Here is a 144,179-nt window from a genome sequence, read left to right on the forward strand (position 1 = left end):
GTCTGACCTCTTTAGAGAGACCACTGCTTCCACCCATAGAGTCAGGTCCTTCTCTGCAGGTTGGTGGCAGAGGAAAGACTGTTCTGCTTGGGCTGTGGTTGCTTTCCAAAGAGAGTGAGCTGTAAGACTTTACACTCCTTTTGTTTTAATGCACCTGGAATACATGTTGCCAATTTCAACTGAAAGCTTAGTTGGACTTTAAAGTGACTTTGCAATAACATTAACATGTTGAGGCTAATAGGATTTTGGTGATTGGGTTTACGTTCACTCTCTCCGTAGTGTAACTTTGTTATGATGAAAACATTTTACACAACTCTTTTGCCAATGTACATAATAGTCCCGCCCAGTTGATGTTCAGTTATGCCTGTATAAAAAGGATCTGCAGTGCTTCTAGGCTGCCATTCTGGACTAATCTCAGAACTGACACTCACCACCATGTATTTCTCGGAGGGTATCACTCTTTTGCTTGTACTAATAGTCTCCGGGCTTCTCTTTTTCATGAGCCTAAGTCTGCTTTGGAGAAGAGGAAAACTTCCACCAGGTCCGACCCCCTTGCCTATACTAGGGAATATTCTTCAGCTAGGTGGAGGTGACATTGTGGCTCATCTGGCAAAAGTAAGTAAACATTTTGCTCTTAGATGGGTAGATCTCTTAGGTGGTCAGCTGACCCAGAAACTAACAAAACAAATAGAATTTTCTATAGAAACATTCAAGATAAGAATTTACAATAACACCATACGTGGGCTGTCATGTTTACTATGTACAAATGCAATCAATTAATCACTAGAAGAACAGTTGTAAATGTAATTAGTAAATAATAGACTTTACCCATCATAAAAGGCTCAAAAAACATAAAGAGATATGCCACCGGCCAAGGGAATAATTTCAGTATTCTAACCTGGTCTGCTAGGGTGAGCTGAAACAACGTACCCACCTAGCAAATCCAGCATTGTCAAACTGTCATATGGGAAAAGCAGCTGCACTGCCTTGTCCTGCACTGCCATCTTCTTTGTGGCCTCATCGGGAGGTTGGCTGTCTCTTCCTACCAACCAGCCTCCCAATGAAACTGCACTGTGCATGTGCAGTGGTTATAGTCATCAATCCTCCTAGGATCTGTTACAAGGGCATCCCAGGAGGCTTTGGGTGGATGAAGGGTGTCAGTCTGGCTTAGGTCTTAAGGTGGATGTGCATTCTGCGCTCCACTGAAAAAGGATCCCCTTCCCTGAATTTAATTTTTTTTAAAGGGAGAGGAGCCTGATGATCAAAAGTGAGTAAAGTTCCACTTTAAAGACCACCTCTGGGGATAGAGTATCAACCCAATGCCCCCCCCCCCCCACTCAACTACACAACTCATTTTTTATTCTTTACTCTTTTCTACTATCAGGAAGGGCTTGAAGCACCTCTCAAAGCTAAAGGCTTGAGGATCTCCCTGGTGATACTCCGAATATGGGAGCACTGATCCAGAAGTGTGATCACGGTGTATGGCCTCAGCCAGTGCTGCTTCAACCACGCCCCCTTATGCATTTCACCCCACCCACCGGGGCCTGGTCACCTCTGTGACCAGGCCACAGTGGGTGGGGTGAAACATGTCATATGGTGTGGCCAGAGGCCATACACCATGATAACACCAGGTTGTTTAGAGCCGCATCTGATCCTCAGCATACTCTTTTCTGCTGATACATTTTTTTCAAGGTCCTGATGGTAATTAGGATTACATCACATAAACACTCACCATAGAACTAATAGAGAAGAGAGGTTGAGGAGATGGGTCACCCAACACACAGCTAGCTAGGGATAGCAGGCAGCATTTCCAGATTAATTTATTTCTTTTTTTCCTACCTGGATAATAAATATAAATTAAACCTGTTTAAACTGAGTATATGACAAAATAATGAATGTATAGGCAGAGGATGCCATCAGCGAAAAATTTATGTAAAAATGATCATTAGAATCAGAAGCAAGCCTTGACTTGTCCGGTAATAATTAACCCTCAAATTACCCTTCCCTCCCTCTGAGCCTCCCTATTGATTTTGAAATATATTGGGTGGTTATACTGACCAACGAGAAGGATTAGGAGCAGGTCATGCTTGACTTTTACAGTAAAAGTCAAGAATTGCAAATAAAGCTGCCTCTACCTCTGGATTTACTAGCCAATTTACGTATGGTTTTCACAAAAAGTTACTACTGCTCATGTATTTTCTTTTCATTGTACAGTATGCTCAGTTTGAAATTCCCAGGCTCTCAACTAGTTTAGTTTGAAGACCACTTTGCAGTGATTTGCTGGCATTTTCAAAAATGTGTTCCCCCAGTTAAAAGTGCCATCTTCTTACTCACATTCTCCTGGCCTGAATCCAATCTTTATGAGTAAAGAAATGTTTACACGAGCAGCCTTTTAATTATTTTACTGTGAGACAACATGCCAACATCTCTATACAACAAATTCTTCACCTCCATGTTCCAAATTATCAGTACAGCTCTTAATAGTGTAAGAAACCTGAATTCCGAAAGTCCAGTTATCTCTCCTTCCACTGTGAGTCCCCTAGCACTGGATCCTCTTCTAGAGTCTCTCTGCGGCCTGGCATCAAAAAAGCAATCTCCTGTCAAGGCTACTGACTTGCAATGGGGTTGATTTACTAAAGGTAAATAGGCTTTGCACTGAAATTGCAGTTGCTCTAGATCTCAGGGGAACGTACAAGGAAAATAAAAAAATAAAAAACAACATTTTTGCATGCACATGATTGGATGAAAGAAATCAGCAGGGCTTCACCTCATTTCAGAGCATCCCCTCATATATAAAGCAACTACACTTGAAGTGCACAGTATATTTACCTTTAGTAAATCAACCCCATTGTGTAGATCGTGGATTTTCTGTACTCATCCTCCTTCTGCCCAGGACTCCACTCACACCAGCTTATAAAAGGGTTCATACTTCACCCACAACCACACCCAGGAGTAGGCCTTCGGTAAAAAGGGTACTAACCCCTGCTTACATGTTCGTATTTCTAAGCTACTCTAGAAATCTGGTAGAATGTGGCTGCCAAAGACATAACAATTGTTTCATAACTCAGCTGTTTTTAATCTAAAATTGAGACAGTTCTAAAAAACACAATTGAATGCAGCTCTGTACTCATGGTTACATTATTAAATTTATTTTGTAAAGGCAAACAGTGTAAGTACCTGAATTCGACCTAGTATCATCCTCTTGCTGTCCTGGCAATGCAGAGCTCAGACTAGGAGAGAAGCAGCGCAAAGAGCCAGTCAGTTGTGATGCAGTGCTCATGTGCTAAGGATCATGTTGATAGAAGTGAGAGCAAAGTGATGGAGAAGGGAGCTCAACAGTTTTCTGTTTCCCCTTTTACAGTACACTCTCATGCTTAGGGTGGAATGAGACCTGTGAATGTTACTTAAAGCGGAGTTCAAGCTGAGAAAAAAAAATAATAGTCAGCAGCAACAAAAACTGTATCTGCTGACTTTTAAAATACAGTCACATACCTGTCCCTCAGTCCAGCGGTGTCCTCACCACCACTGATTTCACCAGCCGCCTTCTCTCCCTGGTGCCGGTATCTTCAGTGTGGGCACGGCTGTGACCGCTTGTGGCTTCATAGCCGGGTTCCCACCGCGCATGCACGAGAAGCGTTGCACTTTGTGAATGGCCCCGTAGTCTTCTGGGACTTGTCACGTGTCCCAGAAGACTACGGGGAGGGAGGAGGGGAGGATAACTTCCGCTTCCGATCGCCTTAGGCAATTGCAGTGGAAGTGGGAGCAAGTACCTGTCAAATCCATGTACCCAAAGGTGCTGAATGGGGAGAGGGGGAAAAAGACTTAAAGCGGAACTTCCCCTTTTGGGTGGAGCTCCGCTTTAACTGCAGTAGAAAAAAATCAGGTCTTCTGCCCTGCCAGGCTGTGAATAAAATGTCCTGGAGGATTATTTTGGAAAGATGTCATCTTCTACTGAGAAATGAAGGTGAAGCCATTGCCATGGAGGGTACTGTGATCTTTATTAGAGTCAATGAATACCTGCTAAACGTTTAGAGATACAGATTGTTTAGCATGCATGCAGGTAAAATATGCATATTTGAAGCTAAGCACACTTTAAAATAATAAAACATCTAGGTATATAGTCAGATACAAATGATGTGTTAATGGAAACTAACCTTAGAAAACAGTTGACTGGGTTTGAAATTTTGGGCCAAATTTTCATTGCCCTTAATCGGTGACCGGACAAGGGGTGGGCGGCTGCCCTGGGCTCAATGGTTTACTGTAAGTATAGGGGGCACCTTCCTTCTGCTACAAGGCTGACAGGAGGAGTAGTGACAGCTGCATCACTACTCCTGTCAGCCCAGCACTGGGAGTGGTGAAGAGAGAGCTGGGGAGGACAGTGTTCTCTCTCCCCTTCCTTTCTGCCTCTTGTGGGGGGGACTCCATTGTAAAAATTGCACTCTTTCAGGTCAATGTAAAACCTGACTGACTGATCAGGAGATGCAAGTGATTTTGACAAGTGACTGCTAAGCGCCGGATCCCCCTCATGGACTAAGGGGGGGGGGGATTTCGGCATCCTTGCCCTGGGTGCTGGATGACCATATTCCAGAACTGCCCTTTATTGTGGGCAGCATAATCATACATTTAAAAGTATGGGGTCATTTGGACCTAATCCATCAATCTATAGATGCTAGGTTGTTGTTGTAATCAGTGGAGCATTGTTGATTTGTTATTGATAGGTTGTTGATTGCCATTGTCTGTTCTGGTTTTCACAGGCTGCAAGTTTGATTGCTCTTCCCTGCTGTTTAGAAAATTGTGGGTTTTTCTGGAACATTGGTGTGGAGGAAGGCAAATGGGCAGCATGAATATTTATATTGTTTCAGCCAATCCTTGGGAGAGATGGCCCAGATAGTGTCTGGGAAGGTGTCTAAATAGTCTGATTTTCAGGACAGCATTGTCTTCCTGCCAAGGAATTCCACCTGTTTAGGTGAAGGGTGGCTACTTCTCACCCCAAGCAACTGTTCATCGAGGTCCCAGCTAGGACTAGTTGGGGGAGCTATACTCAAGTCCTTTGGAGTTACCTTGATCTCTGTTCAAGAATCCTGTCAGAGGAGTTGCTGGAGAGAGTTAAGGGGATTGTTAAGCTCTCCCTCTGCTGTTGTAGGAAGGAGGCATCCAGTTTTTCAAAGGACATTGTGAGTACTGATCTGACCTGGGATTTTCTCTTTTGTGACTGTGCATTATTTGGTTTGCTGGGTATCATAGTTCCTCTCCTGAGAGGTACATACTGACTAGTCCTCTCTAGTTTGTGAAAGACTGTTTGGTAAGCCTGAGATAAGTAATTTCTCTCCTGAGAGATTCATACTCTCAGCCTATTTAGTGTTATTGTGGGAGAACTGTTTTGTAACCTGGAAGTCAAGTAGTTCCTCTCCTGAGGTTTACACACCTTTGGTCTCTACTAATCTCTCACAAGAGAATTTTGTTCTGAATTTGGCAGAAGATATTTGTTCCTGAAGTACAGAAACAGTAAAGATTGTCCTCCTATTTGTACATAGTTCTGACAAATCCCATACAATTCCCAATCCCTGTCTGAGTTAAAAAAAAAAACAAGAAAAGATACCAGTAGACTGTTCATTGAACCAGACGGAGTAAGTGTTGCTGTGTGCCTGACTGCCTGTCCACTAATCTGAAAAGAACCTTGGGACCAAAACAGTAGGCCCTCTCAGGGGCGAGCACTACATAACAATAATATATTCTATTTCCACATAGATGAGGGAGAAATATGGGGACATGTTTACCATTTATCTGGGGTCTCGTCCAGTCGTGGTGGTTAATGGATACAACGCGGTCAAAGAAGTCTATGTGGATAGAGCTGATGATTTCATAGCCAGAGGAGATATAGCCACATTTGACACTTCATACCATAACTACGGTGAGTAATCTGTACATAAATAGAAAAAAAAAAAAAATATATATATATATATATATATATATATATAGTTTCTCTTGCTTTTTGCATCCCTTCTGGGGAGAGTCACCCTCAATATTTGTCCTGGGGACCACTATCAATGTCAAAAAAAAAAACTCCCAATGAGAAAGTTGTTTGGTGGCAGCTGTCTGAAAGGGGATTCCAACTTAGTTTATATAGCAATGACTCCTAAGTGAGCTGCTGGAATTAAAGAATAAGTTAATAAGTTCACTTTTTGTAACATGTTAAATGTTACCCCCATATTTAGGGCGTAGGGGTGTGCTTCCTTGACATGGGGTCAATGAGTTAATTATGGTTGACTTGGGTTAACAAGGGGTTAAAAGAGGTTATATAGGAATACTTTTGGTAATTTTTTCCACTTGACCTGTGCAGATCAAAAGTCACTCTTTTGATCTCCACACAAAAGGACTAGTATAAATATTTTGTAACGAAGACAGTTTCCTGAGAGAGGCCTTTAACAGCAACCTTGCAGTAACACTTTCAATTAGCAATGGCTCCAAATTCTGTCATTCTGTAAGAGCAATCATAATCTAGATATAGCACCACAAAGCATATGTCCCTTTATCAAGAAAATTTCCACAGTACATGGAGCTGTAGGCATTGGGTTCTTCTCAAAGTAAGCTTCCTCCTCGTTCTTCTACCACCAGACAAGGTCCTCACCCTAGTTCCTAAGTTGCAAGGGGTGTGCATCCTTGACATGGGGTCAATGAGTTAATTATGGTTGACTTGGGTTAACAAGGGGTTAAAAGAGGTTATTTAGGAATACTTTTGGTAATTTTTTCCACTTGACCTGTGCAGATCAAAAGTCACTCTTTTGATCTCCACACAAAAGGACTAGTATAAATATTTTATAACAATGATACCATCACAAGGTGTTTATCATGAAGCTAGCAAACTCTGCTGATGTAGAGGCTCCTGGGACACAGGGCAGGACCTGGTTGTCATAATGATGACCAGGGGATATAAGATACCTTCAAGATACCAAGATGAAGTTATCCTTGCTTAGCTCATAACCAAAAACAACAATATGTAAGCATAAAATTAAATATCTAAAAATGTCATATAAAAAAATAAAAACATTTAAAATGTATTTCTATTTTTGCAGTCAAATTTAAGAAAACCCTTTTATATGTTTTTGTGTTCCCATTCCCATTTAAATATTTCTTAGCTTGGTGTTTCTCAGGAGAATGTGTAATGGCTGAATGAAAGATTTTTTGAACAATATCAGAGTGAGTCTGAAGTCTGTCCCAAGTCTCTCCTCATTAACATACAGTGAGGAACAGAAGTATTTTAACACCCTGCGATTTTGCAAGTTCTCCCACTTAGAAATCATGGAGGGGTCTGAAATACACATTTTAGGTGTATTCCCACTCTGAGAGACAGAATGTTAAAAAAAAAATTCAGGAAATCACATTGTATGATTTTTAAAGAATGTATTTGTCTTGCACTGCTGAACATAAGTATTTGAACACCTAAGAAACAGTAAGAATTCTGGCTCTCAAAGACCTGTTACTGTGCCTTTTAAAAAGTCCACCTCTACTCCACTCATTAATCTAACTTAGTAGCACCTGTCTGAGCTCTTTAAAGACACCTGTCCACCCCACAGTCAGTCAGATGCCAACTACTACCATGGGCAAGACCAAAGAGCTGTCAAAAGACACCAGAGACAAAATTGTGGACCTCCACAAGGCTGGAAAGGCTACGGGGCAATTGCCAAGCAGTTTGGTAAAAATAGATCAACTGTTGGAGCAATTGTTAGAAAATGGAAGAGGCTAAAGGCGACTGTCAGTCTCCATGCAAGATGGGGCTCCATGCAAGATCTCACCTCGTGGGGTATCATTGATGATAAGAAAGGTGAGGAATCAGCCCAGAACTACAAGGGAGGAGCTGGTTAATGACATGAAGAGAGCTGGGACCACAGTTTCAAAGGTCACTGTCGGTAGAACAATACGCCATCATGGTTTCAAATCATGCATTGCACGGAAGGTTCCCCTGCTCAAGTTATCACATGTCCAGGCCCGTCTGAAGTTTGCCAATGACCATCTGGATGATCCAGAGGAGGCATGGGAGAAAGTCATGTGGTCAGATGAGACCAAAGTAGAACTTTATGGTCTAAACTTCACTCGTCGTGTTTGGAGGAAAAAGGATGAGTTGCATCCCAAGAACACACCCCTACTGTGAAGCATGGGGGTGGTAACATCATGCTTTGAGGGTGCTTTTCTGCGAAGGGGACAGGACGACTGCACTGTATTAAGGAGAGGATGAATGGGGCCATTTATTGTGAGATTTTGAGCAACAACCTCCTTCCCTCAGTCAGAGCACTGAAGATGGGTCATGGTGGGGTCTTCCAACATGACAACGACCCGAAGCACACAGCCAGGATAACCAAGGAGTGGCTCCGTAAGAAGCATATCAAGGTTCTGGAGTGGCCTAGCCAGTCTCCAGACCTAAATCCAATAGAACATCTTTGGAGGGAGCTGAAACTCTGTATTGCTCAGCGACAGCCCCAAAACCTGACAGATCTAGAGGAGATCTGTGTGGAGGAGTGGGCCAAAATCCCAGTTGCAGTGTGTGCAAACCTGGTCAAGAAGTACAGGAAACGTTTGACCTCTGTAATTGCAAGCAAAGGCTTCTGTACCAAATATTAACACTGATTTTCTCAGGTGTTCAAATACTTATGTTCAGCAGTGCAAGACAAATAAATTCTTTAAAAATCATACAATGTGATTTCCTGAATTGTTTTTTAAATTCTGTCTCTCAGAGTGGGAATGCACCTACAATGTGAATTTCAGACCCCTCCATGATTTCTAAGTGGGAGAACTTGCAAAATCGCAGGGTGTTCAAATACTTCTGTTCCTCACTGTACAATGCAAGAAGCTGAACCCATAAACCATTAACCCTTTGTTAGGACAGACAGTGTTCAAATCTAGTTACAATTGACAATGAAGATCTGCCTACACAGTACAGACAGGGTTTTTTTTATGACAAACACAGATACCCAGTTGGCAATGAAAACTATGTGGAATTTTCCCTGCTGGAGGGTCCAGAATGCAGCATTTAAAAAGGTAAAGGTGTGATTTGTTGTATGTTTATTTATTTACTATTATGGTGTGGTAATGGGAACATGTAACAAGTAAATATTTTACCAAGTTGGCTGCAAAATTTAAAATACATTTTAAGAAAAACGCATTAATAACTCCGATTCTGTACTCAAATTGTTCTATAATGCCCCTTGGAGGCATTATAGAGCATTTTAAGTGAGTACAGAATCTGAATCTGGCAGAGACATTCACGCCAGTGGAATATTGGAGGTCATTTTGTAGGGCTCTGGCAGTGCTCAACCTGTTCTTCCTTGCACAAAGGAGCAGATACCGGTCCTGTTGATGGGTTAAGGACCTATCTATGGCCCTGTCCAGCTCTCCTAGAGTAACTGCCTGTCTCCTGGAATCTCCTCCATGCTCTTGAGACTGTGCTGGGAGACACAGCAAACCAACTGGAAATGGCACGTACTGATGTGCCATCCTGGAGGAGTTGGACTGCCTGTCCAACCTCTGTAGGGTCCAGGTGTCGCCTCATGCTACCAGTAGTGGCACTGACCTTAGCCAAATGCAAAACTAATAAAAAACAATCATAAAAGATGAGTAGGAAAAAAAAATGTCAGTGGCCTCCACCTGTAAAACCATTCCTATTTTGTGGGTCTTCTCATTGTTTTACCATCTAGTGCACCTGTTGTTAATTTTGTTAACCTGTTTAACTCCAGAGCAGCTGAAACTAATTAACAACCCCCTCTGCTACTTACCTGACCAGATCAATATCACAGGAGTTTAATTGACTTGATGCTGTAATCTGATTAAAAAATGTCCTTTCATTTTTTTGAGCAGTATATATATATATTATGCAAATTTTTGAGGACAACTGTAAGTGAAAGTCAGTTTTATCCTCCAGGAAACGTTCCTCCATTAAAAACAGAACTTGCACTTGGCTTCAGTGAGTGACTTTTAAAGGCTAAAAGCACTTTAACCAACCTCACTACTATCATGTTTCTTTCTAAAACATTGAGGAAAAAAATAAGATCACCTTGGACCATTTTTCAGTAAGCTGGTAAGCAGCTGATTTTTAAAAGTGAGCAGCTACAGTATTTGTAGCTGCACCTGTTGACTTTTATGTATCTAAAAAATTGGTGAAGTTCCCCTTTAATCCCATTTATATTATTTTATCATTATAATCAATTTAATTCAGAAAATTACTGATAATTAAATATTTTTAAATATGTTATGTGACTTTAAAGAGTAATAATACAATTCCGCAAGGTTCTACACTAGAGATTTATCTTTTTTATCAATTTCATGATTATTTTATAAAGGGTGCATAAGTGAAGCCCTCATTCAATCCATTAGGTATTTTGGAATTTTATCTAAATATCCATTTAGCTTCTATATGTAATATGATTTTATTTAGATCTCATTTGGATGGCCTAATTTATTATCTTGAAGTATCCAAAATTTAGGACAATCAGGCTGCATTCACGTGATTTTGAAGCTATAAAATGCTCAAAATTAAAAAAATCACTTGTTATCTATGGTGCCTGTTTGCACTTGAGCACGCAAACAGTGTGAACAGACACCATAAAGAACAAATAATTTTTTGTAAACTTGAGCATTTTGTAGCTTCAAACTACAAAACACTCAGGTGTGAATTCAGTTTAGGGATTTCATACATGTCCTGTTAATGTTTTCCCTTCTTTTAAGTAGAATATCATTGACATGCTCCAAAATCCGTCACTGTCTTATTGTTTCCTCTATGTATAATTTCAGACATGGGCATTCAGCTGCATTTATAAAACCTATGGATCTACAAAACTCCAGTATAGACCTGTCATTCTATTTTACTTATACATGACTTGTTGTGCTCATTTTATTGATCAGGACTGGCCTTTACTAGTGACATTGACAGGTGGAGAGAGCTTCGCCGATTTTCTTTGGCAGCACTGCGAACGTTTGGCATGGGAAAGAGTATAGAAGGCTGTATTATAGAGGAGTCTCAGTGTCTGGTGACTGAATTAAAAAAGTCCAAAGGTAAGGAAGATAAAGCTATTAAAAACATATCTAAAGCCAAAGTTTCAATGGGTCAATGCTACCATAAACCTGTGCTGCCCGCTTGTGTGGCCCCAGAGGAGGTAGATGCTGTGGCACTTTTTATCCCGTGTGGCAATTTTTATCTCCTTCTCCCTCCCTCTCTCGCTCCCCCCCCCCCCTCCCCACACTCTTTCTCCTTCTTCATCCCCCTTTCTTCCCCCCACCATTCTCTTTTCTTTTCTCCCCTCTTTTTCTCCACCCCCTCTCTCTCCCCCTCCTCCCCATTCCATCCCTCACTCTCTTACCTCATTTCCCTCCCTGTCTCCCCCCATTCTATCCCCTCTCACTTCCCCCTCTCTTTCTCCCCTCCCTCTTTCCATTTTTCCCCCTTTATCCCTCCTCATTTCCCCCTCTCCCCCTCTCTTTCTCCCCTCACACTCCCCCTCCTCCTCCTGTCTCATCTCTTTAGCTCCCCCCCCCCTCTTTTTCTGCCCCCTCGTTTTTTTTTCTCCCCCTCGATCTTTCTCAGATCTCTTTCTCTTATTCTCCTTTCTCTCTACCCCCCCCCCCCCCACAGGGTCTCCCCTTTTCCTCAGTCCCTTTTTCTTTCTTCCTCCCTCTCACCCTCCTCGCTCCCCTCCTTTTTTTCTCCCTTTCTCTCCCTCCTCTCTATCTTTCTTCTCCCTCCGCTCTCTCTCCTCCCAATTGGCTTCCTCTCCCCCCCCCCATATATTTTCTCTCCCTTTCTCTCTCCCCCCCCCTCTCTCTTTTCTTTCTTTCTCCCCTCTCCTCCCCTCTCTATTTTCTCCCCTCCTCTCACTCTTTCTCCTTTCTCTCTCACCTCATTTCCTCTATCTTTGCCTCCCTCTCCCTTCACCAACTCTTTTTTTTTCAATTTCTCTGTCCCATATCTCTCTTCTCATTTTATATAATGTCATCAGGGTATAGATTGGTCTGTATATAATGTATAGTATGGTGTACATGTATAGTTTGTACCCTGATACCATACTGTGTATTATATACAGACCAGTCTGTACCCTGACACTGTACTGTGCATTATATACAGGTAGTGTATATAACATACAGTATGTTGTCAAGGGGGGGTGTGAAACCATGCTTTACAGCACCAGGTGACAGCAACCCTAGTGACGCCACTGGACTGTTAAAGGCTTGGTCAGATTTTTATAGCTGTACCGTTGGATAAAAAAAGCTTTAGAACAAGCTCTGTACAAAATAATATAAAAAATAAACATAGACATACTGGGGTTGATTTACTAAAGGTAAATACTGTTGCAATTTGCAAGGGGATTTTCTCCAAAGCTTAGTAAATAATGAGATTATTCAGAATTCACTGACAGGTGCATTCAGCCTGCAGTTGACTTCTTTCCAATCTGCATTTGACCAGCTTAAAATGGGTTTTACATTCTCATAGACCTGTATGTGAATGCAAAACCTGCTTGAAAATAAAAGCCCATGGACACAGACCCTTAAAGGGACCATTGGTTTATTATAAGTTCTACATTTTCTCGATGTAGCACTCTCTCCGAAAGGTTATTAAGCTAGTTAGGTAATTTAGTTTTTGGCTCCTCTGTAATCAGTGGAGCAGCTTGTGATTGCTATGGAATTTTTGAGGCTTTATTGGTTGTAGGTTTGAGGTTTCCTCCTGCCTTTTAGAGCAGGGGTCCCAGAACTATGGCCCTCCAGCTGTTGAAGTACTACAAGTCCCATCATTCCTCTGCCTCTGGGAGTCTTGCCTGTGGCTGTCAGAATCTTGCAAGGCCTCATGGGACTTGCAGTTCCTCAACACCTGGAGGGCCATAGTTTGGAGACCCCTGTTATAGGGGATTCTAAAATGTAGTAGGCTGGAAAAGCAACTCAGCAACAAAGATATTTATTTTGTCTCAGACAATCCATGGGGAAGGGTGCCCAGAAGGTGGCTGGGGAAGTGCATAAATAATCTGGGGTCTGGAGCTGCCCTGTTCTTGTCCAGGAAGAGACGTTCCTAGCCTAAAGAGCTGCTGCTCCTCTGGACAGTGCAGCTGAAGTTCTTACAGGAGATCACTGAGGTCCCAGCTATGCTAAGAACTGGGTGGCCTGTTCTGTTAAAATGTGCTGGAACTGGTTGCATTGAAGATCTTGTCTGAAGAGTTCACAGAAGAAATAATGTACAATACTACCAGTGTCTATAAATAAATAACAAAGACTTCTTGTGTGCAGCTGCCACCTCTTATCTCAAAGGATGTGAATAAATATATGCTACCGATGGTGCTTGCTTCCTACCATCAATAATATATAAACAAACTTTATACCCAAATATTGCTCATACAAACATTGCAACTTAAATAAATATATATGTGCAAATAATTGTAATGCAAGTCTACGGCATATATATAAGTGCAATGCCCCATATGTTCCATAGACTCCAACTCAATTAAAATGATCAGAAAGTCCATATAAAGTAAAGAAAGTGCTAATTATCCACCGTTCCCACTACCGAGTGATCCACCACCAATGATCAGAAACACTCCTCACTCACCGATATGCCACTGACCTCCTAGTTATACAGCAAGAAAAATCATATAGCGCTTTTTGGTCACCCCAGAACCTCCTTAATTGACACCTCTCTGTGCGTTCCTCACCAGATGGTCAGACAGTATTCCAATGGCATTTAAATTGCATGTGGTCCAAAAAAGAGAAGAGATCTTGTAATAGTGTGAAACCATATAATTAAATAATGTAAAATAGTTTACAAAAAAAATACATGCCCATAGTTAAAAATTATTGCAGCAATCCTATAAGCAATCACTGTTCTGATCGCATGAGAAATCACAAACTGCTCACTGTGCATTCCACACTAAACCAGAAGTTACGCACCAGAAGTTCTGCTTGGTCAAGCAGAATTTCTGGTGTGTCACTTCTGGTTTAGTGTGGAACGCACTCTGAAAGGTCCGCTGTTTCTCATGCGATTGGAACAGTGGTTGCTTATAAGATTGCTGAAATAATTTGATCTATGGGCATATATTTTTTATGTAAATTAATTTACATCATTAAATTATACAGTTTCACACTATGAGGGTAAAACAGTGGGCTCTTTTTATAGGTGAGCACGACACCTTTAAATCCATTTCACCATAACAGAATGTATATGGAGCCATGTTGTATTTTTTTTGTCTGCTTTTACTTCTTTATCTCCCATATTCTAGGATCATTTCTTGATCCTCGACATTTCTTCGGCAAAGTTTCTGGCAATATAATCTTTTCCATCCTGTTTGGGCATCGCCATGATTATGATGATACTGAGCTTCTTGATGTCATAAGCACCATGTATGACACTTTCTACATCATCAGTTCACGCTGGGGGCAGGTAAGAGCCAATGACAAGCATACTGAGATACTTATAACCAGTAATAATTAGTAATAATTTGTCTGAGATGCAGTATTCATTATTAGATATTACAATGGCATCTGTAAGTCAGTGAAATATATTTGGCAGCAAGTAAACATGTTGTCCATGAAGTTGATGTGTTGAAAGCATTAAAAATGGGCATCACCATTTGTTGTGTATGGGGCTGTTTGATGGTTGTGTGCATTAGGCACATGACAGCTGTAGGCGATATTCATCTTGTTCAGGTCACAAGTCTGCCGTGCCATTTTGTCAGAGGAGAAAAATGGTCACAGTGATCTTTTCCTCTCCCCCTCCCACCTCCTTTTAGCTCATACAATTCACAAAATCATAGTTGCTGGCAGACACCCCTTATCAGCCTGGTAATAGGACTAGCAGAATCTAACCCCCCAATATACATTGCAGAGCCCATAAAAGTGTGAAGACTCTAAAATTTCAGCATATTCCATAATTCATTAAATAATGACAGCACAGCCAGAATATAGACATGTTTACCTCCCTCAGTTATTGGGTAGCATTTTGAACCCAAACACCCATATGCTAGGAGGCACCAGAGTGGATTAGGCCTCCACACCCCTCCTATGAGAAATATATATCCAAGACCTGTCATATCTATATCCATTTTGAAGCTAATTTCATGCTGGACAATAATGTGCATGGTAACAGACTGTAAACGACAAGTACTCAGAAATGTATATACTTGTAAGAAACTGTATTTGGGACTTGGTCATGAACGTGGTGACCTCCCAGCTCCCACCCCTTAAACCGGATGATTGGTCAGAGGGTCTTTGTCAGCACCCCTTTGATATCACAGAAAAAAGGAATGACAGGACGTGTGAAGAAGCTCTTGTTTTACCATCAACGAAAGAACACCTGTAAAGTTATGAAAGCCGATAAAACCTTCTTTATTGACTGAACTTTATTTCTTTGTAGCACCCTTTTTCTGTAAATATTTTATTTGCACCATTTTGACCTTTTCATTATTAAATTTATTTTGAAAAGTGTTAAAACTGTCCCTAAGGCTTTTAATGCAAACTAAAAGAATCCCTGTCTTTTGAATAGTGCTACTGTATGACATTTCTCTGAACATACCTGTCTGTGGTGACAGTGTGTGTTGCAGTGTTTATTCTAAAATCATAGTTGTTATTGTTAAGATTTTGAATTTCCTCCTTCTCAGTAAAAAGGCAATGGTAGCGTTTAAAAGGTTAATTGCTTAATTAACTTAACTCAGCGACAATCACTCTTAGGCCCCTGGCACCTAGATCATGGTTCTGCAAGCCAGAAGATCTTTCTGCAGGGTACAGCTGAGAGTGGCATGGTTACATATGTGACAGCGTAGTGTGAAATTGGCCAGTCATTTGTCACGAATTGGTGAGAAAGGCATGGGTCGGACACCGCATTCATCACAGGATGCATAGTTGTAGACCAGTCAGGGTTCCCATGCTGACCTGTATCCACAGACAAAAGCACCTGCAGTAGGTACGTGAGCCTCAGAACTGGACCACAGAGCAGTGGAAGAAGGTGGACTGGTCTGATGTATCATGTTTTCTTTCACGTCATGTGGATGGCTTGATGTGTATTTGTTGTTTCTCTGGGAAAAAGATGGCACCAGGATACGGTATAGGAAGAAGGCCTGCTAGCAGAGGCAGTGTGATGCTTTGGGCAAAGTTCTGCTGGGAAAACTTTGGTTTTGCTATTCTTGTGCATGTTACTTCACACGTACTACCTACCTAAACATTGCTACTGACCAAGTACACCCCTTTAGTATAGTATTCCCTGATGGCAGTGGTCTCTTTCAACACGATAATGCGCCATGCCACACTGCAAAAATGCTTCAAGGAGGCTTGAGGAACAAAACAACAAGTTTAAAGGGTTAACTTGGCCTCCAAATTATCCAGATTTCAATCTAATCAAGCATTGTGGGATGTGCTGGAAGAACAGGTCCAATCCATGGAGGCCCACAGCCTACCTTCATAGATCTACTGACATCCATGCCTCGGCGGGTCAGGGCTCTTTTGGTCTCAAAAAGGTGACCTACTCGATATTAGGTGGCTGGTCGTAAAGTTATGGCTGATCGGGGTATATATACTATATATTTTGGTTATGGCACATGCAGGGCTGGTGCTTCCACTAGGCAAACTAGGCAGCCGCTTGGGGCGCACTACCACCTAGGGATGCCTGGGTGCAGCTCAGGTTGGCACTCTCTCTGTTCAGGATGCTGCCACGTCATGAATGATCCTCCAGCTAAAGGGAGGGATGGCAGAGGGCAGGAAGAAAGGACAGAGGAATATGTCAGGTGTGTGGGGCCAGTGTAGCAGCTGAGCTGCTGCTCCTTCCAGTGTTTCTCTCAGACTCAGCCCTTACTGCAAGCTGCCTGGTGGCTGCTGATCACTGTCGAGTTCCAGCCCTTCTCTTCCCATTTATCAGTGGAGGCGGAGTTGCACCTGCGGAGAAAGGTAATGTCTGACTCTGATATCTCGTGTCAGTGTGAGTGTGACCCGGCTGGCCATCCATCACATGTGTAATGTGTCAGCGAGTGATGACATCATCATGATCCCACAGCCTGCTCTTCTAGTGCTAGCTGGGCCTGCTGATCTGCATGTCTGTGGGCTGGGCTGCCTGCTGTCACATCGTTTTATCTCCCCCCATTTCCTGGAGAATTCCAGCTTCGGATTTGTCAGAGTGTGGATCCAATATCCTCCACTTACTGCAACTGTCACCCTGCCTCTGCCAGCCACAGATAGTCCATCCGCGGCACTGATTTTGACTTTAGTATTGGTGCTGGTGTCATCTTATGAAACTTATTTTTGCAAATTAAAAGAAATTTAGCAGTTTCATGTTTTATTGATTTAATATTTTCTACTGTTTTTAAACATTTTTTGGTGGGGGGTGGGGGGATTGGCAAAGTAATTGGTCTTGCCTAGGGCACAAAATAGTCTAGCACCAACCCTTGGCACATGACACACAGAAAGGAATACCAGATTTTTTACTCCTGCCACAGAAAATCTTATTTGGAGCTTTATCAGAATATCAGAGCTTCACCAGAATCAGGAAAAAAGTTATATAGAAAGTCTTAATTTTATTACTTTGTTATTGATTCCACATTTGTAGCATATGTTTAACTGTTGGGGATTTACATAAAAATTTTGGGACTCTCAGGGAGCTCTCTCTTTAAATAGAGCTCAAAGTGCATTCCAAATCCTATTCTAGGGAAGAGAATAGAACTCCCAACAGCTTTTTATTGCTATCTGTGCACCTGTTGGGAAGATTCATCCTCTTTATTAGTGATGGGCCGAACACCCCCCTTTTCGGTTCGCGGTCAAACATTCGAACCTAACGAAAGTAAAAAGAATTGCTGGCAATTAAAAATTTAGCAAACAAATGGTGTGGGGTTCCTCCCCTCCCATCCATACCAAGCCCTCCAGGTCTGGTATGGATTTTGAGGGGAACCCGCACACCAAAATGTATTTTTAAATATGGTGCGGGTTCCCCCGAAAATCAATACCAGATCCTTATCTGAGCATGCAGCCCGGCAGATCAGGAAAGGGGGGGAGCAAGATCCCCCCTCCTGAACCATACTAGGTTACAGGCCCTCAACATGGGGGGTGCTTTGGGACAGGGGAGCCCCCCTCCCGCATCAAAGCACCTTGTCCCCATATTGATGGGGTACATAGTACCACTACTCATTCACATAAAAAAAAAGTGTAGTGTAATAAATATCAGTAGTCTTTTGTAAGTCCTTTAATAAAACAACAAAAAACAAAAACAAAAAAAAAATGTCCCTTGAAGTAGATCCAATGTCAACCACGATGCCCACCTCCATCGCCAACTCAAAAAAGGCTCTGCTCTTGACGCTGGCTCCCACTATCTGACAGCTCCACCCACCTGACATTTCTTAAATATCTATGGCACAGGGCCACCCAGTGACTTCTGGGTCGATGATGTAAAAACGGGATGGGGTCACCCGGGGCCACCTTTGACAAGTTCTTAATAAAAAGACAAAAAAATGGTTCCATCAATATAATCAATCGTCAGTCATGGCGTCCAGCATTGTCACAACAACGTGCTGAAATTAAAAAAAAAACCCACAGCAGCAGACCCATCCACACTCACACTCGCCGCATCTAACATTTGCCAGTCAGATGTCAACAACTGGGTGGAGCTAGTGGTGACATCACTGCTAGCTCCGTCAAATTGTGCTGTGATTGGCCAAAGTGTTGCAGCTAACCTGTGGTCAGGTGCATTGCTTTGGCCAATCACAATGCACTGGTAACAACCAGTGTATTACGGGGAGCAGCGGCCGAACAGCACACATGAACACCCGATGTTTGAGTAGAACTTATGTTCAACTCGAACATCAAGGACATCCCTACTAGTGACCACTGTCAGCATATCAAAAAGCAAATCAAAAAATATGAGTTATCACTAGGGCAGGCATAATGGGGAATTCTTCCATGGAGGGCATTTGTTCCAATGGCAACTATCTAAAAGATAATTTTCTATACTCTCTATGCTCTCTCTTTCAGCTTTGTCTCTGATACATAAAGAGAAGGCTCACCTCTGCAACAAATGCAGACAGCAAATGCAAACTTGACAAGGGTTTCACCAATCCCTACTCTCTACAAAATTAAAAAATGAAAATTTAGGCTTTAAAAATAATTTGACAGAGGATTAAATTACTCTTATTACAGAATAAAAGAACTTCAGAAAACAGAAAATTATGGAGATTGCCTATTGGGTAAACAGGGTAAATTTCAAATGTTCATATTAAATATTTTCAATGTAGCAACCTCCTAGATAGCTAGGGGGAGCTAGAGTTCAATTTGTAGTAATGAGGGCTGAGTAGCAGCCCGAGTGTAATAGTTAGCTGGGTTGAATTGAGGTCAGGGCTGAGAGACTCTGCAGCACAGTTCCCTGACACCCTCCCCTTATTTAGAGACTTAGAGGAGTCTAGAACTCAGTGAGGGGTTGGTGAGGGGGAGCTGGTCTGCACTCTTGAGGGATCCAGACCAATCCCCAACAGGAGGCTTGGCATGGGGTCAGGACAGCCCTTAAGAGTGACCGAGCCTGCTCAGTAGCAGGAAAGTTCGGGTGGAAGATGAGTAAGAGGCTGAAGAGCAGGAGCCTAGGGGGAGGCCCGGTTGGGAAGGGGCCCATCTACACTCAAGAGTTCTGGAAAGGAGGAAAGCTCAGGACCTCACTGGTCCCCAGGGCAATGACCTCCTCTGCAGCAGGCAAGGAGAGGCCCAGCAGAAGGTCTGAGAGCAGTCACCAACCCATTGGCTCATAGGCAGAGGACTGAGTGAGAAGACCTGCACCCCCTGCACCCGAGGCACTCTAGTGGGATTAGCTTTATATCCGTGACTGTTTCACATTGAGGTGACACTGGATCCCCTGCCTAGGGATTCCTTCAGTCAGCTGTATTGAAGAGGATTATCCAGTGTCTGGGGTAGTACACCTGGAGAGGCTGGCTAGCTCTCCATGAAGAGGATTTTTGTCTGAAAGGACTTGTACATAGCTGCGGGAATTTATCCAAAGTTGATGTTCCCTTGGACATCCCATACACCCCTTACCACACCCAAGTTTAAATCCTCTAATAAAAAATGCGTGTTGCCTGGCTGTGCAGGACTATAGGGGAACCCAATCTTCAGCAACTCCGAAGGGGGTAGTGCTACATTTACATAGCTAAATGTAAAAAAAATATCTCCAGCCATGAACATAATAAGGAAAATGTACAAAAACACTGTGTATACATATTAATCATGCAATCTACTCATCATATGTAATTTACCATGTGATATTCAATTTACTTCCTTTAGATGTTTGAAATGTTCCCCAGAATCATGATGTTAATCCCAGGAAAACACCAAACCATGTTATCCAATATGCAGAAGCTCTTGCATTATGTAAGGAAAAGAGTGGAGAAGAACAAGGAGACTCTGGATCTGAATAACCCCAGAGATTATGTGGATGCTTTTCTAATCAAAATGGAAAAGGTGAATAAGGGGTACTGAAGTTAGTATAAAATTAAGGTGCTATTAAAGCTAAAAAAAGTCATAGTTATCTCATCTGTGCAATGGTTTTGCACAGAGCAGCCCTAATCCTCTTCTTCTCAGTTCCCCCTCCGGTGGTCCTTGTTCCAACCCCTTCTCCAATGCCCCCAATAGCAAGCCGTATGCTGGTGAATGCTTGCTCCTGAGCCCCGCTCTATGCGTCCATAAGACACAAAAAGGCCATGATTCGGCCCCCGTCCCCCACTCTCTCTTCATTGGCTCACTGGCTTAGATTGACAGAGAGAGACCCAGAATAACTGGGGCTCCTGTGCACATTGCTGGATTAAGAAGGGGCTCAGGTGAGTATTAGGGCTTGCGATGGGGGGAGAAGCACACAGAAGGTTTTCTAACTTCATGCAAAGAATACATGAAAGTAAAAAACCTTCACCCTTTACAACCACTTTAACAGTATAATTATGATATTCATAAAACAGCCCAGCCATGCAGATTGCAATAGTTATTACTCACTGCCTTTGCAACCCTTGCAGCGTAAGGCTAAGTTCACACTAGCTTTGTAAGCAGGCGTTTGAGGAGCGTTTTTAACACTCCTCAAACGCCTATGAAAATTATACACATGGTAGCACACAGTGCTGTTCACACTGAAGTATTAGCATCGCAGAAAAATTGATGCCTTATGTCGAGTCAGGGGGAGTTGAAGCCTTTCAATGCCTCCCATTCAAGTCTATGGTGACGCTCCTCAAACTCCTGGCAGGTGTTTCTGGGGCATTTGCGAGGCGTTATTACCATTAACTTCATTATATTTGTTTGTTGTGCGGTTTTAACGCTTGGAAAATGCCTATGAAACACCTCAAAAACGCGCATAGGGCATTTGGGGTACGTTTGGGGGAGCGTTAACGCATTTGGGAAGAAGTCAAGTGTGAACAAACCCTTAAACTGTATACAATAGACCTGTGGTATACAAAAAAATTCCATTGGATTGAGAGGGTCTCAAACAAAATATTTTTTTCTCATAGCTAGAGGTAACTTTTTACTGATCAGACATTGCATTGATTATACTAGCTAACTGGGTTCTGGGATTTACTGCCATGGGGACAAGGTTTCACTGGATAGGCAGTGAGAGAAATCTGCAACAGGGATACAGAAATTAAAAGCTAACAGTGGTTCTATCATTCCAGTACTCTACTAAAAAACAGAGCAAAATAGAGTGTTCTCAATATCGGCCTAAAGCTATACATGGCAGGGAAGAGGTCCTGAAACATGATGTCCAGGCAAAAAAACAATACCCAGTCCATAAAGTGTACCTGTAGACTTTTAAGTTTTCAGTATTGTAAGGCATGGTTAGAAACCTCCCAAAAAGTTTTTGGTGCGGTCTGTGGCCTATTGGAGATAATTCCCTTCACTTCCTGTGCCAGAGACACTGCAAAAAGTGGGGATATATATCCAAAGTGAAAGGAAATTCTGACTTAGACAGTTGTCACCTATGTGGGTGTCCTGACTGAAATAATTTTCCTCATTTCCTGTCCTTTGAAATTTGACATGTACTATTCTCCTTCCAAAGATGCAAGGGGGCACTAGAATGGTCAGTATAAGGGGGTCAGCGGATGACCTTTGTAGAAACCATATCACTTTGCCCTACATGAGTGTCTCTTTAAGTTCATTTTACACACCTGATATTTTAGCTTGTAGTGGGTGCTACTGAGGTTATTAGATGTAATCAAATAGGTCTCTAAAGTTATTAATACAAAATATAAATTCATATATTTCCTTGAATTTTCTCTAGGAGAAGAATAACCCCAGCACTGAATATAACATCAAAAACCTGGTGAACAGCACTCTGCAGATCTTCTATGCTGGCATGGAGACTACAGCCTCAACACTGACCTACATTCTTCTTATTTTTATAAAAAACCCTGATGTACTTGGTGTGTATGACATTCTAGCATTGCCCTTTGGTATCATACTTTGGTAATGATGGGTTGTGTAATGCATAAGGTTAAACTTTTCAGAAGTATGTGAAAAGAGGAGCAGTCGGGCACAAAGAAAAAGAGATATACAGTTTTTAAAAAGTTATATATGATAAGAAAAATATTATGTGAATAGATTTTTCACCTTTTCACCACTTTCACTAAACATTCTCTAGTGGTGAATCTATCACTGTTATGAAAACACATTCACCAGGAAGATTCACCTTCAGTGAATGTTTGGTGACTGTCAGGGACACCGTTTTGAAAATATGTCTCTTAAAGTGTATCTAAATCCCAAAGCAAAAAGTTTAATTTATTGTAGCTTGTCAGTCCTTACATGAAGTGGATTTTTTTTCTAGCTGTTTTGTCCAAGGCTATGACTTGAGATCCAGGATCTATACTGATGAATCCTTCTACCCTCCAACAATTGTTGCTCCTGACCTGGCCCTTCACTATTGTGTAGGCTAGTGGATATGATTCTCCAATTATCCAGAATGGGCCTCCTTTCGGTGCATACATAGAGGACCCTTTGGCTCAAATGTTGGTCTGTGATGCTTTAGTGCAAGAACCACTTTTTGCAGTTGCCTTTTGTAGGAGAACACCTTTTTTTGACAAATACTTGGACGTCATTATTAAAGTTGTGATGGAGTATAGAGTACTTTTTCCCCAGAAAAAGATAGCAAAACTCAAGTAAACCTTCTGCTTGAAATAATTTCCTTTCTTTCAGGCCTACAGGTCCACTGAACTTAATTTTGCCATAAAACCTAGACTCTCAATCAGAGGATGCCTCCATTTGCCAAAGTCAGTGGATATTTGTGGACCTTCATGGCCATATGGCCTAGGAAACATTTCAGATGCTTAAGTCCAGAATGTTTTATCTCGCTAGAATTTCAGTCTCTGCCTCAACCCCACTTTATGTTCTCAAACTTGTGAACATCTAAACCAAGGCTGGGGGACCTACACACTACTCTAGAGCAGCTCCTCTCCCAAGGGATTATAATCGTTCCAGAGAAGAGGTTACAGGGTTTCTCTTCAAACCTGTTCACCATGCATAAGGCAAAAGGGAGCTTCTGCCCCATACTGGATCTAAAGATTTCCGGATACAAAAGTTCTGAATAGAATCCTTCAGATCAGACATTTATTTCCTCCATCCAAGTAACATGTTGACCTTTTGAACAATAAGGATGCCTAATGCATGTCCCCATCTTCCTTGCATATCACGTTACCTGTGTTTTGCTGTGGTTATGCAATATTACCATATACTATACCTTAAGTCTTTTTCACTCCCAGGGCAGCACTATAATGGGATATATGGACAACTTTCTTTTGAGGGAACAGCTGTCTCTGACAGCCAATGTTCAGTGGACCATGCAGACTCTACAGGGATTTAGGGGGATCCTAAATGTCCAGAAGTTAGCGCTGGACCTGTTTCTTCACTTGGAGTATCTGGGCTGATCCTGTCCAAGATTTTTCTTCCTCAAGACAAACTCCAAGCTCTTTGCTCCCAGGTTCAGACTCCACAGTCCTGGAGCCAACTGACCCTCTGATTTTCATGATTTTTCTTGGGGCTAATGGTTTGCTATTTCAGTGAAGTTCCCTATGTTTAATCCAAATTCAGACCATTGCATTTCAACATTACGGTATGGGCAAGAGGCCGCAGTCTCTAGATTGTCCCATACGCCTGACCAGCAGGACCTAGCTTGCCCTAGCATGGTGCTGGAATCAGGAAAGTCCTTCCTCCCAGAGGTTTGAAACATTCTCATGATGGATATCAGTCTATTGGACTGGGGAGAAATCCTGGATACCCTTTTGGTACAAGGTACGTGGTAATTGAAGGAAGGTTATCCCCCCATCAAAGTCTTGCAGCTCAAAGAGATGACTCTGGTTTGAGAGGAAATTAACATCCAGCTCTAACCATAATGCATGTCCCTAGTGTGGAAAATTGGCAGGCAGACTTTGTTAGTCCTAAACATCTTCACTCTGATGAAAGAGCTGTTCACCCCGAGGTGTTACAAAATCTCTCTTACTGGTGGGGGGCACTGGACATGGACTTTCAGGCTTCCAGGCTCAGAAGGATTATCTCCAGATCCAGCAATCCTCTAGCATTTACATTGGATGCTCTGGTGGCTCAGTTCAACTTGGTCTACACCTTTTCCCCTCTAAGAGGAATGAGATGCTCCACAGGAAGGAGATTGAGGACATCTCTGCAATTCTCATTGCAACAAACTGGGCCTTTTTGTGCTCCTGGTAGACCCTCCTTGAGTCCTTCTAGATTATCTGGATCATCTGTCTAAAGTGCTGGTTTACCTCCCTGCTTCTTGGTCACAGAGACCAGAGTTATTCTGTGGTATCTCAACTTGGTTCTGTCAGTTCTTTAGAAACAGCACTTTGAACCCATTAGGGATATTCCTCTGTCTATCCCTAAACCTGGTACACTGAGATCAAAATTCAACAAGAACTGGTCACATTTCGATCTCTGTGTGGTCCTTCCTGTTTGACAGAAGCCAATCATTAGGTCAGCTCCAGTCAAATCACCCAGCTTGAAAACAATTTATTGATCAGCAGCGGCAGCCAATGGCTGCTGCCGCTGATCAGTGTGTTTTGATAGCAGAGGCGTCTCCATTGTCACAATGTAATAGCAGAGCAGGGGGATTAGAGCATCCACCTCCCTTGTGTGGGTGTAAGAAACTTGTTGGAAAAAAAACTATGTGAGGTTTCTTTTCTTCTTCTGCATCACTTCTGTGAGGGAAGTTTCTGAGTTGGTCACCTTAAACTATAAGAGACTTTGTCTTGTGCTGCTCAAAGACAAGGTTGTTTTGCCATCAGGGGCCTCTTTCTTCCCAAGGTGGTTTCTTCCCTTCTCCTTAAACATGACATTGTTATACCATCTTTCTGTATTTCTCCAAAACATGCTAAACAGATTACTGTACATTCTCTAGATGTGGTGTATACTGTTTGAGTTTATCTCTCAGCTAGAGTTACCTTTCGACAGTCAGACTCTCTGATTGTAGTTTTCAAAGTTCCCTATAGGAGGCAGCCTGCTTCACATTACACTAGCACTAAGTGGATTCGCCAGCTCGTAATTCAAGTTTAAGACCTCAGGAATAAGGTTCCCACTTTCCCCTGTCGAAACGCACTCCCCTAGATCAGTAAGTGCTTCTTGGGCCTTTCAGCATCTGGTATCTGTTTCTCCTGTTTTTAAGGCTGAACCTTAAGGTCTTCTGTATACTAGTTCATTACATTTTAGCAGGTGAAGGTGCAGGCCTCAGCTGATGTCTTCTTTGGTTGTAAGATTCTTCAGGTGGCTTTTTAGGCTTTTTTGAGCCACCTCTCTTAACCTGTTGGTTTTGTGGGCCTGTTAGCCTTTCATTTGCTCAGCTGCTAACCCCTAGGTTGGACTGTTTTTGGGCATCCCAATATTCTGGATCTCTTCTCTTGTGTCCCATAATGTACGATTAAACTGTTTCTATGGTCCCCAAATTTTACTTTCATTGTTTTCATTTTCACATATTGACTGTTTATAGTCTACTCCTATTAATCTGAATGATCTTGATGTTTGTAAAAGTATTTACACTGCCATATGCGTAGACACAGCTGTGTCACAAGATTCACAGAACCTGCATTCTGAACTACAGAGGTGATAATAGGGGGACAATTTTTTCTGATGTCCATAAAGGCTCACTAGTGAAAGGAAGCAAAGAGCACACCTTGTAGTGTTCATGCAGTATACATAATATAACCAGGAATGTTTGCAATCAAAGTGTATGTAAACCTTTTCCCTTACTTGCTTGGTTTCAGTATATTAAACATACCACTAAATGTTTTTTTTTTTGCTAGATTTGTATAAGTGCAAAAAATACCCCTTGATCCAGCTACTAAACTTGCAAGCTGATAACTTCCTGTGCTTTACTCTAAATAGCTACCATTGTTTCCAACAATCTTTTTTTGTAGACTAAAGCTAGCCATAATAGTGAAAAAAGCCCCTGCGCTTAGATGGCCCTAACAAATACAAAGCTGCTAGCACCTACTGTGTACCAATAAATACCTTAATCCAAAATTAAATATAAATGGTGCAGCGCTACTAATATATACAGCCAGCACTAAAAGCATTCAGAAAATACATGCAAATAAATAAGTCAAAACTGTATGGGTGAATGAACCCCCTAAGTAGATATATATAACATAGAATAACATATATCAATCACTGATGTCAAGGTGCCAAAGTGCCACGCACTTAATAGGTGACTAAAGGGTTATGAATCAGTCCACTTTAAGCACACAGGTGAGAAAACTCTTCATACACGTGGATGTGTCATACGTGCCAAACAAATCCCAAAATGGTCTGAGTGCCCCCTCACCTCCTTGCAATGACCTCAAGGGCCAACCAGCATTTTCTCCTAGTATTCAGACAATCTCATGCATATCCCCTCAATATGACTGGAATGACAATAGCTTTATCCAGACCTCTTCCTGCACTCCACCGCTCTGGCAACACCTCTAGGGTCCACTCAGAGACACAAAGGAAACAGGCTCCATAGTACAATGTTGTCAATTTTATTTAAATAAAAATTAAAATACCCACTCACATGTTAGCAGGTAACGGCAAACATCCTCAGTTGTCCTCATGACATGTGGCTTCATGGAGTCCCAATATGGCGCGGGTGCCGGAAATGACGTCACCGCGTTCCGGAAATGACGATGGACGTACCAACACGTTACATCACGAATATCACGTGACTTCATCAGGGTAACCGCCCATACTCACACATCCCATTTATATTGGCTGCTTGGGTGTCAATCAACTTAAAGGACAACCCTCAGCGGCCATATTATTGAAGTCCCGACTAGTGCAGACAATACTACTCAGTCTCAATAGGACTGAATATAACTCCAAATAACCTTGACAAAAGACTTAATGGTAATTTCATTTTATAATTAAAACACCAGTCATCCCCAAACCATTAAATTAAATCAAATGATGGGGTATAGAAGAACCAGTAATAACCAAAAATATACACATATATATACAAAAAATGGATATATGATATGTATAAAATATATGTATAAACCCTATATCCCGACTCCATGTAGACACTCCATGTTATAAGTTTACAATCATGAATAGATAAACACAGCAGAAAATCACACTCTGATAAAAGTATATATAATATAGCCAGATAGATCCATAGAATTCAAAAAATAATAATAAAATATATAAAAAATATAAAAATTTAAAAAATTCTTAAAAATCACTTATAAAACAATTCAGGTCGAATTCAATATTCAAACCTTTGGGTACTTGCGTTTGCATTGTGTATATCCACCGTGACTCTGCCTTACTAAGAGACCGCACTTTGTGACTCCCCCTCCAATGGCTCTTGTATTTTTCGATGCCCAAAATATTAATGTCGAGGGGTCTTTATTATGACACATGGAAAAATGTTTTGAAACACTGTGTTTTGGATAACCCTTTTTTATATTCCGAATATGTTCTCCAATTCTTTTCCACATGGGTCTTTTAGTTCTGCCTATGTATTGCAACCCACATTGGCATTGCAACCCATAGACCACCCCCTCTGTCTTGCATGAGATAAAATCACGGATCTCATATCTTGTTCCATCAACCTTGGACTCAAAAAATTTTCTTTTTTTATTATGCCCTTTAGTTTCCTTACATGCACAACATGATCTACAGGGAAAGAACCCTTTTTGGTCCAGAAAGGTGACCCGTTTATTTTTTGTTGGGGGATCTACAACATTTTTTACCAATCTTGTTCTTAAAGTAGGTGCCTTTCTATAAATAAAACGCGGTTTCTCTGAAATTATGTTACTGAGGCAAGGGTCCACTTTTAGAATAGGCCAATGCTTTCTAAAAAAATTTTCAATCATTTTATAGTGTATATTAAAATCCATAATAATTGGGACTTGATCTACACCATCCCCCCTATTAACCACTTCCATTTTCTTCTCTTTATCTTTTAATAATATTTCTCTTTCCATATTTCCAACTACATTCATTTTATTAACAATATGTTCTCTTGTGTAACCTTTCGAGATAAATCTTTCCCCTATCATCCCTACTTGCTCATTGTAATCCTCTATTTTAGTACAATTTCTCCTGAGTCGTATAAACTGACCCTTCGGGATATTAAATAGCCAGGAAGGGTAATGACAACTGTCACTCGGAATGTATCCATTCCTATCTACATTTTTAAAGAAAGTTTTAGTAACTAAAGTACCTTGTTGTATACCTATATTCAGGTCCAAAAAATTGATATGGGAATTACTATACTCCCATGTCAACTTGATGTTTTTATCATTACTATTAAGTTTATTACAAAAAGTCAATAAGGAGTTGGCATCCCCCTTCCATATTATGAACACGTCATCAATATAGCGTTTAAATACCAGGAGCTCTTTGGGGGGTTGTTGGTAAATGACCTCTTCCTCCCAGCGGGCCATAAACAAATTGGCCACACTGGGGGCAAACCTCGCCCCCATAGCAACCCCTTTCGTTTGTTTGTAAAACTTATGTTCATACCAAAAATAATTGTGCGATAAGCAAAATTCTAAACATTCTACTAAATACTTTCTTTGCTTCCACTTGATGTCACTAAATTCTCGTAATCCCCATTCTACTGACTTGATAGCTTCTTCATGTCCAATAATCGTATACAGGGATGCGACATCCGCACTAGCAAGATATATATCACCATGTTCCTTATCTTTGATCTCATGCAGGACCTGAATAAGGTGCTTTGTATCTCGTAAATACGATTTTGATTTTTTTACAAGAGGTTGGAGAAAGATATCGATATATTGGCCAAGTCTGGCCAGAATTGATTGAATCCCATTCACGATTGGTCTGCCCGGCGGACAGACTGGATCCTTATGTAGTTTTGGAATGGTATAAATAACCGGAATCCTACATGATTCAGGGATCAAGAACTTAGACTCCTTTTTATCAAGTATTTTCTTATCTGTACCTTTCTTAATTAGTTTTCCCAGCTCTTTCTTATATATAAAGGTAGGGTCTTTAGAAAGCACTTGGTACGTGGTGGAATCTTTAAGTTGCCCTTCTAACTCTGTACTATAATACTCCTTAGTCATCACCACGATACCCCCCCCCTTATCCGCCGGTCTAATTGCTAAATTATCCCTTTTAGAGAGACTTTTGATTCCTATATTCATACTTATATTATAACCAGCTTTAGGGATAGTTAATTTTTCTAGATCTAAAGTAACCAATTTTTTAAAAGTATCTATCTGGCTATTGTTGGACACTTGTGGATTAAACAACGATTTATTTCTAAGATTAGAATGTACAAACTCATCATTAGGCTTCTCAGCACATTGTTGGGTTTTGGGTAAACGCAAAAAATACTTTTTGATGTTCAATCTCCTAATGAATTTCTGGATGTCTACATACACGTCGAATTTTGATGCCGGTTTGGGAGGGGCATATTTAAGACCTTTGTCTAAAACCAGCAATTCCTCTCTAGTAAGAAATACCCCACTCAAATTGAAAACCCCCTCTCCTAATTTTCTCTTTTCCTTTTGCTTCCTCCTCCCGCCTCTGCAGCCTCTCCTCTTGGGGGGCTTCTTCTCCTCTCCATTTCTAAACTCCTCTCCCTCCACCTTCTCTCTAAAAAATCCTGCTCGGAATACTCATAGTTTAATGGTTCATATTTATTATATACGGGCAGGGGACTCCTTCTTCTATTCGGCGGGTAAGGGTTCCCTCTTTCTTGATAATAATCCCTAGGTGTTCTATTGCCTTGTGTCCTATAGTCATCTCTAGAGATGAGCGAATTATTCAAAAATTGGATTCGGCTGATTCGCCGAATTCGCGGAATAAATTCGATTCGAGGCGAATATATTCGCTGCGAATTTAACTTATAAAAAGGGTGTTTCTAGGCTTCAGAGAGCCTTTATATTAGTGCAGAACACTGTACCTTTAATTTAAATGCCCTTGGAGTCTGCTGGAGAAGAGAAATAATACTGTCAGTCAGTATGACATGCAGATGAGTGCCGTCGATCTTAGAATCACCGCACACTTCACTCATTTGGGCAGTCACGGGGCCAAAACCAGAGTGTGGAGCCACAGTGTGGCGGTGGAGGCAGCAGCAATGGGAGGCCATACAGCACCCTATGACAAAATGGAACCCACCAGCAGTGTGAGGAGACCTGAAAGTGGCACATGGCAGAGTGTGGCGATGGAGACAGCAGCAATGGGAGGCCGTACAGGGACCCATGACACACTCTGGACCTGGCAGCAGCATGAGGAGGCGGTACAGGGGCCCATGACAGATTACGGGCCTGGCAGCAGCATGAGGAGTCGGTACGGGGGCCCATGGCAGATTACGGGCCTGGCAGCAGCATGAGGAGGCGGTACAGGGGCCCATGGCAGAGTGGCGGAGCGTAAGCAGCTTCAATTGAAGGCCATACAGAGGCCTATGTTAAAAAGCGGAAGCCGTCAGCAGCGTGAGCAGACGACAGAGACACATGGCGCAGGGTGGCGGTGGATGCAGCAGTATTCGGAAGCCAAACACAGGCCTCGGTTAAAAAGCGGAAGCCGTCAGCAGCGTGAGCAGACGACAGAGGCACATGGCGCAGGGTGGCGGTGGAGGCAGCAGCAATGGAAGGCCATACAGCACCCTATCACAAAATGGAACCCACCAACAGTGTAAGGAGACCTGAAAGTGGCACATGGCGCAGGGTGGCAGTGGAGGCAGCAGTATTCGGAAGACATACACAGGACTAGTTTAAAAAGCGGAAGCCGTCAGCAGCGTGAGCAGACGACAGAGGCACATGGCGCAGGGTGGCGGTGGAGGCAGCAGTATTCGGAAGCCATACACAGGCCTCGGTTAAAAAGCGGAAGCCGTCAGCAGCGTGAGCAGACGACAGAGACACATGGCGCAGGGTGGCGGTGGGTGCAGCAGTATTCGGAAGCCAAACACAGGCCTCGGTTAAAAAGCGGAAGCCGTCAGCAGCGTGAGCAGACGACAGAGACACATGGCGCAGGGTGGCGGTGGATGCAGCAGTATTCGGAAGCCAAACACAGGCCTCGGTTAAAAAGCGGAAGCCATCAGCAGCGTGAGCAGACGACAGAGACACATGGCGCAGGGTGGCGGTGGATGCAGCAGTATTCGGAAGCCAAACACAGGCCTCGGTTAAAAAGCGGAAGCCGTCAGCAGCGTGAGCAGACGACAGAGGCACATGGCGCAGGCTGGCGGTGGAGGCAGCAGTATTCGGAAGCCATACACAGGCCTAGGTTAAAAAGCGGAAGCCATCAGCAGCGTGAGCAGACGACAGAGACACATGGCGCAGGGTGGCGGTGGATGCAGCAGTATTCGGAAGCCAAACACAGGCCTCGGTTAAAAAGCGGAAGCCGTCAGCAGCGTGAGCAGACGACAGAGGCACATGGCGCAGAGTGGCGGAGCGTAAGCAGCTTCAATTGAAGGCCATACAGAGGCCTATGTTAAAAAGCGGAAGCCGTCAGCAGCGTGAGCAGACGACAGAGACACATGGCGCAGGGTGGCGGTGGATGCAGCAGTATTCGGAAGCCAAACACAGGCCTCGGTTAAAAAGCGGAAGCCGTCAGCAGCGTGAGCAGACGACAGAGGCACATGGCGCAGGGTGGCGGTGGAGGCAGCAGCAATGGAAGGCCATACAGCACCCTATCACAAAATGGAACCCACCAAAAGTGTAAGGAGACCTGAAAGTGGCACATGGCGCAGGGTGGCGGTGGAGGCAGCAGTATTCGGAAGCCATACACAGGCCTAGGTTAAAAAGCGGAAGCCATCAGCAGCGTGAGCAGACGACAGAGACACATGGCGCAGGGTGGCGGTGGATGCAGCAGTATTCGGAAGCCAAACACAGGCCTCGGTTAAAAAGCGGAAGCCATCAGCAGCGTGAGCAGATGACAGAGGCACATGGCGCAGGGTGGCGGTGGAGGCAGCAGCGATGGAAGGCCATACAGCACCCTATCACAAAATGGAACCCACCAACAGTGTAAGGAGACCTGAAAGTGGCACATGGCGCAGGGTGGCGGTGGAGGCAGCAGTATTCGGAAGACATACACAGGACTAGTTTAAAAAGCGGAAGCCGTCAGCAGCGTGAGCAGACGACAGAGGCACATGGCGCAGGGTGGCGGTGGAGGCAGCAGTATTCGGAAGCCATACACAGGCCTCGGTAAAAAGCGGAAGCCGTCAGCAGCGTGAGCAGACGACAGAGGCACATGGCGCAGGGTGGCGGTGGAGGCAGCAGCAATGGAAGGCCATACAGCACCCTATCACAAAATGGAACCCACCAACAGTGTAAGGAGACCTGAAAGTGGCACATGGCGCAGGGTGGCGGTGGAGGCAGCAGTATTCGGAAGCCAAACACAGGCCTCGGTTAAAAAGCGGAAGCCGTCAGCAGCGTGAGCAGACGACAGAGACACATGGCGCAGGGTGGCGGTGGAGGCAGCAGTATTCGGAAGCCAAACACAGGCCTCGGTTAAAAAGCGGAAGCCGTCAGCAGCGTGAGCAGACGACAGAGGCACATGGCGCAGGGTGGCGGTGGAGGCAGCAGCAATGGAAGGCCATACAGCACCCTATCACAAAATGGAACCCACCAACAGTGTAAGGAGACCTGAAAGTGGCACATGGCGCAGGGTGGCGGTGGAGGCAGCAGTATTCGGAAGCCAAACACAGGCCTCGGTTAAAAAGCAGAAGCCGTCAGCAGCGTCAGCAGACGACAGAGGCACATGGCGCAGGGTGGCGGTGGAGGCAGCAGCAATGGAAGGCCATACAGCACCCTATCACAAAATGGAACCCACCAACAGTGTAAGGAGACCTGAAAGTGGCACATGGCGCAGGGTGGCAGTGGAGGCAGCAGTATTCGGAAGCCATACACAGGCCTCGGTTAAAAAGCGGAAGCCGTCAGCAGCGTGAGCAGACGACAGAGACACATGGCGCAGGGTGGCGGTGGATGCAGCAGTATTCGGAAGCCAAACACAGGCCTCGGTTAAAAAGCGGAAGCCGTCAGCAGCGTGAGCAGACGACAGAGGCACATGGTGCAGGGTGGCGGTGGAGGCAGCAGCAATGGAAGGCCATACAGCACCCTATCACAAAATGGAACCCACCAACAGTGTAAGGAGACCTGAAAGTGGCACATGGCGCAGGGTGGCGGTGGAGGCAGCAGTATTCGGAAGCCAAACACAGGCCTCGGTTAAAAAGCAGAAGCCATCAGCAGCGTGAGCAGACGACAGAGGCACATGGCGCAGGGTGGCGGTGGAGGCAGCAGTATTCGGAAGCCATACACAGGTCTAGGTTTAAAACTGGAACCCAGCAGCGTGAGCAGACGACAAAGACGCACATGGCAGAGGATGGATCTGGCAGCAGTATGAGAAGGCGGTACAGGGGCCCGTGGCACAGTGTGGTGATGGGGGCTACAGCAACTGGATGCCAGAAAGTGGCCGATAGGGCTATATACTGCATGGAATTATAAAGTTGTAAAGACAGCGGCCTATTTGTCCCTAATAACATGTTTGGGGCATGATTCATGGCGGATTTAATCAGTTGTGTCAGGAACTGGTGGTTTGAAATCCAGACTAATCCACGCCTGATTCATTTTCACAAACGTGAGTCTCTCCACACTTTGGGTGGACAGTCGTGTCCTCCGCGGAGTTACAGTACCTCCTGCCGCACTAAACACGCGCTCCGATGCCACGCTACTGGCTGGGCATGACAGCCTTTCAAGGGCAAATTCAGCTAGTTGGGGCCAAAGGTCAAGTTTCGTTGCCCAGTAGTCAAGGGGATTGTCTACCTCGGTTGGCAGGGTGCTGTCCAAGTAGGCCCAAGCCTGTTGTTTGAGGTCCTGCTCCAGGTCCACCTGATGCTGCTGCTGCTGCAGCTGGTTAGTAGTTTCCTCACTGCGCTGGTGAAGAAAGCTACTCATCATCGACTGCAGACTGAGGCAGCCGCTGCTGGTGGAGCTGCCACTGCTCCTACCACCCCACCCCTCCCCTGCTGCCATGGCAGCGGAACGCGAGCGCACAGGGCCCACAGTGTCTGAGGATGGACGTTGGCGCAGAAAGGCAGAGACCAGCTGACTACATAGGTGGTTTTTATAGTACTTTATTTTGGCCTCCCTCTCAGCAGGTGTGAAAAAGGCCACCATTTTTGAACGGTAGCGAGGGTCCAACAAGGTGGACAGCCAAAAGTCATCCCTCTGTCTGATGGTTATTATTCGGCTGTCGCTACGCAAGCAACCGAGCATGCTATGGGCCATTTGTGCCAAGGAATGCGAGGGACTCCCTGCCTCCATCTCCACAGCATACTGCCACGGTGCGTCTGGGTCCTCTGTCTCCTCCTCCTCCTCTACCAGATGCTCCTGCTCCTCCACTCCTGTCCGCTGAGTGGAAAAACCACCCATTTCACTCAATAATTCCTGAGCACCAATGTCCTCCTCTACCTCCTCCTCTTCCTCCTGTCCTGCCCCCACAGGGGTCATGTGGCGTTGAGATCTGTGCGCCACGTCTACCGCACCCTGACCAGCCATTGTTAACAGCATTTGTTCCAGGACGTGCAACAGAGGAATGACGTCGTTCATCCCATAGTCCTGCCGACTCACGAATAGCGTGGCCTCCTCAAAGGGCCTGAGCAAGCGTCAGGTGTCACGCATGAGCTGCCAATGGCTGACATCGAAGTTACACAGGGGAGTACCTTTATCCGCTTGTAACATCAGGAAATCGGTGATGGCCTTTCGCTGTTCGTAAAGGCGGCCTAACATATGTAGGGTTGAATTCCACCTTGTTGCAACGTCGCAGATCAGGCGATGCTGTGGAATTCCGTTCTGCCACTGCAGCTCAAGGAGGGTGTGCTTTGCGGTGTAGGAATGGCTGAAATACATGCAAAGTTTACGTGACATTTTAAGGATGTCTTGCAGTGGGATGGTGGATTTTAGGAACCGCTTGACAACCAGATTGAACACGTGAGCCATGCATGGCGCATGGCACAACCTTCCTTGACGCAGAGCAGACACCATGTTCTTTCCGTTGTCGGTCAACATGGTTCCGATTTTCAGTTTGCGCGGAGACAGCCATCTGTCGATTTCTCTGTTCATTACACTCAGAAGTTCCTCCCCTGTGTGACTACGTTCGCCAAGGCATACCAGGTGCAGCACAGCGTGACACCGTTGCGCCCTGCACATGTGATATGCCGGTCGGGTAATGGGACTTGGCACGGGGGTGGCGGCTGAGGACACGGCGGAAGAAGAGGTGGTAGAGGCGGACATCTTTGCTGGACCAAGGACGTGCAAACGTGGAGGCAAAAGCGGCGTGACCTGTCCAAGTTGCTGGTGCGGCTGTGCCGGCACCACGTTCACCCAGTGGGCCGTAAATGACATGTACTGTCCCTGACCGTAGTTACAGCTCCACACATCGGCGCTGCCGTGCACTTTGGCAGAGACCGACATGCTCAAAGACTGGCCCACCATCTCTTCTACATGTGAATGCAGGGCTGGCACTGCCTTTTTGGCGAAGAAATGCCGGCTTGGCACTCTCCACCGCGGCGCGGCACAAGCCATCATTTCTCGGAAAGGTGCTGAGTCCACCACTTGGAAAGGGAGGGACTGCAGCACCAGCAACTTGGACAGGAGGACGTTCAGCTTCTGCACCGTCGGGTGCGTGCTCGCAAACTGTTGTCTCTTGGAAACGGATTCCAAGAAAGACTGCTGACGGAATCCGTGAAGAGGAGTAGCAGGAGAAGGAGCATCTGAACAAGCGGAAGATGCCAACGAGCGACAACTCCCCTCAGCAGAGGTGTTGGAGCCTTGACTGGCTGATAGAGGGCGATTGACGTCGGGTGACGGAGCAAGTAACGGAGCGGGTGATGGAGCGGGGGCTGGGGCAGGCAGAACCGCCGTATCTTTATCACGGTTTTCCCAGGCCACCGAATGGCGACGCTGCATATGCTGACGCAACGCTGTAGTCCCAACATTGGCCCCCTGGCCACGCTTGACTTTCTGGCCACATAGTCGACATACGGCTATGTTTACTTCCTTGGGCGGCTTGACGAAAAATTGCCACACCGCCGAGTAGGAAACTTTGCCCCCGCTACTCCTCACTGGCTGACTGCTACTTCCTCCGTGCACACCGGCACCACTACTGGCCGTGGTGGTAGGCTGCAGTGGAACTGGTGCTCTACTCCTTGGCCGTTTGCCTCCACTGACACTACTGCGACCCTGCTGCCTCCTGGGCAACCCACCGACTGTTTTGCTCGCTGGCAAGCTGGCACCCTCTTCTCCTGATGATGCGGAAGCAATAGCCTGATGACGACGAGGCTGCCAAGTGCGATCAGCCTCATCATCATCAATTAGGGTCTCCGCGTCACTACTAGCCCCCTCGGCTGCGTGTGGGTCAGGAGACAGACCTGTCTCTAGACCGGCTACCGAGCCACTCTCCTCGCCAGTACTTCTTCGCCTGGCTGCTGAAGAGGCGGATGTCTCCCCCCGTACCTGACCGCCCTCTGTTAGCTCTTCCTCACTGTACAGTGGGGCTGAGCCCACAGCATGCGATACTTCGCTTGGTGAGGGAACACCAAAGGACAGGGGCAGGTAGAGGACACGTGATTTCAGTGGGCTTGCTCCCGGGCCATGCCAACTAACGGTTGTGTTGGCCGTTGGCTGTAGGTGTCAGAGGTGACCTGGGAAGAGGAAGACGACCGAGTCAACCAATCGATGACGGCAGGGTTGTCGGTGGAGACACGACCGCTGGATGACACCGGGAGCACTGGCCTCTGGCTGCGACTAGTGCTGCCTCGACCCCTTCCTCTGCTGCCACGTCTGCTCGCTCCTGAAACATTGCCTCCTCTGCCACTCCTCTGCGTGTTGTCTGACATACTCTTTAATTCAATAAGCACCCCAAAAATAAAACCGGATTTAACTCTTTGAACGTACAATAGTGGTTGTGAAGCAGAAAGTCAGTTTATTTAGCACAATCGGTCAATTGCAGCTTGCCGTTGGCTGGAAACTGTACGTTTATGTCACTGGAATGCACTAATCACCCAAAAAATATTACCGCCACCCGGCGTGTATATGGATTTAACTCTTTGAACGTACAATAGTGGTTGTGAAGCAGAAAGTCAGTTTATTTAGCACAATCGGGCAATTGCAGCTTGCCGTTGGCTGGAAACTGTACGTTTATGTCACTGGAATGCACTAATCACCCAAAAAATATTACCGCCACCCGGCGTGTAAATGGATCTAACTCTTTGAACGTACAATAGTGGTTGTGAAGCAGAAAGTCAGTTTATTGTACACAATCGGTCAATTGCAGCTTGCCGTTGGCTGGAAACTGTACGTTTGTGTCACTGGAATGCACTAATCACCCAAAAAATATTACCGCCAGCCGGCGTGTAAATGGATTTAACTCTTTGAACGTACAATAGTGGTTGTGAAGCAGAAAGTCAGTTTATTTAGCACAATCGGTCAATTGCAGCTTGCCGTTGGCTGGAAACTGTACGTTTATGTCACTGGAATGCACTAATCACCCAAAAAATATTACCGCCACCCGGCGTGTAAATGGATCTAACTCTTTGAACGTACAATAGTGGTTGTGAAGCAGAAAGTCAGTTTATTGTACACAATCGGTCAATTGCAGCTTGCCGTTGGCAGGAAACTGTACGTTTGTGTCACTGGAATGCACTAATCCCCCAAAAAATATTACCGCCAGCCGGCGTGTAAATGGATTTAACTCTTTGAACGTACAATAGTGGTTGTGAAGCAGAAAGTAACGATTCTGTGTCCCTGAGTAACGATTCTGTGTCCCTGAGTAACAATTCTGTGTCCCTGAGTAACGATTCTGTGTCCCTGAGTAACGATTCTGTGTCCCTGAGTAACGATTCTGTGTCCCTGAGTAACAATTCTGTGTCTGTCCCTGAGTAACGATTCTGTGTCCCTGAGTAACGATTCCGTGTCCCTGAGTAACAATTCTGTGTCCCTGAGTAACAATTCTGTGTCCCTGAGTAACGATTCTGTGTCCCTGAGTAACAATTCTGTGTCCCTGAGTAACAATTCTGTGTCTGTCCCTGAGTAACGATTCTGTGTCCCTGAGTAACGATTCTGTGTCCCTGAGTAACAATTCTGTGTCCCTGAGTAACAATTCTGTGTCCCTGAGTAACAATTCTGTGTCTGTCCCTGAGTAATCATTCTGTGTCCCTGAGTAACAATTCGGTGTCCCTAAGTAACAATTCTGTGTCCCTGAGTAGCGATTCTGTGTCCCTGAGTAACGATTCTGTGTCCCTGAGTAACGATTCTGTGTCCCTGAGTAACAATTCTGTGTCTGTCCCTGAGTAACGATTCTGTGTCCCTGAGTAACAATTCGGTGTCCCTGAGTAACAATTCTGTGTCCCTGAGTAACGATTCTGTGTCCCTGAGTAACGATTCGGTGTCCCTGAGTAACGATTCTGTGTCCCTGAGTAACAATTCTGTGTCTGTCCCTGAGTAACGATTCTGTGTCCCTGAGTAACAATTCTGTGTCCCTGAGTAACAATTCTGTGTCCCTGAGTAACGATTCTGTGTCCCTGAGTAACGATTCTGTGGCCCTAAAGTCTCTGTGGCCCTAACTCTGTCCCTAATACACACAGGTCTGTCTCTCTTGAATGACCGGAGGCTAATGGAGAATTCTAAGATGGCCGCGATTTATAGCTCCACCATTACACAGTGCTGGCTGGCTGGCTGCTGATTGGCTAATGCGATCACATGTCATGAATGAATGCATTATGGGTCAGCGCGCCTTGTCTGCGCGCCTTCCCAGAGATCCCCGCTCCGTCGCCACACATGTCGCCGCCATTTTTGGGAAAATTCGATTCGTGCATCCGAAGTTTGCTAATTTTCGGATTCGTCGCGAATCGAATTTTTCCTAATCTTCGAAACGAATTCCACTTCGTCATGTTCGATTCGCTCATCTCTAGTCATCTCTATAGGCATAATCTGGTCTATTGTAATAATCTTCCCTAGGATAATAATTGGGTCCATTCCTTTGATGTTGATTGGGCCTATATGGGTAGGGTTTCCATCCCTTCCCTTTACCACCCCCCTTTGTTTTCTTATAAGGTGGTCCTCTATTTGGTGGTCTCCAACCATTTTTGGGTGTGGGGTGCCTAGGTGTATAATTATTATAATTCCTATTCATACCCTCATAATTTGTCGTGGACTTTTTTGGTGTCTCCATTTTCACTTTAACAGGGGTAGTGTTAACCGATACGTTCTCAATATCATTAACCGAAGATTGCCATTTGAACACTTGATCTTTTTTAAAATCATGATAATCTCGCTGATATTTTTTCCCTTTTCTGTATTTTATTTCTTGATCCAATTTCTCCAGATCTTTATTTAATCTTTTTGTAAGTTCTGCCATTTCTGACGAATCTTTAAATGGCTCAATGGTATCTCTTATTTCTTTAATTTGTGATTCTAGATTCCTCATTTTCTTTTGTTTCCTTTTTATTAGGAATTGCCATTTAAAGATTCGTCAGAAATGGCAGAACTTACAAAAAGATTAAATAAAGATCTGGAGAAATTGGATCAAGAAATAAAATACAGAAAAGGGAAAAAATATCAGCGGGATTATCATGATTTTAAAAAAGATCAAGTGTTCAAATGGCAATCTTCGGTTAATGATATTGAGAACGTATCGGTTAACACTACCCCTGTTAAAGTGAAAATGGAGACACCAAAAAAGTCCACGACAAATTATGAGGGTATGAATAGGAATTATAATAATTATACACCTAGGCATCCCACACCCAAAAATGGTTGGAGACCACCAAATAGAGGACCACCTTATAAGAAAACAAAGGGGGGTGGTAAAGGGAAGGGATGGAAACCCTACCCATATAGGCCCAATCAACATCAAAGGAATGGACCCAATTATTATCCTAGGGAAGATTATTACAATAGACCAGATTATGCCTATAGAGATGACTATAGGACACAAGGCAATAGAACACCTAGGGATTATTATCAAGAAAGAGGGAACCCTTACCCGCCGAATAGAGGAAGGAGTCCCCTGCCCGTATATAATAAATATGAACCATTAAACTATGAGTATTCCGAGCAGGATTTTTTAGAGAGAAGGTGGAGGGAGAGGAGTTTAGAAATGGAGAGGAGAAGAAGCCCCCCAAGAGGAGAGGCTGCAGAGCTGGGAGGAAGAAGCAAAAGGAAAAGAGAAAATTAGGAGAGGGGGTTTTCAATTTGAGTGGGGTATCTCTTACTAGAGAGGAATTGCTGGTTTTAGACAAAGGTCTTAAATATGCCCCTCCCAAACCGGCATCAAAATTTGACGTGTATGTAGACATCCAGAAATTCATTAGGAGATTGAACATCAAAAAGTATTTTTTGGGTTTACCCAAAACCCAACAATGTGCTGAGAAGCCTAATGATGAGTTTGTACATTCTAATCTTAGAAATAAATCGTTGTTTAATCCACAAGTGTCCAACAATAGCCAGATAGATACTTTTAAAAAATTGGTTACTTTAGATCTAGAAAAATTAACTATCCCTAAAGCTGGTTATAATATAAGTATGAATATAGGAATCAAAAGTCTCTCTAAAAGGGATAATTTAGTAATTAGACCGGCGGATAAGGGGGGGGGTATCGTGGTGATGACTAAGGAGTATTATCGTACAGAGTTAGAAGGGCAACTTAAAGATTCCACCACGTACCAAGTGCTTTCTAAAGACCCTACCTTTATATATAAGAAAGAGCTGGGAAAACTAATTAAGAAAGGTACAGATAAGAAAATACTTGATAAAAAGGAGTCTAAGTTCCTGATCCCTGAATCATGTAGGATTCCGGTTATTTATACCATTCCAAAACTACATAAGGATCCAGTCTGTCCGCCGGGCAGACCAATCGTGAATGGGATTCAATCAATTCTGGCCAGACTTGGCCAATATATCGATATCTTTTTCCAACCTCTTGTAAAAAAATCAAAGTCGTATTTACGAGATACAAAGCACCTTATTCAGGTCCTGCATGAGATCAAAGATAAGGAACATGGTGATATATATCTTGCTAGTGTGGATGTCGCATCCCTGTATACGATTATTGGACATGAAGAAGCTATCAAGTCAGTAGAATGGGGATTACGAGAATTTAGTGACATCAAGTGGAAGCAAAGAAAGTATTTAGTAGAATGTTTAGAATTTTGCTTATCGCACAATTATTTTTGGTATGAACATAAGTTTTACAAACAAACGAAAGGGGTTGCTATGGGGGCGAGGTTTGCCCCCAGTGTGGCCAATTTGTTTATGGCCCGCTGGGAGGAAGAGGTCATTTACCAACAACCCCCCAAAGAGCTCCTGGTATTTAAACGCTATATTGATGACGTGTTCATAATATGGAAGGGGGATGCCAACTCCTTATTGACTTTTTGTAATAAACTTAATAGTAATGATAAAAACATCAAGTTGACATGGGAGTATAGTAATTCCCATATCAATTTTTTGGACCTGAATATAGGTATACAACAAGGTACTTTAGTTACTAAAACTTTCTTTAAAAATGTAGATAGGAATGGATACATTCCGAGTGACAGTTGTCATTACCCTTCCTGGCTATTTAATATCCCGAAGGGTCAGTTTATACGACTCAGGAGAAATTGTACTAAAATAGAGGATTACAATGAGCAAGTAGGGATGATAGGGGAAAGATTTATCTCGAAAGGTTACACAAGAGAACATATTGTTAATAAAATGAATGTAGTTGGAAATATGGAAAGAGAAATATTATTAAAAGATAAAGAGAAGAAAATGGAAGTGGTTAATAGGGGGGATGGTGTAGATCAAGTCCCAATTATTATGGATTTTAATATACACTATAAAATGATTGAAAATTTTTTTAGAAAGCATTGGCCTATTCTAAAAGTGGACCCTTGCCTCAGTAACATAATTTCAGAGAAACCGCGTTTTATTTATAGAAAGGCACCTACTTTAAGAACAAGATTGGTAAAAAATGTTGTAGATCCCCAACAAAAAATAAACGGGTCACCTTTCTGGACCAAAAAGGGTTCTTTCCCTGTAGATCATGTTGTGCATGTAAGGAAACTAAAGGGCATAATAAAAAAAGAAAATTTTTTGAGTCCAAGGTTGATGGAACAAGATATGAGATCCGTGATTTTATCTCATGCAAGACAGAGGGGGTGGTCTATGGGTTGCAATGCCAATGTGGGTTGCAATACATAGGCAGAACTAAAAGACCCATGTGGAAAAGAATTGGAGAACATATTCGGAATATAAAAAAGGGTTATCCAAAACACAGTGTTTCAAAACATTTTTCCATGTGTCATAATAAAGACCCCTCGACATTAATATTTTGGGCATCGAAAAATACAAGAGCCATTGGAGGGGGAGTCACAAAGTGCGGTCTCTTAGTAAGGCAGAGTCACGGTGGATATACACAATGCAAACGCAAGTACCCAAAGGTTTGAATATTGAATTCGACCTGAATTGTTTTATAAGTGATTTTTAAGAATTTTTTAAATTTTTATATTTTTTATATATTTTATTATTATTTTTTGAATTCTATGGATCTATCTGGCTATATTATATATACTTTTATCAGAGTGTGATTTTCTGCTGTGTTTATCTATTCATGATTGTAAACTTATAACATGGAGTGTCTACATGGAGTCGGGATATAGGGTTTATACATATATTTTATACATATCATATATCCATTTTTTATATATATATGTGTATATTTTTGGTTATTATTGGTTCTTCTATACCCCATCATTTGATTTAATTTAATGGTTTGGGGATGACTGGTGTTTTAATTATAAAATGAAATTACCATTAAGTCTTTTGTCAAGGTTATTTGGAGTTATATTCAGTCCTATTGAGACTGAGTAGTATTGTCTGCACTAGTCGGGACTTCAATAATATGGCCGCTGAGGGTTGTCCTTTAAGTTGATTGACACCCAAGCAGCCAATATAAATGGGATGTGTGAGTATGGGCGGTTACCCTGATGAAGTCACGTGATATTCGTGACGTAACGTGTTGGTACGTCCATCGTCATTTCCGGAACGCGGTGACGTCATTTCCGGCACCCGCGCCATATTGGGACTCCATGAAGCCACATGTCATGAGGACAACTGAGGATGTTTGCCGTTACCTGCTAACATGTGAGTGGGTATTTTAATTTTTATTTAAATAAAATTGACAACATTGTACTATGGAGCCTGTTTCCTTTGTGTCTCTGAGTGGACCCTAGAGGTGTTGCCAGAGCGGTGGAGTGCAGGAAGAGGTCTGGATAAAGCTACTGTCATTCCGGTCATATTGAGGGGATCTGCAGGAGATTGTCTGAATACTAGTAGAAAACGCTGGTTGGCCCTTGAGGTCATTGCAAGGAGGTGAGGGGGCACTCAGACCATTTTGGGATTTGTTTGGCACGTATGACACATCCACGTGTATGAAGAGTTTTCTCACCTGTGTGCTTAAAGTGGACTGATTCATCACCCTTTAGTCACCTATTAAGTGCGTGGCACTTTGGCACCTTGACATCAGTGATTGATATATGTTATTCTATGTTATATATATCTACTTAGGGGGTTCATTCACCCATACAGTTTTGACTTATTTATTTGCATGTATTTTCTGAATGCTTTTAGTGCTGGCTGTATATATTAGTAGCGCTGCACCATTTATATTTAATTTTGGATAAAGCTAGCCATAAATGATTTGAAATTTGGCCTGTTCAGCAGGGATCAGCAGAATTTCTTTCCATCTATTGCCGTCCTTTTCGAGAGAAACCTATCCAAGGATTGACTTCTTTTGAATGTAACTGTTGGAAAATTTTAGTTTGGTCAGTGCCTGCAGCCAAACAACGGCAGGGATGATTAGTGTAGTCTGCCAGCAGAGGAGTCCCTGCTGTCAGAATACAATAGCACAGTGAGGAGAATTCCTGTATCCACCTCAATTTTGTGGATGAGGGAATCCTTTCATTTTTTTTTTCTTGTGATCATCCCCCTGACTGAAAAAAAACAATCCATGTATGGCCAGCTTTATGAAGATGTAGGTGAAATTGCAAAAACTGTCTACACAATTATACAGGTGATGGTGTGTATCTGTTTCTGAAAATGTTCCATTATCAATTATCTTAATTAGGCAAAGTCTGCAAAGAGATTGAGCGCATCATTGGTCGAGAGCGAAACCCCAAAATGCAAGACAGAAATCAGATGCCATTTACAGATGCTGTGATCCATGAAATGCAGCGATTCATTGATCTACTTCCATTGGGTGTGGCTCGGAAAACTACAAGGGATATTGAGTTTAGAGGGTACAATTTACCCAAGGTAAATGCTCTTTACTTTTGCACATTTACTTTATCACTCAACTATTTTACATTTAAGCAGCTATAGACCATACTGCTTTATGGTTGTGATTTGTTTATTTTTCTCTGGATATTATCTGATCATGTTTTACAGGCTACAACAAGAGCAATAAAAATACGTTATCATTGCAGGACCATCCTTTGGTCACCTGTCATTCATTCAAACTTCATTTCACTTTATTTGCCATAGTCCTAATACAGATGTTGAGAGCCTTCAGGGAGTTGTAGGCTGGAAGCAGAACTTTCCTTCAGTAAAGCTGAAGTCAAACTACAGAGCCCATAAGCAATCACCAAGGGGAGGATATAAAAGAAAAAGTCTGGGAGGACGCAGGGGGAGTTGGAGAGAGACGTTGCAGCCATAAGGAGTGTGTGTAAAATATGTGTGAGCCCCGCCATTCCGGACCTGATTGGGTCGAGCTGATGTGTACACTACAGCTGAGGAATCTGAGAAGAAGCTGAATGCTGAGTGTTGAGGACTGCTCTTGGGAGACCATTCCACTGCAGGAATGCACGAATCGCTACCGCCACAGCTACATCTTCAGTTGAAGGGGCCCCCCACTGCATGATCACTGATGCTACTCTTGATTGCCACAGAGGGATAATGAGTAAGAGGGTCGCTGGCCCATGCTTCACTGCTACAAGTTTGGTTTAGCTCTTGCCCATTTAGGCCTGTCTAGGGTATGAAGATTCCTTTGCATTGACCCTTATCAGAGTTAAAGCAGAATTCCACCCAAAAGTGGAAGCTCTGCTTGTCTGCCTCCTCCCCACCTCCACTGCCACATTTGGCACTTTGTGGGGGGAGCGGATAGCTGGTTTTGACTGGTACCGCTCTTTGCCATGGTGATCTGAGCTGGAAGTTTGGCCCTCCTCCTGCCCCCTGTAGTCTTCTGGGACACTTCACACCAATCAGGATGTGCAGCACGACTTGCGCATGTGCAGTGGGCACCCGGTTATGAAGCTGCAAGCTGTCACAGCCGGCTGCTCACAGTTGAGATGCCGGCGCCAGGGAGAGAAGAGGGAAAGAAGGAACGACGCAGGTGAGCACATCACTGGACCCTGGGACAGGTGAGTGTGTGTTTATTAAAAGTCAGCAGCTACAGTTTTTGTAGCTGCTGACGTTTAATAAACACAAAAATGACTGGATCTCCACCTTAAGCATTTAATTGCCTTTTATTGCTGCAAGCTGCCCTTTTTTATTTGCCATTGTGGCCATTGCCTGCAGGTTTCCAAACTGAGCCAAAACGTTGCTCTCTGCTTGGCAGATCTTTTTCTTTAGCTGCATCTATTTTAGCCACTGAAAGAGGGTATTTCTGGTGCCTAAAAACAACTTAATCTCTTAAAGTGAACCATGCTAACATTTTCATCTCTTAAAGTGACCTGTGCCAAAAGCTTTGTCTCTTAAAGGAAACCATCCCATTCGTTATACATCTTAAAAGGGACAGTACTTTGTATTGCGTGCCAACATAAGGGCCCCAACTAAGCCAGTAGAGGCCTTAATTTTCAGACTGTTTTCTCACCTAGGGTCTATTTTTGTAGCAGTACTGGTGTGCAGGTCTAACAGATTTTCCAGCTTAAACCTAGATTCTGCTGACTGAAGGCCTACAAGTGAGCTAGCCAGTTGCTTTCCTTGTTTTTTATATACGTCCCACTTTGGGAGTTATCTATTGTTTTATGCTCTTGGTCCTGCAGGATATAGGTGGTCACGCTTTAAAGGGTACTTGACTGTACTGTATTATTATTGTGTTGACTCACTGGGGTTTATTTACTAAAGCTGGAGAGTCCAAAATCAGACTCCCTTCTGCATAGAAACCAATCAGCTTCCAGGTTTCATTGCCAAAGCTTCATTGAACAAGCTGAGGTTAGAAGCTGATTGGTTTCCATGTAGAAGGGAGTCTGATTTTGGACTCTCCAGCTTTAGTAAATAAACCCCACTGTGTTTAACGACTAACATTTAAACAGTTGCATTATGGTACCATCAGAATTCTACCAGAACAACCTGTTTATTTTTTTACAGCTGATGTGTATCCTTCTTGTGATACACATCAGCTGGGAGAACCCCACAGCCAAGGTATACTGTGATGTCAGCAGGGGTGGGGCTTAACATAGGGCCAGGGAAGAGCAGAGGACCCAAATCTATTAGTGGTTCTTTCAGGGGTAGCAGTACACATCCACTAGTTATCAGTATTCAGGGGACAGATCTGACATGAGCAAGCAAAGCTATCAAGAAGGCCAACCCCATACAGAGACACAGATCAGCTGCAGGAAGACATAGGGAATATAGGGAATACAGTTGACTAGTCCCATTGCTCTTCACAGTACAGGTTCTTTTAATGAAAGAGTGACCAGGTGACATGGGAGCACAGTCGGCACTGGAGCATCTCTTCAAGAGTGGAAGCAGACTCTAGTAACAGTAAATAGTAAGGAAGGCCTCTCTAAGTGCAGTATGCAGCAGTTTATTGAATTTTAAAAGGTTAAAAGCACTTACAAGATAGCATTCAGATAAAAGCTCATCAGGTATAATACCAGGGAGACACACTGAGCCGACCAGCGGTAGTGAGTGTGGTGGAATGCATGGACAAGATGGCCACCATACTTCCAGGAGAGGTGTAGAATGCACACGCCGGACATGACGTCAAGGAGGCGGTAATGCATTTCGGAGCATGTGTAGACACTCCTTCCTCAGTCCGTAAACCCCCATGATAGGAGCCACTACTCATAGTAAGTAACGGGCATCCACTTACTATTGTTGTATATATAATTCAGTACTTGTCAATAATTATGGAAATAATGGTAAAAAGAACTGTTGAAAATTGAAATCTGATATTAATGGAATGTAATAAAGGATAATAACGCTATCGGACACAAGATTATAATATTGAATTAATCTCTAGTACCTTGTTTAGACCTCCTGGGGCCACTACATCCAGGGCATATATCCAAAATGTCTCTCTCTTACATAGCCGCTGGAATCGCTCACCAATGGGGAGATCTCTGGGCATAGTTTCAATAATCCATAATAATCCATACTCTAAGCCCCACTGTGGCCTTATTATGCCATTCAAGAAAATGTCTAGAGACACTATGTACATCTTTACCGTCCTCTATGAGACGTAGATGTTGTCCAAAGTACATGCAGAGGGTACATGTGGTCCTGCCAACTTAGTGGAAGCCCCATGGTGTCTTTTATATTACAATTGTGTGACCCTATTGCACTATGAGCTTCTTTCCACCATGGTCTATTTATGATGTTTTGAGGAGTTGTGATGCCTGCCTAAGGGGTTCATCAGATAGTTACCCTGGATAGTCCGCATGCATTTATGAACATTATGGTAGAGGTCTGATATCTCTGGTAAGAGGCTGTGTTTGGTGTTGGAGCATAGGAGTGGTCACGTACGATTTCTAATCAACACTCCTTCACCTGTGGATGGACTTTGTATTGTGAAGTTTTTAAATTTCTAATACTATATTTGTTTGTTATTGCGGGTCATTATTTTATATGAATGCATTTTTATTCACTGATCACCAGTATATATTTACTGAGACATTATATATTGAGTTATGGTATACAGTATATTCGTAGCTTATTGCACTTTTGCTGGTTAATAGTGCAAATTATTGTGCAAACATTTTAAGCAGTGTGAAGAAATGCTGTAAAGTAACAATGTTTTCAAAAATATGTATTTTAATTGTTTATTTTTAATAATTTACAAAATACAAAGTGAGCAAATAGAAGTAAAATCTAAATCAAGTCAATATTTGGTGTGACTACCCTTTGGCTTCAAACCAGCATCAATTCTTCCACTTGTACACGTTGTACACTTGCGCATTGCACAAAGTCAGAGATTTTATAGGGTTAGAGTCCAGGTATATGACCTACTAAGGTGGGGTTATGGAAGACAGTCTCATGTCACAGGTCAAACACCCTGGCAAGACTGAACACAGCAACAAGACATACTGCATCTGCAAGGTCTATCTGAGAGAAAGATTACAAAGCAGAATGCTGGTGTGCTGTTCAAGCTCCTTTGAAAAAGCACAAAGAAATGGGCCATTGAGGACTGTAGACGCAGTAGTCAGCCAAAGAAACTTATGCAACAGATGAAAGACACATCATGCATACTTTCCTTCAACATGGGAAGATGTCCAGCAGTGCCATCAGCACAGAATTGGCAGAAACCATTGGGACCCAGATACACTTATCTACTGTTCAGAGACGTCTGGTCAGAAGTGATTTTCATTGAAGAATTACAGCCAAAAAGCCATACCTCCAACGTGGCAACAAGGCTAAGTGACTCAACTATACATGAAAACATAGGAACTTGGGTGCAGAAAAATTGCAGCAGGTGCTCTGGACTGACAAGTAAAAATGTAAAATAGTTGGCTGTAGTAGGAGGCAGTTTGTTTGCTGGTGAGCGGTACAATAATGAGTGTCTGCAGGGAAGAGTGAAGCATGGTAGAGGTTCTTTTCAAGTTTGTGCAAATGGAGTTGGGGATTTTGTCAGGATCAGTGGTGTCCTCAATGCTGAGAAATACAGGCAGATACTTATCCATCATGCCATACCATCAGGGAAACATGTGACTGGCCCCAAATTTATTCTGCAGAAAGACAACAACCCAAACATACAGCCAATGTCAATAAGAACTATCTTCAGTGTAAAGAAGATAGTTCTTATTGACACAGATGATCACATGACAAGGTAAAAGGCCAATCACAGTGGCCTTTTACCACGTGATTAGCTGCATCCAATGACACAGGGCCTGTTATGGTTGGGGAAGGGGGCACATTGTTTTTTTCATCATTGTTTTTTTTACATTCAGCTGTTAGTGGGACACCCGCTGACAGCTGATGAGTTGTTTGGGACCAGGTACCATGCGTTAAATTACTGCATGAAAATATGCGGTAATTACTGCAATACAGATATTTTACCGCAAGAGTTATTTACCGCAAAATTCTTAGGGAATCGCGCATTTGCCAAAAATTTCTCATATGCATTATTTTACTGCATTTTTTCAGTCGTTATTTAACTGTTAGTGAATTGGACCCAATAACTTTAATATAAGCAAGTTAAAACTTGTAATCTGTTATACAGTAGCTCAGCTTCTGTATTTGCATTTACAGGGCACTAACATTTATCCGATGATTGGCACGGTGTTGAAAGACCCCGCCTGTTTTCCGTACCCTAATGAATTCAACCCCAAGAATTTTCTTGATGAAAATGGGGAATTTAGAAAGAATGATGGCTTCATGCCTCTTGCAGCAGGTAAGCTAATATATATGATTTTTCTACTTCCGTTCCATCCAACAATTTGGACAATATTGGATTTGGAAAATATTGGTGAAAATTATGTCTGCTGCTGATCTAATGCTGGACATATACACTAAACATTTCTTAATAGATTTATTTCAAATGTATCAGAAGATATTCTGTATGAAAACAGACAAATGTACATTTTCACACTTGAATGGGGTATCAACTGTCTTTACTCTGTCACAGGAAAGAGGAACTGTATGGGAGAAGCTTTGGCTCGAATGGAGATTTTCCTTCTAATAGTTACAATTCTGCAGAACTTTGTCTTAAAGCCTGAACTTCCCATGGAGGATCTGGATCTCAGGCCAGATGTATCTGGATTTGGTAATCTTCCAAAGCCGTACAAGATGGCCTTCATACCTCGCTAGTGATTAACTTTCTCTACCGTGTTCTGAAGAAGTCCATCCATCTGATGCAAAAAACATCTAAAGCAGATGAAATGAAAGAAATTTACTTTATCCTCAGTACTCATACGGTGCTTCTAAAAATGAGCAGGTTTTATTTCTTTTGTACATGTAATGGTGGTGTTGTGTATTTGGAGGCAAATGGTGAGGGGGTACGTGCATTCTTTAACCCACTCAGGCCCAGACACAGGATGGTCACCTAGACCAGTGTTTCTCAACCTTTTTCCAGTTGGGGCGCCCTTGAAAAGTATTTTTAGTCATGAGGCACCCCTGTTCAAGGCTTGGTTCACATGAAATGCATGTGAAATCGCATTCATTCCTGACACACAGACAAATGCTCTGCTCTTTAGGAGTACCCCCATACATTGGCAAACTGGGGGGTGTTTTTGGTGTGGTACCATTTGAAAAAAAAGGGTCAGGGACAGCTTTCCCTGCATCTCTGCTGGTAAGGCAACCCAGTGAAATGAATGGGATGCCGTACACACAGCCATACAGATGTGAACCAAGGGCTTGTTCACCTGTGAGGTTGGAGAGTGGTAAAACCACACAATTGAGCTGCTTTTACCACCCCAACTGCTCTCCCTTTAGCTGCAGAAGCAGCAGCTGTGGGTATACACATGTTGTGGCCACAGCTGGAAGTATACCACCAGTTGAATGGGGTTGAACTACAACTGTGTGCGCATTGCTCGATGCTTCTGCTCCTACCTGGCACTGTCAGTATTGCTGGCATGTTGATGCATTTCCCTGTACAGAGAAGCAACGGGTGTTAGCACGCAGGTGTCACTGGAGATGATTTGTTTTAGTTCTCTAATATTTCCCAGTGCATTCTGGAATACGGGAACCTCCACTGCCTCTTTCCCAACACCCAGCTAACACTTTGTAAATGCTTCGCTAACATGCCATAAATGCTTTAGTGATTAAGGAACAGCTATGGTGTATTACCATTGAAATGAATGGAGGTTGCTGACAAGGGTTGATGCCTATTGAAAGCAGCATGCTGCTTATTTTTTAACACAATACAACGCTCCTGCACCTGTGTGTACTGCACTTTGTGGTGCCTATTGTAACATGAATCAATTAAAGTTTTTTTCAAAAAGTACTTTTTTTAAAACGGAAGTCATTTTTCATTGCTTAAAAAAATATGAAAAAATCCTTTATATATCATGCCTGGGGGTTCCCCTTAAACTACCTGCAAAGTTGCACATCTGTACAATGTATAGAACCTGCTGCAGCAGGACTGACATTTTTTTTTTTAAATTACATTTTTATTTGAAAAAAAAAAGTGTGGGATCCCCCTCCCCCTCTAATCCATACCAGACCTTTTAGATCTGGTAGGAAGGTTAGGAGGCACCCCACAGTAAAATGAAAAAAAAAAGTGTGTGGGGTTTCCCTAAAAGCCATATCAGCCCCTTTGGGCCTGGTAGAACTTTTAAGGGGAACCCCATGCCCCAAAAATGGAGGGGGGAAAGCATGGGGTCCCCTCTTAATTTCTATCAGACCCTTGATCAGAGTACAAGCTTGGCAGGCCAGGAAAAGGGACAAGGGCTGTGGTTGTGGGGGTCTGTGGGAGGTGACTTATCAGAATCTGGAAGCCCCCTTTACAAAGTATATCTTCTATAGGGCGGCGGGGAAGCGGTTAAGGAAAGTAAGTACAACTGAACTTGCAAAATGCACAGTCTATTTCCCTTTAGTAAATCCACCCCACTGACACTAAGGGCTCATTCTGAGGTGCTGCAGCCCTTACCATCCCTCTAAAAAGTCATCAGCAGTGGATCGCTTTTAAGAGGGTATTTGACAGGAGGTAGGGAGGTGAGGAGGAGATAAGGGTGGATAAACCTAAATGAAAGAGCGATCAAGTTCAAGACCATTTACAGCCATAAGAAAGTGTTCCTAATGTGGATTTTTATGATCTAGAGCCTTGAGGTCTCTAATTTTTTGCAAAATATAGATGTATTAAGTATATAGAAAACACTGTGTAAAAATCTGTTACTTAAATTGCAGTGATAAGCCAAATGTACTTGTGTTTGGTTTGGGAAGAAGTGGCCAAACATTACTGAAGTTTGGGTGCAAATCCAAATTTCAATGAAGTCAATGGGAGACAAATGTTAAAAAGCACTAATGGCCATTTTTTAGGCTAATGCTCAAAGGATGTTCAAACAAATGTCATGGAAAGTGGGGCACTGCACTGGGAAACATGTACCAAAGCAAAAAAAATGTTTTTTAATTTCCATTTTGGTGGGGAGCAGCAGAGGCGTCACTAGGGTTGGTGTCACCCTGTGCGGTAACATGTGGTGTCACCCCGGTCTCGGGCTCTGTGTTGGGAGACGGAAGGATGTCCTGTGCAGGGACCAGCCAGTGAAGTGTGATGCAGAGGGGCGGGCTCTGGGCGGGGTCATTACCATTCATGGACTGACATGAGTAGGAGCCATCCAATCAGAGGGGGGGGGCAGGCTCCGCTCTGGTGTACGGGGGGCAGGCTGAGTGTGAATTGGCCTACAGCAGCTGTTGTGATCCCGGGGATTGGACACCCCCCCACTGGGACTGACATCTCACCCCCGCATGGCACAACTGTTCCTGGGGCTGCAGGAGGGATGAGGAGCCCCGATACCTGGGGAAAGGACGAGGGACACTCCGCTCAGATGGATGACAGCCACTGACACCTCTTCTTTTCATTTTAGTATCACCCCATGATGGTGTCACCCGATGCAGCTCGCACCCCCGTAGTGATGCCACTGGGGAGCAGTGATTTTAACAATGCCTAATAAGCAACATTAAAGATGAAAAATTTCTTTAAATATCATGCTTGGGGATGCCCTGAACCTACCTGTGAAATAATTTATTTGTACAACCTACCAAAGAAAAACTGATATTTTCAAAGAAAAAAAAAGTGCTATTTAAATTGGCAGTAAATGATAGCTTTGGCCACTTACTTCCAATTGTAAATAAAGCATCTAGGGATTCCCTTCATCAATACCAGACTCTTATTCTAGATGTCTTTTGTAGATGCTAATGGGCCAACCCTCACTATAAAAAACTGAGTATGGTTCCCCCTAGAAATACATATCAGACTCTTATCCTTGATAAGGGTCTGGTAAAGATGTAAAAAAAAAACGGCATGGGGCTACCCCCAATATTCATGATAGACCCTTCAGGTTTTTTATGGATTTTAAGGGGGAACTCAAAAATATAAAGAAGAAAACAATATGATTCAGACCTAGATCCAAGCATGCAGAATGGCTGGTTCAGAAATGGAGGAACAACGGTGGAATCCTCTTCCTCTGTAACCATACCAGGCCACATGACTTCAACATGGAGAAGGCGCCTTGCCAAGAAGAACACCCCCATCCCCCCGGCAAAGAATTTTGTCTCTATGTTGTTGAGGACAACCAAAACCCTGGCCCAGTGGTTGTACTGTAGAAAAAAAATCAGGAGCCCCCAGGTATCACCCCTCATGTGAATGAATAAGGGGTACCCCTATTTATTCACAAAAAAAATGTTAGTAGTAAATAAACACACACTTTAAAAAAAAAAAGTCCTCTTTTAAAAAAGAAAAAAAAGAAAAACTTCCCACAATGTAAATACATCGTCAAGCGGTACAGATCCTCATCATTTCTAATAAACAACACCTGCCAACTTGGTGAAACAAACCACCAACACATCTGATCTTATTGGTAGCTCACTATGAACGACAGCTCCTGGTCCCCGCTGCTGAAGGTAAACAAAGGGCTGTGATCTCCTGGGTGTCATCATTGACAAAACATGATTGGTCAATGGTCAGGAGTGAGCAACTGGAGATCAGCACCAGCACATTCAGCCTGGCCAAACACCAATTAAGGTGTCCGTTCATGAACCAGCGGTAATAGATCGCTGCTCAGTTCTCCGGCATTCTCGGAGAACACAGTTCTCCTGTGAATGCAGTTTATGAAGCAGTTCTCCGAACGAAGGGAGAACGGTCTCCAAACGCTGGAGAACGGTCTACAAACTCTGGAAAAGGCTCATTTTACTATAATCTCGCGAGATTACAGTAAAAGATCAGTTTACTAAACAGAGGTAAATTATCTCTGCTTAGTTTTCGGTCCCTCCGATTCTCCAGCTCTGGGCTGGAGAATCTGGAGGGAGAACACAGATCTCCAGAGAAGGGCTGACATCTCCTGAGTGTCATAAACTGTGAATGACCAGAGAATAGCTGAGATCTGTTGAATCGCAGCTATTCTCTGTGTCATAAACGGACACCTTAGTTCATCCATTTGCCAAACCTCCAAACAAGGAAAATTCAGTACAATAGCTACCTGCTTCCCATTCAGATCTGCATCTGTAGCATCCAAAGAAAGTCTTTCAGCACCAACTTTCTTTGAGGCTCTGAGATGTCATGTGACCATGACAGGTTTGGATGGGCTGAATGTACCTACAGTAGGTTCGATCATAGGACATTCAAAGAACATATCACAAGTTTGGATGCCAAATCCAAACCCTATTGACGTCAGTGAGAGACAAATCTGTAAAACAGACATGAAAATAGCAAAAAAGTCACTGGGGGCTGTATTGGGGGACATGTACCATTGCAAAAATGCTTTTCAATAAATACAGGTTTGAAGACAAGCAGTGATTTTAATAATCGCTTAAAGTGAAACACCATTCCTTTAAAAAACCTGCTTGAGGGATTCTCAAGCACACAAAACAGAGCACCAATGATCAAAGTCTATTATTCTTTATTATTGGTGACAACAGAAAGAACAGAGGTATCAAAATGTAAATACATTGTCAATCAGGTGGTCCAGCGATTTTTTTGAGGGGCAAGTAATTCCCATGTTAGGCTACTTTAACACTGACGCATATGCACTTTTGCTGCGTATTTACCTTGCTTGAGGTGCATTTTTTAGAGGACATGTAACTCAAAGACTGCTCGAAAAACGCAACACGGGTGTGTTTATGATGCATTCTCTATGTGTTTTTGCAGCGTTTTCAATTGATTTCAATGGGGAGCTGCATTTTTGGTGCACCAAACCTGCACCAAAAATGCAGAAAACGGGATTTTAAAAAACGCACCGGAACCGCAATGGATCAGTGTGAAAAGTTCAATAAAACAGTTCCTTTTTGCGTTGCAAAGAGCGGAAGAAAAACCGATCAGTGTGAAAGTCTCATTTTAAAAAAAAATTATATATAAAAAAATAAAATACATAGAAATTTAATTAATAACAAATGATAATAAGAAATACAATTAGAAAATGTATAAAAAAATGTATATGTGAAGTCAAATAGAAATTTAAATCGAAAACATAAATAGGATAAAAAAAAGTCTATATCAGCCTTTTTCAACCAAGATGCCTTCAGGCTTCTTCAGGGGTGCATTGTCCACATGCCTACAAATTGCCCAAAACTTGTATACTAGCTGGTGGGTGGATGAAGTCTGCCTTTTAGTTACAGAGAGCCACAGGTTTTTCATTGCGCACCATTACAACCTTCCAGCCACTAGCATCCTAAAAAAAAATGAATGCTCATATTTTGCAGGTAAAAAAAATGTTAATTTACTTTTTTTGGAGCCTGTAAAGCATTGTACCATTGCTGGTGCCATTCAGGTCTCCTGCAGACTGTCATTGTAATCTGTGTGCATATTGTACGGGCAGACAGTTTTACACTGACAGGAAGACTCAATTAACTACTACGGTGCTCAACTGATAGTTCATTGAGAACTACAAGCCATTATCCGCAAAGGATGTTGAGGATTGTAGTTCATCCATTCACAGAACTCTGTGGCTAAATGACATGGTTGTGTGGGCGGAGCACTGCATGGCCATGCTGTTTTCAAAAAGTGACAGCTAGTACAGGGAACTTCTCCCTGTACTGCCGTCACAGGGAGAGATGACAGTGGACAGCGGCTGCAGCACGGGTGGAACATGTAACATGTTCCCAAAGGTGAACTTAAAATAATCGTGTATTTTTTAATGTTGCTATTTAAGCCTGCTCCTCCCTGATTTTTTTCCTTTTTGGGGGAGAATTGTACATGGCCAAGCCAAGCTATAAAACATAACAAATGTAAGCACCCATAGACTTTAGTAGGAGTTGGGTGCTATGATTGGGGTCTTCAGATATCAGGCTGGGTTTGGTGAATCAAACCCAGGCCAATTCACTAGTCACAAATCCTCAGTCTCCATAATTGAATAATTGAAATAAAATGATTGAAAGGAGGGGGCCATGGACCGTAGGGCTGGGGAGACAAGAGCTAGATGATGCTGGATATCCTCCAGCCAGGAAATTAGGTGGGCATTATCTGACTTACTACATCTAATGCACTAGGTTTTACTGTTTTATGCTATATTCGAAAACCAAATAAACATCTGCAAGGGTACTTTTTTCAGCAGTGGAGATTGGGCTTTACCTAGAAAGGTATTTCAAACATTAAGAACAAAGGTAAGTCTTTGGGATAATATGAATTTTTTTTTATGAATAAAATGATTATCTCTCAGGTGCAGAATTTCTGTAAAAAATTTAGTGGTTGGGGTTCTCTTGATCATTTGGTGGAATAGTAGATTTTCTGCTAAAATGTGCATTGTGTTGACTGTTTGCAGGTCTCTTGTTCAGTTCAGTGATGGGGCCATCTTGCTTGCGCTTTATATATGACTTCACAACGCACATCACTATGACCACACAGACAATGAACACAACAGCAATAGCGACAAGCAGCCCATTTGGTGTGTGAGGTTTCTTATCTGTAGAGATAATGAAATATGGTCAGGGTTAAAAAAAATGTAGGCAAAAATAAGAACAATCCTAAATGTTTCTGTAAAGTCAAACCATAGAAAATACATTATTGCAAAGCATATGCATTCTAGTGCCATCTAGATGAACAATATGAAACAGCAGTGTAAACACCTTATTCTAGGTAGTATAAAGAGCTGGGGGTGAAGTCTCAGAACAACTTAGGCCAATGTCACAGCAAGTATTGGCAGTGATATTCCATACAGAAGCCACTGGCAATTTGTACCAAAGAACAGAGTGATGAATGAATTGGACTTGAAACATGCCTATGCTTTAAGATGCAACAGGTGAATTGGTCATGTGTCCTCAATGATATATGTATCCAATTTATATCGTATTTTATCATTATCAAATTGTAATTTCATTCTGTCAAATGATATATTGGTTGTTGGAGTGTAAAACCATGTCACCTGCAAATATGAAAATCATTTGAATAATTTGCATTAAGAATGTCTGCTTTAACACCAGCAATTTAACATCACATCCTCAGTTCTTTTCATTGGGTGGTGGTTGGCTCAGTGACATCTAGTTTTCAACCAAAAATATTTAAAGAGATCAATAAGGATTTTTGTTCTGACTAGCTATTTTGCTCATTGTCTTTCCCCATCTATGTATACCTATCCTCTTGCTAGGTAGACATGTGGTTTGTTTCATTCCGAATCAAAATTCAGACAAAATTTCCATTATTCGGAGGTTTGAATGTGTCCGAATTACAATAGTAACTAATTTAAATGAATCCAAAATAATGAAATTAAATCCATCCGAAATTCAAATCGATTTAAATTAAATAAATTTGAAAACAAATTCGAATTTGAAAACAAGAATAGAATAAAGTAGAATAGAAAATAAAGGAAAATAATAGAATAGAAAAGAATAGAGTAAAACAAAACAAAATAGTATAGAAAATAAAGGAATAGCATAGAAAAGAATCGAATCAATTAGAATATAAAAGATTAGAATACAATAGAAATTCAAAGAAAAGAATAGAATAGAATAGAAAAGAAAGGAATAGAATAAAAAAATAGAATCAAATAAAATAAAATAGAATAAAAAAGAATAGAATCAATTGGAATATAATAGAAAATATTAGAATATAATGGAAAATCAAAGAAAAAAATGGAAAAGATTAGAATATAATAGAAAATATTAGAATAGAATAGAAAATCAAATAATAGAATATAAAAGATTAGAATAGAATAGAAAATCAAAGAATACAATAGAAAATAATAGAATAGAATAACAATAGAATAGAATGAAATAGAAAGAATACTGTATGACTGTCTTCCAAAATTTGATTAGAATGAATTTCAATAAAATACATTTGAATAGAATATAAAATAATCGAATAGAATAGAAAAGAATAGAGGGGGAAAAAGAACAGAATAGAAAATAAAAGAATATAACAGAATACAAAAGAAAAGAATAGAACAGAAAATAATAGAGAAACACAGAACAAGAACAGAAAATAATAGAGAAACACAGAACAAAATAGAATAGAAAATAAAGGAATATAATAGAAAGGAATAAGAATCAATTAGAATAGAATTGAAAAGAATAGAACAGAAATTCAATGAATAGAATAGAAGAGAATAGAAAATATTAGACTAGAAAATCAAAGAATAGAATAGAAAAGAATACTTTACAAAGCAATAAAAATTGTGAGCTGTGCTATGGTGACGTGAGTAGTGATCAACAAATGCACTGTGAAAAATTTGGTGAAAAAATAGAAACTTCCAATATGGTCATGCAACTCTTCATAAAGCCCATATACCATCAAAAACACTTATGGATTGTGGATTATGAATTGTAACAGCAGAATTATTATCAAAGCCATTAGAATTATTTTTAAATCTTTAGGAATTATTTTTGAATCTGTTCGAAATTTCTAATTCGGTTGAATTCAATAAACTAAATGAATTCCGAGAACAAATTCAACAAATTTACAGAATCGAACAAAACGAAATTAATCAAATAATGAATCAAAATGAAACCCATTTTTGTTCGTTTTGCACATGTCTATTGCTAGGTAGAATTTGATCCGAGGAGCTGCCATTTTTGCTTTGTCCTGTTTATTTGTCTAGGAGGTTTACGTACCTGAAAGGGAAGAGGTTTAATCTGCTTGTTTGGAAAGAATTCTTTACAACAAGAGCTGTGAAAATGTGGAAGAGATTTTAGTAGTTTGTGAATTACTGACCTAAGTGTACTATAAGCGTCTCCTTTAAACTGCTGTGCTCCACCCGGCAGTGAACACTTTGCTGTTCTGTCACATTTACTTTGGTCAGCACTGTTATCTGGTACGTCCCGTCTCCATTGGGTAGAGTCACAGTTGACATCACATCCTCCATTTTATTCTCCTTCCACAAGCTCACATTGATTGACTTTGGATAGAAGCCCGTCACCATACAGATAACCTCTGTACCAGATTTCGAAGACTGACTGGTAATGTAGACCTGTGGCTGGACTGAGATATATGGGAAGGAGATAAATAGAATGAAGAACGGTACAAGCACATATGCAAAGGTCAAATGAAAAGTGAAGCCTCTATGTCTATTAATCATGACTGAATGGGAATTAATATGTACAGAAATATTTCTTAGGCTATGAATACTTTTGTACCAACACTTTTCCTAACACTTCCCAAAAAACCATCACAAATTTAGAACTATTCACACTGAGGACATCTAGCTGATCTAGCTGAGCACTTTTGAACTCCTGGCTGAAAGCAGATAGCAGACTTCTCTTTAACCACTTGCCCTCCAGAGGATTTACCCCCCTTCTTGACCAGGCTATTTTTTTGCGATACGGCACTGCGTTACTTTAAATGACAATTGCGCGGTCATGCAGTGCTGCACACGGATGAAATTTATGTCCTTTTTTCTCACAAATAGAGCTTTATTTCAGTGGTATTTGATTGTCTGTGCATTTATTTTTTGCGCTATAAACAAAAAAAGATCAACAATTTTGAAAAAACAAACAAACAATATTTTGGACATTTGCTATAAAACATATCCAATAAAAACATTTTAAAAATCAAATTTCGTCATAAATTTACACCAAAATGTATTCTGCTACATGTCTTTGCTAAAAAAAAATCCCAATACATGTAAATTAATTGGTTTACATGACAGTTATAGCATCTACAAATGGCGGTATATAGACTAGAATTTTGTTTTTTTTAATCTAGTAATAGCGGTGATCAGCGATTTATAGTTGGACTACGGCGGCATTCCATTCTGACACTGGGGGGGAACTGACTTGGTGGTCATTGACATCCCCAGTGATACCAATACAGTGATCAGTGCTAATAAAAAGCACTGACACTGTACTAATGGCACTGGGCAGCAAGGGGTTACCATCTTGGGCGATCAAAGGGTTAACTGTGTGCTGTGTCTGTTTTACAGTGTGCTGTGTGTTGTGCTTTACTGTGTAAGCACGCTGCTTTGTATTGCTCTGCAGAGCAATACAAAGCAGCATGCTGGAGCTGACAGGGGAGAGATCTGTATTGTTTACATACAGACCTCTCCCCTGTCAGTGATACTCAGCGATTGCCGGGTGCCGGTGGGAAATCACAGGCTGGGACACGGTGATGAGCAGCCGAAGCCGCCAATGGTGATGCAGGTAGGGTGTGCACATGCCTCCTACCCGGAAATACAAAATCACATATATTTACGTGATTTTGCACAGCCCTGCAGTAGTAGTTCTGCTAGAGGGCAGATGGAAAGCAGTTACTTTGTAGCAACAAGTAGTTTAGGTACAGGCCTGTTACAGCAGACTGTGGTAGTCCAGAAGTAATAGAACTGCACAAAGTCCTTTGCAGGAGCAACAGTTGGCCAAGCTCTTCAGAATACTAGTCCAGTGTTCCCTTTCTGAGACCCACACTGACTATTAAGCACCAGAGGGTACACAGAGTCCTCAAGATCTCTCAGTGTCTGTACTCACAAGCCCAAGGATGGAATGGCAACCTCCTTCCAATCTTCCACTCTCTCTCCAGTGATACCAGACAGTTCTTTGGCAGACAGCTCCGCTCAGTCAGCTTACTGTAGAACCAGGGTCACTCTTCCTAACTTCAGGCCCTCAGGTCACCCACCTGAGGCCTCCATGGCAGGAAGTGCCAGACAAGGCAAAACTGTCTCCAGCCTGGCTTACTGCAATCCTCTCTGGGAAAAGACGCTGAACCCATGTGCTCACAGAACATATCCACAAAGAGGAGAAACCAAGTCAAGAAGATGGCAGACCTCTCTGTCGCACTAGTCTGGTGTCTTTAGAACTCACAACTCGCACTTTTTTCTAGGACTACCAACCACTGGCCATGGGGAGAGCATTCTTGAGGGGTATATATTGGCTTATAACTCATTTGGACGTTTCCTCTTTCTTTGCAGAGCAATACTTTAATTTACTAAATAGAATTGAAATACTATTGCTATTAAAAAACAAAAGATTTCAGTGTAGCTTTTAACTGTCATGGGTCTGCCACCCGTATCCCCCACCATGCCTCTTCTAGGTTTGGAGACCAATGATCAAGCATCATATGATACCCTTGTCATGAAGCCATCATTCTACTGAATTTTTGGGGGGATTTTGGCCAATATAGGTGTCTACACCACCTGGGTATGAAATGATGAACCTTCCCACTCTGCAATAAGTAAGTGAGAAGACTTGGAATCAAGTAGATCACATGAACATGGATATAGGAAAGCATTTTGTTCTTTTAGGTAAGGTTTTTGTAGCGGCAGTGATTAGTTAGATATGGGTGACTCTGTGTGGGGGGCAGGAGATTTGGCTGGAGCAGTGCTTTAATGTGAATCTCATCAGATGCAGTCACAGGTCGCCCACACCTTTATTTGTCATAGGGTTCAGATATTCCCTCCTTGCTATTGCTGCACTTTTTGGTCCAGTGATATCCAGTGCTCACATCAACACAGCTTTTGCAATAAACATCTTCAAATTCTTAGCGTTTGAATTTGACTAGGGCAAGACTTTCTTCCCACAGGAACTCAATAACAGAGTTAGAATAGGGTTGTATTTCACAGAGATAGTAGCAAAGCAACTATTCACTGTAATGACCTGATAGCAACTGAGGTGATAGAAGAGAACCTACAGAAAAAGTGTCAGTACAGTGCTGCCATCTGTTTATGAGATGTGAAAGTGGCGATATTACTTCTCATTTAAGCCAGCACAGGTTGGCACCCTCTCTGTATGGGATACCGCCATGTCATGAATGATCCTTCAGCTGAGGGGAGGGGTGGCAGAGGGGAGGAAAAAAGGACAGAGGAAGATGCTGGGTGTCTGGGGTCAGTGTAGCAGCTGAGCTTCCTCTCCTTTCAGTGTTCCTCTCAGACTCAGTCCTTTATTGCAAGTAAGCTGGTAGCTGCTGATCAGTGTGAGTTCCAGCCCTTCTCTTCCCATTCATCAGCGGAAGTGGAGCTTCACCTGCAGAGGAAGGTAATGTCTGACTCTGATATCTCGTGTCTGTGTGAGTGTGACCCGGCCAGCCATCTATCACATGTGCAATGTGTCAGTGAATGATGACATCATCTCAATCCCACAGCCTGCTCTTCTAGTGCCTGCGGATCTGTGTCAGTGTTGTTGGCGGCGTGTTGTGTCAGACCTGCGACTGTGTGGGATCGTTCAGTTCAAGTGTTGTGTGTGTGTGTATGTGTGAGCTGGGTTGTCTGCTGTCACAGCGTTTTATCTCCCCTCATTCCTGGGGAATTCCAGCCTGGGATCTGTCAGATTGTGGATCCATCATCCTCCACTCATTGCCACTATCAGCCTGCCACTGCCGGTCACAGGTACAGGCCGTCTGTGACACTAATTTTCACTTTACTATTGTTGGTGGCATCTTATGGCACTTATTTTTTGCAAATGAAAAGGAATTTAGCAGTTTCATGTTTGTTGATTTACTATTTTCTACAGTTTTTTTTTAAAAAAATGTTTTTTTTTGGGGGGGGGGGTGCAAGTAGCTGGTCTTGCCTAGGGTGCAAAATAGTATAGCACCGGCCCTGAAAATAGTCCATGTGAAATGAAATAATAGAATTCTGCGCTGCTATAAATCTAATCTAATTTAGATTACATTCAGTGTGGTGTTTGAATCAGCTAATCAGATATGCACATCATATCAAACTAGTGAATAATAACAAAAGAAATAAAAAAATAAGTGTTTGAGTGACATAAAGAAAAGGTAATACCCTCCTGCACGTAAATGGGGACAATAAAATAAAAGCAAACAAATAGCTGCTATCACCTAACCTGATTCCAATAGGTGCAATTTGAATGCATACACCAATAAATAATTACTGTGAAAACATAAATACAGTGCTCCTTAATAGTGCAATCACTATCCAACCACTGCTTACAATGTCCAGTTACTCATAATGTCCATAATTAAATGTGCAGAACACTAAACCGATTGTAGTCGATACAGAAACTCTTGTGCCAAAATATTCCTTATACAGTCAGGTCCAAAAATATTGGGACATCAACACAATTCTAACATTTTTAGCTCTATACACCACCACAATGGATTTGAAATGAAACGAACAAGATGTGCTTTAACTGCAGACTGTCAGCTTTAATTTGAGGGTATTTACATCCAAATCAGGTGAACGGTGTAGGAATTACAACAGTTTGCATATGTGCTTCCCACTTGTTAAGGGACCAAAAGTAATGGGACAATTGGCTTCTCAGCTGTTCCATGGCCAGGTGTGTGTTATTCCCTCATTATCCCAATTACAATGAGCAGATAAAAGGTCCAGAGTTCATTTCAAGTGTGCTATTTGCATTTGTAATCTGTTGCTGTCAACTCTCAAGATGAGATCCAAAGAGCTGTCACTATCAGTGAAGCAAGCCACCATTAGGCTGAAAAAACAAAACAAACCCATCAGAGAGATAGCAAAAACATTAGGCGTGGCCAAAACAACTGTTTGGAACATTCTTAAAAAGAAGGAACACACCGGTGAGCTCAGCAACACCAACAGACCCGGAAGACCATAGAAAACAACTGTGGTGGATGACCGAAAAATTATTTCCCTGGTGAAGAAAACACCCTTCACAACAGTTGGCCAGATCAAGAACACTCTCCAGGAGGTAGGTGTATGTGTGTCAAAGTCAACAATCAAGAGAAGACTTCACCAGAGTGAATACAGAGGGTTCACCACAAGATGTAAACCATTGGTGAGCCTCAAAAACAGGAAGGCTAGATTAGAGTTTGCCAAACGACATCTAAAAAAGCCTTCACAGTTCTGGAACAACATCCTATAGACAGATGAGACCAAGATCAACTTGTACCAGAGTGATGGGAAGAGAAGAGTATGGAGAAGGAAAGGAACTGCTCATGATCCTAAGCATACCACCTCATCAGTGAAGCATGGTGGTGGTAGTGTCATGGCGTGGGCATGTATGGCTGCCAATGGAACTGGTTCTGTTGTATTTATTGATGATGTGACTGCTGACAAAAGCAGCAGGATGAATTCTGAAGTGTTTCGGGCAATATTATCTGCTCATATTCAGCCAAATGCTTCAGAACTCATTGGACGCCACTTCACAGTGCAGATGGACAATGACCCAAAGCATACTGCAAAAGCAACCAAAGAGTTTTTTAAGAGAAAGAAGTGGAATGTTATGCAATGGCCAAGTCAATCACCTGACCTGAATCCGATTGAGCATGCATTTCACTTGCTGAAGACAAAAGTGAAGGGAAAATGCCCCAAGAACAAGCAGGAACTGAAGACAGTTGCAGTAGAGGCCTGGCAGAGCATCACCAGGGATGAAACCCAGCGTCTGGTGATGTCTATGTGTTCCAGACTTCAGGCTGTAATTGACTGCAAAGGATTTGCAACCAAATATTAAAAAGTGAAAGTTTGATTTATGATTATTATTCTGTCCCATTATTTTTGGTCCCTTAGCAAGTGGGAGGCACATATGCAAACCGTTGTAATTCCTACACTGTTCACCTGATTTGGATGTAAATACCCTCAAATTAAAGCTGACAGTCTGCAGTTAAAGCACATCTTGTTTGTTTCATTTCAAATCCATTGTGGTGGTGTATAGAGCTAAAAATGTTAGAATTGTGTTGATGTCCCAATATTTATGGACCTGACTGTAAATAGTGTGATGCTTCTTTTGTGATTGTACAACCATCACCATCACTCTCAGTGTTCCAATAATTCAGATCATGCCTCAGATCAGCACCTCAGTGCTCTCAGAACTTTCACCTTCATCATAGCATAAATATGCCTGTAAGGATTCACACAGTGAGGTTCCTCTACTGGATCGATCCTCAAAAAATCTTTGTCCACTAGGGACTCTCCTCACTTGTTCCCAATCATTCGGCCATAATTAAGGGTCCCTTTAAGATTTGCTTTGAAACATATCACCATGTTTACTTAGCTCATACAAAGGAAACAGAAGGATCTCCAATAGTGTAATACGTTCACACAAATCAGCTTTATTAAAATTAATTCATTTACATGCTTAAACCTTTTAAAATCGCAACAGAATCACATAAAAATTCTGGACTGCACTTCCGTGTGGGTCACTTCTGGTCTGCGTCTACTTCCAGCCACACCCTACCCGCTGCATCACGATCACGTGACTTCTTCATATTTCACAACATAGTCCATACTCTGGTTCAAAATTGCCAAACTAGTTAAAGGCACACTGCCACTATACCAGCCTCACTCTGTGGTTTTGGGGTTTCCCGTTGGCTTCAGGGGTCCCAAGGAGGAGGTTTTCACTGAACAGCAACTGTGACTCAATGCTAAGCTCAGTTCACCCTATTCACACAGGTGTCTAGGTTCTTCCCACCCAAAAATATTTGAACCTCCATAATTCTAGGTCCCTAATAAGGATTTAGCAATCCAGAGAGTCTAAAAACCATTCCTCTCCTCTTCATCTGGGCTACCCGGGAACTCCTCTCCCTGCATGTGTGAAAACCCCTGAGTACTCAACAACAGTCTTCAAACTGTCCCCCTTAAAGAGACCACAAATCATATACTAGATGAATATACCTACCGACTAGAACACATTCCTGGTGCCCTGTACACCTTGTATAATGTCTATATAAGAACAAATGTTTCTATGTTAGATAATGTAGCAAAGGCCGTTGTTTGAGGCTTTGCTATAATGGCCTTCTAGGGGGAATTTTCTGTCTTGCAGACAGAATATTTTGCCCTAAAACTAGGTGGGGTGATGAGTCCTATGCAAAGGATTATATGAAAATGTTCACACCCCTTAAACTTCTACTATATTACTTACTCTTCCTTGAAAAGGCTTCCTTTCCCGCAGTGGAAAAAGCATCATTCAGTGATTTGCACATGGCAAGCACATATATTTCAATGTTATTCAGTGTCGCTTGGGTTTTCTCCATTAATTTCTGTACACTCTGGGAATAGAAGGAACTCCCAGCAACCCACAATCTCTCTGTGGCATTTAGATAGAATAGATCTTCTCCTCCTCGACCCACCCTGAAAGTGAGACCTGTGGTGTTGTCCGTAGATGAGGAACATCCTATCCAGCACTGAATTGTGAAGGGATCTGTGGTGGATAGATTCTCAGTTAACTTTACATAATGATAATATAGGTTTTCTTGATTTACTTAATATACTGTATGCATTGAGGGTAGTCTCTAAAAAGAATTAGAGAGGCCCTTTAACTCCAAATTAAAGTGTATGTGAGCTCTTTCCTGTTAGAATAACTCATTCAGTTTAAAATAGAAATGCAAGACAAAACATTTCTATACATACACACATTCTAAATACTTTTTCTTTTTTTTCATAAATGATCACCTAACCCCAGTTCCCAGCTGCAAAAAGCCCCTTTCAGACGGGGTGGACTTTGTTTGGATCAGCAGGGGAATCCCTTACAGATTCCTTGATGATCAGAGCAGAGCGGGCGGATGACAGATTTGTGTCTGCTCAGTTTATGCAGAAAGCACATGGACACACTCTATGGGTGGCCATGTGCAAACAGACTCTGCTATCCATTTACACCTCACTGCCCTCCAATCGGATCCATCTAGACCAGCAATGGGCAAACTATGGCCCGCGGGCCGTATACGGCCCGGCGGACCTTTTAATCCGGCCCGCGGAGCTAGGCTCCCGCTAGGCTCCTCTCACAGTCCGCCCTGAAGACCGGTGTAGCGTGAAAATCTGTCTCCTATGAGGATCTGTCCCCCTCGACGTATCTGCTCATGTGCCGGAGATCGCCGATCGGCTGCTAATGCCTGAAACTGGCACATGCGCAGATACGTCGAGGGGGACAGATCCTCATAGGAGACAGATTTTCATGTTACACCGGAACGGCGCGGGAGCACGGCGAGAGGAACGCGCGGAGCAAAGGTAAGTGAATTGACACAGGGGGGACTTGGGGACTTAATATGGGGGATGAATTAATATGGGGAATGAATTACTATAGGGGGGATGAATTACTGTAGGGGAGATGAATTACTATATGGGGGATGAATTACTATGGGGGATGAATTACTATAGGGGGGATGAATTACTATGGGGGATGAATTACTATGGGGGATGAATTACTATAGGGGGGATGAATTACTATGGGGGATGAATTACTATATGGGGGATGAATTACTATATGGGGGATGAATTACTATAGGGGGGATGAATTACTATGGGGGATGAATTACTATATGGGGGATGAATTACTATGGAGGATGAATTACTATATGGGGGATGAATTACTATGGGGGTTGAATTACTATATGGGGGATGAATTACTATGGGGGATTAATTACTATATGGGGGATGAATTACTATGGGGGATGAATTACTATATGGGGGATGAATTACTATGGGGGATTAATTACTATGGGGGATGAATTACTATATGGGGGATGAATTACTATGGGGGATGAATTACTATATGGGGGATGAATTACTATGGGGGATGAATTACTATGGGGGATGAATTACTATATGGGGGATGAATTACTATGGGGGATGAATTACTATGGAGGATGAATTACTATATGGGGGATGAATTACTATGGGGGATGAATTACTATGGGGGATGAATTACTATGCTTACTATGGGGGAATATTACTATACTTACTATGGATGACACATACACATCATTCATCTACTCTTGGTCTGGCCCCCGGGTCCAATATATGAACCCATTGCGGCCCTCAAGTCAAAAAGTTTGCCCACCCCTGATCTAGACAGAAGGGGACAGATTCCCTTCCAGTTTTTTATAGCGAACAGGATCCTATTGGAGGTAGGCAGGTGTCCAGTCCATAGGTATACATGGACCATTTCATTAGGTCCACCTGGAAAACTGACAGGCAGACCTGATCGGGTCGCCCGTGTGAAAGGGGCCTAAGGGGCCTAGAGAAGTGAAGGGCTATGCAGAGGTGTGTCAGCTCCTAAACACTTACCTGACCCTTCTCACTACTCTAGTACTGTCTCGTCTACTGCACCGCTTTCCTCACTTCCTGTGGTCTCACAGGAGACACTGAGAGCAGTGGGAGCGATATGCTCTTGCTGCTGTCAATTAAGCTCTTGTGAGGAAGGAGCAGGGGCTTACCGATTCAGGAGCTTGCATGCATGAGTGCTTTCATAGCACCCGGCTTGCTAACGGGGCACCCAGAGGAGCAGACAGCACCTATGGGGGACTGAGGAAGAAAAGGTAAGGAACCGCTTTGTGTAATATTGTTGCACAGAGCTGGTAAGTATAACCTCCTTTTTATTTTAAAGCAGAACTAATCCCTCCTATCAGCCCAGGAGGCTGCCATCTTAAGCCAACCATACATGAATTTTCTTTTGAATTTCGCACCATTAGTGGGTCACAGCAATGGCCGATTTTTGAGCGACCATCAAATTTGAGTGATCAGGCATGTTGGAAAATGAACTAATTCTAATCAATGATGGGAGAATTGAAAAAGAAATGAGCATGAGCTGTGACCTGGAACAGGGGCAGACTGACCATTTGGAAACTCGGGCACTGCCCGAGGGCCCGGGGTCAGTAGGGGGCCCCATGAGATGCCCCTGGTACCTTTTTCATAGGCTTTTTTGAGTTTGGGCAAGGACACAGGGGCCCCATGATCCCCTATTGCCCGGGGGCCCCTTGAGTTGACAGTCCGCCCCTGACCTGGAAAGGAAAGAAAATTCTTGGTCACAAAAAATTTTTCCTGTAGCAACACGAGGTGAAACTAAAGGCTTGGTTGGTTGAATTTTGAAATCAATGGTGGCACCATTGGATTACAAAATTTCAGATTTTCTAAAGAAAATTTGTTCGGAATTTGACCCATGTATGGCCTGCTTTAGCCTCTGTTTGATCTGAAACTGCCATGGTGCCACCCATGTGATTAGTTACGACACCAGTCATTTGATGGTTTCACAGTTTGGTTGAAAGCACAAGCAAATGTGACACTTGGCATTCCCAGCATACCAGGAATTTAACAGATTTTTTGAAACTGTTAAACTGATGGGTTTAATACTTGAAGAGAAAAATAACCTTTAATATCACTTTTATATTTCAAAAATGTTGTTGAGTTTTCAAGGGTAAACAAGGGAAAAACAGGGAAAAGATAAATGGTTTAGTCATATAATATCACAATAGACAAAATATGATTGATCATTTTGTTGTAATTCCGTTCTTGGATGGATGAGGTGTTGGTCTTGTTTTAGCAATATCATCAGAGGTATTCGTGTGTATTTGATGAACTTTGGTGATGAGATTTTGGGGGTTATGGGGGGGGTATTGGAGGGGAGGTGGGGGAGGATAGGAATGAGGGGGGAAGGATATAACTGGGAAATTGAGGAGATACCAGTCTTGGTATGGGATGTGATTTCATCTCTTGAACTGTCATCAGGGTTGTATAAAACATTTTGGGTGTTTTAGTCATCAGGTCCACTGGGTATTGAATTTGTGGTAGGAGGAAGTGTTAATTGCGGATAGTTTTTCCATTTGACATTGGGTGTTAAGGTCTATAATTAATGAAGTAATTGAGGGGGTATTATTCGTGTTCCATAATCTAGTAATATTAATTTTTGCTGCAAAGAGTATGTGGGTAATAATTGTTCGGGAATGGGTGGGGAGTTTCTCTATTCCAATGTGAAGGAGTGCCAATAAGGGTTTCGGGACTATCGGAGATTTGTTTATTTTGGATATTAATTGGAATGTAGTATTCCAGAAGGATCGAAGTGAGTTGCATGACCATAAAATATGTATTGTTGAGCCTAGTTTGCCACAATGTCTCCAGCATGTAGGAGAATGTTTCGGGAAATAGATAGAGAGTTTAATCGGGGTCAGGTACCATTGATGGAGTATTTTTAGATATGACTCCCAGTGGAGCTACATCGGGTAGCTTTATAGGTGATGTTGAAGGTATTTTCCCAGCATTTTAAGGTGATTTGTGTTGAAAGGATTTTTTCCCAATTGGTTAGGGAGGTTGTTTGTAAAGTGAACTGTGAGTTAATGAGGTGTGCATAGAAAGTGGAAATACCTTTGCTCTGGTATTGGGGTTTGGTGAAAAAGGTGTAGGTTGTGATTGGTAATATGGTGTTGTGGGGTAAACATTGTAAACAATGAGCGATTCTTAGGTATGTAAAATTTTCAGTAGTAGGGATATTATATTTTGTTTGGAGAGATTGGAAGGAGTGTAAGGATTGATTGGAATGGAGATCTGCTAATTTGGTTATTCTTTGTTTTGTCCATTTAGATAGGGTAATATCACTTTTAAATGACTGTGGTTCATTCATGTCCATTAAATGTTTAGCGAAAGTCCCATTCACTGGTTTATAAATGTGACCCTCATATCTTTTTTTGAAATGCAATGTTGTCTTGAAACATAATCTGGATTCTGATAAGTAATTCAACAAATCATTTACCTTTATTACCAACCTGCTTGTTGATTTCATATATATGTAAACGAAAAGAGGAGAAGTATTTGAGAAGAAACACTTCAAATGTGCTCCAGTAAATGTCTGTCTGGTTTGCTTTTGACCAAGGCTGCTTGAATGTAAAAAGCTTATTATCATTGAAGATTATTTGGATGTCTTCCATCTCAAAGGAGCCAAAGTAAGTCAAAACCTGGTCACTGGAGAACAGGTAGGTCTGCAGCCAATTCAGACTGAGGGGCCCTGATTCACTAAGATGTGAGTGTAATAGCAGAGACTGACCATTCAGGCAGACTCCGGTCAATCAATCAGTCGTCTGACCAGCGTCTAGCAAGCTCATTGACGAGCGTCTATTGACTACTTTGCTATCACTGGCACATTTTTAGGTGCAATACCGGATATGTTCGCTAGATGGTGCACAAGCGCGGGCTTTATTTACATTGGCGTTTTCATGATGGCAAAAGAATTCTTAGAATGTTTTAAATACACCTGTACACCTGTATTAGAATTTTCTATTTTCTTCTATTTATTTTCTTGCTGTGTCTCCAAAATGATCAGGAAACTAATGCATTTACTAATGAATGTCAAACATTCTGTACTCAAATGTTAAACATTTACACACTTATATCTCAAATAATTTATATACTTCTAATTTCCCAATATAATTATATATCTTCATTCTCTTTAATCACGTAACTATTCTATGGTAAAGACAAGTGCAGCGCTATAAATGCATGTGATCAATAATGAACGCATGTAAAAACCAAAAAGTGCAAAGAATTGCAACAATGATGTAATATTGTAAATGGTGCTAAAATAAGTTCATAGAATCATTCCTGAATAATGGAATGTCCTTCGTGTGAGAGTACCAACTCAGAGAGTGCCTATGAATGGCACGTGTGGTCTCTCCGTGACGGACAGTAGTGCATGAACTTGTGAAAGGTAAACCACCCTTGGGACTGGTCTACACTCACCAGAACAAAAGTATTAATGTGTATGGGTTATACACTCCACACATCTGGGGGTGCAGCGGTATGCTGGCAGTTATGGGTTAGTCATCCAGCTCCATCCATCCATCCATCAGGGTGGGTGCCCAAATGGTCCTGGGGAGGAATTAGCTCAGCCACAGGAGCCAGAAAGGTGCTCAATAGTGTAGTACACTGTCACAGGGGTGGATGACCTTTCACGAGTTCATGCACTACTGTTCGTGGTTATATTTATCTTGTGTATTACCATTTTACTAGTCTATATCACTTGACCAACGCTCGCTTTATCATTTTCAAACAATGGAACTATTCTACATTATAACTCAAACTGTGTCTCCCACAGTGGTTTAGTGGTTAGAGCTCAGAACTTACAGCACTTGGGTCATGGGTTCTAATCCCGGTCATGGCTACATCCTAAAAAATGGAGATCAATTTTCTGGGTTGTGTCAGTGCCAGGAATATTGATCAAACAATTATGATTTTGCCTAATGACTAGAAAGTGGATGAATGTACTCTTCTGCCAATTAGGAAATGTGCAAGTTTCATGCCGTGTATATTTCATTGTAACATTTTTCTCTTTTAAATCTGTCTCCTTATACAACTTGACCCCCTCCCCCACCCCGCCATCACCTGTCCCATATGCAAATCTATGGATCACCGCCCCACTCTTTAACTATCTATTTACTGATCAAGTGAATGTGTCTCATTTTCTATCAGCTACAGCTCAGATCTCACATTATTATACAATTGCTGATTGTATCTCACCACTAGTCTGATTGAATTCACAATTCCTGGTCAGTCCCGTTCCCTGACCTCTAATAAACTTTAGGGCCAGTTCACACTACATGTGTTTCAGTTGCTTTTTCGGCATCACAAACGCACAGAAAGAAGGTTATATGGTTGTCAATGTCATAGTTCACATCAGCACTTGCATTTTCAGTGCATTGCAGGTGCTGTAAACAAAGTTGACCACGCTGCATTGTTTCTGCACAGAACTGTACTGGAACACATTGAAACGTCCTTGAATGTACTAAAACGCACATGTCCCTAACTACATTGAATACAAAGAAAATAGAAAAAAATAAGTGGAAGGGATATAAAAATGCAATGTAAACATGTCCAAAACGCATTCAAAATGTACTGGAACACACTAAACATGCATGCCAAAAGGGCATGAAAAAACCCCATCAGGAACACATCTAGACTGTTTCTATAGTGTGAACCAGCCCTTAGGACTTGTTCACACCATTGGTGGTGCAGAAACGCATGCAAGAACACACATTTTCCAGCACAGCAAAGAAATGCAATGCCCTATGTAGATGTGCGCAGGTACCATGATGAAAACGTTGTTGCACCTACACACGTCAATTAAAAACAGCCCCATTCACAGCCACAAATACGCATGGCACCACACTACTGTGCGGTTAGGTGCAACACACTTGGAAAATAACATAAAAATAAGCCAACATGGCTAAAACATATCTTGAAAATATGGGGACTCTGATATCCGGCGACAGTCCGTTCACGAACGAGAAGCAACTCTGCACCCCTAAAACCAACATAGAGGAAAGGGATGGTCAAATTGCTGTGCTGCTTCCAAACCACCTCTGGCATGCCAGGGTCATTATGCAGGTCCTCGATGCCAGTTCTTGCCTGCGGCCACAAAATATCCACTGGCCACGAGTGAAGGTGAGTGGAGGACGTGAAGGTGGATTTCTACCAGCTTCAACCGCAAGCAGTACCACTCCTGAAAAATGAGAGCAAATAATCATTGACACGTCATCATGACAGTCAATTCTCAGTGCAGGCTATCTAGAGTGTCTTTCCTTTTTAACCATTTCAAGAGTTCAAGGAAACATTCTTGGAGCATCTACTGTGTTTGGAAAGGCCAAAGGTCCCCCCCTCCCCCAGGCACACTAATGCTTATGCAGGCCATAGACGGGGAGAAAAACGGCCGATTTTTCTTTTAAAAAATGAAAAATTGGTTGTTCAAGCGGCCGACGTTGCCAGCAATGGTAAAAAAAAAATCGGCCGATTTTCATCCCGTCTACAGCCGGCAAAAAGTGTCTCTGCAGAGAGCTCCGCTATTTCTTTGACAGTTCCTTGACATTTACAGCGGTTGCAACAATGTATCTATTTGTATCCATTTAGGATACAGATGTTTTTATTCGGAAACAAATAGATACAATGTTGCAACCGCTGTAAATGTCAAGGAACTGTCAAAGAAATAGCGGAGCTCTCTGCAGGGACACTTTTTGCCATACTGGAATTCCTCTCATTTTTCATCCTCTTCTTCTTCTTCATCATCATCCTCTTCTTCTTTTTCATCATCATCCTCTTCTTCTTCATCCTCTTCTTCTTCATCATCTTCATCCTCTTCTTCTTCATCCTCTTCTTCTTCATCATCTTGATCATCATCATCCTCTTCTTCTTCTTCTTCATCATCATCCTCTTATTCTTCTTCATCATCATCCTCCTCTTCATCATCATCTTCTTCTTCTTCATCATCATCCTCTTCTTCTTCATCATCATCCTCTTCATCATCATCATCATCATCATCCTCTTCTTCTTCTTCTTCATCATCCTCTTCTTCTTCTTCTTCTTCATCATCATCATCCTCTTCTTCTTCATCATCATCATCATCATCCTCTTCTTCTTCATCATCATCATCCTCTTCTTCTTCATCATCTTCTTCATCATCATCATCCTCTTCATCATCATCCTCTTCTTCATCTTCTTCTTCTTCATCATCATCATCCTCTTCTTCTTCTTCATCATCATCATCCTCTTCTTCTTCATCATCATCATCCTCTTCTTCTTCTTCTTCATCATCATCCTCTTCTTCTTCTTCTTCATCCTCTTCTTCATCATCATCATCCTCTTCTTCTTCTTCATCATCATCCTCTTCTTCATCCTCTTCTTCTTTTTCTTCTTTTTGTCTTCCTCTTGCAGGTCACTGCTCATGTGCAGATTTTTTATCAGTAAAAAATCGGCCAATTTGCCCATCATTGCCGCGAAAATCGGCCGATCGGCAAATTCGGCCGTTTTTTTTTCCAACTTTACCGAAAAAAAAAATCTGCCAAAATACCGAAAAACAGCCGAACAAATAGCCCACTAACGATCCGAAAATCGGCCGATTTTATTTTCGGACGAAAAATCGGCCAATTTTCGACCCATCTATGGCCTGCATAAGATATGGTGTGGCCCTAGGGTCAATGTGTGTTTAGAATACTTCCAAAATGCACATACAAAAACACTCCATCCAAATGCATGTTGCATTTCTATAGCATGTTAAACAGAAAAAAAATGCACTTACATAATGTTAACATGCGCAAGTAAAAGTAGACAAAATCCACATCCTTTTATTCTGGCTTCACATACATGCATTGTGGTCTAACACCGCACTCCTGGGCAAATCACATGCAATTTGTGTGCGTTGCAATTAGAGACAAACATTTTGCACACCTCAAATTGCACCGCATCCGGGCCAAAAATGTGCAGGACCCTTTTTCAGGGTATGCACATGTATTGTACTGTCCAAGGCATTGCACATTAACGCATTGCACACTAAAAATGTTAAATACGTTAGTGTGTACAGTGCATGAGTGTAAAATGCGTTAGTGTGTACAGTGCATGAGTGTAAAATGCTTTAGTGTGTACAGTGCATGAGTGTAAAATGCTTTAGTGCACACTGCAGTGTACAACGCATTGCACACTGTAATACACTGTAATACCGTGTACACCCACACATTGTAGACTGTAATGCACTGTACACTGTCATGCAGGATGGAGCTACGCATTGCACACTGTGATACGCTGTCCACTGTCATGCAGAATCCAGCAACGCATTGCACACTGTAATACCATGTACACCAACACATTGCAGAATGTAATGCATTATACGCAGTATACATGTCCAGATATTCAAAGATTAGCCATGAAGGCCTAGCTGGTTACCTATTGGGCGACCGCAGATAGCCGAATAACGCTACACTGCATCCAGGCAGCTCTGGGAGGGTGTCATATGACATCCTGGCAGAACGCGCTCTCCGTGATTGCTGTGTCCTAAGGACACAGCTGATCACGTGATGTGGTAAAGGCCAATCACAGCGGCTTTTTACCATGTGATCAGCCATGTCCAATGACACGCTGATCACCGGGAAATGCATTTGCCGGGTCTTGGCTGCACTTTCATCACGCTATCAGAATGTGTGGAAAGTACTGCCGAGAACCAGCAGTTATCAAAGCAGGGGTCGGCCCCGATGATCAGTGCCCACCAGTGCCACCCAACAGTTACGCCCACCTGTGGCCAGCAGTGCCACCCACCAGTGCTGCCTCATCAACGCACATCAGTGTTGCTAAATTACCAGTTTACCAAATGTTATAATATAAACAGACTTTTATTCATTATGAGCTATTTTGTGGTTTATCGAGCAAAAAGTAAAACTCACAGCAGCAAGTCAATACCACCCAAAGAAAGCTCTATTTGTCTGAAAAAACTGATATAAATTTAAGATAGGTACAATGTGGCATGACCGCACAATTGTCATTCAAAGGGTAACAGTGCAGAAAGATGAAAATTGGCCAGGACAGGAAGGGGGTAGGAGTACCCAGTAGGCAAGTGGTTAATATCATTGACCCATCAATACCCAGGAGCTAATGTACAGATAAGTAGCATGTGCACCAAGTGAGATTCTGCTAGGCCCCACCCACAAAATTGCAATTACCTGTCCCTCGCATGTTATAAACATGTTTGCAATGGCCACACTTACTTTACATATAAGGATCATCTCCTCAGTTGAGAACTGTGCTCTCGCCATGTCCAAATGCCAATAAGGTTATCAAAATTTTCAACCAACACAAAACCTCCAACCACTTCTCATCCACTTACACTCCCAACAACCACTTCCGGGTGCGCGCGCACGTGATGACGGACTTCCAGGATAGCCGTTCATGCGCCATGCGGACACCTGTTTGGTGCTTATTTGTTTGCAATCGCGCATTTTTATGTGCTAGCTTTCGCAAATGTGTGTTTCTTATTGATTTGTTTTTTTTAACCTTGGCTAATATTTGTTGCCAAAGGCCAAAAATAAACAAAGTGTGGACTATTTTATTACTGTAAATCGAATTGTAGAAAACCTGTAGCTGGCTGCACAGTGAATGTGACATTCATTAGTACATAACAATATTGTGGTGCAAGTGGGTTTTTTTTTTTTGGTTTTGAAAAAGCCAGTTTGCACATACTTGCATATTCACGCTCTTACAAGCTACATTTGAGCAGATTATATAAGTATACAAAGTAACTATTAAGGTTGTTCATATATTGAACATAAAATAAACACAAAAACATCGGTCAAATATTTATTGATCAAATATATCGTCATTTATTTGGTCAGCAAGAACAAGTAGGTACAGTCAATATCTTGGTGAGTCACAAAAATAGGATTGATGTGGCAAAAATAAAACACTCCTGCTCATAAGAGCTTACAATCTAAAGATACTTCTAGTGAACTGTGTGTGCTCAGGTTATAGCAGGAAACAAAGGGGAAGATGAATCAAGTAACATTTTCATGCACATAGGATTTACTTACACAATCACGTAGTATAAAGATCCATTCAAAAAAAAAAAAGTCTTCAGATCAAAATATCAAGAAAACAAAGCATGTGAAAAAAAACCCTCCCACCTCTACAAATCCCCTCCCACCTCTACAAATCCCCTACACATACATTTGTCAGCAGGTTTGTCAGAAAAATGCATTGGAGTCTAAATAAGCAAACAAAATTAAAACAAGAGCAGATTTTAAACAAAACGATTGACATGTGTGAGGCTTTCAATGCAAAGAGAAAAACCACAATCATTGTGCAATAACACACAAACACTTTACAAGGCCAAAAATATGCAAACATTTCCAGCCCACTTCCAAACACAGCCTGGGTGGTGTCTGGGGCAATTCAGCACAAAATCTCTTCTTCCCCCAAACCACCCGGCCTAGTAACAGGCCAAATCACTCCCTACTGCACATCTTTATATAAGTTAGGTTGTATTTGGAGCATGCCAAACAAGGCCCCACACCCAATGAAGCCACACCCACCACTGACCTTAATTTGGTCAGTGAAAGTGTTTTCACCTGATGAATCCGCTTCCTACCTGCATTAACCCTTGGTATACAGGCCCCACAAATCAGAAAGATATATACAGTGAAATGTACGTGTGCAGCATACAACAGAACATTGAGCAGGGATGTGAAAGGGAACCCCAATTGGAACCGTTATTGCTACTATGGTCACAATTCCCTCCAGATTCTCGCATGAGTTAAGACAGTCACATGACCACATCTTGTATGCAATACTGAAAATGACAAATCGATTTGACTAGTATGGTGAATTTCCCATCAATTGGCAAAACACTCCAGAAATCAAACATCACCAAACATTACACTCTGGGCAAAGCTGATTTACAAATCCTGCGACTTACAGTAAAGTTGACCATTTCAATGCAATTTTCAAGACATCTGACACAGATCTCTATGCAAATTGCCACTAAAGTAGTACATGTACTACTATAGAAATCAGTGTTTGAAACGCACCCATGTGGTCGCTCTAATAGCAGACAATAGGGTGCGACTTTGCAGACGATTTACAACTTGCATGTTGTGCAAATCACATGCCAAGTCCCACTCAATGTGCACGCTATTGGAGCGTTCATATTGTTGTGGTTCAAACTTGGTTGGAGCCGCAAGTAATAATAGAGTAATGAATACACTACTTTTCATGCAATTTGCTGAGAGATCGGTGTCGATTGTCTTGCAAATTGCACTTGAAATCACCATGTACCCTAACTTTGAAATCATGCAACTTCTATGCAAGTCACATGATGTGACTGTGGTGTCAATAACACCACTTAGAAATCTGCTTTAATGTGACCGGGTAGCCCCCAGTAACATTGTTTGCGATTGCCATGCAATTGGCATTACAGGCGACTTGCAAATCGTAGACCAAGTCGCACCCTATTGGCCACTGTAGGCTCTGTTCACATCCAATTGGATTGTGAACTCGTGCAACTTCACTGTAAGTTGGGCAATTGCCGCATCGGATTAGATGTGACAGTGGTGTTAGCCCCCAGTAACATTGTGTGCAATTTGCCATGCAAAGGGCAAGTTGCTGGCCATGCCAATCGCATGACAAGTCGCATCCAGGGTGTGCAATTTCAGGTGCGATTTGTGAATTGACATCGTACCTGATATTGGATATAATGAATGTGAATGTGAGTGTATTAACGTACGCCATTTGTTGCAGTGAGAGTTCAAAGGTATTTGAAGATTTTGGCCATTTATTAGCAATTTAACATCTAGACTCAAATAGAAATCGCAATGCTACACACAATTGAAAACACAACTAGTTAGTAATTCTCTAGAAAACACAGTAAAATTGGCAACTTAAACAGTAATTTTCATTTGCATATAGTGTGAACGAAGCAGGAGAATTAACAAAGGAAATAAATCTTTGAAGGCGTGCGGTCTGCTTTGCATTTGGTGGAAAAATCCATACCAGTATTTGTGACAAGTTTGATGTGTGGATTCACCAACCAAGTCTTTTCTCTCTCGCTCACTCTTCTTTGTCTCACTGGCTCGCTCTTCTCTCTCCTGTATGTCTCTCTTTATCACTCTTCAGTATGTTTTTCTCGCTCACTCTTCTTCATCTCACTGGCTCGCTCTTCTCTCTCTCTGTCAGCTCTTTGCTTGCCAAATCCTTCACAAAAGTGGGTTGAGTGTAAACCATCATTATCAAATCTATTAGTGCTCCAGGCTCTTATCTTACCCCATTGTATGACATTCACATAAGGTGCAGCTTTGAAGGTGTTTCAACAGACAAGGCCTCATTCTAATTCACATTTTAGGGATCACTTAGACAGAAAGCAAAGATGTTGCCAGAACATCTATTTGAAGACAGCCACACACGGAGATCATACTACTTCCTTGCCGTGGTTGGGATTCAAACCGACAACCCTAGCCTTATGAGGCAGTAGTGCTAACCACTAATCCACGGAGCTACATTGCTAATCCAGCCTGTATTTCTGTGCTGTGAATCAATCTTAGGTCCCTGGGCAAGTTCAGTGTAACTACCAGATATCTCCAATGTGACACAAATGTTGTGCTATGTTGCCAATTCACATGTATGATGGTTCTATGTATCCCAATACAAAGGATTGCAATACTAATACAGGCGTACCTCGGTTTACCAATGCCTCAGGGAACGTCATATTTGGGGTACAAATGCCAAACCATTTCAGTTAATTGGTCTGTTTACAAATGTTTGAATAATTTGGTATGGGCATGTGGCCTGGTATGGTTCAGGAGGGGGGGAGGCGCTCGCTTGTCCCCCCCCCCCTTTCCTGACCTGCTGGGCTGCATGCTCAGATAAGTATCTGTTATGGATTTTGGGGGGTACCCCATGCTGTTTTTTATTTAATTTCAGCGTGGAGTTACCCCTTAACATCCATACGAGACCCGAAGGGCTTAGTATGGATGGGAGGGGGGACCCCACGCCGGGTTTTTTACAAATTGTTTATAATTCCCTGCAATACTTTTACATCAACTGTCAGTGGGGAACTCCGCCGACAGCTGAAACATGAGCGCTGCATTGGTTTTCGCTACTAAAATGCTGCATGAGTTGATAACATAACTCATGCGGGATTGTAGGAGCGACAGCCATGTGTTAATGTTTCAACTGTCAGCGGGGTTCCCCACTGACAGCTGAATGTAAAAAAAAAAAAAAAAAGCGTGGGGTCCCCCCTCCCATCCATACCAAGCCCTTCGGATCTGGTATGGATATTAAGGGGGAACTCCACGCTGAAATAAAAAAAAACAGCTTGGGGATCCCCCCAAAATCCATACCAGACCCTTATCCGAGCATGCAGCCCGGCAGGTCAGGAAAGGGGGGGGGGGCGAGCGAGCGCCCCCCCTCCTGAACTATACCAGGCCACCTGCCCTCAACATGGGGGGGTGCTTTGGGGAAGGGGGGCTCCCCCCCAAAGCACCTTGTCCCCATGTTAATGGGGACAAGGGCCTCTTCCGTTATTGGGATAATTGGTCAGCCATTTTTTGGGATTTTAGCATATTTTGTTTACCAGTAAAGTTGAAAATTTTTTGTTCCAAATTTACTGATAAAAAAAATGTGCCAAAATCCCGAAAAACAGCTGACCAATTAACCCACTAACGGCCCGAAAATCGTTCGATTTTCTTTTCGGCAGAAAAATCGGCCGATTTTAGACCCATCTATGGCCTGCTTTACATGGGTCTAAAATCGTCCGCAAAAAAAATCGGCTGATTTTCAGCCCGTTAGTGGGTTAATTGGTCAGCCATTTTTGGGGATTTTGCAACTTTTTTTAATTGGTAAATTTGGATAAAAATTGGCCGATTTTGCAGATCGGCCGATTTTAGCTGCAATGATCGGCAAATTGGCTGATCTTTTAACAGATAAATAATCTGCACATGAGCCATGACCTGCAAGAAAAAGAATAAAAAAAAAGAATAAGAAAAAGAAAAATGCAGGCCTTAGATGGGGCGAAAACTGACCGTTTTAAAAAAAAAAAATCGGTTGTTCAATGGGCCGACGTTACCACCAATGGCAAAAAAATTGTTCGATTTTCGCCCCATCTACGGCCTGCAAATATAATAGCGAAGTAATTACTTCTGTCCCTGCAGAGAGCTGCGCTATTATATTTGACATTAAAAAGTATAAAGGTTGCAACATTGTATCTATTTGTATCCGAATAAAAACATCTATATCCGGAATGGATACAAATGGATACAATGTTGCAGTCTCTATACTTTTTAATGTCAAATATAATAGCGGAGCTCTCTGCAGGGACAGAAGGAATGTTTCAGCTGTCATCGGGGTTTCCCACTGACAGCTGAATTTTAAATTATTTCCGTGAATTAAATAAATAATAAAAAAAACAGCGTGGGTCCCCCCTCTCATCCATACCAAGCCCTTCAGGTCTGGTATGGGTATTAAGGGGGAACTCCACGCTGAAATTTAAAAAAAAAACAGCGTGGGTCCCCCTCAATATCCATACCAGACCCTTATCCGAGCATGCAGCCCGGCAGGTCAGGAAAGGGGGGGGGACGAGCGAGCGCCCCCCCCCCTCCTGAACCATACCAGGCCACATGCCCTCAACATGGGGGGGTGCTTTGAGGCAGGGGGGGCTCCCCCCCCCAAAGCACCTTGTCCCCATGTTGATGAGGACAAGGGCCTCTTCCCCACAACCCTGGCCGGTGGTTGTGGGGGTCTGCGGGCGGGGGGCTTATCAGAATCTGGAAGCCCCCTTTAACAAGGGGGCCCCCAGATCCCGCCCCCCCCCCCTACGTGAACGAGTCTGCGGTACATGGTCCCGCAGACTCCTTCACAAAAAAACTAAGTGTGGTGTAAAAAAAACACAGTACAGGGTCTTTGACAAGTCCTTTATTAAAACAATGTCCCCCGAAGTAGATCCAACGTCAATCACGGCGGCGGCGGCGGCAGGGACCCGAAAAAAGAAAAGAAAAAAAGGTTCCGCTCCCGTCGGAGGCTCCCAGCCTTGTGAAGAAGAGGCTAGCTGACAGTTCTTATATAGGTATGGGGCGGGGCCAGCCGGGCACATCATCCCCGCCCCTTACCTATTTGAGAAATGTCACCCTGTCTCTCCGCTGAGGCTAACTAGCTGAATGCAGGAGACAGTCTGACATTTCTTATATAGCTATGGGGCGGGGCCAGCCGGGAAGAGCAAGCATGTGACATGGGGCGGGTCACTCGGATGATGTCCCCGGCTGGCCCCGCCCCATAGCTATATAAGAAATGTCAGACTGTCTCCTGCATTCAGCTAGTTAGCCTCAGCGGAGAGACAGGGTGACATTTCTCAAATAGGTAAGGGGCGGGGATGATGTGCCCGGCTGGCCCCGCCCCATACCTATATAAGAACTGTCAGCTAGCCTCTTCTTCACATGGCTGGAAGCCTCCGACGGGAGCGGAACCTTTTTTTTTTTTTCTTTTTTCGGGTCCCTGCCGCCGCCGCCGTGATTGACGTTGGATCTACTTCGGGGGACATTGTTTTAATAAAGGACTTGTCAAAGACCCTGTACTGTGTTTTTTTTACACCACACTTTTTTTTTTTGTGAAGGAGTCTGCGGGAGCATCTACCGCAGACTCGTTCACGTAGGGGGGGGGGCCGGGATCTGGGGGCCCCCTTGTTAAAGGGGGCTTCCAGATTCTGATAAGCCCCCCGCCCGCAGACCCCCACAACCACCGGCCAGGGTTGTGGGGAAGAGGCCCTTGTCCTCATCAACATGGGGACAAGGTGCTTTGGGGGGGGGAGCCCCCCTGCCTCAAAGCACCCCCCCATGTTGAGGGCATGTGGCCTGGTATGGTTCAGGAGGGGGGGGGGGCGCTCGCTCGTCCCCCCCCTTTCCTGACCTGCCGGGCTGCATGCTCGGATAAGGGTCTGGTATGGATATTGAGGGGGACCCACGCTGTTTTTTTTTTTAAATTTCAGCGTGGAGTTCCCCCTTAATATCCATACCAGACCTGAAGGGCTTGGTATGGATGAGAGGGGGGACCCACGCTGTTTTTTTTTTTTTTTTTTTTATTGTGGACCTTTATTTTTACATTCAGCTGTCAAAATAAATATTATCTAGACCTTTGAAATAAGTAAAATCATTACAGAAATAATTATAAAGGATAAGAAACAAAAATAGAATCACTAGAACTAAGGAAATCTAGTTAGATTACATGAAGATATGCCGAGTGCTGTTTATTAAACACAATAGACGCGAGCGAGTGCCGGCTGTCAGAGGAATCCACAATCAGATTCACTATTAGTCAGTGGCTAAAAAGCAAACGCCCATGGCAGAGGACTAAAATGTGTTCTGCACATGCTCAGTTGTATCTGCCAAAGACACTGCACGGGCTTCTAGATTTTTACTGTGTCGATTTCCTTGAAAAAAACGATTTTTAACACATTTTTAATTTTTTTGGAAATAGCAGATATTGTTTAAAGTGAAGTCCTGATATTTGGCAAAGCAAATTTCTAAGTGAACATGTCTCTGCAGTGATTTTTCATGGTTTTAGACTTGCTTCTTAGCAAGTCTGTTTTGTGAGTCTGATTTCGGGCGTGTGTCTTTTTGTGAATTAGATTGGGCATCTGCTTATGGGCTCTGCTCAATAGTGAATTAGGTTGCAGGGTAAAAAATGACGGACGCCCATGAAAATTGGGCTTAAGCCCATAAATATGCGCCCACGCCCAATAGTGAATCAGGGCCAATGAGTCTGGGGAGTGGAAGAAGGAGGTTATTGTGATGTTCCACTACTTTCACCATCTATACATGAATCTAGTCACCTGTTACTGTTTACACGTCACACATTTACCCAGGAACTGTTTGGGTAGTCTGATTTGTAGCATTTATTTAAAAAATACAAAAATAAAACTATATATATATACATATACACACACACACAGTGCATTCATAAAGTCATACCCCGTCACTTTTTTCAATCTTGTTATGTTGCAGCCTGATACTACAGTTGTTTAAATTCAAAGTATTTAAAGTACCAAGTAAAGAGTCTGACTACTTATGTACATGTGATATTTTATATCATTAAAAAAAAATCAGACATTTCTAAAATTCTGTTTTCACTTTGTCATTATGGGGTACTGAATGTGGATTAAATGAGGAAAAAAATGAGTTTAAACAACTGTGGTATCAGGCTGCAACATAACAATAATGAAAAAAGTGAAGGGTACCTGAATATATATATATAGATATATATATATATAATAAAGGTCAGGGGTTGCAGAACTCCAAAGAAGTTTTAATATATGGGCTGATAACTGTATCAATTAACACAAATTAATAGAATACTAATAATTACAAATGAGGGGATCACAACAAAAGGTGGATATTCCCAAACGGACTGTGTACACACACTCTACTCATTATATTATAGGGGGTGTATCCTCAGTTGGTTTCAGAATATCCACCTTTTGCTGTGATCTCCTCATTTGAAATTATTAGAATTCTATTAATTTGTGATGATTGATACAATTATGGTTCCATATATTTTTAAAAGTTTCCCGCAATCCTTGACATTTATTTTAAATATATAAAGTGCTTCCTGATTTTTGTTTTGTTTTCGTATTTTTCACACTTAAACGATTCAGATCAACAAACAAATTTTAATATTACACAAAGTTAATAAATCCTTTTTTGTGATACACATAAATCCCCAAAAATTATCTTTACACTCAATAGATGATATAGATATATAAAAAAATCATATATGAAAATTATGTATAAATAAACCCAAAAATGTCCAAAATCCCAAACAAAATATTTTCTTTCAATCCAGTGATGCAGAAATTGGTGCTAAGACTCCAAGATTACCTCAAAGAAAAATAGAAAAAAGAAAATACATAGTGCATTACCCTTTTCAAAAATTATATATATATACCTCACTCCGTGCACAACACAAAAACACACTCAAACTCATTTTTGTGCAAAATAAATCCACTATATATCTCAATCCAAAATTAAATAACAATAAATAAATAAATAAATAAAGTAAAATAAGTGAACCCAAAACGTGAAAAAACGTGATCACTCCACTCACAAGTGAAATAGTGATGCTAGGTACTAGTACCCTCTAAACTTCAGCCAAAAAAGTGATGCTAGGTACTTTTACCCTCTTGCAGTATTTTAAAGCATGAAGTGACATAGGGGATCCGTATTTCTCAATCAATCATATCTTTAGATTTTCTCCCAACTCCTCATAGAATCATAAAACAGGCTCTTTAGGCAGAATCAATAAAATAGGATAAATTTTAATAGCAACTCACATTAAAACAGGGATATCCAGCTTCCTATAATCCTCTTTCAAGTTTCAGGTTGGAAACCACATGTTTCCAACCAAAAAAATGGCCGCGGCGACACTTCCGGTTAGCGTGCGTGCGTGATGGCGTCACTCCCCTAACGCGTTTCGTCACTTCCGGACTTCATCTGAAGACCGCATCACAGACAAGCTGTCCAGAGAAATCTGCGAACTAGGGCAACACACTGCTGACCTGGAACAGAGAGTGGATGACCTTGACGCCCCATTTCAGACACATACAGATGACCTTGACCTTCTACACGACGAAAACGCGACACTGCAAACACGTCTTGAGTACTTTGAAAACGGGGCTAGGCGCTCCAATGTGCGAATCAGTGGCCTCCCAGAATCGGTCATCGAAGTCCAATCAACAATCACAGCGTTGTTCCAAGAGCTCGCCCCCGCTATTCCAATAGAATGCCTGGAAATGGACAGGATTCATAGGGCACTAGCTCCACGATGCACTGATGGCCCGCCATGCGATATTATAGCCAAACTCCACTTTTTTCGCACTACAGAGCAACTCCTACAATCAGCCCGCAAATTCGGAATCTCTAACGTTCCAAGGTCACACCTACCAACTGTTTCAAGACCTCTGCCCCACTACTATCGCTAAACGCAGGGCTATGAAGCCTCATCTGCAGGCGCTCCAACAACATGGCATACCATATAAATGAAGCTTCCCCTTTGCAGTGCATTTCCGTTACCAGGCCTGTACATCTGCAAGACCCCTGACGATTTACTGGACACCCTGTGGAACCTCCAGCTACATCTACCAACAACACCGTCAGAAGGCTCCAGACAGCTATCTGCGTCTTGTTCACCACAGAAATCCCACCCTCCACACCTCGCCAACAGTCAACTCAACACCCACAAACGGGGGCGTTTCTCATCACCTGCTCCATCTCCACAAGATTCCATGGACTGAGTCTCACCAATCAACTTCTACCTTACCGCTTACACATGACAACGCAGAACTCTTCCACCGCGGTAGTTGACACCCATGGTGTCTGTTCTCCTCACCCCTCACTCAGATGCAGACGTCAAGTATCCTTATACTAGCCCTCAGGGCCCATATTGTCATTTTGTCTTTTTTCTATTTTTTTTCAATGTATTTACATGTATTGGGAAAACTCCTTCTTGTTTTTCCCGCAAGTTAAAGGTTATCTTAACTCTTTTCTCTCCTATGTCTTTGAGAGCTTGTTGTACCTTACATGCTACTTGTTGCACTATTTTTTAAACGGTTGTGTTTGAACATATGTACAGAGACCTCGGTTCTGGCGACACGGGAGATCACATCTTCTCATCTCTACTGGCCTACCTTGATGGCCGATGCCTCCCAGACTCAGGACCTCCTGGCTCCTTTGGGAACCAACTTTACTGTTTTTTCCCCAGGATCTCATCACCATATACAGTATTTGCCCATATGCTGTCTTCCCCATGGCCTGCGTACCTGTGCACCCACCACTAGCCCCTGTAGTATTGTAACTTAAATACTGCTTGGGCTACTACTGTTCCCTAGACCACCCTATTTTTGGGTGACTCCGGGGACCACCTCCTTGGCCTAGTGTGGCCCTCTACACCCTCCTCCTGACACTTTTCCCTAACTCTATCCTTCCCCCCGCCCTCCTACATGACTCCACAACTCTAGCCTCCTACACCACCTAACTGCTTTCTACCCTGACTACCAGATTCCTTCCAGCTGGTAATACCTTATTATCCAGTACGCCATACACTCTCCCCATGGGTTCTTTAAATATTCTCACCCTGAATGTTCAGGGCCTTAACATACAACAAAAACACAATAAGGCATTCCGCTCCTTTGCATTGCATAAAGCTCATATAGTTTTCCTTCAAGAGACACACTACACTCCTACCTCTACTCCCAAGTTCTTTTGGCCCCCGCTACCCACAGGTCTACACAGCCTCTGCTGCAACCAAACACAGAGGGGTACTCATTGCCTTCCACCGCACGACACACTTTGCATTGTATAATGAGAGTAAAGATCCTGATGGTCGTTATCTCCTGCTAACCAGGCAACTTTTGGATGTAGAAGTCACCATCGCTACATATTACGCCCTGAACCAAGGTCCCTTACCTTTTTTCACCTATTATCGGTCATTGACCACCATAAACGTGGTACTTTGTTAGTTTGCGGAGATTCAAACTGTACCTTTTACCCCTTCCTAGACAAGTCCCCTCAACCCCCCACCCACTTCCAAACAAACCTTCCAAGCCATATTACAGTGTTATTCCATGATAGATACCTTTAAAGAACTTAATACGATAAAGCGACAATATACTTTCTATTCTCATCCTCATAAGACATTTTCAAGAATAGGCCACATCCTCATGACTGCTAGCTCTTCCCCCCGTCTATTGGCCTCTGAAGTTCTTCCAATTCCCTGGTCGGATCACAGCGCTGTACTTACTTCCATCGCCTCTCTGGCTCCATCCCCTCCTGACTCCTCCTGGATCATCAATGAAAACCTATTGGCAAACCCGACACATTGCTCAGATATCGAAGCAGCTCCTAAAAACTACCTATCTCTAAATCAAACCCCAGACCTCCTTCTTAAATAAAGAGAAAAGACAACGCCTTCTCCTTGAACAAATCTACAACCAATCTTATCAAGCCTTCCAGGCGACCCCTTCCCCAGCCAACCGAGAAGCCCTAGAATGGTCTCGATTGGCCCTTTATCTTCTCCTCACGGATCAGGCGGAGCTCTCACTTCGCAGATCCCGGCATAAGTATTACACAAAAGCAAATAAACCTGGTACCTTTTTAGCTCTTTCGCTCCGTAGGCTTGATCAGATTACCAAACCCATTTGATTACGCACATCCTCTGTCAACCCCACTAGTAACCCGGAACGCATCCTACAAGTCTTCCACAAACATCTCTCACGACTTTATTCTTCTTCTACACCCTTTGACCCTTCCCAGGCTGACACCCTCTCCTTCCCGAAACTCTCGGAGCACCAACTGACAGCACTGAAGCGACCCATTACCCCAACTGAAACCTTAAACGCTAACCTGATGGCTTCTCCGCCACATACTACAAAAAAATTGCCCACCTCCTTATGCCTGTCCTTACTAATGCTTTCAATGCCATACTATCGGGGAAAACCTTCAACCCAGAAACAGTGCAAGCCTCATCTCAATGATCCCAAAACCGAACTCAATCTCCCTCCTCAATATAGATATCAAATTACTAGCTAAAATTTTATCCACGTGCCTCAACTCGTGTGTAGTATCCCTAATCTATAATGACCAAGTGGGCTTCATTCCAACCCGACAAGCCAGGGACAGTGTCAGACGCCAAACTCTCCTAGCACACATAGCTAAATCTTGCAATATTCCCGCCTTTTTCCTGTCCTTAGACATCCGGAAGGCGTTTGACACAGTCTCATGGCCATACCTACACTACATTCTGCGTCGGTGGGGCTTTGGCCCTCACTTTTTAACCTGGATCTTTTCACTTTATCGCGAGCCCTCGGCCAGAATCAGATATGTAGAACATAGGTCTGCTCAATTTCCAATTGCTGCCCTCTGTCCCCCCTACTCTTCGCCTTGGCCATAGAACCACTGGCCCTTCTGATTAGGGCTAACCCGGATATTCGTGGACTTGAGATAGGTGGCTCCCATCACAAATTATGTCTTTTTGTGGATGACATTCTACTTTTTCTCACTTCCCCCTTGACTTCTTCTCCTTCTCTCCTCCGGCTCCTCGAGAGGTTTGGCTCACTCTCTGGCCTTTTAATTAATCCCCAGAAATCAATAGCACTCAATATCTCCCTCCCCTCTAGAGATCTGGCCCATTTGAAACTGATCCTTCCATTTCCTGGTCACAACACTCTATTCCTTTCCTGATATAAAACTGACCCCCAATATATCAGATTTATATGCAGCTAACTACACTCCTATGTTAACCCATCTAACTGCCCTTATGACCAAATGGTCCTCCCTACCATTTGCAAGGCTAGGCAGGATAGCAGTCATGAAGATGTCAATTCTCCCCAAAATTTTATACCTATTCAGAGTTCTCCCAATCTCGGTACCCGCCCATTACCTTCGCACCTTGCAGCGTCATATTTTTTCCTATGTCTGGGGCACTGTCCACCCCCATGTACCTCGCTCAACCCTGTATCACCCCAAACTTAACGGCGGTCTAGGTCTTCCAGATATTAGCAAGTATTACCAAGCGGCACACTTAGCACAATTGCCAAAATATCACGCGACCCACGATATCCCTCAATGGGTTGTCCTTGAATCCATAGAATGCGACCCCTTGTCTACTGCTAACCTTCTATGGTTAAGACCTATAGACTGTTGCTCGATAACAAACCCCATCACATCTAATTTTCTGTTGCTTTGGGATAAACTGAAATCCCGCTATCTCTTGCAATCACTACATAACCCCCTGCTCTCATATCTCCGAAACCCGGCCTTTTCCCCAGTATGGTCTTCACCACTCACATTCAAACTATGGACTTCAGCCAACCTTCTCCGGACCAATCACTTCATGCTGAGGAATAAGTTTAAATCCTTTACCTCTCTACGTGAAACATATGATCTTCCAGCCTCCAAAATATTCTGATACTTACAATTGCAACATTTTTAAGCTCCATACACTACAGCAACCAACCATGCGAACACCATGTCTCTCTTTGAACGGGCTTGTCACAAAGACCCCCATAGACGAGGCCTCATTTCATGCCTGTACTCTCTTCTTACAACCTCGGTCACCACGTCTCCTCCTTCATACACTTGTAAATGGGAAATGGACCTTGGCGGGCAATTGGACCCTTCTGACTGGGACCATATCTGGTCCAACACCAAGTCATCATCACAAAATATTGTAGCTTTAGCAACCAATTATAAAGTTCTAACCCGCTGATACCTGGTCCCAGTGAGAATTGCAAAGTATACACCAAATTATTCCCCCACTTGCTTTAGAGGCTGTGTGGACCTGGGTACACATTTTCATATCTGGTGGGACTGCCCAACTGCCCAAGCCTTTTGGGCTGATGTCTTTGCATACTGTCTAAACCCAGCTCAAAAACGCTCCAGTCGAACACGGTTACAGCTCTGCTCAACTTACGCCCCCCCGGCGTAACCAACTCACAATTCAAGCTTATTCTACAAGTTACTACGGCAGCCAAACAGGTCATAGCTAAGTCTTGGAAATATCCCTCCTTAAGCATTGCAGTTGTTAAGAATAAAGTTACTCAGGCTATGATTCACGCTAAAGTGAAAGCTACAATCCTAGATACAATCCCTAAATTCCTGAATGTTTGGAAGCCTTGGGTAGAGTGTTTTCTCCCGCCAAACTTTGACGACTCACTTCTTAACCCATGATAAACATATATACTTTATACTATTCTGGTATCATTTCCTACCGATTTCACATACTACCCCATTCGCTGTTGCCAATTGTGGAGTCATTTACCCCATCCCACCCCTCCCCACTTTCCTTCTGACCTCCCCAACCTATCCCCCCTCCCCCCCTCTTATTTTTCTCTTTCTCCCCCCTGACTCCTTTCTTTCTAACCATCCTGTATAACTCTATACTTCTATGTTATGATCCCCTTATGAAACATTGGGAAGTGCATTTCTTCACTTGTCAAAATTCTGTATGTAGTTAAGCTTATAGCTTTTACCCACCTTATGTCATAGGAAACATCATATTGTTATACCACCATTCCCCTCCTCTCCCCTTCTTTGTAAAGACATTATTGCCATAGATGCCAATATCTACGATTTCATGTTTGAGAAATTTCTATTATCAATGTCTTTTTCCCCCCTGTTAAAATGCCAATAAAATATTTGAACAAGATTGAGGCATGATGTGTTGATCTTGTAGCGTGCTTCACTTTTAGACAGCTTTTATTTGAGTTCTTGATTCAACAGGTCTGTCAATAATCAGGCCTGGGCGTGGCAAGTGAAATTTAACTTAGCTTTCCAAAAAAGGTGGTTAATCACAATTCATTCATAATTTAGCAAGGGGGTGATTACTATTTCACATAGGGCCAGACAGGTTTGGACAGCTTTTGTTCTCTTGATAAATTAAATCATCATTTAAAAACTGTATTTTGTATCTAGTTTGTCTAGTTTTAGCTTGCTAAAGTACTGTGTATCATAAATCATTATTTTGCTTTCGTTTTTCATAAAATGTTGCTTTCACTTTTTTTTTTCCTTTTTTTTATGCATTCACTCCAATTCATCTACTAGCCTGTGTTCTAAATCTATGGGGCCAAACTGCCCACATGTGAACATCAGATCAAGAAGCTGGAAAGGGTTATAAACAATGCTGTTGGCATCAGAGCAAGATCTAGTTAAGTATGGTGTTTTGGAGGAGGTGGGTGGGCTACACCTGCTCCCAACTAGATGGGGGCAAAAAGGCAAGGAAATCATATCTATAACCAAACTTTCTTTTGTTTTTAGTTTTGGATACAGAAGAATTAAAACTCCTGGCAGTGTATTTTTTGTTGTCAATGAGGGGACACATCTACAAAGTGAGACAATTGTAACTGGAACAGGTGTCCCCATTGGAACCCATGTGGGATATTTGTTGTAAGTATTATTATACTGTATAGTTTGGCTATTTATAACTCCATTATTGTATACTGTCAAACATAATCAGGCTTTATGCACACAGCAGAAGGAGGCCGTACAGTGTGCATGGGGTGTAAATAGTTAACACAAAGGAACCACAGGTGCAGCATACAACCCCCCATTGCAATGAATGCATCTACGCTGCTATACGCAGGGTTTGATGTAACAAGAATTGAAAATGAAGCGCCTCACCCCTGTTAAGAGCTGCAGATAAGGCCTGTGCTTGTCATTCACACTGGAAAAAAATACCATTGTAGGCCCAGTTCACTTCTGGTTTGTTCACTTTGTTGCCAGTCAAGTCCTGATGAAGGTGTTGCTTAGACTTCTGAAACGCATTGGATACTTTTTGGATTGTACCCCTGAATTTTAATGGAAAAAAGTTGTGTCTGGATCTCTTAGCAGTGGTGTGGCACTTCAATTTCAATACTCGTTACGATAAACTACAAGCCATGGAGACTGTGGGAAGCTGCCGCCACCAGCATCAACACTATACAATAACAATACAATAACACATAACAATTCCAGTAAGGTAACCCTGTAGGTCCAGCGTTATCTTTCCACTTTCCTCAACCATATGAAGGATTGTAAGTTTGTGCATGTGCACAGGCATTCAATGCTGGAAACAGACTTCCTGCATCCAGGGTTGTACGCCTGCGCACATACAGCCATCCATTGCAAAAGGAGCCTGTATGCTGCATCTGTGGCTCCCTTATGCCAGCTATCTACACTCCATGCACATTGCACATCATCCTGAAGCCATGTGCATAAAAGCTTCCAGCATCCAGGCTCTTTAAACTGGCTCAACCATAAATCCGATATCCAGAACATTGAAGTAAACCTGGATGAACTGCACTTACCTGTAGCTGTAAACTTAAGGAGTAAGTGAATGGAACAAGTCAGGAATGGGAGAAGAGCTTTCATCTTCCTTCTAACAAGCCACAAGATAATAACTAGATGCAATACAAAGAGGAAGGAACAGATAACATAAGAGGATGGCATATGTATGTCTGGGTGCAGAAATAAAAATCCTTGTATTTGAACTATGAGTAAGCAATTTGGTAGGCGATAAAAGCTTTACACATCAAGCTGTACAATGCAACTCTTTTATACAGTCTTTACCACATTTTTACCATTCATATTATTTATTATTAGAAGAATTACAACGGACACACAGAAAAACAGCCACATTTTTGGTTTATGGATGGAATTCATAGTAATTGTTTCAGTAACTTAACAAGTCTGTACAGGCAATTTCTGAGTAACAGCACACTTTTTCTAAAAAGTCCACCTTTAATCATTAATCAAAAATCAGTTGATTGAGCTCTAGTGCAGGGACCTTCCCTAGGCTAGGATGATGTTATCAGTCTGCTGCAGCAATGACAAGGCATTTTCTTAGTCACGTGATTTGTAAACGCTATAACTTTCACGTAAACCAATTACTTTACACGTATTGGGATTTTTTTTTTAGCAAAGACATATAGCAGAATACATTTTGGCATAAATTTATGACAGAATTTGATTTTAAAATTTTTTTTACTGGACATGTTTAACCCCCCTGGCAGTATTCCCGAGTGTAGCTCGGGGTTTACTTTCAGTACCAAAAGTGGTAACCCCGAGCTATACTCAGGATTACCCTGCAGCGTTGCTCAGGGATCCCTCCAGCACTTACCTTGTCCTGCGCTCCCACGATGTCCCCCCTACAGCGTCCCCAGCAGGGGTGGACCGACAACTCATGGGGCCCCCGGGCAATAGGGGATCATGGGGCCCCTGTGTCCTTGCTCAAATTCAAAAAAGCCTATGAAAAATGTACCAGGGGCATCTCATGGGGCCCCCTACTGACCCCGGGCCCTCGGGCAGTGCCCGAGTTTCCAAATGGTCAGTCCGCCCCTGGTCCCCGGCTATCTCCTCCAGCCGATGCCGGCATCCATCTTCCGGGTTCCGTTCCCTGCGAGCGTCGGGATGTACGGGGGACAGAATCAGCGGGAAATTAAAAAATGTTAAAAAGTGACATTCACTAAATACACTAAAATCACATATTATAACATTACTGTATCAAACCATTTCACATACATTTGTCCTTAGTGCTTTGTCCTGTGCCCTGCCTGCATTTTTACTGTTCTTTCTGCCTTGAAATGGAGAAAAGTCCATGGTGTCCAAAAAGCGTCCCTTTAGGTCAAAAGCGGTATTAGACCAGCTAGAGAACAGCGATAGTAAATCAGAACCACTTGCAGAATTGAGTGATAATGATTCGTGGGGAAATTCGTCATCAGACACTGAAACGATTTTGCGACTAAGCTCAGTGATGTGCGAACTTGGCGCTCTATTTCAAATTTCAGTGTTTTTGGTTTGATTATATTATTGAATTAAATGTATTATTATTATATTATTTTTTTTGATTATTTATTAAATTATAATTTATGCTTTTGTGTTTCAAGTTTCATCATACCCGGGATGTTTACTAGACTCTTGTTCGGACAGATATCAGTGAGTTATTCCTAAGAAGTACAGGCCTACAATAAAAAAAAAACATATTTCCATGCAAAAAAATGTACCACTTTGAGCACAGAAATATTGACATAATCAGACCGCTAGGGAGGTTAATAGCAAAAAGTCAAAAATATTGTTTTTTCTCAAAATTGTAGTACTTTTTTTTATAGCTCAAAAAATAAAAACACACAGGCGATCAAATACCACCGAAAGAAAGCTCAATTCATGGGAAAAAAGGAAGCAAATTTCATTTGGGTGCAGCGTTGCATGACCGCGCAATTGTCAGTTAAAGTAAAGCAGCACCATAACGCAAAAAATGGCCTTGTCAGGAAGGGGGGTAAATCCTCAGAAGGGCAAGTGGATGTGCATGAGGTAGATTGTATAAAATATTAGCTGGTGTTTCTCTTTTCAGATAGTATCTGCTTCTGCTTTTAATATGTATTTATTTTTTATTATAAAACTGTTCGTTTAAAAGTTCTAAATACAATTTTTGAAAAATAGTTCCTTGTTTCCTTTTGCACTGCTTTGTGATTAGTTTGTGTTCCAGATAAATGATAGTTATTCTGCATTCAATGATTAATTGCTTATAACACAATATTCTTTGGTGCCCTTCCTATTTATTTATTGCAGGCACTCACTGTATGTAGCGCTGTCGATTCACGCAGCACTTTACATATATTTATACGAGGGGTGCTAAGTATTGAGCCTTACCCAGAAAAAAGTGAGCTAGAAAGCTGTATATTGCAGGGTGTACTGGCCAATTTGTCTATATTCAATGGTGCAAAAATCAACTTCCTATGATTTTAACTTATCTTTCTTTTCAGGTCCAAAATGAACATGGCAGCACCTCCAGAAAAGTTCGATGTGGAAGAGCATAGGACAGAGCATAGAACCATAATCAAGTTCCTGTTTCTCCAAGGGAAAGGTGTGAAGCAGATCCATGATGAAATGTCACAAATTTTGGGTGACAGTGGCCCTTCATATGCAACAGTTAAATGTTGGGTTATCAATTTTAAAACTGGCCATTTCGGTGTTGAAAGTGAGAAACCCAGTGGAAGGCCTGTCTCTGACTCTGTGCCTGCAAATGTGAAAGCTATCCATGACATGATCATGGAGGACCGCCGAATATCAGCCAAAAGTACTGCTACATATCTGGGAATATCACGTGAGAGTTGGTACCATTATCCACAACGACTTGGAAATGAGAAAGCTTGCAACAAAGTAGATCCCAAAACTTTTTCCAACCGAACAAAAGAGGAAACGTGTGGAGACATCGGTGGTTGTTTTAGAACATTTTGCAAGAAATGAATCAGATTTCCTGAACAAACTGGTAACTGGTGATGAGACATGGATCTACTGTTATGATCCCGAGACAAAGAAACAGTCTAAGGAATAGAAGCACAGTAGTTCCCCCAGGACAAAGAAGTTCGGTGTGCAAAGGTCAGTGCAGAAGCAAATGGCAACAGTTTTTTGGGATAAGGAGTGCTGCTGGTGGACTACCTCCAAAAGTGTTCAACCATCAATGAAACATATTACTGTGTTTTATTGACGAAATTGAGGCAAAACTTCAAGGAAAAACATCAAGGAAAGCTCTCCAAATGTGTCATCTTGTTTCATGACAACGCCCCATCACACACTGCAGGTGAAACAATGACATAACTGACCTCTTTAGGGTTTCAAGTGATGACCTATCCACCCTATTTGCCCAACCTGGCTCCTTCTGATTATCATTTGTTCCCCAATCTCAAAAAACATCTAAAGGGACAATGATTTGGGAATGTTCTGAAGGCAACTAATGCTGCAAATGAGTGGTTATACCAGCAGTCGGAAGAATGTTATTTGCAGGGAGTTAAGAAGGTGCAGGACAGAAGTCACAAGTGCATTGACTTCCTGGGGGAATATGTAGAATAGTGTGGCAATTTTTTCTGGGTAAGGCTCAATACTTATCAGCACTCCCTTGTATATAATATACATTCACATCTGTCCCTAACCCTCAAGGAGTGTACAATCTAAGGTCCCTAACTTACATTCATATATGCACATACTAGGGCCAATTTAGACAGGATATAATTAACATATTCCAACAGCATGTCTTTTGAGTGTGGGGGAAACTGGAGTACCCGGAGGAAACCCACACAGGCAGAACATGCAAACATGAACATGCATGAACATGCGTGGTTGGATTTGAACCAACGACCCTAGCGCTGCCTGGCAGAAGTGCTAACCATTTAGCCACTGTGCTGCCCATTATTTCTGTAGCTTGGGTCTAGTTCATGGTTATTACTTTCAGGATACATAGAAGAGGAAATTAAATTACATATTTCGGTGCATTTTTTATTCAAAAATCCAAAAGAGACATTGCGGTTGTGGGCATGGTTTTCCACGCCCAATATATGTGTCACAATTCTTTGTTTTTGCTGTAAGTCACCCATCACTATTTTGTCCAATACTTACACTTCCCCATTATCAGTTTTATTCACTTAATTTAAGTTGGCGGTAAAAAAAAAATCAGTGCTTGACCATTTGAGAAACCTTTATATGCAACATTGGTTTTTTTTTATATAAAATTGGATTGATCCCGTACAATTTATTTTGTTAACTGCATCACTTGAATGGACTATTGATGTATTGATTTGATGCACTTTTATTGATTTGCAAAGCAGTTTTGGTGATTTATTATTTTACACTTTTTATATAACTATTTGTGCATAGATGTATTGATGTTGATGTACATCATTTTGTTTGTATAGATTCATTGTTATTGTATGAATTTGTTTTTTTATTACATATGTATTTTTGGGTAGCACTGTATGTTGTTTATAAAGTTTTTAAATACATTTTGTAATATCATTCATATAATTATACAGCAGTTTGGGTTGAGGAGGTTTAGAAGCAGTTGCTCACTTTGTGGGTGGATACTTGTTCACATGATTTGGGATTATTATTATTATTATACAGTATTTATATAGCGCTAAAAGGTTTGCTCAGCGCTGTACATTATAGTGGGGGACAGAACATGAGACAATACAGTAACAAAACAAAACACGAGGGATTCAAGGGCCCTGCTCTTTCGAGCTTACAATCTAGGAGGGAGGGGATAGTGGTACAGGAGGAAGTAGCTGTGGGGGACAGAGTGGTAGGAGGAGTGGAGGAGATTGGCTGTTAGGTGAGGGCGGGGTAGGCTTCCATGAAGAGATGGGTTTTTAGGGTGCGCCTAAAGGTGAGGAGGGTAGGTGACAGTCTAATGGATTGGGGTAGTGAGTTCCAGAGGATGGGGGAAGTCCTGGAGAAGTCCTGCAGTCGGGCATGGGAGGTGGAGACTAGGGAGCTAGAAAGTAGGAGGTCTTGTGAGGAGCAAAGAGTACGTGTTGGGTGGTATTTGGGTATCAGGTCGGTGGTTGTTTGGGGCAGCATTATGAATGGCTTTGTATGTCTGTGTTAGTAGTTTGAATTTAATGCGTTGGGCAATCGGGAGCCAGTGGAGGGAATGACAGATGGGGGTGGCAGAGGCGGAGCGGTTGGTAAGGTGGAGGAGTCTGGCCGCTGAGTTCAGGATAGACTGAAGCGGGGATAGTCTGCGCTGAGGTAGGCCAGTGAGAAGAGAGTTGCAGTAGTCCAGACGTGAGATAAAAAGGGGGGGAACGAGTTGTTTATTAAAGTCTGGGGTTAGAAACGAAAGTATTTTGGAGATGTTGCGGAGGTGGAGCCTGCATGAATTTGCCAGCGATTGGACATGGGGTTGGAAGGATAGGTTTGAGTCTAGGGTGACACCTAGGACTTTGGCTTGCGGGGTGGGACTGATGGTGGAGTTGTTGGTCGTGATGGAGAGGGTGGGGGGGGGGGGGCACGGGCTGGGGGGAAAATAAGGAGCTTGGTTTTGGAAAGGTTCAATTTGAGGAAATGGAGCAACATCCAGTCTGATATGTCGTTCAGTAGGTGGGTGATACAGGCGGAGACTGAAGGGGTGAAGCGAGGGGTGGAGAGGTAAATTTGCATGTCACTGGCGTAGAGGTGATAGTTGAAGCCGTGGGAGTGTATCACTTTGCCGAGGGAGGAGGTGTAGATGGAGAAGAGAAGAGGCCTGAGGACCGAGCCTTGGGGGATCCCAACAGAGAGGGGGAGAGAGGGGGAGGTGGTAGCATTATAGGTAATGATGAAGGAGCATTGGGATAGATAGGAGGAGAGCCAGGAGAGAGCAGAGTCTCTGATGCCGAGGGAGTGTAGTTTGTTAAGGAGGAGGGAGTGGTCGACTGTGTTGAAGGCCATGGAAAGGTCGAGTAGTAAGAGGACTGAGTAGTGGCCATTAGCTTTGGCAGTTAGCAGGTCATTAGTGATTTTGAGTAGGGCGGTTTCGGTGGAGTGAAGGGGACGGAAGCCAGACTGTAGTGGATCGAGGAGGTTGTTGTCAGTGAGGTGGGCCCTTAGGTGATTGTAGACTAAGCGCTCAAGGAGCTTGGAAGTAAATGGCAGCAGGGAGATGGGTCTAAGGTTGTTCAGGTCGGTGGGGTCCAGGGAGGGTTTTTTGAGTATGGGGGTGATGTGTATGTGCTTTAGGGGGGAGGGGAATGCGCCAGCAGAGAGGGAGAGATTGAAGATGTGGGTGAGGGAGCGTAGGATGGAGGAGGAGGGTGACCGGAGGAGTTGTGTGGAGACAGGGTCAAGGGGGCAAGTGGTGAGGTGGGCTTCTGGGAAGATCTTAGTGACCTCCTCAGTGGTAGCAAGGCTGAAGGAGCGGAGTGTTGGGGAGGTTATAGTGTGTGGGACGTTAGTTGTGGTGAGGGGTAGGGTGGTTGCGAGGTCAGAGGAGGGAAGAGTTGGTGGGGTTATGGTGGGAGGGAGGCTAGGTGGGGAGGTAGGTTGAGCATTGGCTATGTCCTTACGGATTGCGTCGATCTTATTTTGGAAGTGATTGGCAATCTCGTGGGCGGTGAGTGAGGTACTGGGTGGGGGGGGAGAGAGTAGAGAGTTGAAAGTGGAGAAAAGCCGGCGAGGACAGGTGGAGAGGGTGGAGGGTTACGAAGTAGGCTTGTTTGGCGGTGTGGAGGGAGGAGGAGTAGGTGAGGAAGGCGGATTTGTAGAGGGAGAACGCTTGATCTGGTTTTGCGGCATAATCGCTCCACCGCACAATTGCGTCATTTAAGATTTTTAGTGTGGCCATTCTGCCAGGGTTGAAGCGGTCGGGTTCTAATGCTACGTGTGGTTAGGGGTGCTAAGGAGTCTAAGGCAGCTGACAGTGAGTCGTTATACGCAGTAGTGGCCAGGTCAGGGCATGACAATGGAAGGATACTGTCGTACAGACGATCAGCTGCAGAGTGGAGAAGGGCCGGGTTCAGGTTGCGGAGGTTACAGCTGGTGATGGTTTGACGTTTGGGGGGGGGAGGCGTTATGGGACGGGAAGACGGAGAACGTAATGAGGTTGTGGTCAGAGAGAGGGAAAGGGGTGTTTGTGAGGTTGTGGAGGGTGCAGAGATGGGAGAAAACGAGGTCCAGGGTATTCCCATTGGTGTGGGTGGAGGACTGTGTGCACTGTGTGAGTGCAAAAGAAGAGGTTAAGTGGAGGAGTTGGGATGTGGCCGGGTTGTTGACATTGATAGGGATATTGAAATCTCCAAGGATGATGGTGGGTAGCTCAGAGGAGAGGAAGAAGGGCAGCCAGGCAGAAAATTTGTCAAAGAAGTGGGATACGGGTCCAGGAGGCCGATAGATTACTGCAATCCTCAGAGGGGTGGGAGAGAAGAGTCGGATGCAGTGGGCCACAAAGGAGGAGAAGGATAGAGGGGGGGGTTTGGGAGGACCTGGAAGGTGGTCAGCGGTGACAAGAGCACGCCGACCCCACCACCTCTACGGTCGCTCGGTCTGGGTGAATGGGACCAGACGAGACCTCCAAAGGAGAGTGCCGCAAGGAAGGCGGAGTCAGTGGCTTGGATCCAGGTTTCGGTGACCGCTAGGAGGTTGAGGGAGTGGGAGATAAAGAGGCCATGGATGGCGGTGAGCTTGTTGCAAACCGATCGGGTGTTCAGGAGTGCAACCGAGAGTGGAGGGATGGATGCAGGAAGGATGGGAACAGGTATAAGGTTGAGGGGGTTGCGGCAGTTCGTTGGGGTAGGAGGGTGCCTAGTGGGTAAGTGAGGTGGAGAAGGACCAGGGTTTGGGGAAATATCCCCAGAGGTTAGGAGAAGAAGAAGGATGAGGAAAGTAACATGGGAGCGGGATGTACACGAGCGCACATGCCTTCCAGGCCTGGTGTTTGGGTCAGCAGGAGAGTGAAGTATCAGCAGGAAGTGATGAGAGCAGTAGTAGGGAGATGGTAGCAGTGAGGGTGAGATGTACAAGTTTTGGGGTGGAGCAGAGGGGTAAAGAAATTAGATTTCAATTGTCAATGGTCATGGGATGGTCAATTCTATTTGGTTCTCAAGACCATTTTTGGTTGTACAAGGTTTATAAAGTTAATATAATGAGTTAAATTTAAAGCCTAATAAAGTGCTGCGGCTAAAACTTTTCCACATTCACATCTGGTGTTTTATTATTTTTCTTTGTTTTTTATGTTGTACATTTTGGGGTGCATTCCATGAGGGAAGATAATAAATGGAATTCACTCTGTTATGTTATCAGTATCTATGAATTATTATTTGTATATATTTATTTTTGGGTGGCACTGTATGTTGTTATAAGGTTTTTAATAAAGTGCTTTAATATAATTCAGCTATTTATGCAGCAATTTGGATTAAGGGGGTTTGGGTGAGTGCTGAGATTTTTGTATTTGCTTATCTGAGAAGCCTGGGGGTTGTTTAAAGTCTCTCACTCTGTGGGTGGATAGTGGTTCACATGATTTACGATGGACTTTTTTCTTTTTTTTACTTATGGTGTTTGAGTTCTCAAGACCAATATTTTTTGGATGTACAATGTTTATGGTTATGAGTTAATAATAGTTCAAGTCAAAGGCATCATTTACATAAGCGATCCAATCAGGTCTGCCTGTCAGTTTTTCAGGTGGACCTGATTGGATGGTCCATGTATTCCTATGGTCTGGCAGGTGTAAGCGGACTTGTGTCCATTTACACCTGTCTGCCTCCAATCTGATTCATTCTATCAAAAAAACAGAAGAGAATCCATTACCCTACATCTAGACAGATTGGAGAGCCATCCAGAGTAAACAGACAGCCAGTCTGTTTACACCTGACTGCCTATATAGCAGAACGGGCTCAGTCCGTGTCCGCTCTGCATAAACGGAGTGGACACAGACCTATCATCTGCCTGCTCTATTTAGCGGGGGATCAGCAGACAGATACCCCACTAAACAAAGTGGATTCTGCCATATTTGAAAGGGACCAATGCTAAATTTAAACGCCAAAAGAGGGCTTCTGTCAAAATCATTCCACATTCATGTGTCAGATTATTTCTATTTGTTACTTATGTTGTACATTTTGGGATGGGGTGATGGCGGTTGTGTACATTCCCATGTGAGAAGATAATAAACTTCACTCCGTTATGCTATCAGTATCTAAAAATTAATTTAATTATATTTACAGCAGGAAAATACCAGAATAAAATACAGGTAAAGCTGTAAAACAGAAACATGCCGTTGGTTGGCCGTGGAGGTCTGATTTCGTATATGCAACCAGAGTAATGTAAAGGGCATGGTATCTTACTGGACACACATATGGCCCTGTCCAAAAGGGATAGAAAGGGCCAAACATGAGTCAAGCTAAGACTTGTACAATTAATAAAAAAAAAAAAAACTGAACACATAAGCACTGTGGAGCCAAGGACTTACCACACTCAGGAGCTTCAGTAAACAGTCATCACATAACTAACAGTGAGATGCCTAGGAAGACTCCACAGGACCCAAGTAATGGGTAGTTTGACTAGTAAACTGAAGTATAAAGGAAAAACAGAAGCAAGAGAAGAGAAAAAAAGGTTGGGGTGGGGAAGGGAAAGGGTAAAGGAAGGAAGGGAGGGGTACCACCAGATGGAGCGCATACAGACATAGTTGGTGTCTACCTCTAGCTCATTCTAGCGGTATGGAATTAGGGCCCTCGATTTTAAATATGCTTTAATGAACACGCATCTGGAATCAAAGTTACATTTTTTTGCTTTCTCTACACTTATCTCTCTTCATCTACTCTAATAAAAAAAAACAGAACAGAGAGTTAGGAAAGAGGGGTGGGGGAGGGGAGGTAGCACTATTAGCATTGGTCATCAAATGAAGCTGTTATTCCTCTTTTTAACTGTGTGTAGCCACTTCCTAGGTTGTGGGCAACTGAATTGCAAAATGCAAAAATTTGGAAAGACTAAATCTGCCTGGTTGATAATCAAGTGAAATTTAACAGATTACATTAACTGATTACTGACTGATAAATGTGCTCCTAGAGCTGAATATAAATTGTTTCTTTATTCATTCATCACCTGCAAATTTCATATTGTATGCTTTTGTGCTGCACATTTATTTTTGGAAACTTTGCTTCAGAATTATTATTTGCTTATTTTTCAGAATGCTTTGGTGACATATGTTCTCCAAAGTTCACCTAGGCACTTTAACTTTGCACTTGGCTTTAAACTACCTGCACAGTGGTCCATTCTCAGCTACAAATACATTTTAATGCCAGATGTTATTAAATATTACAATTGTTTTTTACATGCAGTACTTAACATGTATCATAAGACTTTTTTTATTTTTAGAAAGAATAGGAATGAGTTAAAACCCTTATCAAATAAATTTTGCTATCTGTGACCTTCTGGAGAGATTCCCCTTAACTTCCTATAGCACCCTTCTAGAATACTGTAGGGAAGGAGGAAAGGGAGGGCAAGGAGGGCCCCCTCCTTGCCCTCCCTCCCTCTCCTTTCCTACAGTGTACGGAGATCCATGAGGCAGTTAGGTGTCGGCCATTAGCAGGGTTTGACAGCTGTCAAATTCAGTCCCTCGATATGCCTGCTGAGGGATTCGGAATGGTCCTTTACCACACACACCTGATGTTACTTCCATGTTGAGATCTGTACCTGAGCCATTTGTGAGTGTACTATTTTTTAATTGTTTTTTAATTGTTTAATAAAACCACATATATTGCTGATGGAGATCCCGTGTTGCTGTTTCCTTTGTTTTTTCAAGGTATTTTGGATCTTCCTGGGTCTGTTGGTAGCTGCAGGATCCTTTGGCTGTGTTCACCCTGAGATACACTTCCCCCATCCCACCAGTTAATTGGACATTAGATATGGAAAGCTGGGAGCTGTAATGCGCTAGATGGGTCTGTGATTTGCTTCTAGAATAGGTTGCTAGAATGGTTCAGGTAAATCTAGTTCTTTAGCTACATTGTAATCATTAGAGTGGTGTGTGATTATTTCTGGCTGTTCTGGGCCTCATTGGCTGCAGACTCAACTGCTTCCCCCTGACTTCTAGTGTAATCTAGAATGTAGTGTGTTGGAAGAGGCAGACCCTTGGCCTGGATATTTATAAAGTCTCAGACAATCCCTGAGGAGGTATTAAGGTTATTACCGCAAATATCTGGATTTCTTAGGTATTCTATTGCAGATGAAAGTTGGGGGTAAGTTTTGGGTGATCCTTATAAACTGCCTTAGGCTTGTTTGACAATATTACTAGGAAAGAGTCACTCTCCATCATTAACAAATGCGCAATCCACAAAATCCATTTTAACCCCTTCACGCCTAAGAGTAAAACAAATCTTAAAGCCTAAGCACAATTTTGCAACTTTGACATGTGTTAGCAACCATACATATCATGACAACTACTTTTCATTCAGATTACACCCTGTTCCAACTTATTATGCAAATTATATATTTCTCATTTACCTAAATAATTGATGTAAATAACAGTCAGCATAATTCTCATGTTATCAACTATTAAGAGTACAATTCACATTTTATTGAACAAACCTCCTAATGATAACAGGATTTTTTTAAACATAAAACACTTCCAATGCACTGTTCCAAATTATTACGCACAGTAAGTTTCAAAACACTTTATAGGTTGTAATTAGAGATGAGCGAATCGAAGTAGGCGAAGTGGAATTCGTTTCGAATATTAGGAAAATTTCGAATCCGAAAATAAGCAGACTTTGGATGCACGAATCGAAATTTTTCCTAAAATGGCGGCGACATGTGCGGCGACGGAGCAGGGATGTCTGGGAAGGCGCGCAGACAAGGCGCGCTGACCCATAATGCATTCATTCATGACATGTGATCGCATTAGCCAATCAGCAGCCAGCCAGCCAGCACAGTGTAATGGTCGAGCTATAAATGGCGGCCATTTTAGAATTCTCCATTTGCCTCCAGTCATTCAACAGAGGCAGACCTGGCTGTATGCAGGGAGAGAGTTAGGGACAGAGAAACGTTACTTAGGGACACAGAAACGTTAGTTAGGGCCACAGAATCGTTACTTAGGGCCACAGAAACGTTGCTTAGGGCCACAGAAACGTTACTTAGGGCCACAGAATCGTTAGTTAGGGCCACAGAAACGTTACTTAGGGACACAGAATTGTTACTGAGGGATACAGAATTGTTACTGAGAGCCACAGAATCGTTTCTTAGGGCCACAGAAACGTTACTTAGGGCCACAGAATTGTTACTTAGGGACAGACACAGAATTGTTATTGAGGGACACAGAATTGTTAGTGAAGGCCACAGAACCGTTACTTAGGGCCACAGAAACGTTACTTAGGGCCACAGAATTGTTACTTAGGGACAGACACAGAATTGTTACTGAGGGACACAGATTTGTTACTGAGGGCCACAGAAACGTTACTTAGGGCCACAGAATTGTTACTTAGGGACAGACACAGAATTGTTATTGAGGGACACAGAATTGTTACTGAGGGCCACAGAACCGTTACTTAGGGCCACAGAAACGTTACTTAGGGCCACAGAATTGTTACTTAGGGACAGACACAGAATTGTTACTGAGGGACACAGATTTGTTACTGAGGGCCACAGAAACGTTACTTAGGGCCACAGAAACGTTACTTAGGGCCACAGAATCGTTAGTTAGGGACACAGAAACGTTACTTAGGGACACAGAATTGTTACTCAGGGACAGACACAGAATTGTTACTGAGGGCCACAGAATCGTTACTTAGGGCCACAAAAACGTTACTTAGGGCCACAGAAACGTTACTTAGGGCCACAGAATTGTTACTTAGGGACAGACACAGAATTGTTATTGAGGGACACAGAATTGTTACTGAGGGACACAGAATTGTTACTCAGGGACACAGAATTGTTACTCAGGGACAGACACAGAATTGTTACTCATGTCAGACAACATGCAGAGGAGTGGCAGAGGAGGCAATGTTTTAGGAGCGAGCAGACGTGGCAGCAGAGGAAGGGGTCGAGGCAGCACTATTCGCAGCCAGAGGCCAGTGCTCCCGGTGTCATCCAGTACAGTGAGGAAGAGCTAACAGAGGGCGGTCAGGAACGGGGGGAGACATCCGCCTCTTCAGCAGCCAGGCAAAGAAGTAGTGGCGAGGAGAGTGGCTCGGTAGCCGGTCTAGAGACAGGTCTGTCTCCTGACCCACACGCAGCCGAGGGGGCTAGTAGTGAGGCGGAGACCCTAATTGATGATGATGAGGCTGATCGCACTTGGCAGCCTCGTCGTCATCAGGCTATTGCTTCCGCATCATCAGGAGAAGAGGGTGGCAGCTTGGCAGCGAGCAAAACAGTCGGTGGGTTGTCTCCATCGCCACACTCTGCCATGTGCCACTTTCAGGTCTCCTCACACACTGCTGGTGTGTTCCATTTTTTGTCATAGGGTGCTGGCAGATTACGGGCCTCCCATAGCTGCTGCCAGACCCCTAATCTGCCATGGGCCCCTGTACCGCCTCCTCATGCTGCTGCCAGGTCCACAGTGTCTCATGCCATGTGCCACTTTCAGGTCTCCTCACACTGCTGGTGTGTTGAATTTTTTGTCATAGGGTGCTGGCAGATTACGGGCCTCCCATAGCTGCTGCCAGGCCCCTAATCTGCCATGGGCCCCTATACCGCCTCCTCATGCTGCTGCGAAGTCCAGAGTCTCTCATGGGTCCCTGTACGGCCTCCCATTGCTGCTGTCTCCATCGCCACACTCTGCCATGTGCCACTTTCAGGTCTCCTCACACACTGCTGGTGTGTTGAATTTTTTGACATAGGGTGCTGGCAGATTACGGGCCTCCCATAGCTGCTGCCAGGCCCCTAATCTGCCATGGGCCCCTATACCGCCTCCTCATGCTGCTGCCAGGTCCACAGTCTCTCATGGGTCCCTGTACGGCCTCCCATTGCTGCTGTCTCCATCGCCACACTCTGCCATGTGCCACTTTCAGGTCTCCTCACACACTGCTGGTGTGTTCAATTTTTTGACATAGGGTGCTGGCAGATTACGGGCCTCCCATAGCTGCTGCCAGGCCCCTAATCTGCCATGGGCCCCTATACCGCCTCCTCATGCTGCTGCCAGGTCCAGAGTCTCTCATGGGTCCCTGTACGGTCTCCCATTGCTGCTGTCTCCATCGCCACACTCTGCCATGTGCCACTTTCAGGTCTCCTCACACACTGCTGGTGTGTTCCATTTTTTGTCATAGGGTGCTGGCAGATTACGGGCCTCCCATAGCTGCTGCCAGGCCCCTAATCTGCCATGGGCCCCTGTACCGCCTCCTCATGCTGCTGCCAGGTCCACAGTGTCTCATGGGTCCCTGTACGGCCTCCCATTGCTGCTGTCTCCATCGCCACCCTCTGCTATGTGCCACTTTCAGGTCTCCTCACACTGCTGGTGTGTTACATTTTTTGTCATAGGGTGCTGGCAGATTACGGGCCTCCCATAGCTGCTGCCAGGCCCCTAATCTGCCATGGGCCCCTGTACCGCCTCCTCATGCTGCTGCCAGGTCCACAGTGTCTCATGCCATGTGCCACTTTCAGGTCTCCTCACACTGCTGGTGTGTTCCATTTTTTGTCATAGGGTGCTGGCAGATTACGGGCCTCCCATTGCTGCTGCCAGGCCCCTAATCTGCCATGGGCCCCTGTACCGCCTCCTCATGCTGCTGCCAGGTCCACAGTGTCTCTTGGGTCCCTGTACGGCCTCCCATTGCTGCTGTCTCCATCGCGACATTCTGCCATGTGCCACTTTCAGGTCTCCTCACACACTGCTGGTGTGTTCCATTTTTTGTCATAGGGTGCTGGCAGATTACGGGCCTCCCATAGCTGCTGCCAGGCCCCTAATCTGCCATGGGCCCCTGTACCGCCTCCTCATGCTGCTGCCAGGTCCACAGTCTCTCATGGGTCCCTGTACGGCCTCCCATTGCTGCTGTCTCCATCGCCACACTCTGCCATGTGCCACTTTCATGTCTCCTCACACTGCTGGTGTGTTCCATTTTTTGTCATAGGGTGCTGGCAGATTACGGGCCTCCCATTGCTGCTGCCAGGCCCGTAATCTGCCATGGGCCCCTGTACCGCCTCTTCATGCTGCTGCCAGGTCCAGAGTGTGTCATGGGTCCCTGTACGGCCTCCCATTGCTGCTGCCAGGAGGCAGCAGGGTCGCAGCAGTGTCAGTGGAGGCAAACGGCCACGGAGTAGAGCACCAGCTCCACTGCAGCCTACCACCACGGCCAGTAGTGGTGCCGGTGTGCACGGAGGAAGTAGCAGTCAGCCAGTGAGGAGTAGCGGGGGCAAAGTTTCCTACTCGGCGGTGTGGCAATTTTTCGTCAAGCCGCCCGAGGAAGTAAACGTAGCCGTATGTCGACTATGTGGCCAGAAAGTCAAGCGTGGCCAGGGGGCCCATGTTGGGACTACAGCGTTGCGTCAGCATATGCAGCGTCGCCATTCGGTGGCCTGGGAAAACCGTGATAAAGATACGGCGGTTCTGCCTGCCCCAGCCCAGGGTTCCATTTTGTCATAGGGTGCTGGCAGATTACGGGCCTCCCATTGCTGCTGCCAGGCCTTAATCTGCCATGGGCCCCTGTACCGCCTCCTCATGCTGCTGCCAGGTCCACAGTGTCTCATGGGTCCCTGAACCGCCTCCCATTGCTGCTGTCTCCATCGCCACACTCTGCCATGTGCCACTTTCAGGTCTCCTCACACACTGCTGGTGTGTTCCATTTTTTGTCATAGGGTGCTGGCAGATTACGGGCCTCCCATTGCTGCTGCCAGGCCCGTAATCTGCCATGGGCCCCAGTACTGCCTCCTCATGCTGCTGCCAGGTCCACAGTCTCTCATGGGTCCCTGTACGGCCTCCCATTGCTGCTGTCTCCATCGCCACACTCTGCCATGTGCCACTTTCAGGTCTCCTCACACTGCTGGTGTGTTCCATTTTTTGTCATAGGGTGCTGGCAGATTACGGGCCTCCCATAGCTGCTGCCAGGCCCCTAATCTGCCATGGGCCCCTGTACCGCCTCCTCATGCTGCTGCCAGGTCCACAGTTTCTCATGGGTCCCTGTACGGCCTCCCATTGCTGCTGTCTCCATCGCCACACTCTGCCATGTGCCACTTTCAGGTCTCCTCACACTGTTGGTGTGTTCCATTTTTTGTCATAGGGTGCTGGCAGATTACGGGCCTCCCATAGCTGCTGCCAGGCCCCTTATCTGCCATGGGCCCCTGTACCGCCTCCTCATGCTGCTGCCAGGTCCAGAGTCTCTCATGGGTCCCTGTACAGCCTCCCATTGCTGCTGTCTCCATCGCCACACTCTGCCATTTGCCACTTTCAGGTCTCCTCACACACTGCTGGTGTGTTCCATTTTTTGTCATAGGGTGCTGGCAGATTACGGGCCTCCCATAGCTGCTGCCAGGCCCATAATCTGCCATGGGCCCCCGTACCGACTCCTCATGCTGCTGCCAGGCCCGTAATCTGTCATGGGCCCCTGTTGTCGCTTGTTGGCATATTCCGCTCGTTCAGATGCTCCTTCTCCTGCTACTCCTCTTCACGGATTCCGTCAGCAGTCTTTCTTGGAATCCGTTTCCAAGAGACAACAGTTTGCGAGCACGCACCCGACGGTGCAGAAGCTGAACGTCCTCCTGTCCAAGTTGCTGCTGCCAGGCTCGTAATCTGTCATGCGCCCCTGTACCGCCTCCTCATGCTGCTGCCAGGTCCAGAGTGTGTCATGGGTCCCTGTACGGCCTCCCATTGCTGCTGTCTCCATCGCCACACTCTGCCATGTGCCACTTTCAGGTCTCCTCACACTGCTGGTGGTTTCCATTTTTGTCATAGGGTGCTGTATGGCCTCCCATTGCTGCTGCCTCCACCGCCACACTGTGGCTCCACACTCTGGTTTTGGCCCCGTGACTGCCCAAATGAGTGAAGTGTGCGGTGATTCTAAGATCGACGGCACTTATCTGCATGTCATACTGACTGTCAGTATTATTTCTCTTCCCCAGCAGACTCCAAGGGCATTTAAATTAAAGGTACAGTGTTCTGCACTAATATAAAGGCTCTCTGAAGCCTAGAAACACCCTTTTATAAGTTAAATTCGCAGCGAATATATTCGACTCGAATCGAAATTTTTCCACGAATTCGCCGAATCAGTCGAATCGAATTTTTGAATACTTCGCTCATCTCTAGTTGTAATGAACTGAAAATTGTCATTTGTTGTGTTTGCAACATATTTACTGAAACCAAAAGCTATTTCAATCAAACTTTTAACAACATTTTAACTTTTGTAAACATTTTAACAGATCAGGTTACATTTTAACATAGGACCCCTTATTTGATAGCAGCTTCACAAGTCTTGCATCCATTGAACTTGTGAGTTTTTGGACAGTTTCTGCTTGAATTTGTTTGAAAGATGTCAGAATAGCCTTCCAGAGCTGCTGTTTGGATGTAAACTGCCTCCCACCCTCATAGATCTTTTGCTTGAGGATGCTCCAAAGGTTCTCAATAGGACTGAGGTCAGGGCAGGATGGAGGCCACACCATGACTTTCTCACCTTTTATCCCCATAGCAGCCATTGATGCAGAGGTATTCTTTGCAGCATGAGATGGTGCATTGTCATGCATGAAGATGATTTTATTACATAAAGCATAGTTCTTCCTTCTGTACCAGGGAAGAAAGTGGTCAGTCATAAACTCCACTTACTTTGCAGAGGTCATATTTACACCTTCGGGGACCCTAAAGGGGCCGACCAGCTCTGTTTCCATGATTCCGGCCCAAAACATGACTCCACCACCGCCTTGCTGACATCGCAGCCTTGTTGGAACAGGGTGGCCGTCCACCAACCATCCACTACTCCATCCATCTTGACCATCCAGGGTTGCACGGCACTCATCAGTGAACAGGACTGTTTGAAAATTAGTCTTCATGTATTTTTCTGCCCAATGCAGCCGTTTCTGCTTGTGAGCATTGATTATTGGTGGCCGAATAGAAGGTTTATGCACAGTTTCAAAACTCTGGAGGACTCTACACCTTGATGTCCGTGGGACTCCAGAGGCACCAGCAGCTTCAAATATCTGTTTGCTGCTATGTAATGGTATTTTAGCAGCTGCTCTCTTGATCTGGAAGCATGGATCTGGCAGAAATCATCCTCAATGTGCCTTTATCTGCACAAACCCGTCTGTGCTCTGAATCAGCCACAAATCTCTTAATAATGATCACGCTTAAGTTTTCGTTAAAATTTCTAATGTTTTCATACCTTATCCAAGGCATTGAACTATTTCACTCTTTTTGACAGCAGAGAGATCCTTTTTCTTCCCCGTATTGCTTGAAAATGGTGCTCTGCTTAATAATGTGGAACACCATCCTTTATAGTCAGGTCCATAAATATTGGGGCATCGATACAATTCTAACATTTTTGGCTCTATACACCACCACAATGGATTCGAAATGAAACGAACAAGATGTGCTTTAACTGCAGACTGTCAGCTTTAATTTGAGGGTATTTACATCCAAATCAGGTGAACGGTGTAGGAATTACAACAGTTTGCATATGTGCCTCCCACTTGTTAAGGGACCAAAAGTAATGGGACAATTGGCTTATCAGCTGTTTCCGTGGCCAGGTGTGTGTTATTCCCTCAATATCCCAATTACAATGAGCAGATAAAAGGTCCAGAGTTCATTTCAAGTGTGCTATTTGCATTTGGAATCTGTTGCTGTCAACTCTGAAGATGAGATCCAAAGAGCTGTCACTATCAGTGAAGCAAGCCATCATTAGGCTGAAAAAACAAAACAAACCCATCAGAGAGATAGCAAAAACATTAGGCGTGGCCAAAACAACTGTTTGGAACATTCTTAAAAAGAAGGAACGCACCGGTGAGCTCAGCAACACCAAAAGACCTGGAAGACCATGGAAAACAACTGTGGTGGATGACCGAAGAATTCTTTCCCTGGTGAAGAAAACACCCTTCACAACAGTTGGCCAGATCAAGAACACTCTCCAGGAGGTAGGTGTATGTGTGTCAAAGTCAACAATCAAGAGAAGACTTCACCAGAGTGAATACAGAGGGTTCACTACAAGATGTAAACCATTGGTGAGCCTCAAAAACAGGAAGGCCAGATTAGAGTTTGCCAAACGACATCTAAAAAAGCCTTTACAGTTCTGGAACAACATCCTATGGACAGATGAGACCAAGGTCAACTTGTACCAGAGTGATGGGAAGAGAAGAGTATGGAAAAGGAAAGGAACTGCTCATGATCCTAAGCATACCACCTCATCAGTGAAGCATGGTGGTGGTAGTGTCATGGCGTGGGCATGTATGGCTGCCAATGGAACTGGTTCTCTTGTATTTATTGATGATGTGACTGCTGACAAAAGCAGCAGGATGAATTCTGAAGTGTTTCGGGCAATATTATCTGCTCATATTCAGCCAAATGCTTTAGAACTCATTGGACACCGCTTCACAGTGCAGATGGACAATGACCCAAAGCATACTGCAAAAGCAACCAAAGAGTTTTTTAAGGGAAAGAAGTGGAATGTTATGCAATCGCCAAGTCAGTCACCTGTCCTGAATCCGATTGAGCATGCATTTCACTTGCTGAAGACAAAACTGAAGGGAAAATGCCCCAAGAACAAGCAGGAACTGAAGACAGTTGCAGTAGAGGCCTGGCAGAGCATCACCAGGGATGAAACCCAGCGTCTGGTGATGTGTATGTGTTCCAGACTTCAGGCTGTAATTGACTGCAAAGGATTTGCAACCAAATATTAAAAAGTGAAAGTTTTATTTATGATTATTATTCTGTCCCATTACTTTTGGTCCCTTAACAAGTGGGAGGCACATATGCAAACTGTTGTAATTCCTACACCGTTCACCTGATTTGGATGTAAATACCCTCAAATTAAAGCTGACAGTCTGCAGTTAAAGCACATCTTTTTTGTTTCATTTCAAATCCATTGTGGTGGTGTATAGAGCCAAAAATGTTAGAATTGCATCGATGTCCCAATACTTATTGGACCTGACTGTAGTAGTTTTTCCTTAAATTGGGCTCACCTGCCAATCTAATTATCACAGGTGTCCGAGATTGCTTTCAGTGATCAAAAGAGCCCTGACACACAATGCCATCCATGAGTTACACTGAAAAACAAAATATTTAATCTTTGTGACACTTAAATAGAATCTGCATAATAATTTGGAACAGGGTGTATACCTTGTTTTTTTCAGGACAAATTGGGCTTTCATTTAGTGGTACCGTATTTTTCGCCGTATAAGACGCACTTTTTGTTCCCCAAAACTGGGGGGGAAATGTCAGTGCGTCTTATGGAGCGAATATGGAGCGGCCGGTCCGGTATTTCCACCGCAGCCGTGTCAGAATACCGGGCCGGCCGCTCAGCTCTGCAGCGGGACCTTACCTGTTCCTCTATCCAGCGGCGTGCTGTCTTCTGTAGTGTGGGCACTGGGCATGACAGCCAGGTGCCAAGTGCGCATTCGCAAGAAGCCGTGCTGTTTGTAAATGGTAAGGCGGTACCTGGGACACATGACAGATCCCAGAAGCCGCCGGACCAATCACAAAGCGCAAGTGCTTCTCGCTCATGCGCACTGGGCACCCGGCTGTCATGCCGAGCGCCATTACAGAAGCCGGGAAGACAGCGCGCGGCTGGATCGATGAACAGGTAAGATCAAACAAAAACTCTGCGGAAGTAAGAGCGGGTACCTGTCAAATTCAGGTACCCGCTCCCCACCTCCCCAAAGGTCAGCAGTCATCTGTACTGTCCGCAGTCTCTGGTCATCCCTGTGCTGTCCGCAGTCTCTGGTCATCCCTGTGCTGTCCGCAGTCTCTGGTCATCCCTGTGCTGTCCGCAGTCTCTGGTCATCCCTGTGCTGTCCGCAGTCTCTGGTCATCTCCTGTACTGTGTCTGCAGTCCATTAGTTCAGAATTTTTTTTCCTGTTTTCTGCCTCTAAAACCTAGGTGCGTCTTATGGTCAGGTGCGTCTTATACGGCGAAAAATACGGTAAATGTATTTATAAAGATGAGCTAGTTGGACCTTTTCGGGTTGAAGATGGACTCAAAATCAACTCCCAAACCTACTACCAGTTTTTAGAAGACACTTTCTTCAAACAGTGGTACAGGAAAAAGTCTGCATCTTTCAAAAAGACCAAGACATTTATTCAGAACAATGCTCCATCGCATTCATCGAAGTATTCTACCGCGTGGCTAGCCAGTAAAGGCTTTAAAGATGAAAGAATAATAGCATGCCCCCTCCTCAGCTGACCTAAACCCTTTGGAGAACTTGTGTGCCCTTCTTAAATGGGAGATTTATGGTGAAGGAAAACAGTACTCCTCTCTGAACAGCGTCTGGGGGGCTGTGGTTTCTGCTCCACAAAAAATTGATAGTCAAAAGATCAAGAAACTGACAGATTCCATGCATGGAAGGCTTATACTTATTGGTCACTGTTTTTTGAGGGTTTTTTTAATGTCGGAAATGTTTATTTGTAAATTTTGAGTTGTTTGTTTATTATTCTCACTTTAACAGATAAAAATAAATAAGTGAGATGGGAAATGTTAAATTTTTTATTTAGTTGCATAATAATTCTGAACACTAATAGTTGCGCAATAACTGTGCACACATAAATATACTTTTAGGAAAGTCAAAACCATACTTTTACTTTCTATTATTATTTAGGATTGACCCAGAGCACTGTAGTTGTTCAGTAATTAAATTAATCCTCAAAAATACAACTTGCTGAATAGTTGTGCACACAGTATATGTCTGTCACATGAGTTGAAGCCTCCTTTGTTATACTGATCACATCACCCTCTTGTGTATGACTTATTATGTGTGGTGGGCAGCACTAGGCAGTGACATTTGGGTGATGATTCTGTCTAGTTTCACTACTCTGTTGTCTGACTGTTTAAGTTATATATTATGGCTATAGACATAGTAAAGACATCTTTTGTCAAGTATACTTTTGAATCAGGACTTTTAGTTCCTTTTAATTAAGTTCATGTTTTAAACAAAGATTTCTCTAGTAGGCTGATGTATTTAAATAAAAATATGATGAAATTTGGTCATTTATTTTTCTTTTTTTTACATTTATACAGCTGAAAGTTTGAGACACATTCCAATTATAACTGCTATGTGGCCAAAAATGTCCCAGCTAAGTCATGTTCTCAGAATGTCCGAGTCTATGAAACTGACTCCAAAGTTCTAAATCAAGAGAAAACTGTTTCCATGGCTGTCCTGACAGGTAAACACATCTACTGTTTATACATGGTGGACTTGGCCGATAGTACAGTCCTTGTGAAAGCAATGAAATATATGAAATGTTGAATACACCATTGGGTACCTAGGTGAAGTCCAGGTCAACCTAAAACAAGATGGCCTCTCACAACAATAATTTAGACTTATGATACTTGTTTTGACAACCACTAAACAAACGCTTGTGAAAGCTTGGTTTTTCCATTTCCTTTCCTCTTTTGATCGAAGTAAGAACCAGACTTCACAATAAATTTTACAGTGAAAAAATAGTAAAATTATCAGATACAATACCCACATTTGAAATAACCTGGGACCTATGGGTCTCACACTTTCTGCTGGCAGATTTCAATGGTTAACTAGTAGATCTGTGACGACAGCTTACCGATATATGGAATCTGGAAAAAATTGTGTGCCCCTAACAATGGGGCAACAGTCCAAAGAAAGCATTTTCTGGTCCAGTATGACTGTGCCCCCATGCTCCATAAAGACATAACTTGATTAGTTTGGTGCGGAAGAAGTTGAGTGGCCTGCACACAACCCTGACCCCAACTCTACAGAACACCTATTTAATGTTGATTGTGAGCCAAGTCGTCTAGTCCAAACTTCAGAATGCTCTTTTGGCTGAATTGGCACAAATTAACAGACTCCATAATCTTGTGAAAAGTCTTATCAGATGAGTAGAGGCTGTTATAGCTACAGTTCTATATTAACGTTCATGGTTTTGAAATGAGTCTGAGTCGAGTTGTCCAACAAGCTCACAGAGGTGTAATGGTCGGGTATTCATAAACATTAGGCTTATAGTGTGAATATTATTTACAGAAAAAAAAACATGTTGATCTAAACAAGAGAATTACCAACAAATTGTCTGAAATTATTTTAATAATTTAACATAAAGTTCTGATTTTGTAAACAATGTGAGCATCATTTGCAAATAACACGTCATATAGACGTTAAAGTTAAAATCCAGCCAAAACATTTTCTATAGGTTTGCCTAGATTAAGGAAAGCTTAGAATCCATGTTACGGTTTTATTGCTGTCTATGTTCTCATTGGAAGGGTGGTGGTGGTATGGGTGGGAGATGCTCTGCAATTCCTGCTCCCAGGGATACAACATCAAGGGAGTAGACATATCCATCACAAGAACTATCTGGCACAAGTGTACTCATTGGAAGGCTTCCTTTATACTTTTGATTCTTTGACAACTGTACAAGTTTGAGTTCTCTCTCACTTTCTCTACCAGGGGCAATATTCCTCGTGATGAATAGTGAGGGCTGACACAGACAGCAATAAAGCCCAGAGTTTTATACCTTTCTAACTCTATACAAAACCATGGCTGGAGTTATATTTTAAAGCAGTCCTTAAAAAATTCCATTAGTAGGTTCCTATAATAGTATAGTTCTTATACTAACATCTCCAGTACACCATGTCTCCTATGTCCCCTCCATTTCAGATCTGCATCCTTCCTAAGACTCCACTTTCAATGCTTCTGGAAATGTCAGATGCCCATGTCCCCTGATAGGGCTTTATTATCTGACCCCCTATGTCACGGCTGTGTCCTGTTGTAGAGGCCAAAAAGAGGAACTACGATGTTAAGAAGGAGACGCAAGTTTACAACATTAACTTAAGTGTTGAATACTAAGGGGACTTACAGAGGCTGCAGAGGGGATTTTTTGAAACACCAGATGACATCACTTTAAGTGATGAAATTTGGATCTCTTAAGAAGAAAGAAAAAATACATAACAGAATGATAGGAGAAAATGGGATATGTTTTAAAAGCATAAAATAATAGGATAAAGATGAATTTAGAGGAGAATTGAAGTTGAAGAGTGTGATGAGACTAGATGTCTGCTCATTTAGAAGAATGGATGATTCCTTTTCCTTATCATCAATCTTGAGCTCTGCTTAAAATTTGCACCAGATTTCAAATACAATGGGCAGTCATTTGTAAACCTCATTCTCTTAGAGGGGGGCATCATTATTCTCACACTTTATATACTTCTTTATAAAGTAGGCCAGTGCAACCACACAGAAAATGACAGGAACTGCGATACCAGCAATGAGTCCAGTTGGTAAGTAAAGTTTTTTATCTGCAAAGTTGAGGGGACAAGATGAGGATTTAAAGAGAATCTCTAGACATAAAAAACCCTAACAATTCTGTAAAAGAAAAACTGCAATTGTGATATTATGCGAAAATAGAAAGTTTATCTTTAATTTCCTTAGCAAGCAGATTCATCAGACGTTTCACACTGATTCATGTTGAAACGGTATCATCCTGTTGCAGATTCTGCGCTGTGCATGCCAATTATAGGAATCCGGGTAGTCAACAATAAAAGACTTGTGACCCTTTACCCATTTACGTATAACCACAATCTGATTACAATTCTCAGGCATGGTGCCTTGTAATGAGAGAAAATTAATCTATGCTCCATTGTAGAAGTAGGGGTGCTCACCTGTGCATGATCCTAGTTCTGAGATTAGGCATTCGCTGACGCTCATTTGAAGGAATGGATAACCCAGTCCCTTCACTATAAACAGCACTGGCAGGTGCAACATTTTTGGATAGCATGGGATTATGAAGGACACACATTTACAGACTGGTTATTTGGAACTTGGTTCTATAGGGGACGGCTACACGTCAGTACTCTAAGATAAACCAAAACGGGTTTGAAAATTTGGGGAATTGCCTTTGCTGACTAAAGGGGACTCCTAGACATGTGCAGAATGAAAATGTGTTTCGTTTCATAACTTTCAGCTTATTTACATAATTGTTTTTAGTTAAAATCGTTTAGTTAAATTCATTTTCAGAATTTGTTTAGTTTTGTTTCATTTTCCAATTTAACCGAATCGAAAAGTATCAAATTGGCATTTGAATTCAAATGTATTCTATTCAAAATTTGGATGATGGTTATATTTTTTATAATTTTATTCTATTATATTGTGTTGTTTTTGTTTCTATTCTATTTTTTTCTATTCTAATCCCTTATTTGATATTATTTTCTATTCCATTCTTTTCTATTCTATTCTATTATATTAGCATTTAAATTTCCATATGCATATTTTATAAATTCCTATTTATTCTAATTTAAGTTTTGGAAGATGGTTATATTCTATTTTATTCTATTCTAGTGTGTTTTTATATTATATTCCTTCATTTTCTATTCAAATCTATTCTATTGGAATTCAAATGTATTCTATTCGAAATTTGAAGTTGGGAAGACAGTTACAGTATATTTTTTCTATTTTATTCTATTGGTTTTTTTTCATTCTATTTTTTCTATTCTATTCCTTTATTTTCTATTCTATTTTATGCTATTCTTTTATTTTCGATTCTATTCTGTTCTGTTCTATTCTATTCTGGTATTTTCTATTCTATTCCTTTTTTCTATTCTATTTAATTTTATTCTATTCTTTTCTATATTAATTCGGAAATTCGGATGCATCCAAATAATGAAAAATGTTGCCGAATTTCTATTCAGAACGAAACAAACCACACTTGTCTAAGGACTCCTAATATCCTTGATTATTTCCAAGCATAGATTTCAAAGATATAGTTTCCATGGGGTAAAGAGATTTAGTGATCTCTTCTTCCTTCCCCTGCCTTCCTATGATGGCCCTTATGCTACCATTTGGGGGTGATGCTGAGTAGTGTTTTTCATGGCCCATGGTCCTGGAATTATCATTTTACTGCATTGTTTTAATTTAATGTCCCCACCAACTCCTGATGAAATTGATTTAAAGTTCAAGCTAATCAGTTGAGATTTAAGGTTCATATACTGTACATATATATCAAAACAAAAAATAAAGTTCTTGATTCATGCCCAAAGGATCTAAAGTACTTTGTGAATCCAGAAAATGTTATTTTCCTTTAATAATAATTCCCTGTCTCCAACCTATTTCAGTTTTAGTACTGAATCAATGACAGTATATTCAAGTTGTTAGGATTTCTCTGTTAGATGTCTGGTTAGGTGTCTGGCTAATGGCCGTTCCATTTAATTGTTCTTAATAGCATGCAGTATACACAGTATGTCGGATGATTCTCTCTTTTACTCGCTGAGTGGATTCCCCAACATAACAGAGCCCACTTAGGTAATTAATCATATGCATAACATAAGAGCTAAGACATATATAATAGCATTGAATTTCCCTGGAGTATCCCCTATGTGGGTGAGTAAATGTTTCACTTTTCTCAGCAGTAGAACAGTGTATATAAGAGACAGAAATCATCCATTCCTTCTAGACACTGATTGAACAATAGGTGCAATGAGCAACCTTATTATATAAATAGTGCAACCTTGTTTGAACGATTGTAAGGGAAGACTGAAATTCATTTACAGAATGATAATTCTTTATCAACATGTGCCAATGATGTGTAGCACCCTCCTAGTCAGCTAGGGGTAGTTAGACCTCAATTGTTAGCTAGGAGGGCTGAATAACAGCCTGGGTGTGATAGCTAACAGGGGACAAACTTTGGTCAGAGCTGAGAGGCTCTGCAGACAAGCCCTCTGGAATTTCCCTCTAGTCTAGAACTTTGGAGAAAGGTCTAGAAGCAGTGGGTGGATATAAGAAGTGGCTGATCTGTACTTTTGAGGGATCCTGGCCAATCCCCAACCGGAGGCTTGGCAAGGGGCCAGGACAACCCTTTAAAGTGATTGAGCCTGCTCAGCTGCAGGAGAGTTCAGGTGGAAGATAGAGAGAGAGAGAATGTAAGGCTGAGAGCAGGAGCCTCAAAGGGGGCCCAGATGGAGAAGGACCTCAATTACAGGCATTAGAGCTGGATAGGATGAAAGCTAAGACCCTCATCGGCCCCTAGAGCAAAGATCACCTGTGCAGCAGGGAAGGAGCAGCCCTGCTAGAAGCCACCAAACCATCAGCCTCACAAGAGAAGGACTGAGTGAGTACACCTACACCCCATGGGCCAGATAGGGGAAGGAGAACTCTGGTGAGAAACCAGATTTGCCACCTACTGGACTGCCTAATTTCTTAAAGTGACAGGCACCGGATCCTCTGCTCAGGGATACCTCCATACAGCTGGGTTTATCTGGGGTCTGGGGTGGTACTACAGGAGATGCTGGCTAACTCTCCAAAAGAGACTGTGTTGCAGCAGAGACTTGTAAATAGTTTCAGGAAGATGTCCTCAGTTCATCGGTTCCATTGGGCATCCTATATACCCCCTTATGCCATCCAAGTTAAAATCCTCCTAATAAAACTTCAAAAACAAGCTCAAGGACTGATTACTGGCTCCTGGATGCAAGTCTGTGAAAAAGGCTTGTTGCCTGGTTGTGCAGGACTATAGGGGGGACCCAAATACTCAGCAATTCCTAATGGGGTAGTGCTACAGATGTGCAGCCAGGTGCTGAACTACAGAAACATAGATGAGGCATTTCCCTCTTTTCAATCAGTTTACATTCACCTTCTGCTGTTATGCTCCATGTTGTGTTGCACTACCCCCTCCAAACAGCAGAGGGAGAACTAAAGACAGAAAAGCCATATATGCAAAGCACTGAGGATCATGGGATTTGAAGTCCAAGAAGTAAGCCATATTGTGGAGCTTATGAACTCTTTGCATATAATTCCCAAGATACACTGGGGCAAGGAGGAGCAGTGTAGCTGCTTTCTCTGAGACTGTTTGGCTAGGTTCTTGTTGGTGCAGAGGAAATCAATGAGAGCACATCTGTTGCATACTGACCAGACTGCTGGGAGGCCAGACCAGCAGAGGCACCCAACATAGCACAGACCACAGCGACTGCATCTACACCATTGCCACAGGGAGACCAGAGTATCATTGTTCACACTGCTAGCAGGGACTGAGATATTGAAGGCAGAACATAAAGAGGGTTTTCACTCTAGAGGAAAAAAAAGCAAAATACTGTAACTGCTGACATTTAATAAAAGAGCGCCGGCATGTTTACTGTCAGAATCCAGCTGTGACTCCTTGCGGCTTCACAGCCGGTTTCCCTCTGCACATGCATGAGCTGCACTGCTCTTTGTGAATGGCCTTGAAGCCTGTGACATGTCTCAGAACGCTGTGGTCAAAGGGTTGGGGCCAAATTTTCACTCGGATCACCTAGGAAATCTGAGGAGAAGTGGGAGTGGGTACTTATCAAAACTAGGTACTCGCTGCCCCCCATGGAAGAGGAGGGAGGAGAGGATTACATAAAACAGAGCTTCCCCTTTAGGGTGAGATTCTGCTTTAAGTATACTGCATCTATACTGCTCTTGATGAAGAAGGTATATCCTGTGAAATGCATCAGCCAGTTTAGATCTCGAGGTCCAGCTGGGCTCTGGAGCTCGCTGAGTCATTCATAAGCCATCTCTATTCACATGTTTCTGAATATATTTTATGTAGAGGTTTCATAAGTACTGTGGGATATTGCACTTGGCTGGTGCACCCTCTATTGCATGTGTTTTATACTGCACTTGTACTACACCTATACTGCACCTTTAACTGCATCTTTACCGCACCTATACTGCATGTTTACTTAAAACTGTCATTAAGTGCATCAACGCTTCTTAAAGGGCCCCAACGATAGCCCGCAGAAGAACAATATAAAAGACTACTCCTCCTGTAAAACCATCCTGCAAGTTCCCTTTGTTTCCGTCTCCCATTTCCTTCACTTCTATGGGCAGTGCACATCTAGTCAGTCTAGTCTTAATCAGTCGCAATCAATACACTTTGGCAGTGTTCAGCTCACTGCTGCACTTTAGTCAACCTTGCTAATATCCTTGACAAGGCTCTGTAGCTTACGCATGTATTTACAAATGTGTGATAACTAAACCTCTGTTTTTAATGCATACTGTTAGACAGGTTTATTTGGTTTGTTGGCAAGCTGAGCTGGGAATTTTGTTGTTTGACATGCGTCGCCCTTCCATGTGCTCCTTGCTGTGAAGGCCAGTTATAGACTGGGGCAGTGGCCATTTTGTGTACTGCTATATAAATCCTGTATGATAATAATAACAACTCTTCTGTAAATATAGGTATTAGCCTTAAAAACAATAGCTATAAATAAATCAATGTGACATTCAAATAAAAGTCCATGAATCCAATTAAGCATTTCTCCTTGAGTATAAGTGTCCGTTATTGTATTGTATCCAGTGAAATTGTGACTCCACCACCACAAAACACAGCCTCTTACCAGAAGCATAGACCCCAAATTATAGGTGGTCTAATAAGGCATGAAGCTGTAGGAATCATGATCTGGATCATCCACCACAGAAAATGTTCCCAATATTACTATATCCTTCTCCTAGCCTTTTGCAAGGACTCAGGTATAGAGAAAAATGAATCTCTAATAATGAAGTACCACAGATAAAATGTTATTGTTTAAAAGCCAAAAATCTACTTACAAAGTATCCTATACAAATATCTTGTGTATCAAACGCTGCTGGTGCTGGCTCCAGCTGGCAAAGGTGATGTCAGCACAGACTTGTCCATTTAATAAATGAGTTGAACGAGGCTATTCAAAGTACCCATTGATATACAGTTAGGTCCCTATAAATTTGGACACAGGCACAATTTTAGGTTTATTCAGGTATTTGCCAATACACATTAAAGCTATAGTTATATAATGGATATGGGCTGAAAGTGCACACTCTCAGGTTTAATTTGAGGGTATGTAAATCCAAATTGGAGGAAGGGTTAGGAATTACAGCTCTTAAGAGTAGCCATCCCCCCTTTTTCAAGGGACCAAAAGTAGTTGGACAATTGAATCAAAAGCCATTTCATGGCCAGGTGTGGGCTACTCATTTTCATCAATTAAGCAGGTAAAATGTCTGGAGTTGATACTAAGTGTGGTATTTGCATTTGGAATCTATTGCCGTGAACCTACATCATGTTTTTCAAAGGAGCTGTCCATGCAAGTAAAACAGGCCATTGTAAGGCTTCAAAAACAAAACAAATCCATCAGAGAGACAACAGCAACATTAGGAGTGGCCAAATCAACAGTTTGGTACATTCTTAGGAAAGAAGAACGCACTGGTGAGCTCAGCAACATAAAAAGGCATGGATGTCCATGGAAGACAACAGTGGTGGATGATCACAGGATCCTCTCTATGATAAAGAAAAACCTATTCACAAACTCCAGACAAGTGAAGGACACTCTCCAGGAGGTGGGCGTATCATTGTCAAAGTCTACAATCAAGAGAAGACTTCACAACAGCAAATACAGAGGGTTCACCACAAGGTGCAAATCATTCAGCCAGAAGAATAGAAAAGCCAGATTAGACTTTGCCAAAAAAATCTAAAAAAGCCAAACCAGTTATGGAAAAGTATTCTTTGGATGGATGAAACTAAGATTAAGCTGTACCAGAATGACAGGAAGAAAAAAGTGTGGAGAAGGCTTGGAACAGCTCATGATCCAAAGCACACAATGTCATCTGTAAAACATGGTGGAGGCAGTGTGATGGCATGGGGATGCATGGCTTTCAGTGGCACTGAGTCATTGGTGTTTATTGATGATGTGACAGAAGACAGAAGCAGTCTGAAGAATTCTACAGTGTTTCGAGATATACTGTCAACCCAGATTCAGCCAAATGCAGCAAAGTTGATTGGACGGTGCTTCACAGTATAGATGGAAAATGATCCAAAACACACTGCAAGAGCAACCCAGGAGCTTTTGAAGGAAAAGAAGTGGAATATTCTGCAATTGCCGAATCAATCACCTGATCTCAACCCAACTGAGCATGCATTTCACTTGCTGAAGGCAAAAATAAAGGCAGAAAGACCCACAAACTAAGAACAATTGAAGACAGCTGCAGTTACAGCCTGGCAAAGCATCAGAAAGGAGGAAACCCAGTCTTTGGTAATGTCCATGGGTTCCAGGCTTCAGGCAGTCATTGCCAGTAAAGGATTCTTAACAAAATATTAAAAATGAACATTTTATTTATGATTATATTCTTTGTCCAATTAGGGAGGGACTGTGTATAAAAATGGTTGCAGTTCCTAAAATTTGTACTTGATATTTATGTTCAACCCCTTGAATTAAAACTGAAAGTCTACACTTCAAATTCATATGGATTGTTTCGTTTTAAGTTATTCTGGTGGCATACAAAGCCAAAAGTATGAAAATTGTGCCTGTGTCCAAATATTAAAGGTCCTAACTGTATATTCTATTTAATAGTGACATCATGTGCAGTGCTCCTAAGACTTCCGAAGAAGCCAGATTATAGTGAAACATGTTGGGCAGAAGCAGTAGCAACAATGCATAAAGTCACATTAGTCTAACCGCATTCAAGTGACATTTTTTAACTGCATTGATTCTATGGTGTTGTTTTAGATTTTCTCACACAATAAAACTGTATATTTTACTTGATTTGTTGGTAATATGTGTTGGCACTGTAAAAAATCCCTAATACATGCTACTCTTTGTGATTATTTTTTTGAGGATTGGTGTCTATGGTTTCTGGTCACATGCCATTCAATTTCTTTTCAAAGGGCAGGAGGTTACATTTTCTGCTATAGCCAGAAGAACCAAGTATTGACACCTGGTGTAATGGAGACGTGACGAACAGGGAAGCACTGGAAAAGTGAATATAAACATATTGGAGGGCCTTTTTGCAAAGATGTTGTCACTTTGTCCTGAATTGGCAAGATGACTGTGATTTTTAATCTGTTTTTTGTACTATTTTTTAGTTCCCTTTTTTTTTCCTCTGTTGGATTTATTTTTAAAGGAGCCTCAAATACGTCAGAATTTTCTATCAGTTACTTCCTTCTGGCAAGTTTTCAAATACAGTACTTCATAGATTACTTACCCAGAGGGACTATTAGTGGCTCTTTCAAGCTGCTGTGCTCCACCCGGCAGTAGACGCTTTGCTGTTCTATGACATTTACAATTGCCAATACTGTTATCTGGTAAGTCCCGTCTGCATTGGGTAGAGTCTCAGTTGACATTACATCCTCCATTTTGTTCCCCTTCCACAAGCTTATGTTGATTGGTTTTGGATAGAAGCCAGTCACCTTACAGATCAACTCTGTGTCCGATTGGTCAAGTTGGCTGGTAAAGTAGATCTGTGGCTTGACTGACATATATAGGGGAAAAGTTGGAAAGAAAGAAGAATGATTAAGTCTTATATATGATGTGTGTTTGTGATCAGACATTATTTGGGAAGGACACATATATAGAGGCAAGAAAATTGGATCCGACAAATGCCCAGATTTAAAGTGACATTAAAGGTTCAGTTTGTTTTTATATATAGCTGCTGTGTGCACAGGGCTTGCACAGAGCAGCCCTGATCCTCCTCTTCTCGGGTCCCCCGCCAGTGTTCCTGGTTCCTCCCACCTGCTTAGTGGCCCAGAGCAAGCAGCTTGCTATGGGGTACATGAGATGGCTCGCTCCTGAGCCACTGCTCTGTGTATCCATACACACACAGAGCGCAACTCTGCCCCACCCCCACTATCTCCTCATTAGCTCACTGGCTGTGATTGACAGTAGTGGGACCCAATGGCTATTGCCACTGTCTCAGCAAATGAGCAGGGAGAGACCCAGGGGAGCCGCAGCTTTCGTGCACATCGCTGGATCAAGATGGGGCTCAGGTAAGCATTAGGGGGGCTGGGGGAGCTGCTGTACACAGGTTTTTTAACTTCATGCATAGAATACATGAAAGTAAAAAACCTTGAGCCTTTACAACCACTTTAAGGATAATTGCTTTTACATTGTTTTTTTATTTTCAGCTGATTTTGGTTTACAGAAAAACATACAACTATTTATAGATAACTAAACCTAAAAATGAAAATGGAAAATATTGCAGCTTGCCTGTTGATCCTACCATATGGCTATTTGTATTAAAGAGCTGTAAAGTGTCCCTTAATTGTATTTGTGGAGTTGTAGTCAAAACAGGAGAAGGAAAGTCGGACTTTATAAGTGCCAAAAGCTCTCAGGAATAAGCACAATGTCCATCTTAAAATGACATATTTATTGTGTATACAATGTTATAAACACATAAATCATAAAAATGTACTCTAATAGATGTGCTATATATCAGCATAGTCTCATTGAATTATACCTTATGTGTGACACTCCACCCATCAATATATCTCAGAATAGCAATATTGTACTTATAAGAACAAAGAATCCTTAATCTTCATTGTTCAGATGTTAGAAATCCATAAGGTGGAAGGCCAATCTCAGCACGTTTTGTGATAATTTGTGCCATCAAGAAACATCAAGGTGCTAAGACGTATATATACATACTTTAGTAGCAGTGCATTAAAAATATATTATTTACATATAACAAAAACAACACAACAAAAACACTTAATATAAAATGAAATATACTGTATATAACTACTCAAACATCAAAAACTGTATGCTGCAGAAATGTTAGTTCAACCACATAGTTAATTTGATTTTTTTTGTGTTTTTTGTATAGTGGTTATTATACTCTATAATTTTTTAAGCAATGTTACTAATGTATGCATATACTGTATGCAATACTACTTAGCAACTTGTTGACACTTGATGAAAAAAATTCCAAATTTTGAGTTGACGTCAGAACACTAGTATAAGGGAAATAAATGTTCCAATCGGGACACTAGTTCTCATGACCCTGGTGACACCCCAGAATTCCCCCTTTTGGCTATGGGACAGATGGCAAATAAAAAAAATGGGGATTATAACCCTCCCTTACTCTATCCAAAATGTAAAAACAAAGTTTTGCTTTTAGATATTTTAGATACACTTAAAGCACCATAATACTGGTGTTCAACTTAATGTGTTGAGTCCCTGGTTTTTTTATATGACAATCTTTACTTCACCAACTAAGGAGATAGAGCAGAGTCTGATGCAGACGTTAATACTCACTCTTTCTTGAAAACACTTCTTTCCCAGTCAGTGAAAATAGGTTGGCAAGCTGCATGCACAGGTTTTTCACGTGGATTACAAGATATTTCATGGTTTGTTCATCTTCCTGCAATAGTTTCTGTATAGCCTGGGCCAAAGAATTGTTTGCAACCCATACTTTCCTTGTGATATCTAAGTGCAATTCATACTCCCCATTCAAAGCCACTTTGTAGGTGAAATCTTCAACTTCTTCTGAGGATGATGGACATCCTATCCAGCATTGAATTGTGGGCATACCTAGGATAGACTGGTTCTCAAATTAAAGGTGTAGATGCATTAGTTGAACATAGGAAAAACATTGCAGGCCAATTTTCCTTCAACTTTCATATTAAAATGAAGCCCTACTGTGACGTGTGTCGATCCAGCCATAAAAATCCCTATTCAAGTGTTTCCAGTGGCAGCCTGCTCCCAGTTGGGCCCCTGAATTATGACATGGTCCCATACACCCCTGGTAAAGACCACAAGTGGCCGTGCTGACACACTTTGTACAGTAATGGTCAACCATTGCATTATCTTTATCAAGGAGCAAGTCCAGAACAATGATTTTCAGTTCAGTTCAGTTCAGTCGACACTAGGGCAACTCCATAAAGACAGCAAGGGACTGAAAGAGGTTAGAGAAGATAAGTAGCACAGAGAAAACAATATTTTATGTGTAGTAGCATCCTAGGTAGCTAGGGGAGCTCTAGTTCTAATTGTTAGATAGAGGCTGAGTAGCAGCCTGGGTGTCATAGCCAGGTGAATAAAATTTAGGTCAGAGCTGAGAGGCTCTACAGACCAGCTCTCTGGGATTTCCCCCTGCTCTAGAACTTTGGAGAAAGATCTAGAAGCAGTGGGTGGAGGTGAGGAGTGGCTGGTCTGTAGTCTTAGAGGATCCTGGCCAATCCCCAACAGGAGGCTTGGTAAGGTGCCAGGACATCCTTTAAGAGTAACTGAGCAGCTCAGCAGCAGGAGAGTTGGAGGAGAGTTTCAGTGGAAGATGAGGAAGTGAGGCAGGTGAGCAGGAGCCAGGGAGGGGGCCCAAATGGGAGAGAGGCTCACCTCTAGGCAGGAGGAACCTTGGAAGGAGGAAAGCTTTGGATTTCATTTGCCCCCTGAGAGAGGACCACCTGTGTGGCAGGGAAGGAGAGGCCCAGCTAGAAGCCACCGACCCACCAGCAACACAGGAAAAGGACTAAGTGAGTAGACCTTTACTCCCTGGGCCAGTGAGGAAAAGAAGCACTCTGGTGGGAAATCAGATTAGCAAGTACCTAGGAATGTCTTACTTTACAGTGACAGGCACTGGATCCCCTGCTCAGGGACTCACCCAGATCAGCTGGATTAGGAGAATCTAGGGTCTGGTGTGGTACAACTGAAGACACTGGCTAGCTTTCCAAGAAGAGGATTTTGCTGTAAAAACTTGTATATAACTATATACAAGCTATTTCAGCAAAATCCTCTTCTTGGAGAGCTAGCCAGCATTTTCAGTTGTACCACACCAGACCCTAGATTCTCCTAATCCAGCTGATCTGGGCGAGTCTCTGAGCAGGGGATCCAGTGCCTGTCCAGGAAGCTGTCCTCGGTTTCTCAGTTTCATTGGGCATCCCATACACCCCTAACCCTATCCCAGTTCATATCCCCTAATAAAACTTAGCAACTCCCAAGGGGTTAATGCTACATTTGGAATAAATGACAACTATTTATCATATACAGTGCTTTGGCAAACGCAATGTCGTCCAGTTTGGTTTTGAGTCTTCTTTTTTTTTGCCTTTCACATTGATTCCAATTCATTTCAATAAAATGGGGACTATTCTGCTGGAACAGTTATTACACATCCACCACCTTTGCACTGGATTTGGTTATGTAATGCATAAACATCTCTGACATTTGTTTGTGAACTTTAGCAATGAATGAAATGATTTCCATATTTTAATTTATATGTTTAGCGTTAACCCGTAGGATCTAGCAATTCTATAGGTCCCTTGGTCTTTTCCCATAGTTGCCCCGCAACAAGGCAAACATGCACATACACTCCTTCAGCTCAAGAAACAGGCTAGGGGTTGATGTTTGATGATTTAATAAAGGATTTAACTTGGATGGGGATGGGAAGTTGTAAGATACTCCAATAACTCTCTGGAACAAACTTGAGGGCTAAACTTGCTTCTTGGAACACTGAGCACAGTCCCTGTATGAGCAGATGGTAGACAGGCTCTGCAGTAACAGTATTGAGGAGGTTAAGCCTTCCTTTGTGGACAATCCAAGCAGAAGTCCTTTCACAAGTAATTAGATGGACTATGCTCTTCAGGATATAAAAGTTTCTTTGCAAGCACATGGCTGACCTTCTAACACACAGGAGGGGTGGCAGCAGCACTCAGTCTCTAGGATCTCTCAACCTTGTCTGTACTCACTTTCAAAAGCAAACGGCAAGCGCTATAGAAAGGAGCTATCACAAGAGATAGTGACAAAATATCTCAATAGTCAAAATATATAAAAAATTTAGCGCATACTTTTTATGTATTTTGTCTGTACTCACTGATGCCTCTGGACAAATATTGCCTTCTACCAGTATCCTGCAGGCACCTATTCCCAGTATATATTTATGTATTGTATGTGTATATGAGGTTGAAGTAAGCTCTGAATTTAGTGCGAAATGTGTCACCTTCTTAATGTTTCTGTCATACCTGTGATGTAATTTTAATGCTTCAATAAAGATACCAAGGATGCCAATTTGTGCACGTTACTGAATCTCACAGACGAGCTGTGCAGCACCCTGGGTTCCAGTTCACAACATGTGAGAGTGGGTCACTCACCTAGAGTGGCATTATTTTAGCTCCATTTGCTCCCAGTAGTACTAGACCAGATCCTCAGATTACAGCCCCTTAGTAAACTCTCAGAAACCATCAGTGGCTCCGGTGCCTCCAGCCTCCCAGCTCAGGCCTTCACTTGGCAATCACATGGCAATAGTGCCCAGGGAGGGCAAACAGCCCCCTAGGCTGTGATCTTTCCCTTTGGAAGAAGACAAGGCTGCTCTTAGCTCCAGTGTATTTATGCAGGGTATTTAAGCCAGGGATTGGCTTGGGCTACATAAATATTAAGCTGCTGATTAAAATCTTCTAGCTTCTATTACCCAGAGCTCCTCCAGGCAAAAAGAAGAAAGCAAACAATCATGCAGATTCTGGAACACAGACCAGACTAAAACAGTATGTTGCAGCTCCACTGGTTACAGTAAGCAAAACTAGATTTGCCTAACAGAACAATTTAGCTACATTGCCTACAATGGGCCCTACTAAATTTACCTATCCCAGCACCTATCTAGAAGAGTACTACATACTCTATATGTTGAGATGTCACAATAATGAGGTCCAGTAAACCTCAAACTGGGTGGAAATTGGGGAGTCATACTAAAAATCTGGGACAGATATCAGATTTAAATCATGTATCCTAGGCCAGGCAGAGAGCACAGTTCAACCCCATCAGAGCAAGGAACCATAAAACGTTTATTGACCATACAAAACTTCTAGCAGAATCATAAATCCTGCTTGGCCAGATTGATCTTCAAAACCTTTTAATGAAATCACACTATATATATTTCAGGAAAACACTTACCTTTACCACCTAGCTCCTTACGATATTGCAGTATATGTTTTTTGAAAGCAGAGAAGTATTTGTTTAGAAACACATCAAATAAGCTCCAGTGATGGTCGCTTATGTTTCCCTTTGCCCAACTCTGCTTAAATACCAATGCTGGTTTGTTGTAGGTAGCCGCTACCTGAATGCCTTCCATCTCCATGGAGCTCCAGTAAGTCAGCTTTCTGTCAATCATTAGGTACGTCTGGAACCAATTCAGCCTTAGAGAGTCTGCGGGTGGGAGCAGGGAAAGCATTATTTTTCTTTATCTGCCCTAACTACATCTTCATTGATCATCAGAGCTTTTTTCCATCAGATGCTATGTCTTGCAATTTGCTGTATTTTCCCATGCAGACAAAATGCATGGAAATTTACCTGTAGTGTTATTCAGTTACATTTTGAAGCTCTAGTGCCTAAATCTGAAGGATACATTTTTTTAAAGTTTTCACTCTCTTTTGTTTACATTCTGTCCTGCATGTTACCTAGCAGTTCTTTTGATGTAGTACATGTTGTGGGGATGCTTTTCTTTAGCATGGACAGGGAAGCTGGTCAGAGTTGATAGGAAGATGGATGGAGCCAAATACAGGGCAATCTTAGAAGAAAACCTGTTAGAGTCTGCAAAACACTTGATACTGTGGTGAAGGTTCACCTTCCAGCGGGACAACGACCCTAAACATACAGCCAGAGCTACAAAGGAATGGTTTGGATCAAAGGATATTCACGTGTTAGAATGGCCCAGTCAAAGTCTAGACCTAAATCCAATTGAGAATCTGTGGCAAGACTTGAAAATTGCTGTTCACAGACGCTCTCCATCCAATCTGATAGAGTTTGAACTATTTTGCAAAGAAGAATAGGCAAAGATTTCACTCTCTAGATGTGCAAAGCTGGTAGAGACATCCCCAAAAACACTTGTAGCTGTAATTGCAGCGAAAGGTCGTTCTACAAAGAATTGACTCGGGGGGCTGAATACAAATTCAATAGAAAAAGGAATTGAAAAAACCTAAATGAAACTAACAAAAAATGTGTAGGGGTGGCACAGCTCACCTGCTTCCAGAGAGAAAGAGAGACCACTGTGAATAGTGTGAATGTGGAAAAACTAAACCAAAAGTTATCTACAAAGCTATATGCACTTCAATCATGAGGAATCATCCTAACCAAAGTTCATCTGCTATCCAAAAAGCACACATATGATGTATTAATATTAAAGCAGAGTTCCACCTAAAAAAATAAAAATAAAAGGCAGCAGCTATAAAAACTGTAGCTGCTAACTTTTAAATACAGACACTAACCTGTCCTCCCCACCGCTGGTTTCACTGGCCGTCTTCTCTCCCTGGCACTGGCATCTTCAGTGTGGGCACCCGGCTGTGACAGCTTGCGGCTTCACAGCCGGGTGCCCACTGCGCATGTGTGAGAAGTGCTGCGCTTTGTGAATGGCCCCGTAAGACTACGGGAAGGGAGGGGGGGAGGACAACTTCCACTTCCGATTGCCTAGGCGATCGCAACGGAAGTGGGAACCTGTCAAATTCAGGTACCCACTCCCCAAAGGTACCAATCCTTAATGAGGAGCGGGGTACAAAGACTTAAAGCGTAACTTCCCATTTTGGGTGGCGCTCTGCTTTAAGTCCCCTTGGTTGTGCTGTGTTGAGGGTATGGATCCAATAAGCTTCATGATGGAGGAGGAAGTTGTCACGATCTCATCCTCTCGCTGATCGAGTGACGTGTTCGATGGTCATGCCCCTCAATTCATGTACCTGGTGTCCTGCCAAAATAAAATGAACTGCTACGGGTTTGCTCAAATCAATAGGTTCACCCTTGATACTCTTGACTAGAGCTGTTCTAAGGTCACTCCTGTGTTTCTGAAACCTACGCTTAAAGGGACCTTTTGTTTTCCCCACATAAACTAGTGAGCAGGGCATTTCAGAATATAAACGCAGTAATCAGTGTTACAGTTCAGGTAACGATGTATCTGGTAACGTTTCCCAATGTGGGGATGTGTGAAATATTCCCCACAGATCAATGAGTTGCATACACTAAAATTGTAACCCTTGTAGCAGCCCTGTCTTTCTGAGAACTTGAAGACTGCCTTAGCGTACTTGGTCCTAGGGTCCGCTTGAACTAATAGGTCACGTAGGGATCTACCTCGCTTATGTACCAATAATGGTGGATTCTTTAAGTCGGGTGATAGAGTGTCATCAGCTCTAAGGATGTTCATGTTACGCATGACTGTTTGTTTAATACGCTCAGATTCCTGATTGAAGACATGTATAAATAGCTGCCTGTTGGCGGCCCTATGGCTGCCTTCAAAATCTGCTGTAGCTCTGGCTAATGCCTGGTCAAGAACTCGAGTAGGATAACCTCGTTCCACAAATTTTATATACATGACCTCAAGTTGTTCTATCCTGTCATTCATACAGGAGTAAATGCGTAATACCCTCTTGAACTGTGAAATAGGCAGGCTGTCATGGAGATGCTTGGGATGTGTACTCTGATAATGTAGTAGAGTATTACTGTCTGTTGGTTTGGAGAACACAGATGTCTGGAGTGTACCCTGGTTGTTAGTGATCCTCACATCAAGATATGTAATGCTGTCGGGGGATATCTCAGGGTTGTAAGTGAAACTGGGAAAGATGCTGTTAAGCTGATTGACAAGCTCGTAAAAAATAAATGTTTCCCCTTCCCAAATAAGGAAGATATCGTCAATATATCTTAGCCAGTATTTGAGATGATCAATGAACAAAGGCATGGAATAAATTTTGTGCTCCTCCATATACCCAACAAACAAATTTGCAAAGAAAGGGGCATCAGAACTGCCCACATTTGGACACAGATGGTCCCCTCAAACGCAAAAAAAATTGCTTTCAAGTACAAAACATAAACAATCAATAAAGTATTCACAAAGGAGATTCTGAGCCTTCGATCTGGAACAAAAATGTGTAACCGCCACCAAACCTGCTTCGTTAGGTATGCTTGTATACAAGGACGAAATGTCCATTGTTGCTAATTTCCAATTTACATAGAATGTTGAGAATCCCCCAAGTTTATCCAGAAAATCCGCTGTGTCCCTGACATATGACAGCAGGTTCTGAACCAATGGTTGAAGATGAAAGCCCAGTAGCTGAGTTAAAGGCTGAGTCATTAACCCTGTACTGGAAACAATTGGCCTAAATTTTAAAGGGTTTGTACCCTTGTGAATTTTTCTTCACAGCTCATCTGTGCAATCCTGCCCGCCCTTTGGCTTGTGTGGCACCGGTGTCATGTGTTTCCATGACACCAGCGACCTGCCTGACTCGTCCTGCCCGGCGCTGACACCTTGAGTTTCCATGATAACAGTGGCTGATGCAGGAATGACTTTGAGCGCATGCATGAGTAGTAAACTTGCATGGTGCAGGTGACATGCGTCGCCATGACACTGTCGGCTGTTGCACCAATAGGACCACTATAGGTTTGTCCTCATTGCAGCTCACTTGACAATAAGAGACGCACCCCCACATCTCTAGGCAACAGCTTTTAGCTTCTGTCAGGGACATATATGCTGCTGACCATTGTTTCCATAATACAGCGCTGCTTTCAGCTGACACTTTATTACAATCCGAGGAGAACTATGACACACACGTGACCACAATGTTTATATCCCCAGGAATGCAGTTTATGCACATCTGATTATTGTTTTATGGTTTATTTATTTTCGCAGTTTATAATGTTTCTGTGTACATTGATTTGAATGCATTTTTGGAGGGAACATGACATCATGGGTTGGGGCCAGGCTCATTTTACTTCTTTCTGATTGGTGGATGGTTTTCTTAAATAGTTGTCCATTTTCTGTCACAATTTGTCACATGCCTGATGAAGGGGTCCTGCGAGACTCCAAAACGTTGCCTTGCTGTAACTATGTGATCGTTCATTAATACTTCTGGGGGGTTTTTCACAGTCGCTGCAGCACCCACTTATACATACAGCCTTTTTTAGCGAAGGAATGTGTGCTTTTGGATTGTACACTTGAATACAAATGCATTCCACACTTTCACATATTTATTTGTAAAAAATGTTGAAAACCTTTTATCATTTTCCTTCCACTTCACAATTATGTGCCACTTTGTGTTGGTCTATCACATAAAATGAAGCTTTAAAACACCTTTTTTGCTATTAATAACTTATTTTCTCTATTCTGAAAATATGCACGCACCAGGCGATCTCTGTGATCGCTGTGTCCTACAGACACAGCTGATCATGTGATGCGGTAAAAGGCAAATCACAGTGGCCTTTTCACAGATCAAAAGAGCTGCAAGGGCTGGGACAGGGATAATAATGGGGGATTTTACCTATTTGGAAATTGAGTGGAGTAATGGTACTGCAGGAACAGTTAAAGGGCAAACGTTTTTAAACCTACTACAGGACAATTTTATGGTACAGTTCATAGAGGCCCCAACTAGGAATGATGCTCTGCTGGACCTGGTAATCTCAAACCATGCAGAGCTTATTACGAATGTCCATATAAAAGAACATCTGGGTAGCAGTGACCATAACATGATTTCATTTATTGTTAGCTGTAAACAGCAAGCACATATGGGAAAAATAAAAACGCTCAATTTTAAGAGAGTTAATTTTCCAAGACTGAGAGCTGCTCTCCAAGACTTAAACTGGGAGGGAATATTGGCATCAATGAACACAACACAGAAATGGGATTTCTTCAAAAAGACTGTATGTGAACACACTGCAAAATATATTCCCAAGGGCAACAAGTTTAAAAGGCTAAAAATCAAACCTATGTGGCTTACGGCCAAAGTTAAAAAAGATAGAGATAATAAGAAAAGAGCTTTTACTAAATATAAAAATGAAGGAATGCTATTATCGTTTAAACATTCCAAAAATATAACAGAATATGCAAAAAGGAAATAAAGGCCGCAAAAATTGAAAACGAACGACAGATTACAAAAGATAGCAGGACCAACCCCAAAAAATTCTTCAAATATATTAATAGTAAAAAGGTTCGGTCCGAGCATGTAGGCCCTTTACAAAATAATTTAGAGTAGGTGCCTGGGGACAAAGAGAAGGCAAATTTGCTAAATACAGTTGCAAGAAAAAGTATGTGAACCCCTTGGGATTACGTGGAGTTTTGCATGAATTGGGCATAAAATGTGCTCTGAACGTCATCTAAGTCAGAACAATAGAAGAACACAGTCTGCTGAACATAATACTATACAAACATTAGATGTTGCCATGGTTTAATTGCACATAACATGTAAACATTCACAGTGCAGGGAGGAAAAAGTATGTGAGGCCCTAGCTTAATGACTTCTCCCAGAGCTAATTGGAGCCAGGAGTGAGCCAACCTTGACTCCAATCAGTGTGATGATATTGGATGTGTTGCTGACAGCTGTCCTGCCCTTAAAAAACACACACCTGTTTTGGGTTTACTGGTTTCAAGAAGCACTGTCTGATGTGAACCATGCCTCGCAGAAAAGAGCTCTCAGAAGACCTACAATCAAGAATTGTTGACTTGCATGAAGCTGGAAAGGGTTACAAAAGTATCTCCAAAAGCCTTGATGTTCATGTGTCCACGGTAAGACAGACTGTCTACAAATGGAGAAAGTTTAGCACTGTTGCTACTCTCCGCAGGCGCTGTTGTCCTGTAAGAGCACAGCGCAGAATGCTGCATGAGGTAAAGAAGAGTCCCAGAGTGTCAGCTAAAGACCTACAGAAATCTCTGGCACATGCTAACATTTTTGTTGACACATCTACAATAAGGAAAACATTAAACAAGAATGGAGTACATGGGAGGATACCACGGAGGAAGCCATTGCTGTCCAAAAAGAATATTACAGCACGTTTGAAGTTTGCAAAAGAGCACCTGGATGTTCCACAGCACTACTGGCAAAATATACTGTGGACAGATGAAACCAAGATTGAGTTGTTTGGGAAGAACACACAACACTATGTGTGGAGAAAAAAAGGCACAGCACACCAACATCAAAACCTCATCCTCACTGTAAAACATGGCGGTGGGAGCATCATGGTTTGGGCTGCTTTGCTGCCTCAGGGCCTGGACGGATTGTTGTCCTTCATGGGAAAATGAATTCCAGAGTTTATCAAGACATTTTGCAGGAAAACGTCCGCCAACTGAAGCTCCGCAGAGGATGGGTGATGCAACAGGACAATGACCCAAAGCATACAAGTAATTCAACAAAACAATGGCTGCAACAGCACAGAATACGCCTTCTGGAGTGGCCCAGTCAGAGTCCTGACCTCAACCCGATTGAAATGCTGTGGCATGACCTTAAGAGAGCGATTCACACCAGACATCCCAAGAATATTGCTACACTGAAACAGTTTTGTAAAGAGGAGTGGTCCAAAATTACTCCAGATCGTTGTGCAGGTCTGATCTGCAACTACAGGAAACGTTTGGTTGAGGTTATTGCTGCCAAAGGAGGGTCAACCAGTTATTAAGTCAAAAGGTTCACATACTTTTTCCTCCCTGCACTGTGAATGTTTACATGTTATGTGCAATTAAACCATGGCAACATCTAATGTTTGTGTAGTATTATGTTCAGCAGACTGTGTTCTTCTATTGTTGTGACTTAGATGACGTTCAGAGTACATTTTATGCCCAATTCATGCAGAACTCCACGTACTCCCAAGGGGTTCACATACTTTTTCTTGCAACTGTACCTTCTTCAGCTCTGTGTATACAAAGGAGCATGGGGGAGCTCTTGTCCATAATGGGCAAGGTATTGATACAGCCCCAGATGATCCACATTGGCTCACAATTGATATGATCCAAAAATATTTAGACAGAATAAAGGTGAATAAAACACCTGGATCGGATGGCATACACCCACGGGTCCTTAAAGAATTGAGCTCTGTCATTTCAAAGCGATTGTTTTACATTTTTAGGGACTCTTTAAAGACTGTCATAGTACCACTGGATTGGTGTAAGGCCAATGTGGTGCCAATATTTAAAAAGGGGTCAAAATCTTTACCAAGTAATCATAGACCTGTTAGTTTACCTTCTATAGTTGGGAAGATACTGGAGAGTTTAATCAAAGACCACATAGATGAGTTCTTGCTGGAAAAAAATATTTTAAGCAATAGACAGCATGGATTCATGAAAGACAGAAGTTGTCAAACAAATCTGATTTCTTTTTATGAGGAGGAGAGTAAAACCTTGGACAGAGGGGTGGCGGTGGACGTGGTATACTTGGATTTTGCAAAAGCGTTTGACACAGTTCCCCACACTCGGCTAATGTGTAAGGTAAAGTCTACGGGCTTGGAAAAATCTGTATGTAAATGGATAGAAAACTGGCTACAAGATCATATTCAGAGAGTAGTGGTTAATGATTCATACTCTGAATGGTCTAGGGTTACCAGTTGTGTACCCCAAAGTTCAGTGTTGAGACCCTTACTTTTTAATATATTTATAAACAATATAGGGTCTGGGATTAAAAATACCATTTCAGTCTTTGCAGATGACACCAAGCTGTGCAGTGGACTATCGTCCTTACAGGATGTCTCCAACTTACAAGCCAACCTCAATGCACTGTGTAATTGGGCAATTATGTGGCAAATGAGGTTTAATGTTGATAAATGTAAGGTTATGCACTTGGGGGTTAAGAATATGCATGCATCATACATACTAGGGGGGGGATACAACTGGGGGAATCAATGGTGAAGAAGGATCTGGGAGTTCTGGTAGATCACAAGCTTAATAATGGCATGCAATGCCAAGCTTCAGTTTCTAAAGCGAGCACAATCCTCTCTTGTATTAAAATAGGTATAGACTCCAGAGAGATATAATTCTACCCCGGTACAAATCATTAGTAAGACCTCATCTGGAATATGCAGTTCAGTTTTTGGCACCAATTCACAAAAAGAACATTGGGGAACTGGAGAAAGTGCAGAGAAGGGCATCCAAACTGATAAAAGGCATGGAGGAGCTCAGGTATGAAGAAAGATTAAAGGAACTGAATTTAGACTCCCTCAAGAGTTGGTTCTGGCCAACTCAGTGGATTGCTTTAAAAAAGGCCTGGATTATTTCTTAGATACACAGAATATAACTGGATACTAACATTTATAGGTAAAGTTGATCCAGAGAATATCCAATTGCCTCTCAGGGGATCAGGAAGACATTTTTTTCCCTACAGGAGCAAATTGGATCATGCTTTGCTGTGTTTTTTTGCCTTCCTCTGGATCAACTGTGGGTATAGAATTGTAACTTTTTTTTTTAATGGTTGAACTAGATGGACTTTTCAGCCAGACTGTCTTTTTTCAGACAGACTAACAATGTAATTGTCAGAAAACAGATCGGCACTGATCAACAGGGCACTGATGATCAGTGCCCTGCAGTGTCACCCACCAGTGCCAGCCACCTGTGCCCAGCAGTGCCACCCACAAGTGTCAAGCAGTGCCACCCACCTGTGCCCAGCAGTGCCACCCATCAGTGCCCAGCAGTGCCAGTCAGTGCCCAGCAGTGCTGCCAGTCAGTGCCACCCATCAGTGCCCATCACTGCTTCCCATCAGTGCTGCCTATCCTTGCCATCAGTGCCGCCTATCAGTGCCCATCATTGCTGCATATCAGTGCAGCATCATCAGTGCCACCTCATCAGTGCCACCTATCAGTGCCCTTCAGTGCTGTCTATCAGTTCCCGTCAGTGCTGCCTATCAGTGCCCGTCAGTGCTGCCTATCAATGTAGCCTCATCACTGCACATCAGTAAAGGAGCTAAATTACCTGTTTGCAAAATTTTATAATATAAAACAAAGGAAACTTTTTTTTTTGCTCTTTTTTTGTTTATATCACAAAAAAAACCACCCAGCAGCGATTAAATACCACCAAAAGTAGGCTCTATTTGTGTGAAAAAAAATGATAAAAATTTCATATGGGTACAATTTTGCATGACCGCAAAATTGTCATTCAAAGTGCGACAGCGCTGAAAGCTGAAAATTGGCCTGGGCAGGAAGGGGGTATAAGTGCCCAGTAGGCAAGTGGTTAATATGCAGTCAGTCTCCCCCATCTTGCTGTTATAGCAACCTATGCTCTCCAGAGAAGACATTTCACAAAACTTTGGTGTGATCATGAGAGTTTGCGCCCATCCACCTAGAGGAATACTTGTAATGTCAGGCACTGATGAGAAGACATGGTTTGCATGCAGCATTTCAATTCAACCCAAAGGTGTCCAGTAGAGCTCTGTACAGGTCACTTCACACCCAACTCATTCAACCAGGTCTTTATGGAGTTGGCTTTGTGCACAGAGTCACAGTTATGCTGAAAAAGAAGAGTGCCTTCACCAAACTGCTGTAAGTACACAACTATCCAAAATGCCATTGTATACTGTAGTATTCACCATATCCTTCAATGGAAACTCCTGAACTCAATTATATGGAGGGATGTCCACATAATAGGTATAGGTGTAGGTGTTCCCTCACACTTTTGATCATTTACAGTGCAAACTGGAATGCCTCTTTTAAATGCTAATTCACATCCTACCTTTCACTCTATGCATCTGCATCTTTCTGTAGATGTTGAACAGCATAATGAAGATGTTAGAACTTCGTACTAAACGTAAACATGTTTGTGCATTGTACTTACCTGTAGCCATGAAGCTCAGGAACAAGAAGATGGATAACGTCATAGATGGAAAACGTTCTTTCATTATTCCTCACTGAAGAATCCACATTAAAAAATATAAATAAGTATCTAGATAACTATAGAAATAAGAAAAATAAAATGCATGTAAAAGAAACTTTAAGACACCCCTCACATCATCTGACTACAAAGGAAGGTACAAATGATCTGATGAAAATTTAGGTTGAATTGAACTCCTAAGTAAGATGGCTATATTTATAACTCATACATACATTCATGATAATGATTATGATCAACACTTTTTTTTTTAAATTAAAGTGGGGAAGTACCTAACATCTATTTGGTTGTAATTGTTGTTTGTGACAGAAACATTTTCCCCTTATTATTTATGTGGTCATCAGGGCAAAATATGAGGAGAGATATCCCTCAGTGAAGACAAAGAGGCCTATGTGTAAAAAAAATGTTCTTTGAAAATGTCTCATCATTCATGCAAAAGTAATGAATAATACCCATATTGTTTGTAATATGTGTGTAATGTCAGTTTCTATTTGTTGTGTTTTGCCAGGTGAATGTAACATTCCCTTATCAATTTAGAAAATAGCCAGAGGAACATTCAACCATAAGCATTAAAGATCATTCACCAATACAGAAAATAGCCTGGCTCTGTAGCTAAGAACATCAGACCAACAGGGGAAATAATATGAGGGAGACCCCTGCCCTGTGTACAGTCTATGAAGGTTCCCTTGTGAATGGCCAAATGAGAGGGTGTTCAGTAGAGGGAACTTCCAACCTTCATTTTTATTACACTGTTCCTGGCTGATAAGAGTGTTCAGAGCAGGGATAAGTTATTGGTTGTTAGGATGCCAGCGGGTGTCAAACTCCCTAACAACCAGGAGCCCCTTAGCAGTAGAGGTAGTATGTTTCAATTCATATTGCAGCTGGGGTTTCACTCTGCCAAACATCCATTTATTCGGTTATTCGCACCAGATTCTCCATTAGCTGTGTACACAGTGCAGAGGTCTCCCTCATATTATTTCCACTGAGACATGGAGAAGAGCAAATGGATGGAGGGCCAGCATGACTAAGTGGGGGGAGGTGAAAAACAGGTCAGAAAAGGCTTTGAGCTCAGTGTGTAGGTGGTGAAGAAGGGAGTGTCCGAGCTGCGAACCAAGATGGCCGCTTGGAGCAAGAGCTCCAGTCACTCAAGGGGGACAACACAGATTTAAGCCAGGATCCTGCTGCCCCTGCTATGGGGAAATCCTCCCGCGGCAGTTCCACATCCCGTTCGCGGTCCCCGCAGGTCCCACGGGACCTGGGAACACAGCTGAGCAAACAGATCCCTGAGGTGACCATCCCTCCTGCCCTGTCACATGAGGCGCGTACAAAGAGCCAGTCTCCCACACCCTCTGCTCAGGGAACACATTCCCCACCTGGACCGGCTGCACAGAGTCCGCTCAATCTTAGCGACCTACATATTATCACTGCTGACATTAAAGAAACACTTTCAGCTGCTATCACAGATCAGAGTACAAGAGGTAAAAAATAATCACTAGTCACCAGGAAACTCACATACAAAAGCTGTTTCATGCCCATACTTTCCAGATGCGTGAATTGCACAGACATTTGGAAGACCTAGACAACAGAGGATGCAGGCATAACCTATGGTTATGTGGTCTTCCTGAATTTATTGAGCAAGACCAACTCCGATTTGTCACTACTCATATTTCAATGGGCTCCTTGACAGACCCGCTGATACCGTGATAAAGATCTAGTGCATCCGCTGCACTTTGAGACCAAAAGGTAGAGATGTAGACCCACCACGAGACGTGATCTGCTACTTAAATAGCTTTCATTTGAAAGAGGAAATCTTGCGAAAAGCACGCAGCAGAATACAGATTACCCATGAAGGGGCTGAAGTTAAGATATATCAAGACCTTTTTAACATAACCCTGCAACATCGCAGGGATCTCCACCCCCTACTGGAAACTTTAAGAACATGCATCATACACTACAGATAGAAGTTTACGTTTGGCCTTTCAGCTACTGCACAAGGCCGCACAGTGCTGCTTCATGTTCCAGAAGATCGCCCGCATTTCTGCAAAAATCTGGACACTCCATTACCCCACGTGCTGGAATGGTACAGTTAATTCCGCCCCACTTCTGCTTACCAGCCACCTCCTCATGATGATAGGATGGACTTTCAGCTCCACAGACAGAGACGTCAGTGATCACCTAGACGCGACTCATCTTCTCCAGATGGCATCAGGGGGCACCTCATTCAGAGTCCTTCCAAGTCTCCAGCTCACCATAGACCACGACAAGAGTCCTGAAGCTCCATAACAGGCAGCAGTTCACAACTCAGCTAAGTTTTATGGACAATTTTCTCAAGAGTTGTCCTTATTGATCTTGTTTTTTTCCTATTTTTGATTTTTTTGAACTGCCCCTTTCTACTTATGCACCTGCCTCCATTTCATACACACCTATGCTCCTTCTTCCTTGACTAGCCTGTTTCCAATAATGAATAGCCCCTCTACTGTACAATGGCTGGATGTTATCCAGATTTGGCATAAGTCTGTCAACTCGGGGTTACTTTAAGTAGGACCTCACCTGTATTTTCTAATAGCATTACTGATCACCTACGGTCGTTACTTACTTAATCTTTCAATAGGTACCTCACTGTATTGTGGTCTATTAGCTATGTTCCTATACCTAGTTGGCCCATATATGTATTACATTTGAGATATGACTTTGCTGTGTATGTCTGAAATGTTTTCCCTAATATGCTCATTTTTACTCCCCATAGATACCCCAAACACACCTATGGTTTCAATTATCGTCCGGATCTCCTTTACACTATACAATACCCTCTCAATGGCTTACAGCTTCCACAGCTGTACAGTTTTTCTAATTCTATTAGAGAACTATTCCGAGTGACACCCCCACTCTCAGCTGTGCTTTCTTCCATAGGCTCTCTGATCCCAAAATCCCTCGACTGATCCTATCTGGAAATTTTCATTCCTACCCCTGGCAGGTTAGAAGATATTTCCCTGCCTCTGGAGTCCTATCTAGCCCCCCTCCCCAACAAAACCTCCTCCCCCAATCTTTTTGCTCCACCTCCCCTTTTTTCCCGCCTCCCCCCTCCTTCGCCACCAATGGAAACTACCCCTTACTGGTTATTAGAGCATTAAATTGCCCACTGACCTGACACTCCTATTCGCCACACTCGTGGCTCAATGGAAACAAAAGGATCTCCCTACCACATTAAAACTTGTCTCTCTAAACGTAAGAGGCCTCAATATCCCATAAAAAAGATCACAGCTCTTCTTAATGAAGAAGCAAAACGCGTATGTCATCTTCCTCCAGGAAACATACTTCCGTTCTAACAATATCCCAAAACTTACGAACCCATATTACACTATCATACATCATGCTACCAATACACAATCCA

At 42.7% G+C, this 144,179-nt stretch overlaps 1 protein-coding gene across 1 annotated transcript; it reads left to right on the forward strand.

Annotated features, from left to right (window-relative positions):
- Positions 1 to 407: 407 nt before the first annotated feature.
- Positions 408 to 51,615, forward strand: LOC149456983 (cytochrome P450 2G1-like). Its single transcript, XM_089684267.1, has 9 exons — positions 408 to 615; positions 5,749 to 5,911; positions 10,894 to 11,043; positions 14,247 to 14,407; positions 20,266 to 20,442; positions 22,241 to 22,382; positions 44,581 to 44,768; positions 49,923 to 50,064; positions 50,299 to 51,615. Exons 1-9 carry the CDS (start codon positions 436 to 438, stop codon positions 50,478 to 50,480), a joined length of 1,485 nt encoding a protein of 494 aa, XP_089540393.1. The 5' UTR covers positions 408 to 435; the 3' UTR covers positions 50,481 to 51,615.
- The last annotated feature ends 92,564 nt before the right edge of the window (positions 51,616 to 144,179 follow it).

The sequence above is a fragment of the Staurois parvus genome, unplaced genomic scaffold (assembly GCF_062004578.1).
Source record: "Staurois parvus isolate SC_StPar_1 unplaced genomic scaffold, SC_StPar_1.0 ptg000340l, whole genome shotgun sequence".
Classification (NCBI taxonomy): Eukaryota; Metazoa; Chordata; class Amphibia; order Anura; family Ranidae; genus Staurois; species Staurois parvus.

What these genes read in the sequence shown, in the direction of transcription:
- LOC149456983 (XM_089684267.1), top strand. Translation starts at nt 436, where the DNA reads ATGTATTTCTCGGAGGGTATCACTCTTTTGCTTGTACTAATAGTCTCC. An exon ending in TTGTGGCTCATCTGGCAAAA is followed by an intron (nt 616 to 5,748) that starts GTAAGTAAACAT and finishes ATTTCCACATAG; the next exon opens with ATGAGGGAGAAATATGGGGA. An exon ending in CTTCATGCCTCTTGCAGCAG is followed by an intron (nt 50,065 to 50,298) that starts GTAAGCTAATAT and finishes ACTCTGTCACAG; the next exon opens with GAAAGAGGAACTGTATGGGA.